Source organism: Oncorhynchus keta, chromosome 19 (genome assembly GCF_023373465.1).
Source record: "Oncorhynchus keta strain PuntledgeMale-10-30-2019 chromosome 19, Oket_V2, whole genome shotgun sequence".
NCBI classification, from domain to species: Eukaryota; Metazoa; Chordata; class Actinopteri; order Salmoniformes; family Salmonidae; genus Oncorhynchus; species Oncorhynchus keta.
In genome coordinates this window covers 38,174,263-38,318,441 of record NC_068439.1, presented here as the reverse complement: position 1 = coordinate 38,318,441, position 144,179 = coordinate 38,174,263, and the positions used below count along the sequence as shown (strand labels likewise).

Genomic DNA, 144,179 nt, shown 5'->3' with positions numbered 1-144,179 from the left:
CCGTTGAGTGTAATAGTTTCTACAGTGCTGCTATTCGGGGGCTAGCTGACAGACCTCGGAGGTGCGTTTAGTTCGCTTGAACGTTTGCTACGTTGCTGAACGGTTTGTTCAGAACAACACTCTTCCCCAAAACGTTATTGAACAAAGTTTGAGTTGTTTGCTCCTGTTTGGTGGGTGTGGTTTGAAGCAATGTGTGACGTGTTTAAATGGCAGTGGCCATGCTGACTGCATTCACCATCTCCCAACCCCTCCTTGTTTTTCAACTGGTCGTTCAGTAGCCTTTTCTGTTCAATTGAACGTTCCAGAACGTAAATCATACCGAACGCAGCCCAGACCAGTACACGAAACCATCCGCATAGTATGATGAGTGTGATGATGCAGAAGATTGTGATTATGAAGATTGTGACAATGATAAAGATATGATGACAATTATGACGATGATAGGATGACGATTGTGTGGATTGTGATGATAAAGAATGTTGTGACAATGAAATGATGATGATGATGGTCTGTTTACGTAATCCACATAGTCCAATGTATATACAATATGTAATCTCATATTTAGCTGACTATATGGATTACATTGTTGTCTAAACCTATTGCCATGTGATATGAAATGTTTCTACATAAAGGAGATTACATCAAGACCAGTGCTTTCTGTAGATTGTGTCCCCTTAATTACTCCTCCCGATACTAATCCAAATTATTTGTCTTGCTCTATAGGTGGTTGGACAGACGTTACGAGTGTGGGATTAAACAGATTGATTTTGTACAGGGAGATTAACACAGATTAATGAGGATTACGGGTCTACAGAGAGGTAGACGAATCATTATATCAAATCACAATCTTCCTGAGAAAGCCGAGATGCACGGGAAGAACAGAATGTTTCCCGAGAAAAAGGAGACGGGATATAATAAATAATTAGTGGTTCTGTAAAATGTAAGTGTTTATCTTCCAGGACCCAACTGTATACCAACGAACACATAATGAATCCATGTCATATACTGGAAATATGGGATGTAGCATATGGACGTAAAATGTAAGAAGTGAATTATATATATTTTTCTTCCCAAATTAAAAGCTCTCTGCCTGATTGCTTCAGTTCAATGACTGCTTTAATTTGCAAATTATTCATCACAAGTTGTTATTGCGGGACCACATCTGGATCAGCGTGTAAAGTGTGGAGGAATATCGAAAGGACTAATTGAAGGTGACAGAGGCTAGCTAGCCCTCATCCAGTCGGTCTGGCTCGGTGAATAAATCCTCTGCTCTATTGCCCTCTTCTACTTCTTCCATCCCATAATTTTCTCACAGTTTCCTAATCCCACTCTGCCATACCATCCCTTTGTCAATCCCCCTTTCTCTACTCTATATCGCTCCATTCCATTTCCCTCATTCGGCCTTGTCATTGAGAACCCCCACCTGTTCCCTCCTCATCGTTATCACTGCCCTCACTCTAGCTGATCTCTCATCTGTCATCCCTGTACCTGTCCTCTAACCAGCCCCCATCACCCTGTTTCACCATCATTTGTCTCAAGCTCCTCTTGAGACACCCCGTCTCTCCCCCGACCTCTCTCTCCATCGGAGGGCCACTTTCTCTTAGCAGTGGCCCCTGTCCCACCCCCATAAGCCACCATGCTGGAGAACATGTCACGATGCAACCGCTCCCTGCTCTCCCTGTCCCTGACGTCACTGGCCCTGGCATTGTCCATCCTGGCCTTCTGCACCTCGTACTGGTGCGAGGGGACCCACAAGGTTGCCAAGCCCCTCTGCCTCTCCCCGGTCAAGTTGAAGAACTGCGGCCAGAACAACAGCCAGCCCTACACCACAGGTAGGGAAATAATTGACCTATTCACCTGTGCAAGAATGAATGTGGAGCCCGGTACCTAAATAATGATTTGTTTCCCTTGCTTTGTACTTGTGGACTCACCCATGTTGACCCAACCCCTGAACATGAATCATGACACTGAGAATTGTTGCTTTTCAGAGAAGGCACACAAAGGTTTGTTGACAAAGCCCAATGTATGTAATCTCAAACTTTGTTGAATATCTGGATTACATTGTTGTCTAAGCCTATTGCCATGGAATATGCTATTTTCTACATAAAATAGATTATGTAAAAAAACAGATTTCATACGGATTTTGCTGTAGATTGTTGCCCCTTCATTCAGTTGACACCAGGGGGTGGTTTATGGACTCATGGGCACTTTTTATCTCTGTCCCTGAAGAATATTCAATTATGGTCTTGAAATTCCTTTGAGAAAAATGGTTTGAAGATGTGTGTTTCTGGAGTTTATTGTAGAGAAATTACAGTAGTACGGTGTGTAGACTAGATGCATATATTTAGCCTAAAACTGTCTAACCGTTCCTGTCCCAATGACCCTCTTAACCTCTCTTTTCCTCAGAGACTCCCACTCTGGACCCTAAGAAGCCGTCAAACAACATCACCTTGTCGCCCCTGGAAAAGGAAGAGCAGGCGAGGCTTGAGAAAAAGGCCCTCGCCAACGCAGTGCACTACATCTGGGAGACAGGCGAGGATAAGTACATGCTGCGCTACTTCCACACAGGTTTCTGGTTGTCCTGCGAGGCACACAACGAGGGTGAGCACTGGGTCTTTATCCAGGCCATTGTTTAAGTATGCTTTACCTTTTATAGAAAGGGGGGTTAAGTAGCCTTCATCCCAAGAGCCTAATGATGCCTGGTTCTTGCACTGTAAGATCCAATCTCTTCAATGAATGTACTTGCTATGACTGTGATATGTGGTTGTCTCACCTAGCTATAATGAATGAATGCACTAAGTAAGTCACTCTGGATAAGAGCATCTCCTAAATGACTAAAATGTAAATGAATCTCTAGCCTTAGCCAGTAATTCCTTGACACAGAGAACTTCATTGGAAAAGTGAATAAAACAGGAGACGGCTCTTGTTTTAGGCTGTTGATCTACAGAACCTTGATTGAGTAAAGTCTTACAATGGAGTCGGACCCAGGAAGTTGACTTGTGGAACCCCAATAATGACTGGACACTAGTTACTAGAATGCACTATAATGTTGATATATCTATCAGCAATTACCATTGTATCTTTGAATGTGGCTGTTTTGCTGAACCACTGTCAATCTATCTCTGCATGACTGGTTGCTTTAACACCATACGCATTCACTGATCTGGGATAGTCCCTAATTAACCAAGGCTATTTTAGAAGTAAATTATCACAAGCGGGTGCTCTGTTAATAATTGAATCATCTTTAATGTTGGCAATGTAAGCTCGAGTCAATGAAGGAAAACTCAAAGTAATGTCTTTGCATGTCGCCTTAGGACTAATTTGCAAAATCACTGTAGAGAGTGGAGAGTTAGACCTTTTGCCTTGACCCTAGATAGAGAACATCTGGTGGATTATTCTACTCCAGTAAGTGTCCCCCTCCCATTACCCATGCCAATTGGAGCACTATTTTAAGATCTCACAACAGACACTCAAGGGATCTAAATTAAATCAGTATGTCCCATTTCCTTGACAAGGCCCTAAAAGATACAGTACAAATGAATATACTGACTTGTTGCTAATCATATTGTATTTGTCTTACAGAGGAGAAATGCCGGAGCTTTATTGAATTAACTCCAGGCGAGACACAAGGTTTGTGCTCATTGAAAGTAGATATAGGTGAAGCTAATACGTCGCCATTTTAAATTGCGGGTTCGTCAAGTCAAATAAACACTGTATGCCAACTTTTTCTTGCTCTACCTCTCTCCAATCTTAATTTCCCTCTCTCTCTTTCTATCGCTCTCTTCCTCAATCTATTTCTCACTCATTCACTCACTCACAGGGGTGCTGTGGCTGTCAGTAGTATCAGAGTTTGCGTACATAGGCCTGTTGGCCATGGGCTTTCTCCTCATGTGGGTGGAGGTGCTGTGTCTCTGTGCCCATAAGGAGATGTACGCTCTCAAGATCAACGCCTTTGCCGCAATATGCACTGTCCTTTCAGGTGAGACGGCCACGGCGAGCGGACATGTCTCTTATCACCACAATGATCTATACCAAGGCTTTTGAGCATTTTGTAGAAATATTCACAAGGTAAAGCATTGATTATTCGATGTTGGTCAAATAAATGAAGAGATTGTCCGAAAATAAATCACTCTTCCTTCCCCCTTTCTCGCTCTCTCAGGTCTGATGGGGATGGTGGCTCATATGATGTACACCACAGTGTTCCAGATGACTGTGAGCATTGGGCCAAAAGATTGGAGACCACAGACCTGGGACTACGGCTGGTCATTTGTGTAAGTATTCCCTTCGGCATAGTTCACCCAAATTTACAAAATTGCTTATTTTGTTCCCTTACCCTGAAAGCAGTCTTTGGACATGGAGATTCTACAATCCATGATTGGTTTGTTTACCTAGGAACTGTCTCCAACCATTAGCTTAAGTATTTTCTAACCACAGTCCAATTGAAAACCGTGGAGTCCGGAATTATTGGATACCTTCATAAAGATGAGCAAAGAACTATTTGCTATTTTATTTTTATAATTGTATTATTTGTATACTATTACAATTTCTCAGAGAAAGCGATTGTGTTTATCAACTAGTACAAATCTCAAAAAGATAGGGGTCCAAATCCACAAAGAAATGGTTAATTGACCACAAAATCTATATTTTGCAATGGCCATCTGTCTCAGGATTTGAACCCCATTGAAAACCTGTGGTTTGAATTGAAGAGGGAAGCAGAATAAGGATATCAAGGATCTGGAAATATATCTGTATGGAGGAATGGTTTAAGATCCAATGGTTTAAGATCCATCCAATTTCATAAAACATTTAATTAAAAATACCTTATCCACGCAAGGGGAGGGTACTGGAGTATTGAAAACAATAATCCAATAATTGGATTATCCAATAATAAATTATTGGGATCCAATATTTTTTTACTTCTTAGACAAACTAACACAATTCTGAGCAACTGTATTAGTATAATACAATATAATAATACAAAAAAGTGAGCATACAATATAGCACAGTATTTGTACTGTTTATTTTATACTGTGTTTTTTTTGCTTATCTTTTTATCAAGGGATCCATTAATTCTGGACCCGATATCAGCATATTTTAAACTTCTAGGCCATATTTACAGCCTATTCATAACCAATGACCACTACGGCCCTACCATCCTTTCTCTCTCTTACCCTCAGTCTAGCCTGGATCTCCTTCAGCTGCTGCATGGCGGCGGCCGTCTTCACCCTCAACTCCTACACCAAGACGCTGATAGAGATGAAGCACCGCACCCGCGTTCGTCTGGAGGAGGCCCGGGCGGCCATCCAGGCCCCCTCGTACGACGAGGTGTTGCAGGCGGCCGGGGGCGCCTGCTCAGTCAGCAGCCTGCTCCAGCACTGCAAGCAGGGGGCGATGATCGACCCCGGTCCGGGGGTTCCAGATCACAGAGGGCTGGTGATGATGGCTGGTGGCTGTGGGACAAAGGGGTGTGAGGACTGCGAGAGAGAGATGGATGAGATTGAGGATGCCCTGGATAGGGAAGAGAGGGAGGAGATGGAGGGAGAGGACTGTGGGAGGTGCTGAGGGAAGGGAGAGGTTAAAGAGGTTCTAGCCACCTGGAACTTATTTTTGTCTTTTATTTTTTACATGTTTTGGATTGAACTGTGAAATGGACTGTGCTTGATTTCAGTACCTCAACCCATAAATTAAATATGAGTAGATAATGCTCTAAAACCACACACAGAGATTGACATGTATTGTCTGGGAAGAGATCAATAGAGACAATCGCTAAGAAATGCCTGGCATTGGCCACATTTAACATGAATATTATATATTATTTTTATTGTATTGATGGTAACCATGTTATTACTATCCTGATATTGATAGTAACTGTGGTGACATTGTGAATAAAAGTGGTTAAAGTGAAACTGTTTCATGTCAATTACTTAGTATTGGGATTTTCTCTTAGTTTCTTGTCATGCCAGTTCTAATTAAACTGGATGAATCCCGGGCATTGTCGGTTGGGACAACTCTCTCAATATCACCGGTTGATGTCCAGAAAGAGATGAAGTGATCTTGTAGTTAAACAGACAGTGATGCAAAGATGACATAAAAATACAGGGAGCTTCGGAAGTTAACAGATGCTTGACAGAAGATTATGTCAATAATCTCCCCAGTCAGGAACAAGGGCAGAGAGAGAGGGGCTAGGGAAGGATGGATTGATGTGTGTGACAGTCATCTCTAAGTCTGTAGGGATATTCATATATACAGTGCCTTGCGAAAGTATTCGGCCCCCTTGAACTTTGCGACCTTTTGCCACATTTCAGGCTTCAAACATAAAGATATAAAACTATTTTTTTTGTGAAGAATCAACAAGTGGGACACAATCATGAAGTGGAATGACATTTATTGGATATTTCAAACTTTTTTAACAAATCAAAAACTGAAAAATTGGGCGTGCAAAATTATTCAGCCCCCTTAAGTTAATACTTTGTAGCGCCACCTTTTGCTGCGATTACAGCTGTAAGTCGCTTGGGGTATGTCTCTACTAAAATTCACACAGGACACCAGATAAGACAGGAGAAATACTCCAAATATAACAGACTGACCCTAGCCCCCCAACACAAACTACTGCAGCATATATACTGGAGGCTGAGACAGGAGGGGTCAGGAGAAACTGTGGCCCCATCCGATGATACCCCCGGATGGGGCCAAACAGGCAGGATATAACCCCACCCACTTTGCCAAAGCACAGCCCCCACACCACTAGAGGGATAACTTCAACCACCAACTTACCATCCTGAGACAAGGCCGAGTATAGCCCACAAAGATCTCCACCACAGCACAACCCAAGGGGGGGGCGCAAACCCAGACAGGAAGACCACAATAATTATTTAGAATCAAAACTGAAAACAAATTATTTACAAAAACAGAGAGGGGAAACACAAATAACACAATCAAACACAAAGTCAAAATAATCATCTGATAGACAGATTTGATTTTACCTTCCCATACACCCCAGCTCTCTAAGAACTGTTAAAGAGACATTTTTATCTAATGAAGCTTGAAGCTAATGAAATATAAAGTTCATGACAAATAGAGCGCTAAGAACCTTGGCGTGATCCTGGACAACACCCTGACGTTCTCAACTAACATCAAGGCGGTGTCCCGTTCCTGTAGGTTCATGCTCTACAACATCCGCAGAGTACGACCCTGCCTCACACAGGAAGCGGCGCAGGTCCTAATCCAGGCACTTGTCATCTCCCGTCTTGATTACTGCAACTCGCTGTTGGCTGGGCTCCCTGCCTGTGCCATTAAACCCCTACAACTCATCCAGAACGCCGCAGCCCGTCTGGTGTTCAACCTTCCCAAGTTCTCTCACGTCACCCCGCTCCTCCGCTCTCTCCACTGGCTTCCAGTTGAAGCTCGCATCCGCTACAAGACCATGGTGCTTGCCTACGGAGCTGTGAGGGGAACGGCACCTCAGTACCTCCAGGCTCTGATCAGGCCCTACACCCAAACAAGGGCACTGCGTTCATCCACCTCTGGCCTGCTCGCCTCCCTACCACTGAGGAAGTACAGTTCCCGCTCAGCCCAGTCAAAACTGTTCGCTGCTCTGGCCCCCAATGGTGGAACAAACTCCTCACGACGCCAGGACAGCGGAGTCAATCACCACCTTCCGGAGACACCTGAAACCCCACCTCTTCAAGGAATACCTAGGATAGGGTAAGTAAGGGTAAGTAATCCTTCTCACCCCCCCCAAAAAAAAAAGATTTAGATGCAAGTGGCTGTTCCACTGGATGTCATAAGGTGTATGCACCAATTTGTAAGTCGCTCTGGATAAGAGCGTCTGCTAAATGACTTAAATGTAAAATGTAAATGTAAATCTTTCATAAAGTCAATATCTTATCAAAAGAAAAGTTTGCACATTAAACGAGTGAGACTTTAAATGCTAGAACCATGCTCAACAGACAAAACACTAGTTCAGCAATACTTTCAGTCGAAGCGTTTGCACTTCTATAAAGTTTCAGAGGGTAATATTAAGTCAAAGAAACAAATTGAAAAGCACAATAATCCTTATCCTTCAATAACAGTGGCAAATTCGGAGTAAAGTAGTTTCAACAATTTTGACCAAGTTTCTTTCTACTTTAAAAAGAGAAGAGATTCTATGAGGTAAATGTCATAAAGACTAATAAAGACGTAGTTGGCATACGATACCGGTATTTTATTTTTGGTAGCGCAATGGCTAGCAACAATGGCAGCATTTTGTAAAAACGTTTTTAATGCATATGACCATGGGAATATCCGAGCTGTGTTCATGGTAATCTCGTAAACAATTAATTTAGACCTGGTGTTTATTTGAAGCTATTAAAATGGACAGGCATCTATTTGAGGCCGCTATCAGTTATTCTGAAACATGGGAGAGTTACTGACAAACATGTGAAACAAATAGTGCCGACTGCGTCAACAAACATGGAACCATTTAACCCACATTCACTTTTGGAATTACGCTCAATACAAGCGGCTTGCTGTTGTAAAGTGTTTGTGAAAGGATGCCATGGAAATTCTCTCACCCTACATCAACTATAAACACCAGTGAGAACGTATCCTTAGAACATCCCAATCTTGTTCTTTTTAATCTTCTCACAAAACCATATCCCAGGCCTGATTAAGTTTATATGGGAACATTTTAAACGAGAGATTAGATGTGGAACATTGATGGTTGTACTTTGAAACAATCAAGTTATAATCTTTACAGGTAAGGATAAAGAAAACATAGCGCTCTGAAGCGTTTTCAAAAACACACACCGCATTCTTTCCTGAACAATGTAAATGTACGAAATAATCATATACCATTAACATGAACATTTTAAAATATTTTCGCTCAGGGAAAATATGTTGTTTTCGAGGGATTTCAAATGTTAGTATCTACCATTTATAAATATGCTTCCCATCTGAGCCTTGGTTTTGATTAATTCTCATTGTGTTCCCATGGCTTGTAAGCAATCAAAATAACATTTTGGAGAGAAGAATGGTGGTACAAAAACCACTAAATCACATGTCAACTGTAAACATGGAGCTTAAAGAAGATTAGAGCCTAAGGACTGGTGCCAACTGGAAAATCAGCAGCAGCCTGTTCTCATTTACAGTTCACACAGACTTGGTTTGTTGAGAAGGATTTAGGCTTTTTTTAATATACAGTACCAGTGAAATGTTTGGTCACACCTACTCATTCAAGGGTTTTTCTTTATTTTTACTATTTTCTACATTGTAGAATAACAGTGCAGACATCAAAACTATGAAATAACACATATGGAATCGTGTAGTAAAAAGTGTTACAAATCAAAATATATTTGACATTTTAGATTATTCAAAATAGCCACCCTTTGCCTTGATGACATCTCATCCCAAACCATCTCAATTCGATTGAGGTTGGGTGATTGTGGAAGCCAGGTCATCTGATGCAGCACTCTCCTTCTTTGTCAAATAGCCCTTACACAGCCTGGAGGTGTGTTGGGTCATTGTCCTGTTGAAAAACAAATTGTAGTCCCACTAAGTGCAAAACCAATCAAGTCTCTTCTTATTATTGGTGTCCTTTAGTAGTGGTTTCGTTGCAGCAATTCGACCATGAAGGCCTGATTCACGCAGTCTCCTCTAAACAGTTGAAGAATCTCAAATATGAAATATATTTTGATTTGTTTAACACTTTTTTGGTTACTACATGATTCCATATGTGTTATTTCATAGTTTCGATGTCTTCACTATTATTCTACAATGTAAAAATGGTCAAAATAAAGAAAAAACCCTGGAATGAGTCGGTGTGTCCACACCTTTGACTGGTACTGAATGTAAACCACCACTAACCCCAGAAAAATACAGTATGTGGTGTTTACCATTGGTCACATTTACACTTGACTGTTCAGATATTGGTTGGCAGTATTGTACGCTTCACCATGATCACTACAGGGTGGGTAAACTCACTGTCCTTCTTTAGCATATATCCAGCTCGAAGGGCCATATAAAAAATGTTAGGTTTAAAAAAACATTTTCATTTGGCCTTAAAAAGTATTCACGATTTTAGTATTCAACATCCTTTGCATGTCTGAACAATTGACACATTTACTTTCAGACAGCCATGGGAGATAATTGCACATTGAGTGTTACGTACATCATGACCTGCAGCCCAGGACACACCGAGATGTCTTTAAGTCTTTAAGACACTGTTTATCCCTCCCTCCCTCCCTCCCTCCCTCCCTCCCTCCCTCCCTCCCTCCCTCCCTCCTACACACTTTTAGTTTAACATCAGTACTAGGTCATGTTTAATTGTTTACCGCTCATTAATTCTGGTCTTTCAGTATACAACTGGTTACCTAAGTGATGGAGAGCTGACTATGGGTCCGGTGAATACGGTCAGATGCTGCAGTGGAGTGGTATCAGTTCCAGAATGAATCTGCACCGCAGGGACATTGACACTTATCGCTGAGGCAAAACAAATTACACCTGCCTCCATAGCAGGACAGAGGCACCAATGCAATTCATTTTGAGATTTTCGGTGTTAACATTTTCTTCGTCTAATGGAAAGTCAATATTTTTTTGATTGAACATTACATTTTCTGGGTTAGTTTGCTCATGTTATAAAGTGTTTAATTATCCTATGGCTGAGAGCCCTTGATATAAGCATCGCCCATTTCTGGGTAAAAGGTTTGTGTGTAGAAATGTCAGAGGATCTGTTCAGGGGACAAGTACTACATCTTAGAAGCTAAAACAGAGCTTGAGGCTTATCCCTCCTCCATACTGCCTGAGACCCTAACCACAGCCCCTCCCCCATCTCTGTCAATCAGCAAGTAGCTCAACAAGTAGTACAACCATATGATACTTGATGACCAGAATCAACCTCACACAACTTTAAACCTTAACCCCCTCAATGTCAATGCAGAGGCTTAGTTTAAGGCTAGTTTGGATTTACTCATACGGTCAGCAGAGAGAAAAGGGGATCCTGCTACACCTGCCGTCTGGGCTAAGTCAATTATACAGGATTGTTAAGGTGCTGAGCCCCAAACACACCCAAATGAACTTCTTATCTGCACATTTTTGTTTTTCCATCAATCCATGTCAACACGTTAACACACACACAATATATTTTATGCAATTGTAACAGTATAGCAGCTTCTGTCCCTCGCCTCGCCCCAACCTGGGCTCGAACCGGGGACCCTCTGCACACATCAACAGTCACCCTCGAAGCATCGTTACCCATCGCTCAACAAAAGCTGCAGCCCTTGCAGAACAAGGGGAACCACTAGTTCAAGGTCTCAGAGCGAGTGACGTCACCGATTGAAACGCTATTAGCGCGCACCACCGCTAACTAGCTAGCCATTTCACATCGGTTACACAATGTCTATGTAATGTCTTAATATGTCCTTATTTTTGTATTGCCCTTCCTTAACAAGTACAAACAACTTTAAACAATTACATTATTTTAAACCTATTGCAATGAGCATTTTATCCCCATACTGTAGACTGCTGTGTAGGTATTGTCTGTAGCTTTACCTTCAACACCATCAGTAAGACTTGTCCGTTGTCAACACTTGAGTTGAATAAGACATTTACATTTACATTTAAGTCATTTAGCAGACGCTCTTATCCAGAGCGACTTACAAATTGGTGCATTCACCTTATGACATCCAGAAAACAACAACAATTGCCTTACAGATATGAGCTGTTTTCACAGATATCAGCTGAGGTTAGTGTAGAGGGGCCATGCAACCATTTCTCAACACATGGTTGGCAGTTCCTAGATAGCCAACTGTAGGTCCGTCCTTTAGGTTTAGGTGCTTTAGTCAGTTGGGATCCCACCTCGAGGATTTGGTCAAATACAGAAAAAAATGTCATGTCTGCTCACTGGTTCTTTGTTGCCAGGATGTGGTTATTTAATAAACCTTCAAGCTTCATTCAAATCACCTTTGAGGTAAATGACCACTTTAGTTTTATTAAATCATCATGTTAGCTTTTATTAAATCACCAGATTTGGGAGCAGCATAACAGTGAACAAAGATTCCTTTGTTGATGTAGAACTTTTTTTTGTTGAGCTCCTGTTACCATTTAAGATTTTCATAAACGCCCTCTTTCCATCATGTACACTTAACCGCTATCAGTACAGACACAGACAGAATAGTAAAGGGTGGTCTGACAACACACAGGTAACCTATTCTTCTCTACTAATTAGAAAGGGCTAAACGTTCAGGTCCTTGGGTCTCACAGAACTAAAGACGAGTTAGTGTTGATTGGTCCCTCTGTCTTTGATCCAGGGGGTCTTAAGTGCGCTGACCTGACCTATAAGCCGTAGCCCACCACCTGCTCAGGTGAAACTACCTGGAAGAAAATGTGCATTATATTCGTTGGTAGAGTGCTAATTACTACCCTTTAGTTGGAGTTGGTATAAGTATAATGACGGTCACTGGTTGACAACCATGATAGCTGTACATAAAAGAAGGATGGGTCTTGATAGCCAGACGTTTCACCACATCTTGTCTACTTTTGTCACTAGGACCTGAGGGGTTTACTACAATGCAGGATCAATACGTTAGCAAGCTAACTTGCGTACATTTTCTGAAATAACTTTTTATATATATTTAAAAAAAGATGAGCTTGAAATGGGTATGGTCTAATTGCCTCAACAACCAGAAACACATACCGAAGTTTAATGAACCAGAAAACCAATAGTTATTTCTAGTTGTTTATCAAAGTTAGCTGGCTAACTAGTTGATCCTGCTTTGTAGTATTGCCCTCTTGAGCGGCCAAGTTGTTATTGATTTGGTTAACCCGTTTTCTCCTTCTCTCTTGTTGTCTCTGGCCTTTTCCTTACCCCACCTGTAATGCGTTGTGTCATTGCTTAATTGACTGGCACAATGTTAATTTTCGACACCCCCAGTCAGTGTATTATAGGGACACAACACTGTGAAAGGGTTTTCATTTATCAACACTGAAAAAGATGGGCCTATGAACGTTAGAAAGTACTAATTTTAACACTGTGTTTGGAATCTAAGCATCCCAATTCCGATCTTTTGCCCAATTATTGGAAAAAATGTCATTATTGGGCTGCCTGTTTAAATGCAGCCAAAGTGTGTCTGAATCTTTGTGTTTCACACAGTGAACATCATTTCATTGATCAAATGAATACAAACATTCTTACAGCAAAATAGGTATGTATGTAGTATAATACATACCTCTATGATACGCTTCTGGTGCAGTTTTAGGGGTTAAGTGCCTTGCTCAAGGGCACACCAATAAAAGATAGCATCAAGGATACTGATTATGTTTCTTCTCCATTTATTGTCGATGTGCTTGTTTGTTTTTACAGTGAATTCGGAAAGTATTCAGACCCCTTCACTTTTTCCACATTTTGTTACATTACAGCCTTATTCTAAAATTGATCAAATATATATTTTTCCCCATCAATCTACACAAAATTCTCCATAATGACAAATTGAATGTTTTCAAATCTATTAAAAATAAAAAACAAAAATAACTTATTTACATAAGTATTCAGACCTTTTGCTATCAGACTCAAAATTGATTTGGAAAGGCACACACCTATCTCTAAAAGGTCTCACAGTTGACAGTGCATGTCAGAGCAAAAACAAGCCATGAGGTCGAACAAATTATCCGTAGAGCTCTGAGACAGGATTGTGTCAAGGCACAGATCTGGGGAGGGTACCAAAAAATGTCTGCAGCTTTGAAGGTCCCCAAGAACACAGTGGCCTCCATCATTCTTAAATGGAAGAAGATCGGGACCACCAAGACTCTTCCTAGAGCTGGCCGACTGGCCAAACAGCAATCGGGGGAGAAGGTCCTTGGTCAGGGAGGTGACCAGGAACCCAATGGTCAATCTGACAGAGCTCCAGAGTTTCTCTGTGGAGATGGGAGAACCTTCCAAGAAGGACAACTATCTCTGCAGCTCTCCACCAATCAGGCCTTTATTGTAGAGTGGCCAGGCCGAAGCCACTCCTCAGTAAAAGGCACATGACAGACCACTTGGGGTTTGCCAAAAGTCACCTAAAGACTCTCAGATCATGAGAAACAAGATTCTTTGGTCTGATGAAACCAATATTGAACTATTTGGTTTGAATGCCAAGCGTCACGTCTGGAGGAAACCTGGCACCATCCTTACGGTGAAGCATAGTGGTGGCAGCATCATGCTGTCGGGAACTGACAAGGTACAAATCTGTCGTTCTGCCCCTGAACAGGCAGTTAACCCACTGTTCCTAGGCCATCATTGAAAATAAGTATTTGTTCTTAAATGACTTGCCTGGTTAAATAAAGGTAAAAAAAAAAAAAAAGCAAAAAAATAAAGTTGTTTTTCAGCGGCAGGGACTTGAAGACTAGTCAGGATGGAGGGAAAGATGAACAGAGCAAAGTACAGAGAGATCCTTGATGAAAACCTGATCCAGAGTGCTCAGGATCTCAGACTGGGGTGAAGGTTGATCTTTCAACAGGACAACGAACCTAAGCACACAGCCAAGACAACACAGGATTGGCTTCGGGACAAGTCTCTGAATGTCCTTGAGTGGCCCAGCCAGAGGCCGAACTTGAACCTGATGAAACAATTCTGGAGAAACCTGAAAGTGGCTGTCCAGTAACGCTCCCCATCCAACCTGACAAAGCTTGAGAGGATCTGCAAAGGTGCTTCAACAAATTAAAGGTTCTGAATAATTATGTTAATGTGATACTATTATTTGCTTTGTCGTTATGGGGTATTGTGTGTAGATTGATGAGGGGCAAAAAATATTTAATAGATTTTAGAATAAGGCTGTAATGTAACAAAATGTGGAAAAAGTCAAGGGGTCTGAATACTTTCTGAATGCACTGTATGTGTGAAGCCCCACTATATCACTTCTAGAATTGTCCTAAGGGGGAAAATGAAGTTGTTTGAATTTAATTTAGATGATGCCAGATACTGAAATACCTTTAACATTGATTCAATTTTCTCAACCACATCAAGAGAGACCTCTGGAAAGACTGGCGCCAAGACATGTGTTTACATCAGTCCCCCAATTAACCTGTGAATTAAATCAAACTACTTAAAAGTTCAGATGGCCAGAACACCTACTGACAGAGGCATAAAGAGTGCCCCCCGGGCTGGAACCATACTTCTGTTTAAGTGTTTCAACAGCACCCTCAACTCTCTGAGCCAGTAAAGCTGCTGCCCCAAGACCGAATACAATCTAACCTTCGCTCTAAATTGAGGTTTAGGCCCAGTGGGTGGTGGGCCGACCGTGCTAACGAAGGGATCTTTTGATTGACGAAGAGACAGAGGGAGGAGAGGTTAAAGTGATAGTTTATGCCAGGACGGAGCGGTGCCAAAGCGATCTAATGGCCATGCCATCCATCTGTCTGTATGTCAGATACATGCCATGATAAATATAGTGAAAAGGCTGGCAATTAGATCACAACAATGGAACATGGAACAAACAAGCCCTGCCAGGACAGGCTATATAGGCAGGTTAACTCTGCTCCCAGCGGTCCACAGACTGCAGGCTTTTGTTCCAGCTCTTAAGTACCGGATTAGACTAATCATGATCTTCATTTTAGGCCATGATTAAATTGAAGACCATCATTAATTAATGAAATCAGGTGTTGATTCTGAGCTAGAACAAAACTCTACGCACACGGCGGCTGGCCCTCCTGGACCAGAGTTGCCCTCTTATAGACCACACGTTTAAAAAAAAATCTACATTTGACAGGACGAATCTGTTTTCTCTCCTTCCAGGAGAGCCCATGCCTTCTACTAAGCCTGTTGTTTTTAGTATGATTGTACTAAGTACTTCTTGCCAGGTTTACAGAATATGAGTTGATTGCCGGTATCCTCTGAATAAGATAGCATTAAACTTCATTTGAGCCCTCTCAATATAGAGCAAATTATGTTTAGTTTAAGTAGTTAAAAAAGCTCCCATTTGCTCTTATTTGCATATTGAATTGTGATCATACACATCACCTACAAAATAGAGTACAATTATGAATATCTATCTACACAAAGTAGTAGGCACAATAGTCACCGTACATACTTGCATTGGTGTATCTCTGCGATGGAATATGCATTATGTGTATGTATGCAAGTTCTTAAGTGTGTTTAAATGTATGCTGTGTGATTTGGTTGAATAAGAGTGTCAGTCCAAACAGGTCTACTGGTATATAATGTACATACTCTCCTTGTGGGGACCTGAGAATAAATCTGTTTGTCTCCATCTACAGTTCACTGTAGAAACTGTCCCAAAATAAGAGCAAAACAAGCTGGAATGGTCAGAGACGGAAAATACTGCAACTGCTGGAAGTGTCTACTTGAAATGTAAAGCGCAATGGATCACAGTTTGTGATCAATATTCAATATTTCAATACCATCTAAATTATTTACATTACTAGTACACCTAGAAACATTTCCAAAATTGAAAGAGCCCGAAGAGGCTGTTCACACAAGGAAACATACATTTGCAAAATAATTATATGAAAAAGATTGACTATTAGACCACACAAGAGATTTCAAATCACATCCACTAATAGCATCCATGTAACAGATGAGCAATTGCATTATTAAAGAAATGTTTCAACATTACTAGTTTGTAATATTTTACCTTTATTTAACTAGGCAAATCAGTTAAGAACAAATTCTTATTTTCAATGACAGCCTAGGAGTTGGTTAATTGCCTTGTTCAGGGGTAAAACAACAGATTTTTACCTTTAGCTCAGGGATTTGATCTTGCAACCTTTCAGTTACCAGTAGACCAATACCAGTAGACCAATGCTCTAGCCACCCCTACACAGGGGACATTACATGTTAGGTAAGTGCAGTCAACCCTTTGGCATAAAACACGGCTATTATTACCCATCAAACACTAATACTGCTGGACTCAAGTCTCAGAAGAAAATGTAAAATACTGCACTAGAACAAGAACTATTGAAGTGGTTCAATGTTTTTTTATTTTTTTTTATTTTACTAGGCAAGTCAGTTAAGAACAAATTCTTATTTTCAATGACGGCCTAGGAACAGTGGGTTAACTGCCTGTTCAGGGGAAGAACGACAGATTTGTACCTTGTCAGCTCGGGGATTTGAACTTGCAACCTTTCGGTTACTAGTCCAACGCTCTAACCACTAGGCTACCCTGACACCCCGGGGGGACATCGGGGGTAATTGATCCGTGTCTGGCATCCACCCACCAACGTGAAGATGGAAAGCCTATTGAAAGAAGTGGCAGGCAGAGCGAGAGGTTACAGATCAATTGCTTGTCATTATTTTACATGTTGCAGAGTAGATGCATCACAATTAGTATGTCTTGGCATGTATTTATTTTATTTAACCTTTATTTTAACAGGGAATCATGCTGTCTCTTTGACAGATGAGTCCTATACTGTATTTATAATTTAGAATATGTTTGGGCCTATAACCCATTATTTAAGTCCCGATGAGTAACTTACCTGTTTTTATGGACAGCCACAGCCCTAAGGTTCCCTGGAGTGATGGATATGCATCTTGCGGCTGAGGGTGCGGGCCAGTTGGTCCACAGTGGTGCCAATGTGGCCCAGCTCTTTGCTGGAGGCAAGGCCGTCAATGTTGCCGCTGTACCCCAGCACCCAGAGACATGAGCATGAACAGTGCCCCTGTGTACACCAGGAGATCCCCAAAGTCTCTGCCTTTGATATCCAGAGGGACAAAGACTCCCACCAGCAAGGCGGCGCCACCCAGCAAGTCCATCAGCACAAGTCCATTTACAGTGGGACAGGCCATCACAGAGCCCCATGGTCACACCTGAATGAGTGAGGGAATCAGAAATCTGACAAAAAAAAAAAAAAATACTAGGGAATATGAAAAGCTAAATATAATTTATCATCTACATGAGTGGGAAATAAAAGTGATTGGTATTAGGTAGCAAAAATGTAAACACAATGTTTGTATGGTATAAACAGGAATCCACAGGGCAAAAACTGGTTCAATCAACGTTGTTTCCACTTCATTTCAAACCAAAAAGTATATGTAATGACGTTGAATCAACCTGGAAAACTGTTTAGAATTGCAAAATGTAATCAAAGTAAGAGAATCTCTTATTTTTTCACCCAACTTTTAAAATAAATCCAACGACAGGGTGAAATTGTTGGTTGAATTCACGTTGAATTCTTGTTAGTTGACAGCTCAACCAAATGTAAATCAAAACTTTGCCCTGTGGGAAGGTACTATTTTATAATCTCAGAATATCCAAACTAATGACATTTTCACTCCAAAGCAACAAAGAAAATAGTAAGGCCAGGCAGAATATATTGTTAAACATGCTTTTGATAGTCGGTAGACTGACGTTTAGTTGCGCTTTGTCATGTTTTACACGTTTATTTTTAATTTGCCCAGGTGACACTGATGTCGACTCCGACAACTTTTAATGTCATTATTTATTAGAAAAAATAATTGTCTACCTGGTCAAGTTTTGTATTCTCCCCGAATTGTCGAATTCGAACCTATCTTTAATATTTTTGTGTGTTTTCTCAAACTAATTTATCCCCTCCCGCAATCTCACCTGAGCTCCTCCCACATACAGTATGCAAAAAAATTGTATGAAATTATTATCATGGTAGGCTATAAGATGCAAATGCAGTAGTTGATGCAGGTTATTTGAAGACACGATGAAGTAGGTATTAGGTTTGTTTCACTATAATTATTATACATTCTCATTAGCCATCGAAGAGGAAGTCCGAAGCGTTACACCCCCTGCGCAGTAATTACGCACGTGGCTCGATTAGAAAAGCTGTCTAATTCACCCCATTTCACCTGATGGGAAGCGGATGGTTATTAACTTGCTTATTAACTTGCGGCTCGTTTGAAGAACGGGGTAACAACTAATACAAACCATTCGCTGACATTTCATGCTAAAACATCAGTTGTTTTTACCTGTATTCGTATTGCATTCTACATTGATTAGCTACATTTCAATTTCGGAGCAGGTGAACTTACTAGATACCACTTATATGGCGAAATCGCATTGGGGGTATCTTAATTGTTTTACAGCTGGTGACATCACCGTCTCGACGGACTAATGACTGTTTTAACACTTCTTGACGTATGATCCACGACGGTGCTTATTATAATGTTACAATGTTGCCATATGTATTACAGATTTGCAGAACAGCACTCAATCCACGAAGGATGACTGATCGGACAAGCACGAGGAATGCAACAGGTACTTTCATTTGTCTTCGTCCTCCGAATAGGCTGTATTGTTATTTTACAAAATGACTTCAATTAGCTTACTCAATGCACTTCCATTTAACCAATATATTTATCAAATTACATTTTTTATTTGTCACTCATGTGTCACTACCATTGACTGTGGTCCCTAAAGGTCTATATAATGTTGTGGATGAATATGAAGTCTCCTTCCCCTTTGAGGAGAACCAGGGCCGGTCTGCCTATCTGAACCAGAGTGAGCAGATTTTGGAAGGTACATTTGTGCTTAATACCACTCAGACAGATATATATATTTTTGGAGGGGGTGTTGGGTAACAACCAGGCTTCTGTATGAACCATTTTACCAGTCTCTCATACAGAATATTAGTAAGTTAAGCAACCCCTTATAAATTTGTTCTCCTGTCATGACCATGTCAGATAAGATAGTTCAGGGCTACTCAAACCCGAGCAAAGTGATCTACAGTTTATTGATTGTCACTAATTGGCTAGAAATTCCATTCACCTGGAGGGTGGAGGTGATTAAACTACCATCCCTCGTGAATAGTGCCCTGCATAATCACCTCTTGATACCTTAATCAACTAAATTAATCATGTAATTATGGTGTCATAAGTCAGATGGTCAATAACTTCTCAGGGCCTACCCATGTATGACCAATGCCTCAAACAGTCAAATAATGAACTGCCACCTTCCAGAGTCGGCTTCTGAAATGCCTCCGCACTACAGCCCGTTCATGCTGATCACCAACCTGCGCACCCACCTTTGTGTGTCCCTGGAGAAGAATTCGTGGCTGCAGAAGCGCATCGAGGACCTGGAGGAGGAACGCAACTTCCTGCGCTGCCAGCTGGAACGCTTTGTTTCCTCCATGAGGACGCCGGAGAGCAACCGTAAAGACTGGGGGGGTTGGTGGTGGGGAGCACTTTTCTACTGACCTCCCACTGGGCACAGATGTCAATTCAGCATCTATTCCAGGTTGGTTCAATGGAATTTAATTGAACAACGTGGAAACAACATTGCTTCAACCAGTGTGTGCCCAGTGGGTCAGTACTTGACTGTACGTTCAATTGAAGCACTGTTTCTTATCTGGTCACACTTTCTATTTAGTGCACTGTTTGGAAGCATAATACAAGTGAATACACAACTATATAAGCTGATACATGGAGAGAGGTGAAATTAAGGTAGAGGGGGGAAAAAATAATTTAAAAAATTGGAACTCGTTTAAAAATCGATTATCCTCTCCCCTCTTTATTAGATGTTTATCCCGAATCCCAACACACTAGTCTGAACTACACTACTCTGAAACCTCCACCAGAGAGAGCTCCAAGCCCTCCTCCTTCACCCATGACCACCAGGTCTGGAATGCTACGGAAACACGTCCAGAGCCAACCTCACACATGTAGCAGCAGAGTACCTGGTGAGGGGGAAGCAGAATAGATTTTTGGGTGGGATGGCTTTTTAGGAGTGGGAGAGTCATACAGCTTAAGCTAGGCTTTAGTGTCAACCGTCATCTAGTGTCTTGAAGTGTATGATGATACATTTTGTCACTGCCCCCCTCCCCCCCAGTAAAACAGGAGGTGCGTGTGATCGAAGAAGATAAGTACTTTGAGGAAGACGGTTATATGGAGGAAGAGGAAGTGGAAGAGGATGACGATTCATCGGACGAGAAGATGTCCAAGAAAAAGGGATCCAGGAATGGTGGGGAGCCGAGAATGAAAATGAGACGGGTTTTCCGGATTACTCGGGGCAAGGAAAGACAAAGAGGTAATCAAGTCAGTTTATTTCGAAGTTATTTCCTATGCCCGGTGCATTCGTCTGCTGCTTAATAATATTAAATTGCATGTTGGAAAAAATTGGTTCCTTGTTATCACACTTTTGGGGAGAAATTCCTATCAACTGCTAACTAAAATGTCTCCTCTCCTTCAGTGAAAGATCCTGACGGTGTGCTCCACCGGTACCAGAAGATCCTCCTCACCTACCAGCGCCTGAGGAGCATGTCCAAGGCCTTCCAGGTCCACCGGGTGGACCGCAACACTATGGCCTCCACATCCCCCATCGCCGAGCTGCTGCTGGTAGCCCCAGAGAAGGTGGCCGAGGTGGGCGAGTTTGAGTCTTCCAAGGAGAAGCTCCTGGACTACGCCCGTCGCTGCTACAAGGCCCTGGACGAGCCCATGCATGCCAAAGTGGCAGCCATGAAGAAGAACCACCTGCTTCTGCCCATCTCCTACAGGTTCAGAAACTAATGGAGGGTCCTTTCCTCCTATAGGTTTAGACATGGAGGGAAGGTAGACTGAAAAGTTATTGACCTTCATGGGGAGTCACACTTTTTTTTTTTTGACCTCTTCTCTTGAAATATCTTATTCATTGTGTTTGAAACATTTTCCGAAGGGCTAATTGCAGGATTACCGCATTGGGGGCACCGAGGGTAGTTTTTTGTTGTTGAGCGAGAGATATGTTTACACTTTTTTTTGAAGGAAAGAGATGGATTTTGTGTAAACGGTTGTAGTCTGTCACTGTATTAACTAAAAGCCACACACGGGATAATTTTGTGATGTAGCAACACACTGGATAATTTTGTGACATAGCCTATTACAGCAGTTACACAGAAAAATAATGTTGGCTCCATCCTGCTGTTCATGTTAATTGGATTAAGTTTTTATAGTCTTTGATTCATGGCTCTTTCATTGTCAGGTGGCACAGCAGAATAATGATCTGCGGTGTGAGTTTCTGCATGATTCATGAATGGTAGAAGCACTGACATACTGCAGACACCGTATTCCTTCCTTTGAGAGCCCTGCTAGTTTTTGGTTAGATGACTGCCATTCAGGGAAATATGTTCTACAAGTTTGCGGAGTCCAAATTAATGGAAAATGTGAAGAATTTGAGTATACATCAAATGCTGTTTTGATGGTAAAGACCGTTAATGGACAGGCACACCGTTCTGAGCCGTGGGTTTAAAGAAACTCCACCTGTACATGTTTATTTGTTTTCATTGTTGAATCATTTGTTAATACCTGATCCACAGCTACAATATTATTTTGTTAATTTATGTATTTTACATTTTATTTCCACATTTCGATAGTATATTGAGGTCAGTGAAAGCGGTGTAACCCATCTGCTGTACAATAATAAAAAAAACATTGTTTGCGCAAAATGCAGTTATGCGTTTTAGTAGTTGGTATCTGTCTTCCTAGATATTACATTTCAGAAATATGTCTGTCTTTCTAACTGGGCTCTGAAAAATGTTCCAGAATTCCTCTGTTCAGCACACAACACTAGATCAGTATTATTCCATGCCGACAGGGGGCGTCCTAATTTCCTGTGCCCAGTCTTGATTCAAACAAGCTGTGTTTATTTGTAGCCTTGGTAGCAAAACTAACAAGAGAAGTCATCCAATCTAGGTCTAAAATGTCGGATTTTGATGAATTCGAGAGATTGTTGACTGAAAATAAGAAAGGTGAGTGTTGATCATTCATCCTATAGTAATGGTTAATTGTACCAGCTAGGTTTTAGAGATTATTATAGGGAGCTAGCATACCAGTAGTTCGCTGTCACTACATTGTTGTCAGCTAGCTGCTTGCACTAGGCCTATGATTTGTTTACCAAAACAATATTAATTTATGACACATACAGACTCACATGCTGGCACGTCTGCTCGCAATGTATGACAAAAAGGCACTGATTGACCCGCTAGCCATCACAGAATAGCTAGTCACATCTGCCTGATTAGTGTTTTTTTTTTTTTCGGGAGCAAATTAAAAATAATTGGGACCTGTCCATGACTTTTGCTCTTATTAACTACACCACGCTCAAGGGTACTATACCAGGACACATTTATGCAATGTAGAATCAGGGAATAGTGTTGCAGATGTGCTAACTCTGCATGTTGATAGCGTGAATGGCAATTGCCTTTTAACTCTAACGTTAGCTATAACAGGAGTAGCAGCATACACTTGTGTTTATTACTTTTTTTTTAAAGCAGTATGCTTAAGGATTTGTCTCTCCTCCTGCAACTAAGGGATCCTGTGACTTTGTCACTGTGACTCTCCCCTGCTCGCCTCCCCTTCCTCCCTCTTTCCCCCTTCAGAGCGGGACAAGGAGAATCGGCATGGGTGGCGTACCCCGTCCCGCAGTCTCAGCCGAGAGAGGAAGAAGAGGTGCCGGGAAAGGAGGAAGAGCAGGGAAAGCCGTGGCGACAGCAAGGAACGTCGTCGACACAGGCGCAGGTGGATACTTTACAAGTATTTGAAATGAGTTGCACTTCCATTTTGTGTGAATAGCTTTCTGTGGATCATTGACTGGTTTCAACTATCTCTTTCCCCACCTTTATGCAATAATACACGGAATACCCTTGTTTTAACTGTTATTTCAGCATACAGACTCAAAAACAATCCCAAGAGACTGTTGTGAGGTACAGTATTACAGCAGACCGTGACGTGCATGACACTATCAAAGTTGAACTGCTAATTATGAGTCAAGTGTCCATCTGTAATGTACTTGGTGGTTGTTGAGTGTTCTAATGTCAGAATGGTTCTTAATACAAACAGGGTCATGGTAACGGGAGACGTCTTGGATCTATAATGGTCAGAGGCTTACTTTGAAATCGGGGCTTATATTATGGTAAATGTCTGATGTTTAAACCATATACAAATGGGAGCATGTAGATGCCAGGTAGATAGAGTTCTAAGAGCAATGTATTATAACTATCAATCCAAAATGTATTTTTTTGTGATATCCCATTGATTCCCATACTTTTGTGCTATCGATTAACCTCCGTCCACACGGTCTCTGCATTGCAAGGCTATATGTCCATCTCTCCTGTCTCTCTCCAGCAGTCGCTCTCCAGCTCTGCACAGAGAGAAGAAGAAGAAAGTGAGGAAGTACTGGGATGTCCCGGCACCAGGCTTCGAGCATATCACCCCCCTGCAGTACAAGGCTATGCAGGGTCAGTTTGTCAGTACTCACTATAATAGTGTCACATCATGGTCCGTATTATTTTTGCTCAAAAGCAAAGGCTGTTCATGCGATTTTGTATGAAAGTATTCAACTCAGTCCCTCTCACTTAATACATACACAGTTGAAGTCGGAAGTTTACATACACCTTAGCCAAATACATTTAAACTCAGTTTTTCATAATTCCTGACATTTAATCCTAGTAAAAATTCCCTCCCTGTCTTAGGTCAGTTAGGATCACCACTTTATTTTAAGAATGTGAAATGTCCGAATAATAGTAGAGTGATTTATTTCAGCTTTAATTTATTTCATCACATTCCCAGTGGCTCAGAAGTTTAGATACACTCAATTAGTATGTGGTAGCATTGCCTTTAAATTGTTTAACTTGGGTCAAACGTTTCGTTTGTTGAGCGGCCTTTCAGGTTATGTCGATATACGACTCGTTTTACTGTGGATATAGATACTTTTGTACCTGTTTCCTCCAGCATCTTCACAATGTCCTTTGCTGTTGTACTGGGATTGATTTGCACTTTTTGCACCAAAGTACATTCATCTCTAGGAGACAGAATGCGTCTCTTTCCTGAGTGTTATGACGGCTGCGTAGTCCCATGGTGTTTATACTTGCCTACTATTGTTTGTACAAATGTAAGTGATTCCTTCAGACATTTGTAAATTGCTCCCAAGGATGAACCAGACTTGTGAAGGTCTACAATTTTTCTTTGAGTTTGAAGGTGGGCCTTGAAATACATCCACAGGTACACCTCCAATTGACTCAAATTATGTCAATTTGCCTATCAGAAGCTTCTAAAGCTATGACATCATTTTCTGGAATTTTCCAAGCTGTTTAAAGGCACAGTCAACTTAGTGTATGTACACTTTTGACCCACTGGAATTATGATACAGTGAATTATAAGTGAAATAATCTGTCTGTAAACAATTGTTGGGAAAATGACTTGTGTCAAGCACACAGTAGATGTCCTAACCGACTTGCCAAAACTGTAGTTTGTTAATAACAAGGATTTTGTGGAGTGGTAGAACATGAGTTTTAATGACTCCAACCTAAGTGTATGTAAATTTCCAACTTCAACTGTACATAAATACAGTGCATTCGGAAATTATTCAGATCCCGTTGCCCTTTTCCACATTTTGTTATGTTACAGCCATATCCTAACAATTATTACATTTAATTTAAGAAAATCCTTATCAATCTACACAAAATAATACCCCATAATGAAAAAGCGAAAACAGGTTTTTAGACATTTACAAGTTTATTAAAAATAAAAAACAGGATTACCTTATTTACATAAGTATTCAGATCCTTTTCTATGAGACTCGAAATTGAGCTCAGGTGCATCCTGTTTCCAATGATCATCCTCAAGATGTATCTACAACTTGATTGTAGTCCACTTGTGGTAAATTCAATTGATTGGACATGATTTGGAAAGGCACACACTATGTAAGGTCCTGCAGTTGACAGTGCATGTCAGAGCAAAAACCAAGCCATGAGGTCGAAGGAATTGTCCGTTGAGGTCCGAGACAGGATTGTGTCGAGGCACAGATCTGGGGAAGGGTACCACAATATTTCTACAGCATTGAAGGACCCCAAGAACACAGTGGCCTCCATCATTCTTAAATGGAAGAAGTTTGGAACCACCTCAGACTGGGGCGAAGTTTCACCTTCCAACAGGAAAATGGACCCTATGCACACAGCCAAGACAATGCAGGAGTGGCTTCGTGACATGTCTCTCAACCTGAGCTTGCAGAGAAGAATGGGAGAAACTCTCCAAATACAGGTGTTCCAAGCTTGTAGCGTCAATACCCAAGAAGACTCGAGGCTGTAATCGTTGCCAAAGGTGCTTCAACAATATACTGAGTAAAGGGTCTGAATACTTATGCAAATGTAATATTTTATTAGTTATTTTTTAAAAATCTATTTGCCAACATTTCAAAAAATCTGTTTTTACTTTGTCATTATGGGGTAATGTGTGTAGATTGATGAGGGAAAAAAATAAGGTTGTAACTTTACAAATTGTGGAAAAAGTGAAGGGGTCTGAGTACTTTACGAATGCACTGTATATAGTCATACATACACTGAGTGTACAAAACATTAAAAACACCTTCTTAATATTGCCCCCCAAAAATGTCCTTTGGGTGGTGGACCATTCTTGATATACACGGGAAACTGTTGAGTGAAAAACCCGCCAGCGTTGCAGTTCTCGACACAAACCGGTGCGCCTGGAACGTATTGCCATGCCCCGTTCAAAGGCACTTAAATCTTGTGTCTTGCCCACTTCACCCTCTAAATGGCACATGTTTCAAGGCTTAAACTTTTCTTTAATCTGTCACCTCCCCGTCATCTACTCTTTGATGTGAATTTAACAAGTGACTTCAATAAGGGATCATGGCTTTCACCTGGATTCCCTTTGTCAGCCTATGTCATGGAAAGAGCAGGTGTTGAGTATTTCTTCTCCGTTAGACTCATATCTAACTTGAGTCCATGTTCCTCTCTCAGCTGCTGGCCAGATCCCAGCCACGGCCCTGCTGCCCACCATGATAACTCCAGAGGGGCCGCCCCCCGCCCCCACCTCTGTACCCGTGGTGGGCAGCCAAATGACCAGGCAGGCCAGGAGGCTGTACGTAGGCAACATACCATTTGGCATCACAGAGGTAGGTAATGGGGAAACTGCTACCCTTTCCACACTACCTTAGCAGAGCCAAGCTGAGCGGTACTGTGCTGGCTTGGTTAAGCATTCAACATAGTTGCAGTACGGTTCGGGTTGGCATGGTGGTGTGAAAAGGGTAAATAATTCACATGAAGCAGACTGATGTTTTTTCCCCACCAATCTTTACTAATGACTTGCCACTGGCTCTGAGTGAAGCCTGTGTCTCTGTATATGCTGATTACTACACATCAGCAAGTGAAGTCAATGCAACACTTGACAAAGAGCTGCAGTGTGCCCTAAAGTCCACAACTAGATGTATCAATTTCATATCCAGTTACTGATTGGATGCACTGCATATATTATTCACCAAATCTAATGTACAGTTGAAGTCGGAAGTTTACATACACCTTTGCCAAATAAATTTAAACACAGTTTTTCACAATTCCTGGCATTTAATCCTAGTAAAAATTCCCTGTCTTAGGTCAGTTAGGATCACCACTTTATTTTAGGAATGTGAAATGTCAGGAAAATAGTAGAGAGAATGATTTGTTTCAGCTTTTATTTATTTTGTCACATTCCCAGTGGGTCAGAAGTTTACATACAGTCAATTAGTATTTGGTAGCATTGCCTTTAAATTGTTTAACTTGGGTCAAATGTTTCGGGTAGCCATCCCACAATAAGTTGGGTAAATTTTGGCCCATTCCTACTGACGAGCTGGTGTAAATGAGTCGGGTTTGTAGGCCTTTAGCTTGCAGAGGCTTTTTCAGGTCTGCCCACAGATTTTCTATACGATTGAGGTCAGGGCTTTGTGATGGCCACTCCAATACCTTGACTTTGTTGTCCTTAAGCCATTTTGCCACAACTTTGGAAGTATGCTTGGGGTCATTGTCCATTTGGAAGACCCCTTTGCGACCAAGCTTTAACTTCCTGATTGATGTCTTGAGATGTTGCTTCAATATAGACATAATTTTCCTCATGATGCCATCAATTTTGTGAAGTGCACCAGTCCCTCCTGCAGCAATGCACCCCCGCAACATGATGCTGCCACCCCTGTGCTTCACGGTTGGGATGGTGTTCTTCGTATTGCAAGCCTCCCTCTTTTTCCTCCAAACATAACAATGGGCATCATGGCCAAACAGTTCTATTTTTGTTTAATCAGAACAGAGGACATTTCTCCAAAAGGTACAATCTTTGTTCCTATGTGCAGTTGCAAACCGTAGTTTGGATTTATTAGGGCGGTTTTGGAGCAGTGGCTTCTTTCAGGTTATGTCGATATAGGACTCGTTTTTACTGTGGATATAGATGCTTTTGTACCTACAGCATCTTCACAAGGTCCTTTGCTGTTGTTCTGGGATTGATTTGTACTTTTCGCACCAAAGTACATTCATCTCTAGGAGACAGAACGCGTCTCCCTCCTGAGCGGTATGATGGCTGCGGGGTCCCATGGTGTTTATACTTGCGTACTATTGTTTGTACAAATGAACGTGGTACCTTCAGGCGTTTGGAAATTGCTCCCAATGATTAACCAGACTTGTGGAGGTCTACAATTTTTTTTCTGGGGTCTTGGCTGAGTGTATGTAAACTGTAGCCCATCAAAAATATAAAAGCAACATGTAAAGTCTTGGTCCTATATTTCATGAGCGGAAATAAAATATACCTAACATTTTCCATATGCACAAAAAACGTATTTCTCGAAAATGTTGTGCACAAATGTGTTGACATCCCTGTTAGTCAGCATTCTCCTATCTCACAATAATCCATCCACCTGACAGGTGTGGCATATCAATAAGCTGATTAAACAGCATGATAATTACACAGGTGCACCTAAAAGGCCACTCTAAAATGTGCAGTTTTGTCATACAACACAATGCCACAGATGTCTCAAGCTTTGAGGGAGCGTGCAATTGGCATGCTGATTGCAGGAATGTCCACCAGAGCTGTTGCCAGAGAATTTAAGGTTATTTTCTCTATCATAAGCCACCTCCAACATCGTTTTTAGAGAATTTGGCAGTACCGCCAACCGGCATCACAACCGCAAACCACGTGTAACCACGCCAGCCCATGACCTTCACATCCGGCTTCTTCACCTGCGCGTTTGTCTGAGGCCAAGGATCTGTACACAATTGCTGGAAGCTGAAAATGTCCCAGTTCTTCCATGTCCTGCATACTCACCAGACATGTCACCGATTTGAGCATGTTTGGGATGACTTTTGTCATACCGATGCATGTCTGTATTCCTAGTCATGTGAAATCCATAGATTAGAGCCTAATCAATTTATTTCAATTAGCTGATGTCCTTATATGAACTGTAACTCTGTAAAATCTTTGAAATTGTTGCATGTTGCGTTTGTTCATTGTAGCTGATCGAACATAAGGCCTAAAATACAGTTAAAGACTAACGCCTCAACCCTATGCGATATGGTTAAAAATAACTCTGTGCATTTCATCATCACTACTGTGTCATAGAAGGCTCTCGACCAGGCTGGTTCTATGTACTTCTGCCTTCCCAATTGCAAAACATATAAGTGATCGTCCATGTTGTGTCAATAGGAAGCAATGATGGATTTCTTCAATGCCCAGATGTGCCTTGGCGGACTCACCCAGGCCCCTGGCAACCCTCCCTGTTCTAGCTGTACAGATAAACCAGGACAAGAACTTTGCCTTCCTCGAGGTGTGTGCTCAACTAAAATGTATTTAGTATAGAAATGATGGCATAAAATACATGTCGATCATGGATGGCAGTTGTTAGCTAACTTGCATTGCCCGCTAACAGTTGCCGTGCTGAGTGCTGAAGTATCGTTGAGTTTTGCATGCTTCTACAATAGCACGTCACAATGTTGACCTTCTCTCTACCTGTTCCTCTTCCAGTTCCGCTCGGTGGACGAGACGACCCAGGCCATGGCCTTTGACGGCATCATCTTCCAGGGTCAGAGCCTGAAGATCAGACGGCCTCACGACTACCAGCCCCTGCCCGGCATGAGTGAGAGCCCCAGTGTCTATGTACCAGGTGGGTCTTTCGAAAGATTGTTGACACAGTTGAGTCCTCTGATTTCAATTTTTAAAAAATGTCTTAACCCTATATCTCACTGTTGCTTGGATTAGGAGTGGTTTCACCGTGGAGCATTAAAACGAGGCCAGCAAATCAGCCTGCTTCAAATAAAGCCAGGCAGAAGTGTGGCGGTACTAAAGAGAGCACCTCAGAAACGTCACCCGGACAAAACATTTGGAACAAAGGCTAGGCAGAGGAATTAAAACGAGGCCTCAAATCTCGACAGGCTCTGTTCAAAAGCCAAATCACAAGCTCAGCCCACAAACTCTTCATCGGTGGCTTGCCAAATTACCTTAATGATGATCAGGTCAGTCCTTTCTAACTTATTGAAGTCCTCCTTTCTAAGTCTCTAGCATGATCAATACATTTCATAGTACTGTTTAATTTTGTCAATCATCAAGGATGAGAATGAATTTGTTTTAGTTCAGACAATATTACTGATAGAGCAATCCTTCCCCTCATATAATTTTGTTCATTGTTTGTGTTTTCTGGTCTTCACCCCCCTAGGTAAAAGAGCTGTTGACCTCCTTTGGCCCTCTGAAGGCCTTCAACCTGGTCAAAGACAGCGCCACGGCCCTCTCCAAGGGCTACGCCTTCTGTGAATATGTGGACGTCAATTTGAACGACCAGGTCAGTGTCAGATATTGCACCTGTATTGCTGTGTGCAATATGTTTCTTGTTATAGATATGAGGTTAACATAAGGTCACAAACTCTTGGGCTGCATGTCAATAGTACAAAGTGGCTACCCTGTCTGTCTCTCTTTAATCCACACTGATCTGATATACCTGGCCAGGTGAAAGCCAATCTCATAGTAGTCGTCTTCCATATTGCTGTCACCCATCCAGCCTTAGTAGATCAGCGCTGTTGTAGGAAAGGAGATGTGGATAGGAAATACATTTTGACTATTGTGATGTATCCCACTGTTCTAACTATGTTTGCCGTCTCAGGCAATTGCAGGGTTGAATGGGATGCAGCTGGGGGACAAGAAGCTCCTGGTGCAGAGAGCCAGTGTTGGGGCCAAGAACGCAGCTCTGGTGAGTAGCAGAGATGATAGACTACAAGTAGAGGCACACTTTACAACTGGGTGCTGTTCAAAAGGAGCAAACGGTAGAAAACATTTCAAAATGGAAGACAGAATGAGGGAAAAAAAATGTGTGAGTAAGGCACAAAACGTGGGAGAACATGCCAAGAGTGTGCAAAGCTGTCATCAAGGCAAAGGGGGGCTACTTTGGTTACTACATAACATATGTGTTATTTAATAGTTTTGATGTCTTCACTATGATTCTGCAATGTCAAAAATTAAGAAAAACCCTTGAATGAGTAGGTGTGTCCAAACTTTTGACTGGTACTGTAAATATACACACATACATACAGTGCATTTGGAAAGTATTCAGACCCTTTGAACTTTTCCAAATTCTGTTACACCCTTATTCTAAAAATAATTTAATAAATGTTTTTCTTTCATCAATCTACACGTGATACCCCATAATGACAACAAAAAAAAGGATACCTTATTATATAAGTATTCAGACCCTTTGCTATGATATTTGAAATGTAGTTCAGGTGTGTCCTGTTTCCATTGATCATCCTTGAGATGTTTCTAAAATTTGGAGTCCACCTGTGGTAAATTCAATTGGTTGGACATGATTTGGAAAGGCACATAAGCCATGAGGTCGAAGGAATTTTCCGTAGAGCTCCGAGACAGGATTGTGTCGAGGCACAGATCTGGGGAAGGGTAGCGAAAAATGTCTGCAGCATTGAAGGTCACCAAGAACACAGTGGCTTCCATCATTCTTAAATGGAAGAAGTTTGGAACCACCAAGACTCTTCCTGGAACAGTTCGCCCGGCCAAACTGGGCAATCAGGGGAGAAGGGTGTTGGTCAGGGAGGTGACCAAGAACCCGTTGGTCACTGACAAAGCTCCAGAGTTCCTCTGTGGAGATGGGAGAACCTTCCAGAAGCCCGACCATCTCTGCAGCACTCCACCAATCAGGCCTTTATAGTAGTGGCCAGACAGAAGCCACTCCTCAATAAAAGGCACATGACAGCCCGCTTGGAGTTTGTCAAAGGGCACCTAAAGGACTCTCAGACCATGAGAAACAAGATTCTCTGGTATGATGAAACCAAGATTGAACTCTTTAGCCTGAATTCGAAACGTCACATCTGGAGGAAACCTGGTACCATCCCAACGGTGAAGCATGGTGGTGGCAGCATCATGTTGTGGGATGTTTTTCAGAGGCGGGGACTGGGAGACTAGTCAGGATAGAGGGAAAGATGAACGGAACAAAGTACAGAGAGATCCTTGATGAAAACCTGCTCCAGAGTGCTCAGGACCACAGACTGGGCGAAGGTTCACCTTCCAACAGGACAACGACCCTAAGTACACAGCCAAGATAATGCAGGCGTGGCTTAGGGACAAGTCTCTGAATGTCCTTGAGTGGCCCGGACTTGAACCCGATTGAACATCTCTGAAGAGACCTGATGGCATGGCAAGATGGCGCCAACAGACATGGCAGCTCTGCTTCTAGCTCCTAAACAACTTTGCAGTATTTCATTTTTTAATGTATTATTTATTACATTATTAGCCCAGAAATGGTTTTGTGTTATTACATACAGCCGGAAATAACTTTTCGATATCATAGCGGCGGTAAATCTTCAGCATTATGGTCAGAAATACAACTTTCCTGAATTGGATCCTTTGTCCGTACCCCCCAGGGCAATTGAACTTATACCAGAGGCTGCTTCAAGTCGCCGCCGGCGGAGAAGAGGTATTCAGAGTGGATTTCTAGTCCGACTCGGGAGGCGGGTACACCATCCACTGCTTCTGAGTATATTACTCGCTAATGTTCAGTGTAGGCCCTCAATGAATGACACTGGACTTCATGCAAACTGGAAACCACATATCCTGAGGCCGCATTTATTGTAGCTGGGGATTTTAACAAAGCAAATTTGAGGAAAACACTACCGAAGTTCTACCAACACATTGACTGTAGTACTAGTTTAGGGAAAACACTAGATCACTGATACTCGCTTTTTTGAGATGCCTACAAGGCCCTCCCCCCGCCCTCCCTTCGGCAAATCAGATCAGGACTCGATTTTGCTCCTCCCTTCCTATAGGCAGAAACTCAAACAGGAAGTACCCATGCTGAGGTCTATTCAATGCTGGTCTGACCAATCGGAATCCATGCTTCAAGATTGTTTTAGTCACATAGACTGGCATATGTTTCGGGTAGCCTCTGAGAATTTCATAATGGACTTTTATTTTGACAGGTTTGCGTTCCAAATGATGTAGTTTCCTGAGGATCTTTTAGATGATTTGCATTACCAAAGCTTCTCCACGTCTGAGATTGTTTGTTGTTTTCCGAAACAGGTTGAACGATTATGTAAGAGAATGGCTTTGACTCTGTCCATATAATGTCAACAGGTTAGCAGGTGAGAATTTTTGCACTCCGTCACTTTAAATAGCCAGTACTAGTCGGGTACCACCCAGTTACTCAACCCTGCACGTTAGAGCCTGCTGCGCTATATACATAGACATGGAATCACTGGCCACTTTAAATAATGGAACACTAGTCACATAAATAATAATTATATACAGCTTTACTGATCTCATATGTATATACGGTATTCTATTCTACTGTATTTAGTAAATTCCACTCCGATATTTCCTATCCTAATAATTCCATTATTTTACTTTTGAAATGCTTGTGTTCCTAGTGCAGTAGTATCTATTCCACTTTTACTTTTGGATTTGTGTATTGTTGTGAATTGTTAGATACTACTGCACTAGGAACACAAGCATTTCACCCCCAATAACATCTGCTAAATATGTATAATTGATTTGAAAATAGCTGTGCAGCGACACTCCCCATCCAACCTGACAGAGCTTGAAAGTATCTGCATAGAAGAGTGGGAGAAACCTCCCCAAATACAGGTGTGCCAAGCTTGTTGCATCATACCCAAAGGTGCTTCAACAAAGTACTGAGTGAAGGATCTGAATCGTTATGTAAATGTATTTTGTAAACATTTATAAAAACCTGTTTTTGCTTTGTCATTATGGGATATTGTGTGTAGATTGAGGGATTCTTAAAAAACACATTTTTAGAATACTGCTGTAACATAACAACATTTGGAAAAAGTCAAGGGGTCTGAATAGTTTCCGAATGCACTGTATGTGTGCACTACTGTTCAAAAGTTTGGGGTCATTTAGAATCTCCTAGTTTTTGAAAGAACAGCAAAAAAAAAGAGTCAATTAAAATAACATAAAATTGATCAGAAATACAGTGTATACATTGTTAATGCTATAAATGACTATTGTAGCTTGATTTTTTAAAATATTTTTAAATGGAATATCTACATAGGCGTACAGAGGCCCATTATCAGCAACCATCACTCCTGTGTTCCAATGGCACGTTGTGTTAGCTAATCTACGTTTATCATTTTAAAAGTCTAATTGATCATCATAAAACCCTTTTGCAATTATGTTAGCACAGCTGAAAAAAGCTGTTCTGATTAAAAGAAGCAATAAAACTGTCCTTCTTTAGACTAGTTGAGTATCTGGAGCATCAGCATTTGTGGGTTACAGACTCGATTACAGGCTCAAAATGGCTAGAAACAAAGAACTTTCTTCTGAAACTGGCTCTAATTAGAATAGAAAGAGAAGTGGGAGGCCCCGGTGCACAACTGAGCAAGAGGACAAGAACATTAGTGTGTCTAGTTTGAGAAACAGACGCCTCACAAGTCCTCAACTGGCAGCTTCATTAAATAGTACCCACAAAACACCAGTCTCAACGTCAACAGTGAAGAGGCGATTCCAGGATGCTGGCCTTCTAGGCAGAGTTGCAAAGAAAAAGCCATATCTCAGACTGGCCAATGAAAAGATTAAGATGGGCAAAAGAACACAGACACTGGACAGAGGAAGATTGGAAAAAAGTGTTATGGACAGACGAATCTAGGTTTGAGGTGTTCAGATCACAAAGAGGAACATTCGTGAGACACAAAAAATGAAAAGATGCTGGAGGAGTGCTTGACGCCATCTGTCAAGCATGGTGGAGGCAATGTGATGGTCTGGAGGTGCTTTGGTGGTCGTAAGGTGGGAGATTTGTACAGGGTAAAAGGGATCTTGTAGAAGGAAGGCTATCACTCCATTTTTCAATGCCATACCATGTGGACAGCGCATAACTGCAGCAAATTTCCTCCTACAACAGGACAATGACCCAAAGCACAGCTCCAAACTATGCAATAACTATTTAGGGAAGAAGCAGTCAGCTGCTATTCTGTCTATGATGGAGTGGCCAGCACAGTCACCGGATCTCAACCCTATTGAGCTGTTGTGGGAGCAGCTTGACCGTATGGTACATAAGAAGTGCCCAGCAAGCCAATCCAACTTGTGGGAGGCGCTTCAGGAAGCATGGGGTGAAATCTCTTCAGATTACCTCAACAAATGGACAACTAGAATGCCAAAGGTCTGCAAGGCTGTAGTTGCTGCAAATGGAGGATTATTTAGACTATTTGATTATTTGACACAATTATTATTTCAATTAAAAATCATTATTTATATTGCCAATGTCTTGAATATATTTCCGATTAATTTAGCAATTTATTTCATGTATTTTTGTCATGGAAAACTAGGACATTTCTAAGTGACCCCAAACTTTTGAACGGTAGTGTACATACATCTCTGTATATACAGAGACCACTGCAAAATTATCCGTTTCTCTGGTTTTACTATTTTGTGTATGTGTTTGGGTAAAATTAAATTTGTTTTATTCTATAAACTACTGACATTTCTCCCAAGTTCCAAATAAAAATATTGTCATTTAGAGCATTTATTTGCAAAATGACAACTGGTCAAAATAACAAAAAAATGTTGTCAGACCTCAAATAATGCAAAGAAAATAAGTCCATATTCATTTTTTAACAACACAATACTAATGTTTTATCTTAAGAAGAGTTCAGAAATCAATATTTGGTGGAATAACCCTGATTTTCATTCACAGCTTTCATGCGTCTTGGCACGCTCTCCACCAGTCTTTCACATTGATGTTGGGTGACTTTATGCCACTCCTGGCGCAAAAGTTCAAGCAGCTCGACTTTGTTTGAATGGCTTGTGACCATCGCCGAATGACTGACCTGGAACATCAAGCTTTGTTTCATAACTTAATCAGGACAATCCAGAGCTGACTACGGATTGACTAAGCATATACACAACTGCAAAGAGGACACATTATTATTTAAAAATTATATTATGTGTTTTACACCCTAAACATTCTAAAAGGTTTTCTACAAGTGCTCATGTTCTTTCAACCTTCCCAATCACCAACACCTCTCCCCACCCTTCCCCCATCAGACAGGTATGAACCAGACCCCGGTGACCCTCCAGGTGCCAGGCCTGATGCCCACCTCCATGGCTTCGCTGGGTGGCCTACCCACTGAGGTCCTCTGCCTGATGAACATGGTGGCTGTGGAGGAGCTGCTGGATGACGAGGAGTACGAGGAGATCGTGGAGGATGTCCGGGATGAGTGCGGCAAGTACGGCCAGGTGAAGAGCATTGAAATCCCCCGGCCAGTGGATGGCCTGGAGGTCCCAGGCACTGGGAAGGTGAGATGAGCAAGGGGAGGGGTAAAGGAGTACCTGGGTGTTAAGATGGGATGGGATGAGGGCTCATGATGCATGGGGGTGTTTGTTGCAGTCATTTGAGGAGAGTTTGTGTGGTGTGCGTTCTGAAATTGTAAATTTTTTAAGTGAATCCGTTCAGTTCAGGTTAAATGATTGAATTCCCTGGCCTACCGAGTGGCGCAGTGGTCTAAGGCACTGCATCGCAGTGTTGCGGTGTCACTACAGCCTTAGGTTCGATCCCATTACCGGCCTTGACCCGGAGTCCCATAGGGCAGCGCACAATTGGCCCAGCATCATCTGGGTTAGGGGAGGGTTTGGCCGGGGGGGCTTTACTTGGCTCATCATGCTCTAGCGACTCCTCGTGGCGGGCGCCGGGGCGCCTGCAGGCTGACTTCGGTCGTCAGTTAAACGGTGTTTCCTCTGACACATTAGTGCAGCTGGCTTCCGGGTTAAGCGAGCGGGTGTCATGTTTCAGAGGACCCGACCTTCGCCTCTCCCGAGCCCATTGGGGAGTTGCAGCGATGAGACAAGATTTGTAATCCCGAAATTGGGGAGAAAAAGGGTGTAAAAAAATGTCAATTTGCCCATCAAACAAGCATTTCATAACATATCACTTTTGCCTAGGCTTAAGATAATAGTTTCCAATGCAATAAGGTGTGTGTGTGTGTGTGTGTGTGTGTGTGTGTGTGTGTGTGTGTGTGTGTGTGTGTGTGTGTGTGTGTGTGTTAACATTTATCATAGTTGATTGCTGTAGAATTACATGGTTCTATACTGAATGGCTATTCACCTACTCTCCTATCCTTTCTTTCCCTCTCTCAGATCTTTGTGGAGTTCATGACGCTGTTTGACTCCCAGAAGGCCATGCAGGCGCTAACAGGCAGGAAGTTTGCCAACAGGGTGGTGGTGACCAAGTACTGTGACCCAGACGCTTACCACCGCCGAGACTTCTGGTAGACCTGAGAACCAGAGAGAGGGAGAGAAGCAGAGTTTTATGTAATGATAGGAATATTTATGAGCATCACAACACTCCCAACTTGAATTTTTTTTTAAAGAGAAGACAAAGTTTGAATTTAGCTACTAGAGAGGCAGAATGGAAGACTTGTTACAAAGATTATTCCTATATTGTATTATAAGAATGGGAGGTACATTTTGTACAGAAAACTGGGTCTGGCCAGTGGATAATATGTATTTATATGGAGTATTTATTTATTAATTTATCACTTTGATATAATGAGTATAAGAGGCCTATTGAAGTTCATTTAATGCCACTTATCAGCAGAATTGGTCAAATTCTGACTTTTCTCCTATGAATCAAGTTCAATCACGATTTTAACCATTTTGTTTTATCCATACTCGAGCCAGGATTTTTTAAATGTTCTTAGGCCCCCCCCTCCATTTTCAGAACATCAACAAAAAAGTCTGAGGGGACCTTCAAGTATTGTGTCTTTGTGTACATTTAACTTAGCATCACCGCCCTCTTTTGATAACAAAACGACTGAAAATGATGCAATGTGACTTTCTCAGTGGGCAACCTCCATTCCACAGAAAACAATGAGACTTCCAAAATGGCAACTGCATTGATATGGAGACCTTACAGGCCAGTATATTAACAGGAAGTACCTGCTGACCCAGGCCAGATCCAGAGCCTGTAATAGAAGCCTCTCGATCACGCTGATGCTATGACACAGCGGTGATGATGAAATGCAGTTTTATTAACCCTATCTCATAGGGTTGTATGTGTTAAGTCTTTAACTGTATTTTAGGCCTTACTGTATGTCCAATCAGCTACATTAGATTGGATGCACTGCATATATTATTCACCCAATCAGAGGTACTGTAACTGGATACATTTGGGTCGTGTTCATTAGGGCATACCATAGCAAAATGTTTTGTGACTGAAAAAATAAATATGTATTTCTTATTGTACAAGTTCAGGTAGTTCAGATCCCTCCCCGTTTCAGTCCGTTTTCTTCAGTTTGGTGCCTAATGAACACGACCCTGAACTCTCCCCCTCCACAGCTTCCTCTCTCTCTCTCTCTCTCTCTCGCTCGCTCTCTCTCCTCAGACAAACTGCTGTACAGCCGAGAGAGAGTTATCACTGCCCTGCCTCAACCCTTGGTTGGTCTTGTAAAACAACATTGACACAATGTTATTTATTTCACTGTAAAATCATATCTGCTGTTTTTTTTGTAGTACGTTTTGCCTCAAAGTGATATCTTTAGGACCAAAAAAAGATGTGGATATGCACGTGTGAGGCTTTCTGGAGGATGACATGAATTCAGGTTCGTGACAGGCAATAAAATAGAAAAGTCAAGATAATTTGCAGGCGTGGGTGGGCTCTATTAAAACGATGTGAAGAGTTCAATTACATGGCCCTTTCTTCCACTTATACTCCTCTTTCTTATTCAATTGTTTTCAATTTTCTCTTTACAACAAAGATCACACTTGGAAGAACCTGTCTGCTATTATTTTCCTTTCTATTCCCATCCCCAAGAGTTTCCGTTGCTTCGAATTTCATAACGCTCTTTTATTTTGACAGGTTTGCGTTCCAAATGCTGTAGTTTCCTAAGGATCTTTTAGATGATTTGCATTACCAAAGCTTCTCCACGTCTGAGATTGTTTGTTGTTTTCCGAAACAGGTTGAACGATTATGTAAGAGAATGGCTTTGACTCTGTCCATATACTGTCAACAGGTTAGCAGGTGAGAATTTTTGCACTCCGTCACTTCCCTCTACATTGTAAGGTTGTTTACAGAAGGTCTTGACTGATCTCATTAAAACATATTTAATGTACTCTGATGTCTGTCTGATCTGTTTATTGTCTACAGGGTATTGAATCAGAATTTGAGTGTGCTTGTGGCTCATCCTTGGTATTTTATGGAGCCAACTATCTGAGATCTCCTCCAAGGCGGAATATTTTTGATGGTGGATGGAAAAGAGATCAAAAGGTGTAATGGAACATTTCTATTACGTGTTCCCAAATGGGTTGAATCGGTCAGTCTTTAATTTCACAGTGCCTCGCAGTAGGGTTGGGGAAAAAAAGACAACGCCAGGCTAAAGTTCTATTCAGTGAGTTTTGAGAACTACACTGAACAAAAAATATAAACTCAACATGTAAAGGGTTGGTCCCATGTTTCATGAGTTGAAATAAAATACCCCAGAAATGTTTCCTATGCACAAAAAGGGGCACCTTGTGCTGGGGACAATAAAAGGCCACTCTAAAATGTGCAGTTTTGTCACGCAACACAATGCCATAGCTGTCTCAAGTTTTGAGGGAGCGATCAATTGACATGCTGACTGCAGGAATGTCCACAGAGCTGCTGCCAGAGAATTGAATGATTTTCTCAACCATAAGCCGCCTCAAGTCATTTTAGAGAATTTGGCAGTATGTCCAACTGGCCTCACAACCGCAGAACACGTGTATGTCGTCGTGTGGGCGAGCGGTTTGCTGATGTCAACATTGTGAACAGAGTGCCCCATGGTAGCGCTAAGGGCATGTATAAGCTACAGACAACAAACACAATTGCATTTTATCGATGGCCATTTGAATGCACAGAGATACCGTGACAAGATCCTGAGGCCCATTGTCGTGCCAGTTATTCCCCGCCATCACCTCAGGTTTCAGCATGAAAGTGCACGCCCCCATGTCGCAAGGCTCTGTACACAATCCCTGTAAGCTGAAAATGTCCCAATTCTTCCATGGCCTGCATACTCACCAGACATGTCACCCATTGAGCATGTTTAAGATGATATGGATCGACATGTTTGACAGCTTATTCCAGTTCCTGCCAATATCCAGGAAGTTCGCACATCTGTTGAAGAGTGGGACACAATTCCACAGGCCACAATCAACAGTCTGATCAACTTTATGCGAAGGAGATGTCACACTGAATGAGGCAAATGGTAGATACTGACTGGTTTTCTAATCCACGCCCCTACCTTTTTTTTAAGGTATCTGTGATCAACAGATGCATATCCTTATTCTCAGTGATGTGAAATCTATAGATTAGGGCCTAATGAATTTATTTCAATTGACTGATTTCCTTAAATGAACTAACTCAGTAAAATCTTTGAAATTGTTGCATGTTGCATTTATATTTTTGTTCGGTGTTTATATATTGTAAATAAGCATTTTTACTTGACTTGCCTAGTTAAATAAAGGTAAAACATTTTTTTTACTTTAGATTGATGGCAACATCTTATTTCAGTCAAATGTATTTGTCACATGCGCCGAATACAACAGGTGAGGGAGGACCTTACAGTGAAATGCTTACTTACAAGCCCTTAACCAATAATGCAGTTTTAACAATGTAGGCCATTTGATTAATGAAAGACAGCATTTCATATTGCACTGCAATTAATAATATTACATGGCAGTCTACACTTGGACTATTACAGCTCATATTATCAATAGATTTTCTGTCAGCTCAGTTAACTATCATGTTGTTTTCTTGACATTTTCTGGCCAGTGTCAGTGGTTAGGGACAGGAACCAAAACATGAAGGGGGTGAGGTGTTCTAAGAACTCATGTTTACCTTTCACCTTTCAAAGTTAACCAATCATAGTGCGACTTGTGCGGAAGTGGGAAACCTGTCCCTCCAGACTCCAGAGTGACAGGCAGTCTAGCCAGTGGAAGGCGTAGAATGAGGGTGAGGATCGAATAGCTTGCAAGGAAGGCGGGCCTCCAGGCCATCAGGGCAACAGTAGAGGAGGTGTTCCTGGTAGCCATCTTGGATGTGCGGAGTGATTGTTTGGCGAAAATAATTAATATAATTTAGAAAAATAGCGTGAGGACGTAGGCAAATACGATTTAAAAGAGTGGCGTCAACTAAGAACAGAAAAGATAAATCGGAAAATCCAGGTAAATAAATTGTACGCTAAAACAGATCTAGTTATATGTGCCATTATCTTCTCCCTTCCAATGTGTCTCACTAATATCTTAGCTGGTGGTTATCCACTAGCTGGTTATCAGCTGCAGAGCCAAATTGACATGGGTTCGCCTGATATTTTCCATGGAAATGCATACATTTTGCTATAATTCACGGCACATCTGTAGCCGACAAGTTCTTGTTACTCAGGTGTTGAAGTGGTATACTTGTTTGCTTGTCTCTGACAAATAGAAACAGCTTATAAAGTCATTAGCTATGTTGCTTGTAAACATTTAATGTTTATTTATTACTGCTCACTTTTTAAAAATCGATCGTTGCCCCCAAGCCAGATATGGAGACTAGTTTAGCTGGCTTACTGGATCTGTTGAGAAAGTCTAGCGTCGGTAAAAACATTTGGTAAATACATGGTCAAAACTCACTGGCTGAAGTGATGGTAAAATGACCTTATCAAACGGTGGTTGCGTGGACGTGAAAAATTGTCACAAAAAGTATCAAGTGATGCTCAACGCTACCATGCGCGTTACATTGTTGAATTCACGTGAACCGTCAATGTGAAATTATCCAGACCAGGCGTCACTCAGTGGCTACAATGTTTCAAGTTTTCATGTAGGCAGGCTAGCAAGCGATATCAGTTAGCTGCAATCTACTGCCGCTTGTGATATTTACTCTTGTATTATATAGTATTAATTGACATTAAAAAAACTTCAGCTAACATTTCAGTTAACATTTTCCAGTGGTGGAAAAAGTACCGAATTGTAATACTTGAGTAAAAATAAAGATACCTTAATAAAAAATGACTCAAAGGTGAGTCACCCAGTAAAATACTGCTTGAGTAAAAGTCTCAGAGTGTTTGGTTTTGAATATACTTAAGTATCAAAAGTAAATGTAGAAGTACAGATGAACACATTTTCGATTTTTGTATTTACAGATAGCCAGGGGCTCATCCTTTACAAATTAAGCATGTGTTTAGTGAGTCTGCCAGATCAGAGGCAGTAGGGTTGACCAGGGATGTTCTCTTGACAAGTGTGTGAATTAGACCATTTTCCTGTCTTGCTAAGCATTCAAAACGAGTACTTTTGGGTGTCAGGGATAATGTATGGAGTAAAAAGTAAATACTTTTCTTTAGGAATGTAGTGAAGTAAAAGTAAAAATTGTCAAAAATATAAATAGTGAAGTACAGATACCACAAAAAGACTTAAGTAGTACTTGAAAGTATGTTTACTGATGTACTTTACACCACTGACATTTCCTCAAGAAACAATGGTCAATGTTTATTTATGTTGAGACATTGAGTTTTTAAAAATGTCTAAATTCAAAACTACATGCTAGTTCTTTACAGTACTTTAAATATCAATGTTTCTGTGATGCCCCCCCTTAAAGTCATTCCCGGAATGGTCAGAAATGCCTTGTTGAATGAACCATGTCTAAAACCAATTACATGCACCATTCTACCAGAAATTGACTGTGTGTGAGAGGTCAACAAGTCAGACTGTCAACTATGGTCTACCCACTACTCCTTAATAACTACAAGACACTTTATGATACAATGTATTTTATATTTATTTAACCTACCTTTATTTAAGTATTTAACTAATGTAATGGTGATGCCTCCAGGGTAGTAAATTAGAGAGTTGAGTATGTTTCATTCAAAATGCTTTTTAATGTAATTAACTTGAGATGAAAGTGTAATATTGTACCATTTAGAAATTAATTCAAACTTTTTTTTTGCATGCTGGCACTTTTGAAGTGGTAGCTTAATGTGAAAACCATGTACCTGCACCGTGCATGCTCTCACGATACATCTTCATCACATCAAGCTGTGAGAAACAGGCAGCAAACTACCTGAACTTGTCCAATAACAAACTCTTGTTTTCATTTTCTGTTTGCTAAACGTTTCGCTATGATGTGCCTGTGCTGTATTGAATACAACCCAGGATTTCACACTGCTGACTTCACTGAACTTGGCTGCCAAGCTAAAATGCTATGAAAAAGTAATGTAGCGTAAAAAGGTTGCCGGAGATTACGGTTATCCCACCTGTTATTTTTCTCTACAGTGAAAGAAGGCATGAAGACAGCATCCTAGTCAACAGTCATGGCTGATAAAAGGAAACTTCAAGGTGAGGTTACCAAATGGTTGACCAGATGGTACCCCTGCCAATGATCTACCACCTAGTCCATCATTATATTCCCGCCCTTTTCTCTATGAAGCATGTCTATCCAACAGATGAAATGTCACTTCCATAATTTCTCTATCCATACATGATGTAGAGATTGTCAAATTGTCCTGCACGGATGTGATCTCAATAAGAGAAGTGCTGCACTCTTATTACTGAAAAGGGTTGTGACCTGTGATACCAAAAATAAGAAGCCAGAAGCAACATTTAGGAGCAAGGCTGCACAAGGCCAAAGTCAGACTTAGTCTGTAGAGACAACCTTCTTAAATTAAGACTGTATACCGAACCCAGTTGCCAGTGCCCGTGGTGTTTCATTTTTAAACAGGTTTGTGGTGACACATTTAGGTTTTACTGCATGTATCTTTGATAAGGCTTGACAGCCACAGTTGTAAAAGCAGTGCTGCTTATGGGGAAAGGGAGAGCAACCGCATTTTGACTTTACATTATTCATCCTGATGTGATGCGTGTTGAAGGATTATTTTTTTTTTTTTTAAACCACGGCTCTTTCCCAAACCTCCCTGTTATTCTATGCCCTTCCCCAGGTGAAATAGATCGATGTTTGAAAAAAGTAACGGAAGGCGTGGAACAGTTTGAAGACATTTGGCAAAAGGTAACATGCAGGGAGGGTGGTGGGTTCATCCAGCCTGAACTCAAAATGGATTAAATGTAGGTTTCTTTCTCACCCTGTCTACACACAATACCCCATAATGGCAAAGTGAAAACGTGTTTTATTTGCACATTTATTTCAAATGAAATGCAGAAATATACATTTACATAAGTATTCACACCCCTTAGTCAATACTTTGTAGAAGCACCTTTGGCAGTGATTACAGCTGTGAGTATTTCTGGGTAAGTCTCTCTAAGAGCTTTCCACACCTGGATTGTGCAACATTTGCCCATTTTATTATTTTAAAAATTCTTCAAGCTCTGTCAAATCGGTTGTTGATCATCGCTAGACAACCATTTTCGGGTCTTGCCATAGATTTAAGTAAATGCTGTAACTCGCCCACTCTGGAACATTCACTGTCTTCTTGGTAAACGACTCCAGTGTAAATTTGGCCCTGTGTTTTAGGTTATTGTCTTGCTGAAAGGTGAATTCATCTCACAGTGTCTGGTGGAAAGCAGACTGACCTACAGTTGAAGTCGGAAGTTTACATACACTTACGTTGGAGTCATTAAAACTTGTTTTTCAACCACTCTACAAATTTCTTGTTAACAAACTATAGTTTTGGCAAGTCGGTTATAGGACATTACTTTGTGCATGACACAAGTCATTTTCCAACAATTGTTTACAGACAGATTATTTCACTTATAATTCACTGTATCACAATTCCAGTGGGTCAGAAGTTTACATACACTAAATTGACTGAGCCTTTAAATGGCTTGGAAAATTCCAGAAAATTATGTCATGGCTTTAGAAGCTTCTTTCAAATTATGTCAAGGAGCCTGAGTCAATCAGAGGTGTACCTGTGGATGTATTTCAAGGCCTACCTTCAAACTTAGTGCAAAAGAAATCAGCCAATAAAGTTGTAGACCTCCACAAGTCTGGTTCATCCTTGGGAGAAATTTCTAAACGCCTGAAGGTACCACGTTAATCTGTAGAAACAATAGTATGCAAGTATAAACACCATGGGACCACGCAGCCGCCATATCGCTCAGGAAGGAGACGCATTCTGTCTCCTAGAGATGAATGTACTTTGGTGTGAAAAGTGCAAATCAATCCCAGGACAACAGCAAAGGACCTTGTGAAGATGCTGGAGGAAACAGACACAAAAGTATCTATATCCACAGTAAAAAGAGTCCGTTATCGACATAACCTGAAAGGCCTCTCAGCAAGGAAGAAGCCACTGCTCCAAAACCGCCATAAAAATGCCAGACTACGGTTTTCAACTGCACATGGAGACAAAGATTGTACTTTTTGAAGAAATGTCCTCTGGTCTGATGAAACAAAAATAGAACTGTTTGGCCACAATGCCCATCGTTATGTTTGGAGGAAAAAGGGGATGCTTGCCTACAAACCTGACTCTGTAACACCAGCTCTGTCAGGAGGAATGGGCTAAAATTCCCCCAACTTATTGTGGGATGCTTGTGGAAGGCTACCCGAAACGTTTGACAGTAAGTTAAACAATTTAAAGAAAATGCTACCAAATACTAATTGAGTGTATGTAAACTTCTGACTCACTGGGAATGTGATAAAAGAAATAAAAGCTGAAATAAATCACTCTACTATTATTCTGACATTTCACATTCTTAAAATAAAGTGGTGATCTTAACTGACCTAAGACAGGGAATTTTTACGAAGACTAAATGTCAGGAATTGTGAATAACTGAATTTAAATGTATTTGGCTAAGGTGTATGTAAACTTCTGACTTCAACTGTATGTTTTCCTCTAGAATTTTGCTTGCGCTTCTCGCCATTCCTTTTCTTTTTTTATCCTGAAAAACTCCCCTTAATGATTACAAGCATTAATGATTACAAGCATACCCATAATGTGATGCAGCCACCACTAGGCTTGAAAATATAGAGAGTGGTACTCGGTAATGTGTTGTATTTATCCCAAACATAACACTTTGTATTCAGGACCAAAAGTTCATTGCTTTACACATTTTTTGCAGTATTACTTTAGTGGCTTGTTGCAAACAAGATGCATGTTTTGGAGAATAAAATATTCTGTACAGGCTTCCTTTTCACTCTGTCTATTAGGTTAGTATTGTGGAGTAACTACAATGTTCTTGATCCATCCTCAGTTTTCTCCGATCACAGCCATTAAACTCCTGACTGTTTTAAAGTCACCATTGGCCACATGGTGAAGTCCCTGAGCGGCTTTCTTCCTCTACGGAAAACGAGTTAGGAAGGACGCCTGTATATTTTGCAGTGACTAGGTGTATTGATACACCATCTGAGGTGTATTACCTTCACCATGCTCAAAGGGATATTCAATATCTGCTTTTTCCCCCTTACCCATCTTCCAATAAGATGCCCTAATTTGCGAGGCATTGGAAAACCTCTGAGGTTTGTGCTTGAATCTGTGCTTGAAATTCAGTACTTGACTGAGGGACCTTACAATTATCTGTATGTGTGGGGTCCAGAGATGAGGTAGTCATTCAAAAAATCATGTTAAACACTATTATTGCACACAAAGTAAGTCCATGCAACTTATTGTGACTTGTTAAGCACATTTTTACTCCTGAACTTATTTAGGCTTGCCACAACAAAGGATACTTATTGACGCAAGACATTTCAGCTTTTCATTTTTAATTAATTTGTTTAAAAAATGATGGGGTATTGTGTGTGTGTGTGTAGGCCAATTTTAATCCTTTTTTAAATTCACGCTGTAGCACAACAAAATGTGGAAAAAGTCTAGGGGTGTGAATACTTTCTGAAGGCACTGTATGCATGTTAAGTGCTTTACCACCCTGACACGTTGGTTGTTGGAACGTTTTGTGCTGACCTTAGAAAGCTCCACCAAATGATTAACGTTTAACATCCGTTGTATATGCAGGGGTCTTCGATACCACATTTGTTTGGTGGGGTTGTAGCCGTTCCTATTCACGGCCGTGGGGATAGAGAGGAGACCTATTGTTAGTGTGTTCTGTATAGCCAAAGAAGAACAAGGTTTAAAGGCCCACTCCCGAGTTTGCGTTTCGGCCCAATTGCACTTGGTTTGGTGGAAAGTTGAGGGATGGGACTGGAGGGAATGAATGTCACTCAAATTTCTAGGCGGAGGCTGAGCTATGGTCGCTAGGACTGACAGTCCATGATACACTAGTTTTAGACACATTTTGAAGCTATAGGCTACATGGTTTACTTTGTTTACAAAGATTATATGAAACATGTTTGGGAAAAGATACTGATTGTCTGAGTGTACTCTATGACTGTACCCCTCCAAAACACAGCTTCACAATGCAGCCAACGCTAACCAGAAGGAGAAGTATGAAGCAGACCTCAAGAAAGAGATTAAAAAACTACAGGTGGGACACCGACAACCCTATGACTCTTAACTGTTATGTGGCTTGAGGGCACATGGTTTTGGGATGTTCCTCAAATGTTTGTTTACCAGTGTTATATGGTTACGCCTGACCACAGGTAGGGGTGTGTGTTCACGTGCGAGAGGGCGTCTATGTGCTGATGATTAAATAGGAGGGTCAGCTATCCTTAAAACCAAGTGAAAGTGTCTGTGTGTGCATTTTTGTTTGTTTTTTTAACTTGGCCATGTGTTACCATGTGGACATATCCTACCCCAAGCCAAGCTTGCTTACGTGTGTGCGTGTCAACCATACTTGACTTCAGGGCAAGCCACCGCATGCCTTCACTAAGAGAACTTATTTTTCTTTCTCCGTTTGTTCCTCTCCTTCACCTTCATCCCCCAGCGTCTCCGAGACCAGATCAAGACGTGGGTGGCCTCCAACGAGATTAAAGACAAAAGGCAGCTAGTGGAGAATCGCAAACTGATTGAGACGGTGAGTGTGTGGGACATGTTCATTAGCCACATAGTGAAGAAACAATTGGTATAAACACCTGTGGTTAGCAGGGCTTACCAAGCCACATAGTGCACTGAGGTTATTCAGACAACAGCACCTGCTTCAACAACAGCACCTGCTAACACAATGAGATGGATGTGTCATCTTAGCCTATGGGTCTTAATAGGTTTTTTTTATCGAGGGTCTCGTATCTAAGTGTGAGCATTTGTGTGGTTTTGGTTGACCTGAAATGTGGTGCTACCAAGCCAAAAATACATGGGATAATGGTGAAAAAGACACTTGGATATCAAGATGCAACTTTTTTTATTGTGGTGTTGGTCAATACAAATGCAGAAACAAACAGTGGTGACTTTTGCTAATATTATCTTTGTTATTATTCATGTCAAACCAATGTTCATTGTGAATACCATTATCTGTTAGCAGTAAGGTTTAAATCAGGTGTAGGCAACTAGATTCAGCCGGGGGATTTTTGTTGGAGCGGTTGGTCGGGGGGGCATAATTTGTACACTGAAAATTGACCACAACTATGCCCAAAAATATTTTTAAAATAACAATAATTTCATACCTTTGCGACATGATCACATATCTTTTTTTTGTGGGAATACAGATTTAGTTAATGTAACAACATTAACTACAGGCCAGATAAATATCATTCGCGGGCCATAATCATCTGCTTTTCACACCTGTGGCACTGTTCTTAGCTAAGGGCAATTCAACATAATGAAATTGCACTTTGACTCAGTTTTTTTTGCCACTTAAAATGTATGCCAAGCAAAACCCATTGATTTCCAAGTTTAACAAAGCATACACCTCTATGCACAAGGACTACTTTCAACATATTCCACAGAAAAATGTACATAAACTAATTTAGTGGAAGAAGAGTCAGCATGCAAACTTTGATTATAGATTCACGGTTAAAATCTCAGGTTTTTATGCGACCAATTCTTCTAAAAATTAATATCTGCTCCGAATTAAGATTAAAATATGTCTGCAGAAGGAATGGAGTGTCAGCTATGGCATAGTATCTTGAGTTTTGAAAAATCTAATTATGCATAATTAGGGATATTCTCGTGTTTCACAAGTTTGGACATTGCAGCAGAGCACAGTGCAGTAGAGCAGAGTTCAGTACAGTTCAGTACAATCTACTGTACACTACTTTTCTTTACTGTATTTATTGTACTGTACTCGCTGTACTATACTGTCCGAACTTGTAAAACATGCATCTTTGATATGTTCAGATTTGGCCCGGTCCGGTCCGTCTGTAGACGTCAAGGCCAGGGTGGACTGATCAAATTTCAACTACTTTTTAATTTTTTTTTTTTTTTTTTTAAAGTACCCCCCTTTCTCCCCAATTTTGTGGTATCCAATTGTTAGTAGTTACTATCTTGTCTCATCGCTACAACTCCCCTACGGGCTCGAGAGAGACGAAGGTCGAAAGCCATGCGTCCTCCGAAACACAACCCAACCAAGCCGCACTGCTTCTTAATACAGCGTGCATTCTACCCGGAAGCCAGCCACACCAATGTGTCGGAGGAAACACCGTGCACCTGGCGACCTGGTTAGCATGCACTGCGCCCGGCCCGCCACAGGAGTCGCTAGTGCGCGATGAGACAAGGATATCCCTACCGGCCAAACCCTCCCTAACCCGGGCGACGCTAGGCCAATTGTGTGTCGCCCCACGGACCTCCCGGTCGCGGCCGGCTGCGACAGAGCATGGGCGCGAACAAATTTCAACTACTTTTCAATGCCCATAGACACCCGGTGTTGGTAGGTGCTCAGTGGGTGAGGATTCTGGTTAAAGTAAATGGAAAGAGTGGGCTCGTGGGTAGGTGTCAATAAGAGCTGGGAGAGGTGACTTTAAGCTGTAGAGTGAGAGAGGGTGAGGAGTTGTCCAGAGACTGTTTTAAAACTCTTGGTTTGACCACCAAACAGAAAGACAAAGAAAACTGTTATGAGCTGAACATAAGAATTCCGTTACTGATTTTGGGGTAATTCCGTTACCAAGTTTTAACCACTTAATTCAGAAACAATTGATATCAGTAAAATCACTATAACTAATAATTGGTAGGTCTACCATTACTTGTTACTTCTGTGAACTTTCATTATCCTCCCTCATGGGAGGGAATATTAGAAAATATCTTAAAGAAATGTGAGTTTTTGGTAACTGAATTACAAGGCACCAGGCAATATATCTTAAACTTACACAAGGCTAACAAGTGTTGATATTAGTTGGCAAGGGTCTTTACTTCAACATTGTGTTATCATTTCTAATACCTTTTAAGACTTTCTGATAGATGTTTTCTAAGATCCCTTTTCAATCTGTTTATCCAGAAATCAAAGCCTTGTAAAATGGTTCAAATTTATCTATGCCTTCATTTGCCCCAAAATATAGACTCTTGGCTTTCATTTGACATGCTCTTATATAGGATTGGGGTCAATTTAATTTTAATTCCAGTCAATTCAGAAAGTTAACACAATTGCAATTTTAAATGTTCCTAATTGAAAAGTATTGAAGAGAATTGGAATTGGAATTTCAGTGTACTTCCTGAATTGACTCCAACCCTGCTATGAATTTCACGTTGGTGCTCATGGGTCCTTTGATGGAAATGCATCGAATCATAATGTGCTTCCTTTTTTTTGCTGCCCCGCCCCAGGCTGGCGCTCAACGTCTAGACTCAGACAATATCTGCGTTGCTTTAGGGGAGGAAAACGAAACTGATCACTGTTAGTGAAAACGGCGGCATCACCATAGCCCAATGTATGGTCCGCAGATATGATGAACAAAGGAAGTTGCTCCATAACACTTATTGAAGACTGACTGTCTTGTTCGTCCCTCAGTATTTGAGATAGGTATTGTAGTATTGAGGTAGGGTCCTAGGAACTTAGGATAATTTGGCGACACCTGGCAGCTTGCCACTTTGGCTATATCCCAAATGGCAATGGGGTATAATTTAGGACGCAGACTTTAGGTTTCAGGTCTGCAGAGCCCTACCCTGATCAAGGATTCAGCAGTCCACACCAGTGCGGAGGCGGAATAAAAACCCCAGCGGAGACTCCATCCATAACCAGGACCCCCTCAGGAGAACAATTAGCCACATCAGCAACGACAAGCATTTAGCATATACTCACCGCTCTGCTAAGCATTCACAGGCTTCATGCCGGGGCTTTAATTTAGCTTCTTTTTATGCCGTTAACAGATTAACACAGGGGGACCTACAATGTTATGTACAAAGGTGCTGCTGGGACGCTCGTGGGGACGACTCATATTACTACACTTACAGTGGCAGCTGACTTCTAGGGCAATGCATTGAAACAGTGTTGCGCGTTTTTTTTAAAAAAGGCGCTGCATAATCAATCCGACATCTGTATTGGCCGTGCAGCATTCGCAGGGATAAGGCCTCTGCAGAAGTCAGGGCATTCATACTTCTTGCGCTTCACGGAGCAGAGCTGTTGTCAAGGAAGTGTAAATGTAAATGTAAGGAAGTGAATTTGTGTTTATATAGGACCGACCGTCCCCCTCGTGCCGTCAACCAATCCTGTCAATGCGGAGCTATACGGAGCCCTCCGCATTGTTAAAAAATTCGGGAGGCGCACGGTGATGCGGTACAGAGCTCAATTTGGTCTCCGCATGCCTCTAGAGCACATATGTCAGAGTCAAGGCCCGCGGGCCACATCCGGCCCGCGAGAAGGTTTTTTACGGCCCCTGGGATGATCTTGATTTATTATTAGAACCGGCCCGCAGACCGCAGCAAGCCGGCAGCCCGCAGATCTTTTACACGCACCAATACTACATTTCCCACAATGCAACGGTGACGCACCGAGCAGTAGGCTGCTTCATTTCAATATTTATTGGCACAGCAGTTGTCAGCATCACAGTAAAATTAACTTTCAGATACCCATCAAAAATGGCAAAACGGAAGGTGGACACTGAGAACCGGGGTTTCAAACAAGGTGGGAGTCGGAGTATTTGTTCACGGAGGTAGCTGGAAAACCTGTGTGTCTTCTGTGTGGAGAAAGTGTGGCGGTACTGAAAGAGTATAATCTGAGACGACATTATGAAACGAAACACGCGGACAAAAACAAGAATATGGACATGGAACAAAGGCTACAAAAGGCAGAGGAATTAAAACGAGGCCTCAAATCTCGACAGGCTCTGTTCAAAAAAGCCAAATCACAAGGCCAGGCTGCTGTCAAGGCCAGTTTTATTTTGGCAGAAGAGATCGCTAAATCAGCCCGGCCATTTACGGAGGGGGATTTCATCAAAAACTGCATGATTAAAGTTTGTGACGAAGTTTGCCCAGAAAAAGGCAACTCTTTTTAAATGTGAGTCTGAGCAGAAACACCATTGCCGAGAGAGTAGACCAGTTGTCCATCAATCTAAAAGAGCAGCTTGTGAAAAAGGGAAAAGATTTCATTGCATATTCCTTGGCTGTGGATGAGAGCACCGACATTTCTGACATTGCCCAGTTGTCAATTTTCATCCGCGGAGTGGACTCCAGCCTAAGCGTGACAGAGGAGTTTTTGGCTTTACGTCCTATGCATGGCACAACTACGGGCATGATTTGTATGAAGAGGTGTCAAGATGTGTAAATGAGATGGAGCTGCCTTGGGAAAAACTCGTGGGTTTGACAACCGACGGAGCACCTGCGATGTGTGGACACAGGAGCGGACTGGTGGCGAAGATACGGGAAAAGATGCAAGAGGAAAACGCGACAGGTGAGCTGACAGCTTATCATTGTATCATACACCAGGAAGCGTTGTGCGGTAAAGCCTTGAAAATGGAGCATGTAATGAGCATCATCACGCGCACAGTTAACTTTATCAGAGCCAAAGGTTTGAATCACCGCCAGTTCAAGGCATTTCTGAGGAGTTAGAAACGGAGCATGGTGATTTGCCTTATCACACAGAGGTGCGATGGCTAAGCCAGGGAAAGGTGCTTCAAAGATGTTTCGAGCTTCGTGAGGAGATTTGTCTGTTCTTGGACAGCAAAGGGAAAGACACAACACAACTCCGAGACGAAATGTTTCTGTGTGAAATGGCTTTTCTGTGTGACATTACGAGTCATCTGAATGCAATGAACTTGCAGCTGCAGGGTCGGGATCGTGTCATCTCTGATATGTACAGTACAGTGAAGGCATTTAAAACCAAACTGACTCTGTGGGAGACGCAGATGCGGAAAGAAAATTTGAGCCACTTTCCCAGCTGCCAGACCATGAAAGAGAAGCTCTCTACCAGTGCGTTCCCGAGCGCACAGTTGGCTGATAAAATAGGTATGCTTGCCGCTGACTTTCGACGCCGATTTGCTGACTTTGAAGCACAAAAAGCAGGTTGGAACTGCTCGGTAACCCATTTGCTGTTGACGTGGAAAGCTCACCACCAAACCTCCAAATGGAGTTGATTGACCTCCAATGCAATGATGCACTGAGGGCAAAATATGCGGCAGTGGGTGCTGCGGAGTTCGCCCGTTTCCTCCCCGACACAATGCCCCAGCTGCGCATCCAGGCTGCTCAAACGTTGTCTATGTTTGGCAGCACATACCTGTGTGAACAACTGTTTTCTTTGATGAACTTGAACAAAACATCACACAGAAGTCGACTTACTGCTGAACACCTCCACTCAATTCTGAGGATTTCCTCAGCTCAGAGCCTTACCCCGAACATTGATGAACTTGTGGAAAAGATGGGACACCACCAAGTATCACCCTCAACCTCAAACAAGTGAACATTACTGTGCAATCACATATTTAGAGTTTTTACTCAGTTCAAGTTTAAAAGTTAAAGTTTAATATTTGTTTTCACTGCATGTTACTTCTCCTTAAACAAAGTGTTGTTTTTGATTAATAGATTTTTGCACTTTATTTTATTGTATTTCAATCCAATTATATTTTTAAAATATTTCAGTTGAGTGGATGATAGAAAATTGCTATTATTGTTTTTTTCTTTGAAGTAAATTTAGCCCACTTTTGCTAAAATAGAAAATATAGGCTACTGATGGTGCCTTGAATACCGGTTTCTTTCATTTAATGTTCATGTTATGGGGATTTTTATATAAAGGAAATTTGTCTTTTGTGTCTCTTGAAAATTAAAGATTACTGACAGAGCCATAAGAAAATATTGCTTTATTTATCTGATCATATTGGAATATATTTGTTAGGTTTTCAGTAGGTTCAATTAGGTTCACTAGACTATATGCGTCATTTAAAAAATTTTCAATGAACATTCGAACAGTCCGGCCCTCGGCTTGTAGCTAAATTTTTTATTTGGCCCTCCGTCCATTTGACTTTGACACCCCTGCTCTAGAGGCTCCGCGATTGCGTCACACCCTCCATGGGGAGCCACTGACCACATTTTTGGATCAAGCATCAATTGGCTTTTAGGCTGGGTTTACACGCCTCCAAGCATTCTCCTCTGGCATGCATCAAAATCTCAGTGAACTCTGTTGCGTGTGGAAGTCAGAGGTTGTGGAACCTCTACTGAGAACACCTAGGAGAGCGTAGACAGCGTTACTAGTCAAGGAAGCACACACAGGTGTCTCAACTTAGTAATGTTAAGGGGATTTTTTATCTATAATGACTAATTATGTATACATTTCAACCAGGATGTACTAATCAGAATACTATTATGTTACTGTATATGTATGAATTTTCTTTCTTAATGCTAGTACTGAATATAATGTGTGTAAATATAATCAAGGATTAGAAAAATGACGGTCTGTTCCTTGGTAGAAATGAATGAACTAAATCTTCAGACTGGCTAGAATGCTTATCTACACAAGAAGACCTTGGCTCATAAATTCTATTAAATTGGTAGGGAGACGATGTGGGAAGGCTTGAGATACTGCCTTTGTACCAGGGTGGGAGGAGAGACTGGTTGGTACTGGAACAAATGACGTCATTTTCACTTTATAACCTGTGGTAAACTGTATCGTGTTCAGTACTCTCGTGAATAAAGGCTGCTATTTGACTTTAAGACCGGGCTCTGTCCATTTCTATAAAATACAAATTCTAATGAATGGACAGAGTGTTTAATTTTAATTGGGAATTAAAACTGAGTAATTAAATTCCTGCAACAAATAATCACTGGCCTGATTGGGGGATGTGTACACCTGCCACAGTCATCCTGAACTGTTATATTGGATGGCTTTAATTGGTGAGGTCTCAATCTCCACCAACAGTGCCCAACAGGTACACGCTCAGTAGGTCTGAAACGGTGAGGTATTATCTGAACTTGACCAATTAAAAAAAAAAAAACACTCCCTTTCGTTTACCGTTGAAAAACATTTTTGAAATGTTTTGCTATGGCGCGTCCTAATGCCCTTATGACCCTTCATTGATTGGCAACTAGTCCAATGATTTGACATGAGCATTTCACAAGCCAAGCGTTTTTGGCTCTGGCATAGCTAGCATATGGTCAAAAGTAAACCTGTCACCTGTAGGGATTTCTAAACCAATTCCTGCTCTCTCCCCCTTTAGCAAATGGAGCGGTTCAAGATCGTGGAGCGAGAGACCAAGACAAAGGCGTACTCGAAGGAGGGGCTGGGCCTGGCACAGAAGGTGGACCCGGCCCAAAGGGAGAAAGAGGAGGTCGGCAATTGGCTAACGGTGAGCACTACTTTTGTTTGAAAACCTTTACCCCAAAGGGAATTTGTTTCACACATGAGCACATTTCAATAATGTGGTCTGATGACGTGACAATAATGACTTAGAGATTTCATCATGCATGCTAGGCCTTTCAAAGTAGATTGTTTTGTTTTACTGCATAGTTTCTAAGGCTGGGACGATACCAGTATCGCACATTTTTCTTCCATGGAAATCTGCTTCGCGTTAAATCTGCTTCGTGTTTTGTTTCCTTGCCACGGTACTAACGAGTATCACAATACTGGTATCGTCTAGTTTCCCCTATGAAATAGGTTATTATGAAGTGTGGTCCACACAGTTTGTGGTTGTGGTGTGATTATGGCTGTTGTGTTGGTGTAAATCATGAATGACCTCTGTGTCTCTCCCCTGTCGCCCATCAGAATACAATAGACACTCTGAACATGCAGGTGGACCAGTTTGAGAGCGAAGTGGAGTCCCTCTCAGTCCAGACTCGAAAGAAGAAGGGAGACAAAGAGGTCAATTGTCATTTTGCCACGCCATTTGGCTATCTTCTCCATATCTTCCTCCTTCTCTCCCTGTTTCCTTCCGTACTACTTGAATCTTTTCTCTTCAGATGCTGTCATTCTAACTCTTAAATTCATCTCTTATCCTGTATGTCTCTCTTTATTTTCTCGGCACGCTGCATTACCCAATGCACCAAAATGTAAAGTAGGTACCATCTACTTTACCATCTGTGTGTTCCACTTTCATGCCTCTACACATATAGCACATTTGAGATTGTTAGCCCGAACATACAGTGAGCTTTAAAGCATCAACTTACACGCGCATCTCTGCTATAGAAACAGGACCGCATCGAAGAGCTGAAGCGCTTCATCGAGAAGCACCGGTACCACATCCGGATGCTGGAGACCATCCTGCGCATGCTGGACAACGACACCTTGCCGGTGGACTCCATCCGCAAGATCAAGGACGACGTGGAGTACTACATGGACTCGTCGCAGGACCCCGACTTCGAGGAGAACGAGTTCCTCTACGACGACCTGGATCTGGAGGAGCTCCGTAAGTGCTGCTTCATCGTGGTGTTGTCGCGGTACGCAGTATCGATACGACATAGTATCACGGCAATGGAAACACAACATGAAGCAGGCTGAATTTCCTGAGGAAACAATCCTGTCGTTGGAAACGGTCACCCAAAGTTCCAACATTTGTTTATTTCCCACACTATGGCACACATTGTTTCCCCTTAAGCCGGTCCTTAAAGAACCATGGAGTATCGGAAGTATCGATACTGTGTCGAGACATCACTACTTGTGTGTTTATTCCTGAATATTGCATTTGTACTGCATATCTTAGACCACATGTGGAGTATATAATATAATAATAATAATAATATAATATATGCCATTTAGCAGACGCTTTTATCCAAAGCGACTTACAGTCATGTGTGCATACATAGCCTCAAATGGATGATAGCTTGGTTATAAAATAAAAAAAAACTGTGCATAGATCAGCTTTGATATTGGTGATTGTGGCTTGTATCAATGTAATTGTCTGCATAGCTTGCTTATTACAATGCTGTAAATTCTATCATTTCTGTTCCTGTTGTCTCTGTATAACTGCCACTTAACTTTTTCCATATGCAACTTTTTGTTTTTATGTAGCTACCTCTCCCTCTGTCTCCCCCCATCCATCTCTTGTCTCTCTAGCCGGGTCGCTGGTGGCCACGTCCCCGCCGGGCCAATCGCTCCTGGACGACGATCTCTTCCATCAGATCTCCAGCGGCACGCCTACCTCCACCACTTCCTCCTCGCCCATCCCTCCCTCGTCCGCAACTTACACTACGGTGAGGGAACGCCCCCCGCCCCGCTACTTCTCACTCTACAGCCTCCATTGTATCCCCTACTTGCTCTCCCATTCTTTAGAACCACCCACTCTCATTCTGTAATTAGGTCTGGTGAATGTTGAATGTTCCTGGGTTGGAGTGGGTGCTCAGTGGTCCCTCGCTCTCAGATCAGAGGGGGTTTGGAGCAACGAGGATGAAAGCGAGAGGATTATGATGTTGACGTTTGTGTTGAGCCTTAATATGAACAGCATTTGTATGGATTTTGGTACAAAACATAGGGTTTGCATGCAATACAACATGTGTTGCGTTGAATTAGAACAGATGGTCGTGACTGAGTGCTTATAGGAGGTATTTCTTTGTCCCCCCCAGGAGAACTCTGAAGATGACAAGAAAAGGGGACGTTCGACAGACAGTGAAGTCGGTCAGGTGTGATGAATTCCAATGTTAACAGTGCTGTGTATGAGTCACTTGCATTGATTTGGGTCTATGGTCTTAAAAATGTCACAACTTCCCATCTATATATTTTCAGCTGTGCTGCACCAGGAGTGGTTTTGAAGTAATGCCTTTTATACAATTTCAGTCGCCTATCAAGAACGGCAACCCTTCTTCGTCGTTGTCCTCCTCCTCCTCTTCATCCTCTTCCTCTTCATCCTCTGCCTCCTCGGGAGCCTCCTCATCCTCGCTGGCGACCATTGCCGGGGTTGGCCTGCCTGTCACTGGGGGCAACAGCCTCCTGGGCAACATGGGAGGTCTCCTCTCCAACTCTGGCAGCTACAGAGACGCTACCCAACTGCAGCAGCATTACCATACCCAGCAGGCCAGAAACTCAGTCATCTCCTCCAACGCCCCCTCCAACTCCAATCCTTCGAACAACCTCCTCCTCCCCAGCCCCTCCGCTTCCTCACCCGCCAACTCTAGCACAACCCTCCCCCCACTCACGCCCAACACCCATTTGCATGCTCCGTCAAGGCCATCACCGTCCTCCAGCTTGGGGCTTGGATTGGGCTTGGGCCTTGGTAAAGGCGGCATTACGGGGTCACCGGCCGTCAGCCAGATGTCGGGCCTTGGCTTGTCGGGGATGCCAGCATCCCTAAACACCATGGCCGGGCTCCTGGCGGGCTCAACTTCGGCCCCCTACGCCACGGCAGCAGCAGGCTCCGGAACCATCGGAAGCCCCCTAGCAGGGAAAAGCGTCAGCAGTAGCAGCCCTAACTCCGGCACAGTGGGACAGATGGGCGGGAACACTGTCAGCGATAGATCCACGGGCCTGTTGGGCTCTGCGCCCTGTGCAATTGGTGTCAGCGGTGGGATCCTCAGCCTAAGCGGCCTTGGCTCAGGGCAGTTGGGGGTCCAGGGCCCTCCCCTGGTGGCCTCCAGTCCCATAGGAGGCCTGTCCCCTGGAAGCAGCCTGGGAGCCATAGGAAGCATTGGAGGGAACTCTGGTTCAGGCGCGCCAAGCACGGCGATCACAAGGCCACCCAGTGGACAGAAGCAGAATGGTAGCACTAGTAAGCTTGAATTACTATCCACTTATATTGTGTTGTTGATTGGTTGTATCCATCCATGCCCTTATTTGGGTATTTTGTTTTGTTCCACAGTAGTTGTTCAACCCAGCGTTGGGTTGTACAGATAAGGTAGAGCAAACCAAATGTATATCATCTATCTATGTATTATCAGAGTTCTGATTCAGTTTGTAAGCCTCCCTCTCAATCTCCTCTGTCCCAGGTTACAGTGCTGTAGTAGCAGACAGCACACCCGATTCCGCCCTCAATAGTGCCAGCCAATTACAAAGCAGCCAACCCTCGTCTTTGACCTCCACCACCAATCAGCCGTGAGTCAAATATAATAAAGAAATGTCCTATAGTGTCTTGGATTGTGACTCTCACTGTACAATGTGTATGGTCAGAATTAGTCAAACGTAAAAGCACATCAACCAATGTCTCTCCTCTCTCCCACCCTCCCAGTAAAGACAGTGGCCCCAGCCTCTTAGGGCCCATGATTCTTCCCACCAGCTCTCCCTCGCCCTCCTACAGCGAGAGTAAACTTCCAGGCAGCGGTATGCTCAACGGGCCACTCTCCTACACACAGACCTCTGAAAGCAAGGTGAGGAAAAACACGGGTAGCTTCATGTAGTAATTGCCCTGCCCTGAGCCATTACAGGGAGATCTTCTTGGGACTCAACCTGAAGCCAGATTTCCTGATCTCTCACCCAGTCAGTTTAACCTCTTTCCTCTCTTTCAGCCCCAGGAGCCTCTGAGCACTCTAAAGTCTATGGCAGAACGAGCGGCACTGGGCTCAGGAATGGAGGGAGAGATGCTTCCTCTGCACCTCACCACAGGTAAGCAACCGACTGGATGTGAAAGCTCAAAATTGGGCCGTGGGGGATCAGTCTTGGAATGAGACCAGTTTGTATTTGGTATAGATCCCCATTAACTGCTGACTTTCTGGTGTCCAGCAAAATCAAGGCAGTGTTATATACAATTTTAAAAACACTACAATACATTTTACAACACATTGAGTGCCCTCAGGCCACTACTCTACTACCACATATCTTTAACAAAAAATCCTTTGTGTGTATGTTATCGTGTGTGTATGCGTGTGCCTGTGTCCCTCTTCGCAATCCCTGCGGTTCCATAAGATGTTTAAAAAAGAACATCTGATTCTACTGCTTGCATGTGTTACTTGTTGTGGAATAGAGTTCCATGTAGTACTGTGTGCCTCCCATAGTCTATTCTGGTGTATGTGACAATAAAGCTACTTTTGGGGGGGGGGCTTTCACACCAGACTCCTTTTTTATTACTATTTTTTTCTCTCTCTCTGTGGCTTCAGACATTTTCCCCAGCACTACATTGCCCCCGGGGCCTCCCTCGGCCCCCCAGCAGCCCTCGCTTTCAGAGGTCAGCATCCCCCCATCGCTGGGCGTGTGCCCACTCGGGCCTGTGCCCCTGTCCAAAGACCAGCTGTACCAGCAGGCCATGCAGGAATCGGCATGGACGCACATGCCCCACCCCTCCGACTCGGAGAGGATCAGGTACGAACCGAGCCGCAATCTGAAAAAGGTCTCCAGGGTTGAATCTCAAGTCTTCTTGCTTCCCTCTCACATTTTTGGAAAAGCGAGAGGACATGAGGTATCAAGGAAAATACTTTTGAGATTCACCCCAGGTCTACATTTGGGTAATTTCTTTATTGTTGCTTTTGAGACTAAAGGCGTGTAGATTTTTCCTCAGCATTACTCCATGTATTTATCCCTTATTGTGACTGTTTTGGTCTTCCAGGCAGTACCTGATGAGGAACCCATGTCCCACCCTGCCTTTCCACCACCAGGTGCCACCCCCACACTCCGACTCTGTAGAGTTCTACCAGAGACTGTCCACGGAGACACTGTTCTTCATCTTCTACTACCTAGAGGTGTGTGTGTGTGTGTGCGTTTGACAAAACAAGCTTGACTGAAGACGCTGATCATTTCTATGGTTTTACTTTTGAAGATGGCGGTCTGCGTCTTTTCAATCTTCAGGCTAAGCCATGTCATGTCATGGATATGATTGTTCACATAATAGTAACAGATTCCCTTCTGGGTTCTCTCCGCAGGGCACCAAGGCCCAGTATCTGGCAGCCAAGGCCTTGAAGAAGCAGTCGTGGCGGTTCCACACTAAGTACATGATGTGGTTCCAGAGGCACGAGGAGCCCAAGACCATCACAGATGAGTTTGAGCAGGTGAGTTCGGCACCCCTCCACACACTGCAGACTCCTTGGACCGCAACCTGGGGTCGTGTTCATTGGACACCAAATGGAAGAAAACGGATTGAAAATGGGAGCAATTACTTAGACTTGAGCAATAATAAATACTTATTTTCATTTTCCGTTGAAAAATGTTTAAATGTTATCCGTTGCATGCTCCGTTAAAATGTATTTTTCTTTGAAGATTGGTCAGAATTATTATTATTTTTGGGGGGGGTTTTGTCTGTGATTTGTTGTTTTACTTTTTGTGCGCTAACATTACTGTGCATCTTCCAATGTATTTTAAAGGGGACGTACATTTACTTTGACTACGAGAAGTGGGGACAACGGAAGAAGGAGGGATTCACGTTTGAGTACAGGTACCTTGAGGACCGAGACCTCCAGTGACATAAGGCAGAGGAGGAGAATAAAAGAAGGTTGGACTACCGTCGACATTCCTGGATTGAACTCAACACACTGGGAAGAGGGACGGATGCAGACGCCAGACTGAGCCAGTCTTAGTAGAGCATAATGCATTTGGAGCTTCTCCCTCTTTGCCCTGCGAAGCCACACCCCCTACAGTGATAAACCCCTCCCTCTTTTCCCATAAGGCAGTTTTGATTTAGATTGGAGCTTTTTATCTCTTACCTGAACTGGATCCCTTTTTATTTTTATATATATATATTTATATATATATATATAATGTTTGGTCGATAACACACTCCTTTATTATTTTTTTACTCACCTACCACTCATTTGAGAGAACCAAAGATGATTGGTCAAATCTGTTTTAATTCCCAGCAGTATGGCAGTCCAATTAAAAAAAAAAAAAAGTGACAAGATGAAGCGAGAGGCCAATCAAATGAGCCCTTGGGGGATGGTGGGTCAGAGGGGGGTGGGTCCAAAGCCTAAAGCATTTCACAGCAGTCCTAGGTCATTGCTGGGTTAGACACAAGCTAAAGACTAGAGGGGAAACGGTAGCATTTCCATGTTACAATAAGGGCTTTTGGGGTGACTCCATGTTTTAGCCCTAATGAATAGACTCTTCATGGTCACCAGCCCACCCTAATGTTAAACTAATAGCTTCCTCTTGGGTACACCCAGCATTGACCAGACTGCTATAATAAAATATGGTAACCCAGCCCTCCTCCATCCCTCCATTCATTCTTATCCCAAGTTACAGCATTACGTTTATATTGCTGTGGTCAACAGCAACAGAAACCACACCAGCACTTAAGCGTCTCGTCTGTAGAGTATGTTTACAAGTGTTTTAACCCGAGAGGTGGGCTTTTACAATAAACTCGACCGCCCTAGTAATAACTTCATTATTTTTGTTCCCGCCACTTTGATGATAATAATGTACAAATCAGTTGTGATTGCACTTCCAAAATTCACTTCAACCTCCAGGTAGATATTTCCTTTTCTCAGGAAGTGTTTGATGGATCATTATGTGAGGAAATATACCAGGTCAGGAGCTCCATTGCAGCACAAAAACCCCACAGAGATCAGACAGACACCGCAGGCAATTTTTTTTGTCCACCCCAATAGGGCTTTCTATCCCTTTTAAAGGCAATGTGTTTCATTTCAGGCTTTACATTTTTTAAATAATAATATCCTCCAATGTTTGGAGTGCAATCTTAAATTTGTCATTTTCGTTTGCCTGTGTATGTCATCTCAGAGATGGAAAGCATTTCAATCTGAAAGAGTGAGACCCATTTTTTTATTTTTTATTTTTATTTTTTAAGAAAATAACTTGTCAGGGCACCATTCACTGACGAGCCTGCTGTTTTTAATGTTACCTTTTACCTATTTGGCAAGCGGAAGGGAAGAGAAGTCCACCAGAGCTGAAATGTGAAACTCTCCCCCTCTGAAAGGGTGTTGTATAGACTGTCATTTTCATCCTTTACTTTTTGTTTGCCGTTGTCTTCTGGACAGCATGATCAATGACACTTGCAAAGTGGAGCTGATAAAATTAAGTAAATATGAAGCATAACCATGAATAAAGGATTGTAAAATATTAATAAAATAATTACTTTTCAGAAGTATTTTTATTTGATTTTTTATCATATTGATAAAGCTTCTGGGGTATTTTAAAGCAGACAGGTATAATATATTATTACTTGTTCTAATAGTGCTACAGTAATACAGTTCCTTTTATCTTACAATACACATAGTTGGTCCAATAGGTGTACTGAATGCTACATGACATTTACATTTACCACATGTAGTGTATGCAGGGCCAGTCTCCCAAGAGAGCCTCAGCAGCCATCTTGTTGAACACATCAGCAACCATATGTTGTGTTGTGCTGCGTTTATCATAAGGTATGTTGAGACAAGGAGAGGAAAACATAGGCGCTCAATGGAGCAATGTAAATACAAAGAAACAGAGGGGGCAGTCGAAATTGTATGGTTGAAGTGGTAACATTTACCTTAAAAGCAGGTATGATGCAGTTATAATGTATTACAAGACTTGTCATAAGCATGCATGGATTCCACTTTTTATGTTCTAAGCAATACACGTGGTCACACCTTAAAACGGATTACGACTCAATGCAATATTCATGGGATAGTTCTACCGTTTGATGGAAGGTTGACAGGTGCTTTTTAAAACTTGAGTAGGGTACTCTATTCTACAGAGAGAATAGGTGTCTACCGAGGTAACAATAGAAGCAGTTACCTGCTGTTCCAGATTTAGGAACACTGCGTGCTGATGCTAGGCTTAGGCACTTAACTCACGCTGCTCTAGGTTATGCATGGCATATGCACTAATAAGCAGCGTGAAAAGACTTGCAGCAAGCCTGTAAGGACAAGCTCTTTAATGGGGCAATCTGCAGTTGCTCCATTTGTACTTGTACAATCTACCCATTGATTATTGAATAATTCAACTTCTAAATGTCTCAAGAGTTTAGTTCTGCCCTACACCATCTGTACCCAAAATACAAGCTTGTTTTACTCCAATGTTTGTAAACAATTGTAAACAAACACTACAGTGCATTCGGAAAGTATTCAGACCCCTTGACTTATTCCACATTTTGTTAAGTTACATTTAGAATGTATGTATATATTTTGTAATCCCTCGTCAATCTACACACAGTACCAAATAATGATAAAGCAAAAACAAGTTTTTAGAAATGTTAGCAATAGAAAATACTAAAATATCACATTTACATACAGTGGGGAAAAAAAGTATTTAGTCAGCCACCAATTGTGCAAGTTCTCCCACTTAAAAAGATGAAGCCTGTAATTTTCATCATAGGTACACTTCCAACTATGACAAACAAAATGAGAAAAAAAAATCCAGAAAATCACATTGTAGGATTTTTAATGAATTTATTTGCAAATTATAGTGGAAAATAAGTATTTGGTCACCTACAAACAAGCAAGATTTCTGGCTCTCACAGACCTGTAACTTCTTATTTTAAGAGGCTCCTCTGTCCTCCATGCTTTACCTGTATTAATGGCACCTGTTTGAACTTGTTATCAGTATAAAAGACACCTGTCCACAACCTCAAACAGTCACACTCCATACTCCACTATGGCCAAGACCAAAGAGCTGTCAAAGGACACCAGAAACAAAATTGTAGACCTGCACCAGGCTGGGAAGACTGAATCTGCAAGTGGGAGAACTTGCACAATTGGTGGCTTACTAAATACTTTTTTGCCCCACTGTATATTGATGAGTATTTTTTTTATTTCATCCATTTTAGAATAAGACTGAATGTAACAAAATGTGGGAAAAGGGAAGGGGCCTGAATACTTTCCGAATGCACTGCATATATCCTCAACATGGTTAAAACTATACATCTGATCTCAAGGTCATGGTCAGTCCTTGCATCAATAGCTCTGTCTATGAATATGATAAAGGTTACATTTCTGCATCTCCATTCCTCAGCTGTGCACCACAAAGTGCAGTGTAGAGCGCTTTGTTATTGTCTGAATGACATGATTTACCTGGTCGTAGACTACCGCCTGAAGATGTTTGAGAGCAAGGAATGCTTGGCCCTGTGTATCTGAAGTTGGTTTGTGTTTGTGTGTGTGTGTGTGTGACGCACTCCGACTCCATCCTGTCCAGAGGACACTTTGAGTCATCCTGCTCTGTTGACTGAATAGAGTTCTGGCAGGTCTACTACTGAGAGACCTGCATAGCGATAGTGACGATACTTCTCTTTTGCCCTCTAGACGTGGAATGGAGGAAGTGACGCAAGTGGCAAGGAAAGGCTCCTTATGCCTAACTCTCTCTCACGTCACATCTGGGAGCTTGCTGTTATCTCTCTGTCTCCAAGTGACCTAGATTTGATCCTTTAATACTAATTTGTTCAATGGTTCATATACTGTATACATCCATATGCTTTGTAGTTACACCCCAAAATATGCATTCTGCATGTTGTATTACTGTGTAATACTTTGGACTGTCACTAATGCAGTCTAATAAAAAATAAATAAATAGACATTCCGCAGCAAAAACCCAATCAAATGAACCCTTGTGGGGATGTTGGGTCAAGGAGGGGGCGGGTTCAAAGCTTGACCCAAAGCCTGAAATGAGTAATAAATCAGCCATTACTAACTTCCATTACAGTACGCTTTCGACCAACGTACTCTGTATTCCAGTATCATTTTGGCATAGCCACCAACAGGCTCTTGTAATGCCATCAAGGACTAGCCAAACATGTCTCTTTATTTGAATCTAAGAGTAATACTACTAAACAACACATTGTAACACATTGCCCGAAGTCTACACATGATCATTGTGAGGTGCAGTCACTCAACACCAACACCCTGTCAGCTTCATATGGGTGGGCTTGCCCATTGACTGTGTAGATACCCCTGAGAATTCTCCATTTCCTGTTCAGGTGGGGAGCATTTCCTGTGGCTGGTTCACAGGGGTTCTCTTTTAACCTGTCTTCAAATGGCTTTTATGGAGTGAAAAGTGAGTCTCTGGACATTTCAATCAGATGCAATTTGCTAAACTTTCTGTCAGCAATTACCTTTGTTGTTAAAATGACTATTTCCATATTTGTTAGCCTTTTGGAGACAGTATTGATTATGTGTTTGGTTAATTCATTGATATGTTGACGTTCAGAGTAATCACTGGCGAGAAGTGGTGATTTGGACAGTTGACTAACCCTGGCTGAAAGAGCCACCATGTGCCATGTTATAGAAGACCATCTGTGAGGCCCCAGACGCCATGCAGTCCTGCTCCTGTTCTGGTACAATGATTGAAATAGCTGCCTCTGTCACATAATCATGCGTTCCCCAATGGTGGACTTTTTGGGAGCCTTTGAAGCATATTCTTTTCTAATCGTCTCTGTTCGGTTCTATTTTATGTAGCACACAGGATACTGTAATTTATGTCACGGAGGAAGGCATGCCTGAGAGATTTTGGAAACAGTTTGTGTGACAATTAGAAGTTAGTGAATGGGGCAATGTCTCGGAAGGAAACAAGCATCTATTAATTCCCATCAAATTAATAATTTGCCGAAATACAGGGACACGATTGTCAAGGCAACTAATGTCACTACATTACCATAGACTCTTCCTTCTCCATCTATTCCCCATGAAAAACTGTAAAGAAGTGTAATCCCCCCCCCATCACTCTGCTAGTGTTTTAGGAGTTAAACATTCCACTGTTAATTGCAATGAGCTTTGTTCGGCACATTGAAAAGACAAATTGGCCCTTTTGAAAGTGTCTGATTGTTCGCTCTTGTCGCATGCGTTTAAACTATTCCATTCCATCCCCGGTTGTAAACCAATGGTTCCTGGAGAAAAATATCTCATTGGGAATAAAGTGTGTCATCGATTGGTAGATACTATTGCCACTTAACAAATGGAAACTTAGACAAATACCATATTGGCCAATCAATGAATGAGCACCTAGTGTGGCGGACCTTTGTGAGAGCAATCACTTTTTGCGAATTTCATCAACGCGGTAGAACCTATTTAGCAAAGGGGGAGCGCATTGAGGATTATAGTCACCGCTAAAAGGAAATAGCCATATGTGATGGTCTAAATGATAGCAGAACATATTTCAAGCGCGCTCCCTCTCGTTTTTTAAATGATTGCTATTTTATATGTCTATTCAGAGAAAAATGTCTTTCGAGACCAATTAATATCATCCTCACCTGGAATTACAATGAAAATGTAGGCATGGTCAATTATTTTCCGGGAATCACAAAGATCCAACGTTGGTGAATGGACTAAGACAACCGGTAAAGCTATCTTTTGAACACTTTTTAAGAACAACATCTGAATCATTTTCTCCTCTTTGCATAACTTCAAAGCTTGAAACGGATTTCCACAACCTCATTCGACTGGATAGATTAACGTGATTCTCGCAATTTAGGATGGAAGTAAATTATTAATTGAGTGCAGATTTTCTCCTATTTATATAACAATTATTTTGACCATAAGACATACAATTTGGGTGTAATTTGAAAGAGACGAGCGCATACGCCTGTGAACTCCAATCTATGCGCTTTTATTGTGATGCAGCATAGTGTAGGGCCATTTTTGATCAATGCATATTTGCATTCTTTTATTGGCATCAATCTGCAACAATTGATGTGCGGCAATATGTGTTCCTAGTTTAATTTCAAATAAACATGGTGACGGGCCTGACGGCCGCATCTAAATAAGGATCATCATCGTATTGCCATTCTGAATACAACCAGCGACACATAGGTAAGACGTTCCTTCATTTTGTTTCTGTTTAGTGCTGCAACATTGCCCAATAAAATGTGCACGTGAACAAGTCTCGCTCTTTGCGCCTCGACCACCATAACATACCCTCCCATTTTGTGTCTGTCTTGTCCGTTTCCCCCATAAATTAAGTCCCCTAGCATCAATGGAAAATGGAAGTGTGTGAATTGGCCTCTATCACACTATGCCACACGAATGCAAATGTCGACACACCAACCGTGCTATAATGTTCATGGTCGCTCATGTGCAGAAGTTAGAATGGAAATGGTTTTGCTTTGACAACATTGTTACATAGTCAGTCACCTGTTTGCTGCTCAAAACCTCAGCTGTGGGAGTCTTGTCCATATATAATCTCCCACAAATAGTCTATAGACTAAGCTCAATGAATGCTACATGATATGGCACATTGAGACACAGCCACAATAGTTCAATAATTGTGCACTTATACTATATTATGGCATTTCCCAGTATTAAAGGTAATTATCGTTCACTATCAAGGGAGTCAGTAATAGGTCTACGGTAATTACGTTGCTTCCATAATTCATGATGTCTTGTCTTCGGAGGCCTTTGAATGCTGACACCTAATTACAAAGGCTCACTGTCCTAGTGCACTGCGTTAAGAACCAGCGTGCTTCAGTTCAGAGAAAGACAGGGAGAAAAGGTAGGCTTAGGGATGGATGGATGGAGCAGTGAGCTGGACAAATATCTGACACTGAGCATCATGGGAGGAGGAGGGCGAGCTAGATGGAGAGATCTTTGGGAAAGGAGAAGAGGTGAAGCAAAGCCCATTGTACAACGAATTGCATTGATAAGACAATAGACGTATGTATATATATACATATATGTATATAGAGAGAACAGTGGTGGACAGTGTTGCTCATTCACTTTCTTTCCCTTTCTCGTTCAATGCTGCAGTGCTATTCTGAGAGAGCCTGCTCAAGCCCACTCACTGGCAGAGAGAGAGAGCGGGAGGGAGGGAAGTGGGAGCGAGGGGGGTCAGTGTAGAGCTAACACGCTGTGTGTCAGCGTTTACACTGTCTCTTTAAGACCTGTGCTCGGCAGGGCCAGGCATCAGCAGATGCTCAGGCAGCATATATGTTGGGAATGCTCTGTTCCATATGCACCCGAACAGACTCATAAACATCTCACTATTTGTGGCCAGGCCGAGCGGTGTGTCTGTCGAAACGATGTGTTTGCCTAGAAAGCTTCACATTCGAAGAGATCAGCTGTCGTCAGTAGCTTCTTAATTGCTGCATCAAGGAGACATAATGGAAATGGACCCCCAGGGCAGTCACTGATTTGAAAGGCACCCTTAACTTTCCAGCACAAGAGACTCCACTTTTAGGGCCCCCAACCCAGCATTGCTCCCTGTTTTCCTCTTCTCATCTCAACAGGATACTCCCATTCAGGGCAACCCCCCCCTGCTCACATCTGTGGCTTCTCCGCTCCTCTCTCTCCTCTCGAGGCCTAGTGTTTACCATGAGACCTAATCTTCTCCCCTGACACTCGTCTCTCGGTGTCAGTACTAGCCACATGGTGTCTCTCGTCATCATGTCCCATCTAGCTGTTTTTTGTTGAAGTCAAAACATGTCTATTCTCTCAAAGTTGATGTTAATGTAGTGTGATCTCGCGGGTCCTTATCTAACGAAGGAGTGTATGAGACGATGGTTCTCAGGTGTCTACGATTAGGATATTCAAGGTCTGGTGTGAAAGGATGAGCTTTTCCGAATCGTATTATGTTACAGATTTGTTGACCGTATGATGATTAGAATCAACTCAATTGTTGGTTTTAAATGAACGCAATAATGCAACATGCATTGTCATTTTTACACCGTGGATATCACGTAATCTGAAATATGAATAGAAGTTAGCCAAACAGAGGGAATGTTAGTACTTGCTAATTACTGCTTATTTCAGGTATTAGCCAACTGTTTATGTAGGAGTAATCATGTATGCTTGTTCAATATTGGTATTACCACTGCTATTGTATGTCTTGTGCCTAACTCTCCTAGAATAGAACCATTTTGGCTAAACTGTGGACTAAGAAAATGTCATCCATTGATCAGCTTGCTCTCTTCTTCTCATTGCAGTGTCAATTGAGAAATAAAGAAGTCGAAGACATTTGTAAAGGGCAAAGAACAAAAAGAACTTCAAACCTGGATTACATCATCATCACTCTTGGCCAGGTGGAACAACTAGGGGGATGTTCTACCCTGTTTTGATCCAGAGGGTGTTTGCTAATTACAACGGTCTTTCTACATTCCTTTTTTAGTTTTCTTTCTTTTTTGGGGGGGGGGGATTTTGGACCTTAATTTGCATAGACTGTTTTTCAAAATACGCATTTTTAATTAGTCTCCCTAACACATAAAATACACATTTCAGATCCCTATTACATCAGAATAGCATTGAAGCTCATTGCATACATAAACGCAAAACATATCAATTAAAAAGTAGTTAGAACCACATTGTGGAGAGTTAGCCTAATGCCTGTAGAGAGGTGTTAAACGTACATTCCTTTTCCGACATCAGTGTTAAAAAAAAAATCTGCTCCCTATAATCTTTCAGATTTGAATGAATAGTGCATTATTGGTCCAAAGTGCTTTTTAAACTAATCTTTAATGGATGGCCTGCATTTGTTTGTAGTGCATTAGCTGGAACATGGTAAGCAGTGCTAACTCACAAATTTACTCGGGCTCTGACAGCACAGCCCCAGAGCGATCAATCGAACTGGGCTTTGACTGACTGATGTGCAACACAAGTCACATATAACAAGATAAATTGACCTTGCTGCTATTCTGTCGCTCATTTGCTTATCCATCGCTCCTCGATTCTTTTTCTTATTTTCTGTCAGAATCTCTCCAGCATTCTCCCATACAGCGCATGTAGGCACGCCACATTAAACAATTTGAAAAGCCCCCTTTTCCTTTTAACCCGAATGATATTCAAACCTTTGTTCTCTTTTCTCAAAACATGCAACACAGCCCCTGAGCGTATTGATGTTGTCTATCAAAAGAGATAAACTTGAACACGTACTAAAGAAACCATTAAGCCATATTAGACCTGCCATACTATGACCAAACATTTTCAACTATCATCTCACTAAGGTGAAGATTTCTTTGTACTGACAACACCTCATATATTGACTTTCAACTATAGGCGCGCTCATACATTCAGGGATAGAGTGAAGAGATTATATCAGTGAAGAGATTATATGATACTAGGATACCATATCCATTTTATTTATAAGAAAATATCTTATAAAGCTAATCACATTAGATTGTTCTACGTTTCTTTCTTAGGTCACAATTACTATGTATCTGTAGTCATCAGCGCAGGTTAGGTTAGGCTGAAAAGTGACCGTTCGTAGTGTACGTTTCCTCTACATATTCTGCATTGAACGAATGAATCCAGACATTTTCATGTCTGTTCTGTGGGCAGAGCCGCGCTGTCCTGCCAGAACCGGGCCCAAGCCCACCTTCGTTCTATTCTGTTGGGCCGAGTTAAACTCAGAGCAGAGACACTCACGCAAGGGGATCAAACGCACATAGATCCTTAGCCCCATTTCGTCCCTCCTTCCCTCTCTCACATTTTCCTAATTCATCAAACAATTGTTGTACTATCTCCGGCTGCCTTTATTCATTTGGTCCGTTACTCACTGTGTTATATCTTAGTTTTCCCTTTCTCACTAAGTTAGGTGTGAATTGTGTGGTCCCGGTCTGTATCAACTATATATGCTGCTCGGTCCAATTCTGCCGTACCCACATTCACCGGACCTCATGACAGGCCTTTGTGATCGGTCCTTGTCTCATAGTGCAAACCTTGTAGACTTTCTGACCGCTGTATTTGAGTCCGAATTAATAATCTCAAATCTCTCTGAATAATATTTCCTCAATTGACCACCCGACCTCTATTTCCTTTTCCTACATATTTTAAGAGTTTATTTGTGAACAAATGGACAGTTCAGTGCAGAGGGAATGTCCCTAGCAAGCTAACGCTGTTAATAAACAGTGCCAAATCTGTTCGAGCACATGTATTGACTGATATGATGAAGTACAGACACCTAAAGCTGCCAGCAAAATTGTTTACAATTCACGCAAAGAGCTAGACTCAAGTGTTACAGAAAGGTTTGTGCGGTCAAATACCTACAACAGAAAACTGATGTGCCAATTCCAGTGATAATACGATTAAGCGTAGGTGAAAAGTACGCAAATAAAAGTTAACGCTTAATGTTTACAGAGTACACCTTCCCTTCAAAGAGGATTCGCTAGCTACATTATTCAGAACTTTGTGCCATAGGTCAGTTGAGTTCAAACGACTCCGAAGGGTTTGAAACGTTTACACGTTGATTTTTGTTTACAAGACAATACTGCCTATCACAAAGAAAGACAACCCCTACTTGCCATTTTAGTGAGGTCTGCACAGTAGAGACCACACAATTATCAAGAAACTCCAATCATTTCCCCTTACCATTCTGTAAAATAACACTTTGTTGACTGGTGTTTACAATCTATACATTTTCCAGCATCCTTATCGTTCTGTTTTTTTTTTTTTGTGTGCTAAGTTGAAGTTGTCGAGACAAACTTCAAATAGTCCTTTCACAAGTATAGCTACAGTATAGGCCTAAAACATAGAAATATATAACCTCAGAGTTGATATAAGCTGCTTATGAACAACAATAGATTTGTATTGAGAGCTTGTTTACATAAATACATACACGTGTACATGTCACACTTATTGCTTGAACAAACAAAAAAATCACTCAACTAAGTGAAAACCTCCACACTAGTGTATGTAATGTACATGGAAGCACTAACAAAGGATTAGTTTACTGTATTTACGCTGAAGTCCTGAGTGTAAGCCTTTACATTTTTTACACTTAACACGTAGGTGAAATTCAAAGAAGGAAGGAGAGGAGAACACTATCCCTCTTGGAGGAGGACCTCCATATTTTAATACTTGACGGGCCTTTTATTTTTTGAATTGGCTCAGAAACGCTGAAAAAATGAGGCCTAGAACCTACAAAAGGATGCTCAGCACCTCCCTCATATTTTCCCTTGTGTCCGGCCTCGTCCTTTCCGCCGTGACCATCACCACAGAGCGCCGCTCATCCTACGGCGGCCCCAGCGGCACCACCCTGTTCCTCCTCACCGGTTTTGGGAACAAACCGATGCCGCCGCCCCCGGGGGGGCCAAAGGTGGCGCCTAAAGCGGCTGAAATGGAGGACGCTCAGGACGGTGAGCCGAAAGAACCCGAAACGCTCCCAAAGCCCCTCCCCCAAACCAAGCTCCCTCAGAACATGACGGCAGCTGACGCCCTCAAACCTCCGCTGGGGGCCGCCCAGGTAGCGCCACCCCCCCGGCGCCTGGTGGATGTGGACGTGTGTCGGGCCTACTACGACGTCATGGGCCAGTTGGACAACACTTTCAACTGCTCCAAGGGGACCTACATCTACTGCTGCGGCACCTGCCACTACCGCTACTGTTGTGACCACCAGCGTAGCCGCCTGGACCAGAAGTCATGTAACAACTACAAGTCGCCCGGGTGGCTCGACACACCGCCGACGAACCCCCCGCCGCCGGGGAACCGGGGTGACCCAGACTCGGAGCAGCTGCAGCAGCAGAGCAACAGCACGGCGTACGTGATCGGCGGGGTGATCTCCGTCACCCTGGTGGTGGCCGTGGGCATCAAGGTGGCCTTCCACAAGATATCCCGACGACCCCGGAACAGAGACATCAACATGCCCAGGTGAGAAAAGAACGGACAAGTGTCTTTGAACAGAAGATCAGTAAGCAGTGTCTGAAAATGACCATACGGGTGTACGTGGATCTGTCAGTGGGCTGTAGTCTTAAATTCAGCACATTACTGAGTTTCACTGAGGTCACAAGCCACAGACCCAAAAGGGTGATGAAACTGAACCACATTCAATGAACAAGTAACACATTTACATACTACATATTTTTTTTTCTTTTATTCTACTGTCTCGCCCTTGTCTATGATTTTTCATTCCCCTCCTCTCTTCTCTCCTCTTTCTCCCAGAGCCCTGGTGGACATCCTACGGAGTCAGGCCAGCCCAGTCCAACAGGGGGAGAGGAACAACAGCACCGTCCTTACCACCGCCACCACCGGCGACATCCTCGGTCGTCCCCCCAAGAACCTTTACACCCCGGTGCTCCAGAGCAAAGACAACCGCAGTGAGTGACGCCACAGAAAGCATGGGACAATAACAACACTGTAATGACAATGTTATAACACTGTTGGTATAATAACACTCTTATAACACTGCTGTTACGTTGAAATACAGTAATAGCCTGTTTCAGATATATGAACCATTACGGTGATGATGGTGGAGAGCGGTGGCGGATGCACTAGCCTAGTAATGCTGACTGTATGGGGTCACGTTCAACATACTCGCACTCTTAAACACGCTTCATGTAATCCCACAGCACACACACCACCACACACGCATACGAGTGGCAGTACCATCAGTGTTCGCTGTGCTCTCTTGCAGTTGGCAACTTGCACCACAATTTTATCCAGGTGTCTGGTTCCAGTCCCAAACACTCGGCTACTATGGGTAAGCCGAACTAGCTAACGCAGCCGGCGGGTGTGTGAGTTGGCCTCATGAAACGTCTGTCTGGTGTTGTATATGTACCATTGAGTGTGTTTCCTTAACACAGTCGCTGTTGTCTTAACACAGTCGCCGTTTCACTGCTCCCACTCATTCTGTGTGTCACCCTCGCAAGTGTCTCAGCATGCACTATGTACTGTATCCGTTTGTGTTGTAAGCGTGCTTACTTACACTGTGGGACTGGGCTTGAGTGTGTTACTGCACTTACCGAAGCCTGCGCGTGTTACTCCACAGTGGTCAATGTCTCCCGTGTGCTCGCTCAGTGGGTAGAAAGACATTATTGGCAGTCATTGCCCATTATTGTACATGGTCAGTGACCAAAGTGTGAGACAATCATCTTGGCTTGTTTTATATATTAGCTCAAGGGACCATTGTAATAGTCGTCCTAGAATGACTTCAAAACGTACAAATGACAAATTGGCAGCAGTTCTTTAAGACTAATCTTTTGTGAGGAATTGGCACGTTTCGTCAATTGTATATGTACCTTTAAATGTAAGGCCATTTTAAATGTACTTATACATGTTGGCCCATTATTAATGTAGCTTAATAATGTAATGTAGTACCTTATGTGTGTTAGGTCCTTGTAAAAGTACTCATATATACAGTGCCTTCGGAAAGTATTCAAATCCCTTGACTTTTTCCACATTTTGCTACGTTACAGCATTATTCTAAAATGGATTTAATTAAAATAAAAAATCCTCAGCAATCTACACACAATACTCCATAATGACAAAGTTAAAACAGGTTGAGAAATTGTAGCTAATTTATTGAATATAAAAAACAGAAATACCTTATTTACATAAGTAATCAGACCCTTTGCTATGAGACTCGAAATTGAACTCCGGTGCATCCTGTTTCCATTGATTGGAGTCCACCTGTGGTAAATTCAATTGATTGGACATGATTTGGAAAGGCACACACCTGCCCATATAAGGTCCCACAGTTGACACGGCATGTCAGAGCAAAAACCAAGCCATGAGGATGAATTGCCCGTAGAGCTTCGAACCAGGATTGTGTCAAGGCACAGATCTGCGAAAAGGTACCAAAACATTTCTGCGGCTTTGAAGGACTCCAAGAACACAGTGGCCTCCATAATTCTTAAATGGAAGAAGTTTGGAACCACTAAGACTCTTCTTAGAGCTGGCTGCCCGGTAAAACTGAGCAATCAGGGGAAAAGGGCCTTGGTCAGGGAGGTGACCAAGAACCCGATGGTCACTCTGACAGAGCTCTAGAGTTCCTCTGTGGCGATGGGAGAACCTTCCAGAAGGACAACCATCTCTGCAGCACTCCCCCAATCAGGCCTTTCCAAATCATGTCCATTCAATTCAATTTCCCACAAGTGGACTCCAATCAAGTTGTAGAAACATCTCAAGGATGATCAATGGAAACAGGATGCACCTGAGCTCAACTTCGAGTCTCATAGCAAAGGGTCTGAATACTTATGTAAATAAGGTATTTCTGTTGTTTGTTTGTTTTTCATAAATATCAAACAATTTCTAAAAACCTGTTTTTGCTTTGTCATTATGGCATATTGTGTGTAGATTGCTGAGGAGTTCATTTGATCTATTTTAGAACAAGGCTGTAACGTAACATAATAGTGAAAAAGTCAAAGGGTCTGAATACTTTCCGAAGGAACTCTATGTTAGGTCCTTAACTATATTATGTTAACATGTCATTCTGAATGTAGCCCTATATACTGTATGTGTTAGATCCCTGGTTAATGTACTCATATGTATTATGTTAACATGACATTCTGAATGTAGCCCTATATACTGTATGTGTTAGATCCCTGGTTAATGTACTCATATATATTATGTTAACATGTCATTCTGAATGTAGCCCTATATACTGTATGTGTTAGATCCCTGGTTAATGTACTCATATGTATTATGTTAACATGTCAATCTAAATGTAGCCCTATGTACTGTATGTGTTAGGTCCCTGGTTGATGCTCTCCTATGTCTTCCTCCTCTTCCTCTTCCAGAGCGCGTGCCCCGCATGAACAACGCCCAGCTAGCCTCCACGGGGACCCTCCTCACCAGCAAGCACAACAACAGCTCCGGCCTGCACTTACACCCACAGCCCCCTTTCTCGCACTCCTTCCACAACCTGGCCCAGTTGCCCCCCTCCTACGAGGTAGCCATGAAACCTGAGATCAACCGCTACAGCTCCCTGAAGAAGCTCGGTGAGGAGGGGAGCAGTGGGGGAGGGGCAGTGGGGCGGGGGCCCGGAAGAGAGGGCTGGATGTCTGGGTGGCAGCCGCTGCTGGGAGGAAGGCAACTGGAGGCGGTGGCTAGAGAGAGCTCCAGAGATGTGTGTGTGTGTGTGTGTGTGTGTGTGTGTGTGTGTGTGTGTGTGTGTGTGTGTGTGTGTGTGTGTGTGTGTGTGTGTGTGTGTGTGTGTGTGTGTGTGTGTGTGTGTGTGTGTGTGTGTGTGTGTGTGTGTGGAAGAAGGCAGGCGAGAGGCAGCAGCCGAGGATGTGTGTCTGATGTATTACCTTTCGATGTGCCTTAATGTAGGCTGCTATAGTCTATAGAATTGGCGTCGATAAACGCTTGTTTGTCTCGAACGGGTGCCCCTGAAAGCTAGATTATATGGAGGATGCATTGGGGGATTGTAACGGTTGCCTAAAGGTCACATTTAAATTGGCTCTCAGGGAGCTCAGTCCAAGGAAAGTCTTCTAAGGGAGAGAAATGTTGAACACTTTGTTGCACCTCATAATAAATTAATTTCACTAACTGTCATTTCAACATTTCTTTCTTTCATCCTCCCTCTTTTTTTTTTACTCAACCCCCACCCCTCCCAAAAAACAGAGAAAGATCTGGACGACTACTCTGGCTACCACACATCAAAGCGACGGCCTAACAACGCCCCTCCGTCATTCCACTCCTCCCAGCACCACCTCCACTGGGGCGGTGACTACACTCTCGGAGCCAGGGGCACCCTTCCCTTCCACTCCTCCCGGCCACGGATTCACGTGCCTACATCCACCCCCAACCCCTACCCTCTGCCAGCCCAGTCGTTGGGGTACCAGCCCGCCTTCGACAAGCCCCCGCGGAGGGTCATGTCCCAGGACCAGCTCCTGGCACTTGGTGAGGGCAACACCCTCTCCAGACTCTCCAAGAACCAGCAGCACCAGTACTACAAGGCTATGACCAAGAGCTCCACCTCACAGACGCTTCGCAAGTCCCACGAGAGGCTCCTAGTCTCGCCCGACCGTCTGGAGGAGAGGATGGGGGGCATGGGCATGCCAGGGTTGGGCGGTATGGTGGGTATGGGGGGCATGGGTGACTTTGTGGGGATGGGGGTCCCGACCATGGGATGCCTCAGCCACAAAGCTCAATCACAGCAGAACGTCTGCGTCACACCCTCGCTGGACCGCCATCACATGATCAAGATGAACTCCCACCCCACATCGGGCCACGAGCTGGAGATGAGCGTGGCGGGCCATCCGGCAGGAAACTGGGGGGACCCTCATGGGCACGGATCAGGGGCCGGGGTAGGATCAGGGAGCGGGGCGGGGACCATCGGGGGCCACAACGCACGGAGGATGGCATTCGCCACCAAGAGGCAGAACACCATCGAACAGCTCCAATACATCCCTGGGGGAGGAGGAGGGGGAGGGGGCCAGACATTGAGAACGGCTAGTAAGAACGAGGTGACGGTGTGAGAGAGTAGAGACAACGGAGAAGGAGTGATGAAGGTCGCGTTGAGAATGTTCGAGCTGAAAGTGTTCACACAGAAAGAAGAGAATAAGGAAAGGTCAATTGGGGCATGATGGAGAGAAAGGTGAATAGAAGGAGAAACAAGAAGAGAGACATGGGCAAGCTGATGAGAGAGAGAGAAGGATATGACGAGGACAGTGCGTCCCATCAACCGCCTCAGATGAGTGTGTTGAAGACCAGAGAAGGAAAGACGTGAGAGAAGAGTGGATGCCATTGTTACCCGTTGCTAGGAAACACAGAAAAGGGCAATGATAGGAAGAAACCATTGAGAAAAATGGAATTATTAGAGAGAAGATTGAATGAAGCCCATTGATTTGATTCCTGGGAAAGAGAATATTCAACCATATTGTTGAGGAGGGAGAAAGAAAAATGGCCATGTATAGAGCAAAAAATGAACAATTTAAAAAAGTTTTTTGTGCAATTGAAAAAGGATCCTAGGACATGAGGGCTTTTACTTGTGGATCCTGCTTGGGTCAAAATTATGAAATGGTTATTGAGTTTCTTGTCGTGAAACCTCTAGCTGACAGAGACAACAAACCTGTCTTTGAATCTGAACAGACACAGATGTCAATGGAGTACAGAACAATGTGATGGTTGTTTGACTTTTGTAAAAAATACAGGACTGTAAATATATATTTTTTTTGTAAAAGAATAAAGCCCCGTTGGACAGTATGTATATTCTGTGTGTATATGCTATAGCCTGATGACTGAATGACTGACACTGAGTGGACATTTGAGTTGCCAATCGTCACTTTCCTAATTTTGATTGGAAGACTTGACAATAGACAGATTTGGAGTACTGTTGCTAGATACCACAATCTAACACTACAGCCATAACTTAGTCTGCAGACATTTTGTATAAGGTCATGTATAAGTTAATCTCTTAATTATGGCTGGATTTTCTCAGTTATTATTATAATGATTTGACACAAACATCACTTTGCTGAATCACCTTTGCACCCTCGCCAGATTGGCTGGCTGGTCGATGTGACGGCTGTCACTCCCAAAGAGACATAAGTCACTAATGAGCATTTCCACGGCAACGGTCAGTCCCTTCACAGCTCTGAGGTCAGTTTCCAAACTGTGGAGCTGATTCCAGTTACATTTATAGTCACACAGAAATTCCTTGACACTGTTATTCGACACACAATGTCAGTCATTGTTTTTAAGGAGATAAAGACCACCCGAAAGAAAAAAAAAGGTGACAAATCTGTTGACCACATAAGATGAGAATGAAAGCTCAGTGAAGTTGTGTTAAATTTGAGGGACACTGCCATACAAATTGGCTAATGCAAAGGCTTTGTTTAGCCATACTTGCCCATGGGTCTGTCCCTTAAAACAATCCCCAAAACCAGTCAAGCTCCTGCTCCATTGATGATACTTTCTGAGCTGTTTACCACAGATTGTGAGGTAATAAATTGATTTGTCAGTAGTTCATATACACTACTCACAGTCTTCTCTGAATTCCACATATTATTACTGTTTCTGAAACTCCAGCTGTTCACAATATTTGGAGACAGGTTGGAAAGGGGGAACAGGGAACAATGGACGCTTAACACCAAGGGCTATTCTGAAAACTCTTTGTGTGTCTGTGGTCTGTACTTTGTTGGCTTTTTAATTTTTCTGTGTCAATATTGGAGACAGTTTGTGTAACACTGCAGAAATGACAGACATATTTTGTAAGTGTGAAGAAAACAGAGTAAATACTGCAAAGCTACTTTGTGCCCTTGTGAGGTTGACATTGAGTGTGACAAAAAGCCAATCATACCATCATTTTTTACATTGCAGGGGTGGAGGTGGACATGTCATATTTTTGTACATTTGCAAACATTTGTAACATTCTTATTTTTGTGTGTGTTTCACAGTTATCTGGTTAAAAGATGGAAGATGTGGTTGTTACTGTCCATTTTTAAAAGGGTTGGACTCTCCACTTTGATTGAAAGGACAAGGAGATCATTGTATTTACTTCAAATCTTTGTTTAGTATTTCGGCTCCCCCCTTTAACTGTGAATGGATAAAGGCAAAAATTGATTGATGGAACTTTCAGACAACATTTTTAAAACTATGATATGTGTTTGTGTGTTTATAGTCATGATTATGTTTACTATAGATTTACTCTGATTTATTATTATCACCATGATTATTAGTTACCCCTATTGATTTTTTTATTCTCTGTGAAGCTCAATGTTTCCTGGATTTTGAATATTGAACCTCCTAATGGATTTTAACCTTTGTATTCTTGATGGAAAAAACCCTGATGCAATCAAAGTGAAAAGACAAACCGCATGAAGATGTCAAAGCCAGTGTTGATGATGTCATAGTGCTGACTTATAACGTCATGGCGTGTATGTCTAATGTACATGCGTCTGTATTTGCCGTGTGTGTATTTCAATGTCTTTTCGGGAATGATGAATCTCACATTTGATCTGACTTGGGATATTAACAAGTAAGACAATTGTGTTTTTCAAAAAAATCCACAAACTATTTAAAACCCAAGGCTATAATCTCATTATTCATATTGGCTTTTTGGATTCAAAAGCCTAATATCACAAAGGACATGCATCACAGCTTTCCTTGTTAAGCTACATTCACCAAAGCAAATCTATCAACAACAAAAAATGTTTCTCAAATTTCAATTTGTAGAGCAAAAGCTATAAAATTACATTGTTAACATTTTTGGTAAAAAAATGTGTGCATTTCGTTACAAGATTACATTTATGTAACCGGAATGTCACTCTTTTCAAGAACTTTACTCTTTATTGTAAAGAATGAGGATTTTGCTAGAATAGTTTGGAGAATGTATTGTGGCTTGCCTTGTTGTTTGACATGATTATGGATAACCAGTTATAGGACTAGAATGGCCCGATGATTTTTACAGAGAGGAAACGTCAGATTCCATAACTAGAATCTTGTTAAACTAAAATGAAGAAAGGCTAAATATATTTATGTCACACGAAGATTCAATTATATTTTCAATGTATGTTTTTATTGTACATTTGGAGGTATACTGATGTTGTGATTATGTTTTAGTTGAGTACGTGCTCATGAATCTGTGTGCCTGCAAATGTACTGTTGATTAATGTGTGTGTGTGTGTGTGTGTGTGTGTGTGTGTGTGTGTGTGTGTGTGTGTGTGTGTGTGTGTGTGTGTGTGTGTGTGTGTGTGTGTGTGTGTGTGTGTGTGTGTGTGTGGAGGTAAGAGGGAGGTTGTGGTATACAATGTTTGTTTTTGTGTGTGGCTCGTGGGGTGACAGTTAGTGGCGTGAGGTTTTTTAGATGGAAGGATGTGCTTCATTGGCCCCTAATTGTATTGCGGTGTGAGGAGGAGGCGGGGCTACATTGTATCCCCCAAGTAATTTGGCATACCTCAGAAAAATGTATAGGGATTCATCTAATACATTATCCCCATGTCTGTTTCCAAGAATATTAAGTGAAGCTCTTACAAGCGTGCAACCCTTATTTTGGTTATTGGTCAATTCTCGCATTTGTAGAATCGTACTGTTCAATTGTTAATAACAATTAAAAAAATATCCACAATGACTCATTTTTGTCCACTGGTTTATTGGTGTTGATCAAACTTTAGGACAGGTAAAACACAAGTTATGATTGTGATTGTTTGATTCAAATCACTTTGGCTTTTTGTCTTACGGTTGGACTGACTGATCAATGATGGATAGGAAACACATAAAGACAGACAGAAGATAAACAGGCAAACCGACAGGCAGATTGTCCCTCCCTTTACCCTTCCTAATCTCTGATCAGATATAAATGAGCAGGTGATGCTGCAGCTATATGGCGGTGCGGAGCCCTGTCTTTCAGTTAGGTCAGCAATCCTGTCCGAAAGTTAGGTCAGCAATCCTGTCCTAAAGTTTGGTCAGCAACCCTGTCCTAAAGTTAGGTCAGCAATCCTGTCCGAAAGTTAGGTCAGCAATCCTGTCCTAAAGTTAGGTCAGCAACCCTGTCCTAAAGTTAGGTCAGCAATCCTGTCCGAAAGTTAGGTCAGCAATCCTGTCCTAAAGTTAGGTCAGCAATCCTGTCCGAAAGTTAGGTCAGCAATCCTGTCCTAAAGTTAGGTCAGCAACCCTGTCCTAAAGTTAGGTCAGCAATCCTGTCCGAAAGTTAGGTCAGCAATCCTGTCCTAAAGTTAGGTCAGCAACCCTGTCCTAAAGTTAGGTCAGCAATTACAGGAGAGAAAATTAATTTTCAAATGTGCAATATGCTAAATGTACTACTGTTCAACATAATTTAAATTAATTATATGTATCCATTGATTGTTAAATAATACAATTATTCAAATGCCTCACGAATTGAATAGCCCACAATTGACTTACCCATCATAACCCAAAATATGTTTGTAACAATGCCTTTGTAAAGAAACAAACATGTATTGCTTAAAAATATGTCAATTTCATGGACTGTAAAAGCTTGCATCCATATCTCCTTGAATTTGACAGTGGTTTAATTTATCCAGCCCCATCCCTCAGCACTATAGCAAATCAAGTAGCAGGGCTTCCATTTGGATGAAAAATGAATTGTGTCTTTAAAGTATTCAAACTGGATGTAAATTCTGAAAATGGCCCTATAATTACATTACTCGTTTGCTTAAAATTCCAGGAACATAAAACTCTCTGGGCCAAATGCTCTGAACTAATTATTTCTAATTGCTTTTACCTCACATATGTGATGCACATCTGTTAAGTGTCTAGTAATATGTGAGCTACTTTGATATTGTTTTCTCAACCTTTCTTATACCAAAACATGAAGTAATTTGTTATTTTTCCCCCTTTGTCACCCTTGTGGCTTCAGTATGAATGATGTCAGTATGAGCACACATGGAAACTAATCTGGCAATATTTCCTTTAAAAAATGTATTCACTCTATTTCCTAGACTAAAACATGTATTTGAATATAATAACGTTGCTGTTTTCTAATGCATAATTCAACCAAATAAATGCATTTAATTATGTATTTGTCAATGCCATGCAATGGCCATACAAAGATTGGTTGGGTTATACACGCACACGCACAAACTAGATACAGTTGGTCGGACTTCTTAACCTGTGACACTACCCGGAAATACAATATAGACCGGAAGCTACCATTTTAAGGAGAAGACCATTAGCAGCCGTAGCCCCTAGACGGGGACACATAAAATTGACACGGGGCGGAAAATATTTGACCGAAGAAAAATAATGAAAATACGACAAAAACTCCAGAAAGGGCTCATTTTGAAGAGTTAACGATTCAAGCATCTGCTTCAAATAAGAGACATATCTGAATTAGCAGGTCAACCCAGCGGAAATAGTTTTTGTTAACAACGAGTCGAAAATAGCCCTCCTGGGCCGATGGAGAGGCAGGCCTTTGAAAATATTTTTCCCTGGATGAAGTAAAATGGCTATCTGACATAAAAAAAAAGAGGCCGTTGTAGTTATCACGGCATTTCCCGCGCCCTTTTAATTATATTTTTTTCTTGAACCATTTTGGCAGGGGATTCACATGCTAGATATAATGTTAGCTAAAACGACAGCTATCAACCTAGATATTATCTTTGTGGCTAGGTTAGCTTAGCATCGGCTACCTATGCAACCAGGCGTTCATACGAGATTCTAATGTATTAGCTAGCTAGCTAACAACGACATGACTGAAAGACTCCTTTATTCAAATCCAAATAACTTTTTCTTGTTACTTTGGTTGAAAACTGTAGGCAGCCGCCTATAAAAAAAAGAGAGGTAACGTTAGTTGGCGAATGACTAACTGCAGATTTTTACATTTTTGCCACCACCTGCATTTTTTTTTTCAAGTTAGTCTAGTTAGGTGCCTACCTGAAGATCAATGGAAGTAGACCCATTACTTTCTACCTGTTCCCCCTTTTTGATCTTCAATCAAGAAGAAAGCGATACACCAGTCTCCAGCCCATATACATCCCACCAAACCTGTTGGTAAGATATTTTAAAATATATTGTTACAATGGTAGCTACGTTACAACGTTGTAGTGGGGCAAACAAGGTTTTCACAGACCAGCAGGAATTATTAGGAAATACTGGGAACGTCACTGATAATTTACAAAGGATTGTATTGACCTAAAAATGTGTGGAAACCCCATTCTCTTATGGTTGAAAATATCTCAACTGTAAGCAATTAGCACATATCAGGTACAGGTTTAGACATGGCCGTGTTAACTATCCTTAGTTGTGTCAATTTGCTATGAATAATGATGCACAGTATGTTATCATGAAATGTTGTGCATGCCAATCTCTTTTTTTTGCTTAACTTTGCACAAGTTATGTCACGTATTTATATTCTGGATTCTCGCTAATATATCTACTTTTTTGTTATGTTTTTAGTTTGGTTGCGTTTGCGGGACATTCTACTGCAATGCTGGAGCTATTAACATAAGCATTTCGCTGCACCTGCTATAACACCTGCAAATCTGTGTACGCGACCAATAAACGTTGATTTGACTTAGGCCCAGGCTTGCATTCTGTTTAGGCCTATTTGATTGCCTTCTTGGTACTTCAGACTTCAAAGTTCATCGTAGAGAATTTCATAACTAGCTACATACATTTAATTTTCTTTGCCTTTGAGGCTTTAGTGCATAGCCTACATCTGCAATTTGTGCATTCTATTGAAGTGCCCTCCTGAAAAAGAGTAAACCATCGAGAACCGAATATCCGACCCATACATAACGTTACTGGTAACACTTAATGTCTATGATATAGGCCCAGCCTTACTATGGTGCTCAGGGAATTTCATTCCATGAGAACGACATTAATATTTTAGACTTTATTTGGAGTAAATGGCCTACATTTGTTTATAAAGTTTCATGACAATACAAATAATCTATGGAGTAGGCTACTTGTTTGGTTATTATAAGACGATTGTACCAACTTCTGTTGTGTCATCATTGTATTTTCTTGGCTATTATAATACCTAACTTGTTTGGTAGCAATAGGTTGGGTGACCTTATCGCCCTTTAAGAAATATAATTGAAAATTATATGACTGACGCAGTGAATTTCATTGTTGTACTCTAGCAGTAGTTTTACACTGGGGTTCCTGTGAGATTTACTTTAAAACACTGAAGGTTGGGTGTAGCCCAGGCCCATGTTCAGTTGCAAAATGGTCTTGAACATTGCATATTGAAATTCCATGAATAGAGCTGACGTGATTCCTTATTTCACGTCGGTTCAACATAGCACATTTCTATCTCACCGTTCCAAAACATTGCGTCCTGCTAAACACGCCGCTGGTGTTACTATGTAGCCTATGAATATTCTATGTGAGTTGGATATGTACCTGTGGCATTCCTCCAATTACCCATGTCTCTAACCAAGTCAGCGAAGTCACCTGGAAAAAGGTAAAGGAGATGAAAGATTATTTTGACCACACACTGGTGTTTCCCCTGAATATATTTATAATTGGCTTTGCCCCTAGATCAACTAGGCTAATCAAGGGCGTGGTGGTTAATTTAATTAGTGATGCGCTAGAACAAAGATGTGTCCCCTCTGTGGGCCCCAAGGACCAGAATTGAAAAACACTGGCTTAGTGTGAGTTCTCTTGCACATAATTAACTGCACACTTTAAATTCGCTTCTTCCCAAAGCAAACCTGAGGTGCATGAGGAACGTATGATTGGCTGACCTAATAGCTGGACCGTTCCATATGATTTCAACCACTTTTTGACTGGATCCCTTTTAATTTGGCTGTTCCACTGGATGTCATAAGGTGAATGCACCAATTTGTAAGTCGCTCTGGATAAGAGCGTCTGCTAAATGACTTAAATGTAAATGTAGATGTAAATTTGAACAAACCCTTCAATGTTTGCACATGGTAGAAGTGATCAGAAAATTATTTATTCGACCTGAATACCAAAACATTCAGAGGTGCTCAAATTTTATTTTTTGAATTTCTTTTTACCCCTTTTTCTCCACAATTTCGTGGTGTCCAGTTGTTGTAGCTACTATCTTGTCTCATCGCTACAACTCCCGTACGGGCTCGGGAGAGACGAAGGTTGAAAGTCATGCGTCCTCCGATATACAACCTAACCTAGCCGCACTGCTTCTTAACACAGTGCGCATCCAACCCGGAAGCCAGCCGCACCAATGTGTCGGAGGAAACACCGTGCACCTGGCAACCTTGGTTAGCGCGCACTGCGCCCGGCCCGCCACAGGAGTCGCTGGTGCGCGATGAGACAAGGACATCCCTACCGACCAAACCCGGATGACGCTAGGCCAATTGTGCGTCGCCCCATGGACCTCCCGGTCGCGGCCGGTTACGACAGAGCCTGGGTGCGAACCCAGAGTCTCTGATGGCACAGCTGGCACTGCAGTACAGCGCCCTTAAACACTGCGCCACCCGGGAGGCTGAGGTGCTCAAATTTGACCCATTTTTCATATCCCACCCTACAATGAGACATCCATGTCTTCGTCACAAAAAAAAACTGATAAACTTTTGAGTTTATCATTTGAAATCGTAAGAGTTTAACAACCCTGTTTGTATGATTTATTAGGGGGGAAGCATTTTTGGGGTCTCTTTAACGTTAATTATCTAAAAACATGTAAACTCAGATTTCACATTTTAGCTTATACCCTATTTTACATCTGAGGTATTTGTTGTGCCTGCAATCGGTTGAGACACAGCATACTTACTGTCTTGAGTGGTTGCTGTCATGCTTTTGCTGATAAATGTTTTAAAAAAATACATAAAGATAGTTTAAATTTAAACTTTCAAATGGTATTACGAAGATGGTTGACTTGAGTGGGAATATCCATTGTTAAAAATTAAATGCCCAGTGCAGTCAAATGTGTTTATATTTCCACACAGGTTGGAATAATATTGTGAAAATAACCACGTTTTCATATTTATATAAAATAAAAAACAAGTTTTGTGATGAAAACAGGAATTTTCGGTACAATATTATAAACACAGATAGGTCTTTTGTTCATTTGACATGGTGGGATGTTTGTCAGTCAAATGGATAATGTGATAAATGGCGGTGGAAATGCCTTTAATGCACAAATGCTGATTTAATTACCATGATATCGAAGAAAACTTGGAGCCACACTGCAATATGGTGTGTGGTCCTCCCACTACGACTCGTGAAACCATGCAGTTTATTAAGCTACAGATGAAGAAAGTTATGAACTTCACAGGGTGGTGAAAGCGCACGCTATAAGTTTGACTCTGCTTTCCAATAAATATTGACGGTCTTATTCTGGTGACATGACTGATGCTTGACTGCCGTTTGATAATGCACCCAGTGGGGGCCCTGGGACCGAGTTTGGGAAACCCTGGGCTAGAGTGCAGGTGCCAAGGCCAGAGTAGGCACATTTGCTATTTTAACGCAACTGTTTTTGTGACATTAAACTTGAGATTATTATTCTGTACATGAACAAAAAAAATTGGGGTGGGCACAGTATGCACAGATTTTTCTATGCAACAAGTCAGTTTGATGTAAACACCACTCAAGGTAAAATGCGTGTAAATGTTTTATTCACCTGCAAATATGTTGCCAATTGGAGTTGATAATGCCCTTTTAGTGTAAGAGCTGTTTACATCGACTGCCTGAAATATCTGCCTGTTGTGGTAGGATGGAGTTTTGGCCTGCCTTGGGGACATTACCGGGCGGTAAATGAGTTAATAGACCAATAAAAGTTCCAAAACACTACCAATAACTGGTTTTCAGTTTTTGCTTCACTTCCAGACAGTCCTAGTAAAGTCCTGCTTGAGAAGTTAAATGAGAGGGAAATGCAAACTTTGCAAGGTGGAGTTGAGGTACATTAATGTTAGTGCACATGCAATGCTTAAAGTGGAACTGACAGTGTTTTAGCAACATGAAATCTTAGTAAACATTTTTTCATATACACCCCCAGGAGGAATTTGACACACTTATTTATGTTTTAATATCTGACAACTGAGCACTTAGTATTAAGTCAAATTGTATTTGTCACATACACATGGTTAGCAGATGTTAATGCGAGTGTAGCGAAATGCTTGTGCTTCTAGTTCCGACCATGCAGTAATAACCAACGAGTAATCTAACCTAACAATTTCACAACTACCTTATACACACAAGTGTAAAGGGATGAAGAATATGTACATAAAGATATATGAATGAGTGATGGTACAGAACGGCATAGGGAAGATGCAGTAGATGGTATCGAGTACAGTATATACATATGCGATGAGTAATGCAGGGTATGTAAACATATAAAAGTGGCATTGTTTAAAGTGGCTAGTGATACATGTATCACATAAAGATGGCAAGATGCAGTAGTAGATGCAGTAGTATTTTGATTTATTATTTTTTACCGTTATTTAACTAGGCAAGTCAGTTAAGAACAAATTCTTATTTTCAATGACGGCCTAGGAACAGTGGGTTAACTGTCTGTTCAGGGGCAGAACGACAGATTTGTACCTTGTCAGCTCGGGATATGAACTTGCAACCTTTTGGTTACTAGTCCAACGCTCTAACCACTAGGCTACCCTGCCGCCCATAAGAGATGAGTAATGTAGGGTATGTAAACTTTATATTAAGTGGAATTGTTTAAAGTGGTTAGTGATACATTTTTACATCAATTTTTCCTATATTAAAGTGGCTGGAGTTGCCTCAGTTGGCAGCAGCCACTCAATGTTAGTGGTGGCTCTTTAACAGTCTGGTGGCCTGAGATAGAAGCTCTTTTTCAGTCTCTCAGTCCCTGCTTTGATGCACCTGTACTGACCTCACCTTCTTGATGATAGCGGGGTGAACAGGCAGTGGCTCGGGAGGTTGTTATCCTTGATGATCTTTATGGCCTTCCTGTGACATCGGGTGGTGTTGGTGTCCTGGAGGGCAGGTAGTTTGTTCCCGGTGATGCGTTGTGCAGACCTCACTACCCTCTGGAGAGCCTTGCGGTTGTGGGCAGAGCAGTTGCTGTACCAGGCTGTGATGCAGTATGCTCTCGATTGTGCATCTGTAAAAGTTTGTGTGCTTTTGGTGACAAGCCTAATAAGCCTCCTAACAAGCCTAATAAGTCTCCTAAGGTTGAAGAGGCGCTGCTGCGCCTTCTTCACCATGCTGTCTGTGTGGGTGGACCAATTCAGTTAGTCCGTGATGTGTACGCCGAGGAACTTAACTTACTACCCTCTCCACTACTGTCCCGTTGATGTGGATAGCGGGGTGCTCCCTCTGCTGTTTCCTGAAGTCCACAATCATCTCCTTTTTGTTTTGTTGAGTGAGGTTATTTTCCTGACACCACACTCAGAGGGCCCTCATCTCCTCCCTGTAGGCCGTCTCGTCGTTGTTGGTAATGAAGCCTACCACTGTAGTATCGTCTGCAAACTTGATGATTGAGTCGGAGGCGTGCATGGCCACGCAGTCGGGGGTGAATAGGGAGTACAGGAGAGGGCTCAGAACGCACCCTTGTGGGGCCCCATTGTTGTGGGGCTGGCTTTCTTTTTGTAGTCCGTGATTGACTAAACCCTGCCACATATCTCGTGTCTGAGCTATTGAATTGCGACTCTACTTTCTCAATACTGACGCTTAGCTTGTTTGATTCCCTAGCGGAGGGAATAGCTACACTGTTTGTATTCGGTCATGTTTCCGGTCACCTTTCCCTGGTTAAAAGCAGTGGTTTGCGCTTTGTTTCGTGCGAATGCTGCCATCAATCCAAGGTTTCTGGTTTGGGAATGTTTTAATAGTTGCTGTAGGTACATCGCCGATGCACTTGCTAATAAACTCGTTCACAGAATCAGTGTATTCATCAATGTTGTTGTTTGACGCAATGTGGAACATATCCCAATCCACGTGATTGATGCATTCTTGAAGCATGGAATCAGATTGGTCGGACCAGCGTTGAACAGACTTGAGCGCGGGAGCTTCCTGTTTTAGTCTCTGTCTATAGGCAGGGGGCAACCAAATAGTCTTGGTCAACTTTTCATTTTCACGTTTTCATAAATTCTACGGATATTTGGGAATGATGTATCGTCAAGCATTTGTGAAAATCTATAGCAATATATAATGTGAAAGCGGCTGTGTTTGCACAATTAAGACACTGCGGTAAATAAAACCTAATAAAAACAACAGTCTCGTCCAGGAGACCATTGCGCCATAGCCAATCTGAGCTACAATAGGCCTTTATGCAAATAAGCCATTTGACACACATGCCTGTGTGTTTACAGGCAGTAACAACAGAGTGACTTTAGATCATTAGAACGCATTTGCCAAAAGTCACAAAATACACCTGAATGGATTTCTGCAAACATATAAACACCAGGGGAGACCTCTTACATTTGGGAACTTTACATTTATATTGATCAAACAACAATGAAAAGGTAGGCGCTCTCTCTTAGTTATGCACATCAACAACTAGAGGTCGACCGATTTACATTTAAGTCATTTAGCAGACGCTCTTATCCAGAGCGACTTACAAATTGGTGCATTCACCTTATGACATCCAGTGGAACAGCCACTTTACAATAGTGCATCTAAATCTTTTAAGGGGGGTGAGAAGGATTACTTTATCCTATCCTAGGTATTCCTTAAAGAGGTGGGGTTTAAGGTGTCTCCGGAAGGTGGTGATTGACTCCGCTGTCCTGGCGTCGTGAGGGAGTGTGTTCCACCATTGGGGAGCCAGAGCAGCGAACAGTTTTGACTGGGCTGAGCGGGAACTGTACTTCCTCAGTGGTAGGGAGGCGAGCAGGCCAGAGGTGGATGAACGCAGTGCCCTTGTTTTGGGTGTAGGGCCTGATCAGAGCCTGGAGGTACTGAGGTGCTGTTCCCCTCACAGCTCCGTAGGCAAGCACCATGGTCTTGTAGCGGATGCGAGCTTCAACTTGAAGCCAGTGGAGAGAGCGGAGGAGCGGGGTGACGTGAGAGAACTTGGGAAGGTTGAACACCAGACGGGCTGCGGCGTTCTGGATGAGTTGTAGGGGTTTAATGGCACAGGCAGGGAGCCCAGCCAACAGCGAGTTGCAGTAATCCAGACGGGAGATGACAAGTGCCTGGATTAGGACCTGCGCCGCTTCCTGTGTGAGGCAGGGTCGTACTCTGCGGATGTTGTAGAGCATGAACCTACAGGAACGGGCCACCGCCTTGATGTTAGTTGAGAACGACAGGGTCCAGGATCACGCCAAGGTTCTTAGCGCTCTGGGAGGAGGACACAATGGAGTTGTCAACCGTGATGGCGAGATCATGGAACGGGCAGTCCTTCCCCGGGAGGAAGAGCAGCTCTGTCTTGCCGAGGTTCAGCTTGAGGTGGTGATCCGTCATCCACACTGATATGTCTGCCAGACATGCAGAGATGCGATTCACCACCTGGTCATCAGAAGGAGGAAAGGAGAAGATTAATTTTGTGTCGTCTGCATAGCAATGATAGGAGAGACCATGTGAGGTTATGACAGAGCCAAGTGACTTGGTGTATAGCGAGAATAGGAGAGGGCCTAGAACAGAGCCCTGGGGGACACCAGTGGTGAGAGCGCGTGGTGAGGAGACAGATTCTCGCCACGCCACCTGGTAGGAGCAACCTGTCAGGTAGGACGCAATCAAGCGTGGGCCGCGCCGGAGATGCCCAACTCGGAGAGGGTGGAGAGGAGGATCTGATGGTTCACAGTATCGAAGGCAGCCGATAGGTCTAGAAGGATGAGAGCAGAGGAGAGAGAGTTAGCTTTAGCGGTGCGGAGCGCCTCCGTGATACAGAGAAGAGCAGTCTCAGTTGAATGACTAGTCTTGAAACCTGACTGATTTGGATCAAGAAGGTCATTCTGAGAGAGATAGCGGGAGAGCTGGCCAAGGACGGCACGTTCAAGAGTTTTGGAGAGAAAAGAAAGAAGGGATACTGGTCTGTAGTTGTTGACATCGGAGGGATCGAGGTAGGTTTTTTCAGAAGGGGTGCAACTCTCGCTCTCTTGAAGACGGAAGGGACGTAGCCAGCGGTCAGGGATGAGTTGATGAGCGAGGTGAGGTAAGGGAGAAGGTCTCCGGAAATGGTCTGGAGAAGAGAGGAGGGGATAGGGTCAAGCGGGCAGGTTGTTGGGCGGCCGGCCGTCACAAGCGCGAGATTTCATCTGGAGAGAGAGGGGAGAAAGAGGTCAGAGCACCGGGTAGGGCAGTGTGAGCAGAACCAGCGGTGTCGTTTGACTTAGCAAACGAGGATCGGATGTCGGCGACCTTCTTTTCAAAATGGTTGACGAAGTCATCTGCAGAGAGGGAGGAGGGGGGGGGGGATTCAGGAGGGAGGAGAAGGTGGCAAAGAGCTTCCTAGGGTTAGAGGCAGATGCTTGGAATTTAGAGTGGTAGAAAGTGGCTTTAGCAGCAGAGACAGAGGAGGAAAATGTAGAGAGGAGGGAGAGAAAGGATGCCAGGTCCGCAGGGAGGCGAGTTTTCCTCCATTTCCGCTCGGCTGCCCGGAGCCCTGTTCTGTGAGCTCGCAATGAGTCGTCGAGCCACGGAGCGGGAGGGGAGGACCGAGCCGGCCTGGAAGATAGGGGACATAGAGAGTCAAAGGATGCAGAAAGGGAGGAGAGGAGGGTTGAGGAGGCAGAATCAGGAGATAGGTTGGAGAAGGTTTGAGCAGAGGGAAGAGATGATAGGATGGAAGAGGAGAGAGTAGCGGGGGAGAGAGAGCGAAGGTTGGGACGGCGCGATACCATCCGAGTAGGGGCAGTGTGGGAAGTGTTGGATGAGAGCGAGAGGGAAAAGGATACAAGGTAGTGGTCGGAGACTTGGAGGGGAGTTGCAATGAGTTTAGTGGAAGAACAGCATCTAGTAAAGATGAGGTCGAGCGTATTGCCTGCCTTGTGAGTAGGGGGGGAAGGTGAGAGGGTGAGGTCAAAAGAGGAAAGAAGGAGGCAGAGAGGAATGAGTCAAAGGTAGACGTGGGGAGGTTAAAGTCGCCCAGAACTGTGAGAGGTGAGCCGTCCTCAGGAAAGGAGCTTATCAAGACATCAAGCTCATTGATGAACTCTCCGAGGGGACCTGGAGGGCGATAAATGATAAGGATGTTAAGCTTGAAAGGGCTAATGATTTAATCGGAATGGCCGATTTTAAAAGTTTTCATAACAATCGGAAATCGGTGTGTATGTATGTATATATTGCTCCAATGTGTACCTAACCATAAACATCAATGCCTTTCTTAAAATCAATACACAAGTATATATTTTTAAACCTTCATATTTAGTTAATATTGCCTGCTAACATGAATTTCTTTTAACCTCTTACCTCCACCCGACACGCAGGCGTCCCATCTAGACATCTGGAAATGCACGCTAAATGCTAATAGCACTCGTTAAAACTCAAACGTTCATTAAAACTTGTGAATCCAGCCAACAAGTCAGATTTTTAAAATTCTTTTCGGCGAAAGCATGAGAAGCTATTATCTGATAGCATGTAACACCCCAAAAGACCCGCAGGGGACGTAAACAAAATAATTAGCATATCGATCTATGAAGACTGTGTGATCAAGGAAAAAAACAGTGTTTTATAACGCAACGTCATTTTTTAAAATTAAAGTCGACGATAAACTTTAACAAAACACTTCGAAATACTTTTGTAATGCAACTTTAGGTATTAGTAAACGTTAATAATCGATCAAATTGATCACGGGGCGATGTATATTCTATAGCTCTACGTCTTGAAATAATGTCCGGATAAATCTCAACCAAAATATCCTGTTGGAGACCGGAAGAAATGGGTTGTCTCTTGTTTGTTTGACCAAGAAACAAAGTCTAGGCAAATCACAAGACTGTTGACATCGTGTGGAAGCTGTAGGTATTGCAACCTCTGCTCCAGGTAATGTGGTTTCCATTCAACAATACATTCAAGTGGCGCATTGATATGTTTTCAGTGATCAGATTTTCCTGCGCTTTTTGATGACACGCACGTTCTGTTATAGTCACAGCTGTGATTGAACCAGTTTTAGAAAAGTCTGAGTTTTCTATCCACACATACTAATCATATGCATATACTATATTCCTGGCATGAGTAGCAGGGCGCTGAAATGTTGCGCGATTTTTAACAGAATGTTCGAAAAAGTAGGGGGTAGGATCAACAGGTTAACTAGGGAAATGGTGTCACTTCTCTTGCAACCGAGTCAGGGTATATGCAGCAGTTTGGGCCGTCTTGCTCGTTGCGAACTGTGTGAAGACTATTTCTTCACAAAGACAGCCAACTTTGCCAAACGGGGGATGATTTAACAAAAGCGCATTTGTGAAAAAAGCACAATCGTTGCACGACTGTACCTAACCATAAACATCAATGCCTTTCTTAAAATCAATACACAGAAGTATATATTTTTAAACCTGCGTATTTAGCTAAAAGAAATCCAGGTTAGCAAGAAATATTAACCAGGTGAAATTGTGTCACTTGCGTTCATTGCATGCAGAGTTTGAGTATATGCAACAGTTTGGGCCGCCTGGCGCATTGCGAACTAATTTGCCTTCATTTTACGTAATTATGTCATAACATTGAAGGTTGTGCAATGTAACAGGAATATTTAGCCACCTGTTAGATAAAATACGGAACGGTTCCGTATTTCACTGAAAGAATAAATGTTTTGCGAGATGATAGTTTCCGGATTCGACCATATTAATGACCTACGGCTCGTATTTCTGTGTGTTATGTTATAATTAGGTCTATGATTTGATAGAGCAGTCTGACTGAGCGATGGTAGGTACCCGCAGGCTCGTAAGCATTCATTCAAACTTTCCTGCATTTGAATGCAGCTCTTCAAGCATTGTGCTGTTTATGACTTCAAGCCTATCAACTCCCGAGATTAGGCTGGTGTAACCGATGTGAAATGGCTAGCTAGTTAGCGGGGTGCACGCTAATAGCATTTCAAAAGTCATTCGGCTCAGACTTGGAGTAGTTGTTCCCCTTGCTCTGCATGGGTAACGCTGCTTCGAGGCTGGCTGTTGTCGATGTGTTCCTGGTTCGAGTCCAGGTAGGAGCGAGGAGAGGGACGGAAGCTATACGGTTACACTGGCAATACTAAAGTGCCTATAAGAACATCCAATGAATGAAATACAAATCGTATAGAAAGAAATAGTCCTATAATTCCTATAATAACTACAACCTAAAACTTCTTACCTGGGAATATTGAAGGCTCGTGTTAAAAGGAACCACCAGCTTTCATATGTTCTGAGCAAGGAACTTAAACGTTAGCTTTCTTACATTGCACTTATTGCACTTTTACTTTCTTCTCCAACACTTTGTTTTTGCATTATTTAAACCAAATTGAACATGTTTCATTATTTGAGGCTAAATTGATTTTATTGATGTATTATATTTAGTTAAAATAAGTGTTCATTCAGTTTAGTTGTAATTGTCAATATTACAAATACATGTTTTTTTAATCGGCCGATTAATCGGAATCAGCTTTTTTGGTCCTCCAATAATTGGTATCGGCGCTGAAAAATCATGATTGGTCGACCTCTTATCAACAATTATTGGTGCATCTTTCATGTCTGCAAAATACACTGAACAGAAATATAAACGCTACATACAACAATTTCAAAGATTTTACTGAGTTACAGCTCATAAGGAAGTCAGTCAATTGAAATATATTTATTAGGCCCTAATCTATAGATTTCTTATGACTGGGAATACAGATATGCTTCTGTTGGCCAAGATACCTTAAATACATAAAAATGGGGCTTGTATCAGAAAATCAGTATCTGGTGTGACCACCATTTGCCTCATGCAGCGCGACACATCTCCTTTGAATAGAGTTGATCAGGCTGTTGATTTTGGCTTGTGGAATGTTGTCCCATTCCTCTTCAATGGCTTTGCGAAGTTGCTGGATATTGGCGGGAACTGGAACGCGCTGTCGTACACGTCGACCCAGAGCATCCCGAACATGCTCAATGGGTGACATGTCTGGTGAATATGCAGACAATAGATGAACTGGGATATTTTCAGTTCCAGGAATTGTGTACAGATCCTTGCAGTGCATTATCATGCCGAAACATGAAGTGATGGAGGCGAATGAATGACACGACAATGGGCCTCAATCTCGTCACTGTATCTCTGTGCATGCAAATTTCCACCAATAAATTGCAGTTGTGTTTGTTGCCCGTAGCTTATGCCTGCCTGTACCATAAACCCACCGGCACCATGGGGCACTCTGTTCACAACGTTGACATAAGCAAACCGCTCGCCCACGACGTGAACACGATGCATACATGTTTGCTATCTGCATGGTACAGTTGAAACCGCCATTCATCTGTGAGGAGTACACTTCTCCAGCATGCTAGTGGCTGTTGAAGGTGAGCATTTGCCCACTGAAGTTCGAGTCAGTACTGCAGTCAGGTCAAGACACTGGTGAGGATGATGAGCATGCGGATGAGCTTCCCTGAGACAGTTTCTGACAGTTTGCACAGAAATTCTTTGGTTGTGTAAAAACCCACTGTTAAATCAACTGTCCATGTGGCAGATCTCAGACAATCCCGCATATGAAGAAGCCGGGTGTGGCGGTCCTGGACTGTCGTGGTTACGTGTGGTCTGCGGTTGTGAGGCTGGTTGAATGTACTGCCAAATTCTCTGAAACGGTGGAGGCGGCTTATGGTAGAGAAATAAACACAAAATTCTTTGTCAACAGCTCTGGTGGACATTCCTGCAGTCGGCATGCCAATTGCACACTCCCTTGAGACATCTGTGCCATTGTGTTGTGACAACTGCACATTAAGTGTGCTTTTATTGTCCTCAACACAAGGTGCACCTGTGTAATGATCATGCTATTGTGATTTGACAGGTGTGGCATATCAAGAAGCCGATTTAAACAGCATGACCATGTGTAAATACACCAGCCAATGACCTCTACATCTGGCTTTTTTACCCTTGGCTCCTGAGTAACGCAGCGATCTAAGGCACTGCATCTCAGTGCTGGAGGTGTCACTACAGCACCCTGGTTCGAATCCAGGCTGTATCACAACTGGCCGTGATTGGGAGTCCCACAGGGCGGTGCACAATTGGCCCAGAGTCGTCCAGGTTTGGCCGGTGTTGGCGTTATTGTAAATAAGAGTGTATTCTTAACTGACTTGCCTAGTTACATAAATTAAATTGTCTGAGACTAGCCACCCAGACAGCTTTTTCTGTCTGTTATAAAACCCCTTTGTTGGGAATTTGTTCTGATTGGTTGGGCCTGGCTCCCCAGTGGGTTGACAAATGAGGCAAAGGATGCAATTGGGCTCTAGCCTATTATAATGGTCCTTCTGTAGCTCAGTTGGTAGAGCATGGCGCTTGTAACGCCAGGGTAGTGGGTTCGATTCCCGGGACCACCCATACGTAGAATGTATGCACACATGACTGTAAGTCGCTTTGGATAAAAGCGTCTGCTAAATGGCATATATTATTATTATATATTATAATGTTTTTGACATAATGCAGGCCAAATAGTTTTAATCTAATGGGTACCATTCATTTATTTTGTGTGAAGTAATACTATAGTTGCATGCCCCTGATGACTTTTGATGACTTTCAATTATAAAATGCAGGTGAAGTGGGTTTAAATGCATATTGTGTGAAAATATATTAGTACCGGTCAAAAGTTTGACACCTACTCATTCAGGGCTTTTTAAAAACGATTTTCTACATTGTAGAATAATAGTGACGACATCAAAACTATGCAATAACACATGGAATCATGTAGTATCCAAGAAAGTCGTAAGAATCAATATATTTTAGATAGCCACCCTTTGCCTTGACAGGTTTGCACACTTGGCATTCTCTCAACCAGCTTCATGAGGAATTATTTCCGACAGGCTTGAAGGAGTTCCCACATATGCTGAGCACTTGTTTGCTGGTTTTCCTTCATTCTGCGGTCCAACTCATCCCAAACCATCTCAATTGGGTTGAGGTCGGGTGATTGTGGATGCTAGGTCATCTAATACAGCACTCAATCACCCTTCTTGGTCAAATAGGCCTTACACAGCCTGGAGGTGTGTTTTGGGTCATTGTCCTGTTGAAAAACAAATGATAGTCCCACAATACGCAAACCAGGTGGGATGGCGTATCGCTGCAGAATGCGGACACGGTGGTTGTAACCAAAAATCTCAAATTTGGATTTATCAGACCAAAGGGCAGATTTCCACCAGTCGAATGTCCCTTGCTTGTTTCTTGGCCCAAGCAAGTCTCTTCTTCTTATTGGTGTTCTTTAGTAGTGGTTTCTTTGCTGCAATTCTACCATGAAGGCCTGATTTAATTAGGGATGATTTCATAACAATCGGTAATCAACTTTTTTAAACAGAGATTATGGCTGATTACATTGTATTCCACGAGGAAACTGAGTGTCAGGCTGACCACCTGGTACGTGGGTGCTTCAAGGAGCCAGGTAAGTTGCTAGCCAGCATTAAACTTGTAAGAAAACAATCAATCTTCACATAATCACTAGTTAACTCCACATGGTGGTTGATATTATTAGGTTAACTAGCTTTGTCCTGCATTGCATATAATCAATGCTTTGCCTGTTAAGTTAACATCGAATCACAGCCAACTTCGCCAAACGGATGATTTATTTAACAAAATAACACTTGCGAAAAAAGCACAATCGTTGCACGAATGTACCTAACAATAAACATCAGTACCTTTCTTAAAATCAATACACAGAGGTATATATTTTTAAACCTGTATATTTAGTTAAAATAAATTAATGTTAACTTGCAGTATTAACTAGGGAAATTGCGTAGTTCATTGCACGCAGAGTCAGGGTATATGCAACAGTTTGGACCGCCTGGCTTGTTGCCAACTAATTTGCCAGAATTTTACATAATTATGACATAACATTGATGGTTGCGCAATGTAACATCGATATTTAGACTCATGTATGCCACCCGTTAGGTAAAATACGGAACGGTTCCGTATTTCACTGAAAGAATAGACGTTTGGTTTTTTCTAAATTATAGTTAACGTATTTCACCATATTAATGACCAAAGGCTTGTATTTCTGTGTTTATTATAGTATAATTAAGCCTATGATTTGATTGAGCAGTCTGACTGAGCGGTGGTAGGCAGCAGTCAGCTTGTAAGCATTCATTCAAACTTTCCTGCGTTTGCCAGCAGCTCTTAGCAATGCTTGAATCACAGCGCTGTTTGACTTCAAGCCTATTAACTCCTGAGATTTGGCTGCAATACTAAAGTGCCTTTTAGAACATCCAATAGTCAAAGGTGTATGAAATACAAATGGTATAGAGAGAAATAGTCAACGTGTCTTAATTCCTATAACTACAACCTAAAACTTCTTAACTTGGAATATTGAAGAACTGGGAATATTGAACCACCAGCTTTCATATGTTCTGAGCAAGGAACTTAAACGTTAGATTTTTTTACATGGCATATATTGCACTTTTACTTTCTTCTCCAATACTGTGTTTTTGCATTATTGAAATCAAATTGAGCTTGTTTCATTATTTGAGGCTAAATAGATTTTTATTTATGTATTTTATTAAGTTAGAATATATTGTTGTAATTGTCATATGTTGTATTGTCATTTATGACAATTACAACAATACTGAATGAACAATGAGCATATATATAGAAATCGGTCGATTTGAATCGTTATCGGCTTTTTTTGGTCCTCCAATCGCTATCGGCATTGAAAAATCATAATCGGTCGACCTCTAGTCTTGTTACTTCAACTCAGAGTTTCTTTGGGCTGCAATCTGAGGTGCAGTTAACGCTAATGAACTTATCTGCTGCAGAGCTAAATCTGGGTCTTCCGTTCCTGTGGCGGTCCTCATGAGAGCTAGTTTCATCATAGTGCTTGATGGTTTTTGCAACTGCACATGTAGAAACTTTCAACGTTTTTGAAATGTTCAGCATTGACTGACCATGTCTTAAAGTAACAATGGACTGTCGTTCCTCTTTGCTTATTTGAGCTGTTTTTGCTATAACATGGACTTGGTCTTTTACCAAATAGGGATATCTTCTGCATACAACCCCTACCATGTCACAACACAACTGATTGGCTCAAATGCATTAAGGAAAGAAATTCCACAGATTAACTTTTAACGAGGCACACCTGTTAATTGAGATGCGTTCCAGGTGACATCCTCATGAAGCTGGTTAAGAGAATGCCAAATTGTGTGCAAAGCTGTCAAGGCAAATGGTGGCTACTTTGAAGAATCAGAAATATTTGGATTTGTTTAACACTTTTTTGGGGTACTACATATGTGTTATTTCATAGTTTGAATGTATTTATTTTTCTACAACGTAGAACATAGTAAAAATGAAGCGAAACCCTTGAATGAGTAGGTGTCCAAACTTTTGACTGGTACTGTATATAATAACATTTTCTTTGTCATTTTATCCCCCTTTCTCCCCGAATTCGTGATATCCAATTGGTAGTTACGATTTTGTCTCATCGCTGCATCTCCTCAATGGGCTCGAGTGAGGCAACGGTCAAGTCATGCGTCCTCCGAAAGATGTCCCGCCAAGCCACACTGCTCGCTTAACCCGGATGCCAGCCGCACTAATGTGTTGGAGGGGACAACTGAAGTCGCCTGGCCCGCCACAGAGTCGATAGAACGTAATGACCCAAGGAAATTTCCCTGGCCAAACCCTCTGTTAATAACCCGAACGACGCTGGGCCAATTGAGCACGGTCCTATGGGGCTCCCGGTCATGGCCGGCTGTTTCATAGCCTGGGATTTAACCCCACTCCAATGCACTGCCTTAGACAGCTGCGCCACTCGAGAGGCCTGAAATGCTGATTTGTAAAATCTAATGTGACCCCTGCTTCTACCATAGGTAAATATGTATAGAACTCTTTGTTCATATCAAAAGGGGTGAGGTCAAAAAGTGATTGAAATCAAATGGAAGGACAAGCAACTTTGGTTCTCTGGGGCCATTGTCCTGTTTGTTGCTCTTTCATATCAGTGTCTGATTCTGACCTCAAAATGTAGGCCCTTTTGTGTTTCAATAAAGTAAATGATTGTAATCCTTTAGTACCTGCAGTTGGTTATATTACCAAATGCACCTTTAACAGAGTTGATGGCTGTTTTGGTCTACACAACAGTTCTTGTAAATAATCAATCTTTTGAAGGCACAAATGTTTGTTTACATTTGGACAATTCTTAAGTTGGAAAATGAAGGTCTCCAGAGTTTTGTCTAGCGATAAGTGGTCATGTATGCCAACACTGGGAGCTGAAAATAATTTGAAATTATGCTTGGTAAATTCTCTGGGGATGAGGTGCTATCAATCTCCTGGGCTATTTAACTTAATCCATATTTCTTTTTTTCCCCAGTCTTCGAGATCGTGACATCAACAGGCAGACAAAGAAGTGAAACACCTGTTCATCCTTCATCTCCCCAGCTGGATGCTGACAGCTTCACATTTTTGGTGAAAAATAAAGACTACAACTATAGAAGGAATCTAAAAACACTACGTAGACTGCATACTATTTATACTTTGTGTTTTATACATTGTATTCCAAATTAGGAAAATAACTTATTATTTAAAAGGACCTTTACCTGCTCTTCTTGGTTGTAACGTGCAAGCGGTAGGCATTAATTTGTATAAGAGGGGATAGACATTAGTAGCAGCAAGTCATTCTAGTTGTTCAAGAAGCATTACTTCCAGTATCTGTGGCTATTGATCATTTGCTTATTATTGGTGCGATATTGTTGTGGTTCAACAGTAGGGCGAGTGACCCAGGAACAACCTCCCATCAGTGAGCGGGAGATGTTCCAGTTCAGTAAGTACCCCTTGGACATTCTAGATATGCTAAGTGGACACCAAGCCCACCAGTTTAAAGGCCTTGGATTGGAAAGACAGTTCCAGCACCAACAGCAAGTCCAACTTCAGCACCAGCAACAGCTTCAGCAGCAGCACCAACAGCAGGGGGAGTCGTCAGGGGCTCTTCTATCTGGGCTTGGTCTGGGGTCTCTTCAGGGGTCTAGAAGTAATGCTTTTGCTGATTCGTCATCTATATTTGCCAAAATGAGTGCCCCACCTCCACCAATATCACACCAGAGCCAGTCCTCATCCTCACACAGTTCACGGAAATCCAGCAAGATGAGCAGTAGTGTTAGTGGGAGCTCTGCTGCAGGATACCCACAATTCTTACGTCCGTTTCACCCTGCAGAAGCAGCGCTAGCCCAGGAGCAGCTGCACTCTGGAATGGGACGTTTTGACTTTGGGGGTAGTAGCAGTGGAGGATCTGGTGTTATTGGAGGAGTAGTTACATCTGCACCGCCACCCTTACACCCTGGCCTCTCTGTTCCCCAAGCGTCACCTGGACCATCCTCCTCCTCGCCCTCCCCATCAGCCTCATCGTCCGCCTCTAACAACCCTGGCAGTGCAGTTTCCTCCCTAGGGCAACCACTCGTTGGGCAGTCTGATCCACGTAGCTTACATCAGCAGTTCAGTTGCATGCTTGCTGCCAATCAGTACTTTCTTTCTGGTGTCCCGACCAACAGCAGTCTGGAGCAGTTTCTGGTTCAACAAGGGGGTCATAATCATCTTGGCCTGGGTTTGGGCCAAGGAGCTAGTGACTCAAGCTCAGCCCTTGCCCCACCTCCAGCTCTTCACTCCTCTCACAGTCATAGTCACTCCACTCCCCAGCCTCAACAGCAGCAGCAACCATTGGCACCCCATGCTTTATCTCACTCTCACAGCCATACCCACCCACACCATCCTCTTCACCCAACACCTCAGCCGTCATCTCTGAGTGCCTTTGATTTCCAAGGTATTCCAGTTCTCTCCTCCAATCAGCTGGCTTCGTTGATGCAACAAGAGGCTAGTGGTATGCCCCTCCCTCTACCACTCCATTTATCACTTTCGAAAGATGAAGGGAAAGGAGACAGTGGAAGTGGTGGTAGCAGGAGAAAGAAGGCAATGGCTGGCTACCTTCCTCAGAGAAAAGCAGATGGCACCAGTCATAGCAGTGGTAGTAACTGCCACAGCAGCTCCACTGAACACAGTCAAAATTCAACCATTCAACCGGGCCTTGTAGGAGGAGCCATAACCAGCCTTGGTGGTAACCATTCATCAGTTCTCTCTTCAACACAACAGTCCTCCTCAACGGTCTCCTCTTCCTCCTCAGCCCCTTCCTCATCCACAGCCTCTGTGTTGGTAGCTAATGATTCACAGCTACCTAAACCTGAAAATCTAAATCCCATGGCCTCCATGCCTTGTCAACCTGACCCTGAAGCCATCTACCACTGTGGTGAATGTGGAAAGACTTTCAGTCATCTTACAAGCCTTCGCAGGCATCTCCGTAGTCATGGTTTGACTTCTGAAGATGCCAAGCCAGACACTTCAAGCGAAGACAAAACATTCTGTTGCACCGAATGTGGAAAGGGTTTCAAGAAAAGGGGGCACCTCCTCCAGCATGGTGTTATCCATTCAGGGGCTCGTCCATTTGCATGTGGTGTCTGTCAACGGTCTTTCAACCGCCGTGAGTCCCTCACCAGGCATGAGAAAATCCATGATGATAAGCCTTTCCGATGCCCTGCTTGTGGTCGCTGCTTCCGAGAGAGCACCTCTTTGCTAAACCATGCTGCGTCTGGCACCTGTGGAAAGCCTGGAAGGAATTCCCGGCCCAGACCAAGTGGTAGTGGTGAAAATCAAAGCTCATCAAGTGCAAGTAGCAGCAAAACTGTAATGGAGGCTGGAGGCAGTGGTACAGGTGATTACCAACGAGATGGCGCGAGCAAATTTGGCACAGATTATTCAAGGAACCGGCCATCATACCAGCCATCCTACAGTGTCGATGACTACCGACGACAGCAGGCTAACCCATCTTGTTATTCTGGAGAGAGCTCCCATGGCAGTGGGATGTCAAGCCAGACACTCAGAAAGGCACCACTGGCTCCTACCTTACACCCACACCCTCAAAGTCAACAGCAACACCATCTCCATCAACAGCAACCTCATCTTCCTCTTTCATCTCTATTGGATGACTCTGAGGATGAGGTCACTAGCAGTGCCATGTCTGCCATTGCTGCAGCTGCCGCTGCATCCTGCGAGATAAGTACTGGCGAGAGTCGAGGAGAGGAGCGAAGAGACATCATTGGAGGTTTGCTTGGAGGACTTGGCTTTGGGAATATGGGAGTCTCACCAGGTGGTCCATCATCTACATCTGAAATCGACAAGACCTACAGATCAGGAAGTGGCTCTACCATCCCTTTAACCCATCCAAGCCAGCAGATGATGAATGCTAAACCGAAAAAGCCCCGCAAGCCTCGGCAGAAGAGAGAACCAGGACCTGATGGAATCATAGTTCGACAAAGAAGAAGTCGTGGAGAGGGAGAACGGCCATATTCATGCGGAGTTTGTGGTAAAGGATTCAGGAGACGTGAGACCCTCCGTCGGCATGACCGTGTTCATACAGGTGAAAAGCCACACCGGTGTGATGTTTGTGGGAAAGAGTTCCGGGAGTACTTCCATCTTACTAAACATTCCACTGTGCATTCTGGGCAGAAGAACTACAAATGTGACCTATGTGGTAAAGAGTTTGCTTACGCTCAGAGCTTGGTGAGACATGGAAAATTACACATAAAAGTGGAATTGGATGGTACACCAGGAGGAAAAATTGCTAAAGGCCATGGAGGGGTTATTAGTCTAGATGGAAATCAAGCAAACTCTCAATCTTATTATCCGTACCCTCAAGAAAAGTCTCAGGGGTCCAGCTCATCCACTCAGCCCCCTCAGCCCCCTCAGAAGCTCTTTACATGCACAACGTGCTGGAAATCCTTCCGCCATCAGTTCCACTTGACAGCCCATCAACAAACTGTCCATGGTGGTGGAATAAGGGGTGAAAAGAATTTCTGCTGTGAGGTATGCGGGAAGGCCTTTGCTTATTCTAACAGCTTGTCCAGGCACAGGCAATCGCAACATGGATTGGGCCGCACCGGGTCGGCAAACCCACCAGCTGGTGGAACCCAACATCCTTCTCAAGCAGATCAGTACATCCCTCTTTTTGAATCAGGCCACCCCTTAACTTATCCGTCAGGCTCCTACATGCCAAACCAATCCTCCCAAGTTCAACACCGCCCTTTTCAGTTCCAATCCCAAGAAGGATGGGTTGGTGGCAAGAGAAAAAGAGAGAAAAAAAGGAGGGTTGAATATCAAAGTATAATGAGAGGTGGGCAACTAGTAGGGGTTGCCTTGAATAAGGCCACGAGCAGGAGACTCAAAGTGATGAAGCGGAAAAAGGGAATAATGCATGAGAAGCTTAAGCAAAAGAAACTGCTCGCCCAGCTCCTGAGGATGAGAGGAGGGTATAGAGTTAGACAATGGTGCGGCGGTGTGGTTAAAGTCAGTGGGCTGTCATCTATGGAAGTCCCCATAAAACGTTTTCCATGCCAGTACTGCCCCAGCACCACATTCGCCAGTCAGGCCAAACTTTTGCTCCATCGTTCTGTGAGGCATCCTCCAAGAAATAACGGCCACCAGGCCCGTCTGAAGTGCTCGGTCTGCGGAAAGCGCTCTCGGACATTACGGAAAGCCCTCATTCATCGTGGATGTCACCTTTCCCAAGGGCGGTTCTCATGTCCCAAATGCCGCTCCCGCTTCTGGAATGGATCTCTCCTGGAGAGGCACAGCATCGCATGCCAGGGTCAATCTCTGTTAGGTAGTGGAAACTGGGCCTTGAAAGTGAACTTGGCCCCAAGAGAGGTTGTTGAGAAGACAGTGGAAAAAGAGGGCCAGGGTGGCCTGCCTGGGAGAACAACAGTGGTGACTGAATACAGCCACTAATTATTTTCTAGTGTAGGATTTTTTTAAACTAAAAAGCAAACAAGAACTAGCAAGTTTTAAAGATGTGGACAACAGGCTTACATCCCATACAATCCTTAATATAGCAGAGATGTTTGTAAAGCGACTTTTAAAGGCTCACATCAAAAGCACCATCCACCGGTCTTTGCTTCCCCAAAGGGGAGAGAATATTCTGGATCTGAGTGTTTGAGTAGCACCTCTTCTAAAGTGCTTTCAACCACAGTATAGTTTTTGTTAGCTGTGTTTGCGCTGGGATTATGAATGCATACTAGTAAGAGTGGAGTACCAAAAGTACTGATGTTTTCTGTCATTATTCACAGTTAAACAGTAGTCTGTCTCGTTCTGTACTATGTGTTTTTTTCTTTGTTCCCTGTAGAGATTATTTTTCATACAGATGTTTGGCCTGAAGCTATAAAATTGGCCGGTAAGACAGGCCAGTCATTCTAAGAAGCAATTTCTCCGAAAAAGGAAGTCAATTAAGTCACTCCTGTTATGAAACTTGACTTACCAAATTGATTAATCACTTAGTGTAACTGGAAGTATCTTTTCAAACATTCGGTTAAATTTTTATAAAAACTGACTAGCTGAATAGGTTGAAATGGATCAGAATGGAATGAGAGAGCATTTTTCTGTAAACTATTCCATCATATATATATATATAATGGGAAAACATTAATGGGACTTAGGTGTCAGGAATGGAAAGGGTCAATGGGAACAACCGGAGAATACTGTACAATTCGTATTATATTTTATATATTGTTTATTTGCTTTTTAAATTTTTTTTATACTCCCAAGTATCATTTATTTTATAATTGTTGCTATTCTATAGGTGGGTGGGAATGAGTTTGGGGACTGTCTTTGTAAAACAATGGGATGATGAGTATATGTATCGATGTGATTTTTCCCTCCCCCTTTTACCAACCCTATCCACAGTTAAGCCCTACCCTATCGTAACACGCATACACAATTGTTCATTACCTAGGTCCTGTCCCCCAGTGTTTTCCTTTCAGTAAACTAAAACATTAAATATTATTACTAAATAACTATCCTTTTCTTTGCCTAAAGTGAATTGTTGAAACCCTCAAATCTAATAAATAAATAAAAAATCTCATGCCTTCCCTTTTTATTTAAATCAGTGGTATTTGAAGTCGCACCCTAGTGGGGACGCGTGGGAAATGCAAAGGGGGTCTAATTTGTATACAGGTAGACCAGAAACCCACATCCGTGATTATAAGATTAGCGGCAACCCTGAGAAGCACCTACTGTTCATCGGTTGTTCCCTTCAAATGCTGTTTTGATTTCAAATAAGTTTACCTACACAATTGAAGAAGGCTGGAAATCCTAAACGTCTCTCTACGCTATCCCTGATGTAGTGAAAATAAATTCCAAAATGTAAAAATTAAGTAAGCTTTAATGCAACATTTTTAAGTGTGGACTGATTATGCTATTTGTTTGAGTGGGTGGGGTTGGTAGAAATTCTGGCCAAAAAAATGGGCTCCGCGCTGAAAAGGTTTGAATACCACTGATTTAAATCGAGAGCCATTTTTGCCAAAGCACAAATGACTGCTCCTAAACAGTTCGCTATTTATTTACCTTCATATACAGTGCTTTCGTAAAGTATTCAGACCCCTTGACTTTTTCCACATTTTGTTACATTACAGCCTTATTCTAAAAATTAAAACATGTTTTTCACCCTCATCAATCTACACACTATCCCATAATGACAAAGTGAAAACAGGTTTTTAGTCATGTTGGAAAATGTATAAAAAATATTTTTTAAAAGCACCTTATTTTCATAAGTATTCAGGACCTTTTGCTATGAGACTTGGAAATTGAGCTCCGGTGCATCCTGTTTCTATTGATCATCCTTGATGTTTATACACCTTGATTGGAGTCTGCCTTTGGTACATTGAATTGATTGGACATGATTTGGAATGGCACACACCTGTATATAAGGTCCTATAGTTGACTATGCATGTCAGAGCAAAAACCAAGCTACCCGCAAAACACCAGTCTCAAAGTCAACAGTGAAGAGGCGACTCCGGGATGTTGGCCTTCTAGGCAGAGTTCCTCTGTCCAGTGTCTGTTCTTTTGCCCATCTTCATTATTTATTTTTATTGGCCAGTCTGAGATATGGCCTTTTCTTTGCAACTCTGCCTAGAAGGCCAGCATTCCGGAGTGGCCTTTTCACTGTTGACGTTGAGACGGGTGTTTTGCAGGTACTAGTTAATGAAGTTTGCGCTTTTCTGTGAAGGGAGTAGTACACAGCGTTGTACGAGATCTTCAGTTTCCTAGAAATTTCTCGCATGGAATAGCCTTCATTTCTCAGAACAAGAATAGACTGACGAGTTTCAGAATAAAGTTCTTTGTTTCTGGCTAATTTGAGCCTGTAGTCGAACCCACAAATGCTGATGCTCCAGATATTCAACTAGTCTAAACAAGGCCAGTTTTATTGCTTCTTTAATCAGAGTAGTTTCCGCTGTGCTGACATAATTGAAAAAGGGTTTTCTAATGATCAATTAGCCTTTTAAAATGATAAACTTGGATTAGCTAACACAACGTGCCATTGGAACACAGGCCCATTATCAGCAATCATCCCTCCTGTGTCGACATTCCATTAAAAATCACCCTTTTCCGGCTGTAATAGTCATTTACAACATTAACAATGTCTACACTGTATTTCTGATCAATTTTATGTTTTTTTTTTAATGGACAATAAATGAACTTTTCTTTCAAAAACAATGACATTTCTAAGTGACCCCACACTTTTGAACGGTAGCGTATATATTCCATTTTAGAATAAGGCTAACGTAACAATGTGGAAAAGTCCAGGGGTCTGAATACTTTCCGAATGCACTGTATGTTGATCAGAAGAATGGCAGAATTGCCACTGCAGAGATGTTTATTGCTCACTTGTTGGCACATTCCATGCTCCATTTAGAAACAGAGTGGGAAAAATCCTTGAGGATGAGTACGGCTGTTTCAGACTCACAAGCGGCTTTTCTGGAAGATTGCTTATGTGTGTGTTTGCTAGAATCCTCCTTTCAGAAAGTTCTTTATTTTTTGATATACTGTATTTTGTCACCAGTTTGCAGGGCATGCATTAAACACATGTCAGTTTCTCATAGGGTAAAGGGTGTGAATCTGCAGTCAAAACTGCAGATTAGATAGATACACATTAAATGCACAGTAACATTTGATTACTTTTGGGAGAACAGCCATGCATTTGTGGTTAGAAAATGATTTGTGTATTACTATTCAGTGTCCTCTAGATGGCCATATGAGGCCCTTTTATGAAGCATGACCAGGGACACGGAGGGGAATATTTTGTGTATGAGAAACATTATAAATGAAGTTATACGTGCACATTGAAAGTATCCATCCTGTAACAATTCACACCATATACACAAGTCAAGGAGTGATTAATCTGTGTGAATAATTTGTCCATATATTTTGAGTGTGTTTTTGCCTTATGTGTTTGCTCTTGAAAACCGTAGTATCGCCTCCATCTAGTGGTTTGTAGGTCTAATACATATTTTGAAATTGAAGTTAATAAATTGTGACAGGTTATTGTTTCATTTATGACAATATAAAATCAAATGCATTAGGACATTTTAACCACTCAAATGTGGGATTATCAAGGCAGACAATCCATGATGTTAATTTAATTCAAATCCCAACATTTCCCCTACATTTTTGAAAGGCTCCATGTGAATAGTAATATAAATAATACAGAGCATTAATGTCTCTCATTTAAAACATGAATTGTGAGAGTTGTGATGTGGATTTGATGATGTGGTCTACTTTTCCTAAACACAGTTCCTCAGAAGCATGTTTTTAAATTCTGTAAAATAGCACAACAATCACACTGTTTTACCTCAGAAGTGTGACAGATTAAATGGGAAGTTATTACTATCAAGGCAAAATTGTATTTAACTTTCAAAGCAAATATTAACTAGAGGGGTAGTTAAATATAGAGAAGTACCTTTCATAGATATATTTTAAGTGTTTATGCTCATTATTAGGCTATAATTAATGTATTAGTAGGGTCAAGTTTTAATAGCCTATTGTCATTATTGGAATAGTATAATAAGGAAAACTTGTACACTGTGCGGTGGTCACCAATTACTTTAAAGCAAATTCCGTATGATCTCTGAATCTTGCTAAATGAAACACTAATCCGTTCAATCTCACTGGGCTCACTTGCCTGTTTTACTTCGCCTCTGTCTCACGCGGCCGTACCATGGGGAAATCTTTGGGCGGAGCCAATGACCTACTTTTGTCCAATAGCGTTCTGCGAAGGGCAGAGACTAACCTAATTTGAACCAATCGCTGGTAGGCAGTATCCGCGCGTGCCAGGGCCATGTGCTCCCTTCGAGTGCAGGAATCGGTTTTAAGGTAGTAGGGAGATAGATATTTTGTGTCGGCAAAAACACAGACTTTCACAATTTTCACATTTTAAAAATTAAATCAGAGGGTACTGGACATTGCAAAGCAATTCCATTCTTGTGTAGGTTTAGGATTGGTTGCAGTTGTGGAGTTTGTTTGTAAACCTACATGACCTGTGATCTTAATCAGATATGTTGTGCATTGGTCCATTCATCTCGTGGTTAATAGTTTAGCTTTATGACTGACATTAAGGCTAACCACGTGTTCCATCCATTGGTTACATTAAAAGTTATGCAGAGGGCGAATTGTTCAAGTCGGTGTGGTTTGGTTACAGTAATCGACAACTCCCCCTGACTGGTTTGTTTAAGAAGGGGTGGTGCTCATTAATGTATTAATGTAGTTTTGGGCGTTTTCGGAGTTTTAGATCATGAATATTGATCAGCCTCTCCCCCAGCGCCAATCCCCTGTGAGCGCTGATGTCACGAGAGCGGCCCGTGTTCGTTCCAGCTGACTCTTGCGGTGCTCGGTTGCTTCCTTGCTCGTAGCCTACGGAAAGGCAGGGAAAGAAGGTAAACGACAAAAATAACAAGAGAGAAAGACCGAGGGAGCGAGAACGACTAAGTAGGGAGAGGAAAAACGAGACCTCAACACCTATCCTACTCATGTTGGATATTATTTGACGACGACTTTTTTTTCCTCCTATCACCCCCCGCCCACACTTATTTTCTCTATTATTGGATTTCTAGGTACCGCTCCATAATCCATTTTACTTCATGGACAACCCTCAGGTTTGTTTGTTTTATTTTTGTCCAGGTCAAGAAGAAAATCAACTCGGTTTGATGCCTATTCTCAATTAAACGGACATCATCAAGCAAGGCATTTTGGCGAAATCTGAGCGCTGACGTGCAACTTTGTTTATCTCATAGATAGAGGCTGGGATAAGTGATTAACTCTTAAAGGGCACATTGCATTTGTTAAGGTTATTGAATAAAACACATTTTTACCATGAACATATTTTTGAGGACATCATTTTCACTTTTGATTTTCTCATGGAAAGTTGGAAGAGCAATAGCAATAGTTTATTGTTGATATAAAATTATATTTGTCATGTCGAATTGTACTATTCTCTAGCACTTTCTTAATGCATATTTAGATAGGCTAACATTCGGTTTTCGAATGAGGTAAATAACAGTCGGTCTAGCAGTGTGTATTCAGCTGTCCACATTTTTAATCGTCACGTCACTGTTGTGAACCCGCTGACAGCCAGTCAATCGTTTTGTGGATTAATCGGATAAATTCAGCGCTCATTCCACGGTGGGAATCAACGACCAATTCAATCATGTCTAGGCCGCTCACACAGCTCCTACCGCCTGACCTCCCGGCTGGAGCGAGCCCACAGTTCGGCACTGGTAACCTTGCGGGCAGTGTCCCGACCGGCGGACACTTGAACTCCATGGCCAGCCTCAAGACTCTCCTACAGCTGCCTATCAAGGTTGACCAGCGAGCGAAAGACTGCTGTGTAATGAAAGGTGAGGTTTGTGTGTTGAGGACAGGAAGGAAGGGGATAGTATATGCATAACAAATATTAAAATAAGTACACACACACACACAGGGTGGCCTGCAAACTTTGTTTTCATTTCGTTGGCTTGGTTTCATGTTTATAAATATAAAGCATTCATTAACTTGTATTATGCATTACTTATTATGGCAATAGGTTCATATTTTTGTTGTCAGCAACAACACATACACAGCATAGAACATTAGTGTGTTTATCCTTCATTAAGGACATATCTCATGATATTGATGTACACTGAGTGTACAAAACATTAGGAACATATTTTAGTTTCAGCCCCTTTTGCTCTCAGAACAGTCTCAATTCGTTGGGGGCATGGACTCTACAAGATGTCCAAAGCGTTCTATAAGGATGCCGGCCTATGTTGACTCCAATGCTTCCCATAGTTGGCTTGATGTCCTTTGGGTGATTGACCATTCTGGATACACACAGGAAACTTTTGAAATGGAAAAACCCAACAGAGTTGCAGTTCTTGACACGCTCAAACCGGTGCACCTGTCACCTACTACCATACCCCGTTCAAAGGTCTTTAATCTTTTGTCGTGCCCGTTCACCCTCTGAATGGCACACATACACAATCAATGTCTCAAGGCTTAAAGGCCCTTCATCTATTGTATGGGGCGCAGGTAGCCTAGTGGTAAGAGCGTTGGACCAGTAACCAAAAGGTTGCTAGATCGAATCCCAGAGCTGCCCCTGAACAAGGAAGTTGCCCCTGAACAAGGAAGTTAACCCACTAGGGTTAGGCCGTCATTGTAAATAAGAATTTGTTCTTAAGTTAAATAAAAGGTTAAATAATAAATCAAATCTATACTGATTGAAGTGGATTTATCAAGGGATCATAGCTTTCACCTGGATTCACCTGGTCAGTGGAAAGAGCAGGTATTCCAAATGTTTTGTACGCTCAGTGTACACCGAGCTCTCAATCCAACAAACACAGACATTGTAAATGCTCAAATATTAACTACGGCTGGGGGCAGGGAAGGTTGTTAAATGTAATGTAAAAAAAAATAGATGTACCCAAAAGTAGTTATTTATCATGAAGGCCATAAGCAATATCTAGTCATTACCGCTAGAAATGTTAAAATCTCACCTTTCTGGCAAGTAGTTATAAAATCCTGAGGTGTTCACAGTTTGCAATATGATGAAAATATGAAAAATCATGTATGATTTATTTCCTATTCAACAAAAGTTGAGGTAAGGGTTTGAAATTATAAAAATGCATTCTAAATATAGTAACAAATGATTAATGACTTATTTAATATTTCATATTGCTGTAAAATAAAAATGATCATACTTCGTGACAACAAAATTGGCACCATTTCATATAACTGGTGACGGAAAAGACGCCATTCAAACGCCTGCTAACTTGTTACAACTTCAACCTTAAGCACAAAATGATTTAGTTGCTATGTGACCAAGAGAAAGTGGTCTTGTTTATATTGTTCTAAATTATTTTGTGTTTTTTTCATGTTGAGAGCTCCAAGTCCATCTGAGAACATCACAGTGAGATATATATATTTTTCTGCAATCACCTGTTTCATATGCTGTAAGTGGAGCTGCAAGCTTCACAGCCAGAGGAAATCGATCCTTTGTTTAGATAGGGAGCGACACATTTTTACTGCCTATGCAAATATGGCATCAGATTTCACATACTGCATCTCAGATGAGTGCAGCACATGAAGCAGGACAACCAGAACTTTGAGTCAAATCAAACTTTATTGGTCACATGCGCCAAATACAACCGGTGCAGACTTCACAGTGAAATGCTTAAATTAAAGGACATTCCCAACAGTGCAGAGTTTTTAAAAAAGACAAATATTTGCTAAATAAAAAAGGAAATAGTAACACAATTAAAACAATAACGATGCTATATACAAGGAGTACCAGTACCGAGTCAATGTGCAGTAGCACGAGGTAATTGAAGTAATATAGTATGTACAAGTAGGTAGGAGGAAAAGTGACTAGTCAATCAGGATATATAATAAACAGAGTAGAAGCTGTGTGTGTGTGTGTGTGTGTGTGTGTGTGTGTGTGTGTGTGTGTGTGTGTGTGTGTGTGTGTGTGTGTGTGTGTGTGCAAAACAACTGAGAAATAAATAATAGAGGGCTTGAATGTAAATTGTCTGGATAGCCGTTTGATTAACTGTTCAGAAGTCTTGTGACTTGAGGGTAGAAGCTGTCCAGGAGCATTTTGATCAGAGACTTGGTGCTCCAGTACCGCATGCCGTGCTGTAGCAAAGAGAAGAGTCTGACTTGGGTGGCTGGAGTTTTTGACCATTTCTAGGGCTTTCCTCTGACACTGCCTGCATAGCCGTGGGAAGTAGTTGGGGTGGGGCTGGACTAATCTTTTTTGCCTGTGCAGGCACTGCAGACGGCTATATTGGTCTAATAATACAGGACTATTAAATGCCCAGTGCACTACTTTTCTGAAAAATTATTTATTTCAAATATAATTTAGATTTTTCAGGGGTTGCAGCAGCCCCCTAATTCCCGCGGCTATGACCGCCTGGTATAGAGGTCCTGGATGGTAGGGAGTTCGGCCCCAGTGATGTACTGGGCCATATGCACTACTCTCTGTAGCGCCGTGTGGTCGGATGCCGAGCAGTTGCCTTACCAAGCGGTGATGCAGGCAGTCAAGATGCCCTCAATGGTGCAGCTGTAGAAGTTTTTGAGGATCTGAGGGCCCATGACAAATCTTTTCAGACTCCTGCCTCCTGAGGGGGAAGAGGCATTGTCGTGCCCTCTTCACAACTGTGTTGGTGTGTTTGGACCATGATAGGTTCTTAGTGATGTGGACACAGAGGGACTTGTATAGCTCTCGAACCCGCTCTACTACAGCCCCGTCGGCAGACTTAATGATGGTGTTGGAGACTTGTACGGCCACGCAGTCGTGGGTTATCACGCAGGGGGGTCAGCGTGGCAGATGTGTTGTTGCCTACCCTCACCACCTTGGGGGCAGCCCGTCAGGAAGTCCAGGATCCAGTTGCAGAGGGAGGGTTCAGTCCCAAGATCCTTAGCTTAGTGATGATCTTGAAGGTCACTATGGTGTTGAACACTGAGCTGTAGTCAATGAACAGCATTCTTCCTTTTTTTTCAGGTGGGATCGAGCAGTATGAAGTGCAATAGAGATTGTGTCATCTGTGGATCTGTTTGGGGTGGTATGCAAATTGGACTGGGTCCAGGGTTTCTGAGATGATGGTGTTGATGTGAGCCATGACCAGTCTTTCAAAGCATTTCATGGCTATGATGTGAGTGTTATGGGGCGGTAGTCATTTAGACAGGTTACCTTAGTGTTCTTAGGCACAGTGACTGTTGGTTTGCTTGACGTATGTAGGTATTACAGACTCAGTGTGATGAGGGACAGGTTGAAAATGTCAGTGAGGACACTTGCCAGCTGGTTAGCGCATGTTCTGAGTACGCGTTCTGGTAATCTGTCTGTCCCTTGTGAAATGTTAACCTGTTTAAAGGTCTTATCACATCGGCTATGGAGAGTGTGATCATACAGTCGTCCGGAAAACAACTGGTGCTCTCACGCATGGTTCAGTGTTGCTTTCCTCAAAACAAGAATAGAAGGCATTTAGCTCGTCTGGTAGGCTCATGTCACTGGGCAGCTCTCGGCTGGGTTTCCCTTTTGTAATCCATTAAGACACATCCGATGAGCATCAGAGCCGGTGCTGTAGGATTTGATTTTAGTCCTGTATTGACATTTTGCATGTTTGATGGTTCGTCGGCAGGCATAGCGGGATTTCTTATAAGTGTACGGATTAGTGTCCTTGAAAGCGGCAGCTCTAGCCTTTTAGCTCATTGCGGATGTTTCCTGTAACCCATGGCATCTGGTTGGGAAATGTACGTATGACCACTATGGGCACAACGTCATTGATACACTTATTAAGGAAGCCGGTGACTAATGTGGTAAACTCCTCAATGCCATTGGAAGAGTCCCAGAACATATTCCAGTCTGTGCAGGCGAAACAGTTCTGTAGCTAGTCCCCTAAAATAAGGAACTTAACGTTTAGGTTAAAGGGATGTCACAACCTTAGTCAGCTGCTGTCTGTACACAAACAACAATCACATTGACTAACAGCCTCCCCCTGGTGGCTATAGAGTTGAAGAGCAGCCCTCCACAATTTCCATGGATATCTTTGTGTAAGAGGTGACGCTGACCAAGACTGACAGCTCCTCCAATGGACTCGGGGCACAAAGGACCTACCAGCATCAAGTTCACCATTAGAGCATGTATAGTCGGGGTGCATCACTAATGTTAAGGGATGGAAAAGGGCTTTATTACATGAGATGGAGTCTTGAGTGTTTTTTGCATCCAACATATTTGCTTGCCTGTGGCTTCGATGCATGATGCATTTCCCTTTGAACAGAAACAGTATATTTCTCTCCCTGGTCGGCTTGCTTGCTTTGTTCGACACCCTCATATACACCCACTCGCTGTGCGTATCGCTCCTCTCCTACCTCTTCTGTCCGCCTCTCCATCCTCTCCATCCTCTAGCACATTTACCAAATCCCCCTCATTCACTCCTCTTGCACTTGTCACATCTCCCTCAATCCCCCTTCACTTCTCTCTCTTTCCTCATCCCACCTCTTTTCTTTGCATTGCATATCTCTCTCTGCCTATCCTTTTCCCTCCTCTCTTCCATCACTCCTCCTATTTCCACTCCCTCTTCTTTCTCTTCCTTCTCACCCTCTTTATTCTCATCTCCTATATTTCCCCTCGTCCACCAATATCGCTCTGTCATCCATCTCTCCTCCTATTTGAATCTCTTTAGTCTCCTCTTCCCTTTCCTCTTCCTAATCACCACATCTCCTCTTATATTCATTCCTTCTTTTTCTGTCTCCATCCTCCTCCCTAATTACTCCTCTGTTCCATCTCGCCTCTCTCCTGTCTATTTATGATTTTTGAATTGCTTTTCTCTCCTCTCTCCTCTCTTTCACCCCTCTCACTCCTCTCATGTCTCCTCTCTTCTCTATCATCTCTCCTGTCTGTCTGGCTTATTTTGCATTCCCTTTTTTTCCTCCTCTCTCTTCCCTCTGCATGTCTCTCTCCTCTCTATCTCACTTCCAAAACTGTCTGTGGGCGTGTGTGTGTGCTGACAATAATGCGCTGTGCTGGCCAGTACAGCCCTGGTGTGATCATCACACTATGAATCAGCCCTGTCACCCTTTTCCCTACCTCTTCAACCCTCTATCTGATCTCCTCTGCCTAGCTCTTAGCAGTGTCACACTGATAGTCATCCCCCATTTCGGAGCCCCCTCTCCTTGCTCATTAATGTGATGGCTCTCGCCTCCCCTTGTTACCCTCGCTAAGCTGCCAATTCAAGGGAGTGAGGGCTGAGACACGAGACGATGCCACCTCCGCTAATAATGTTAGCGTATCATCTCACTCCCTCATTATGTTAGCCTAGCATCTCTCTCTTTCCTCATTATGCTAGCTTAGCATCTCACTTCCTCTTCATGATGTCAGAGTAGCATTTCAGTTCACCTTCATGATATTAGCATAGCATCTCACACCCTTACTCAAATTTGTCAGCCAGCCTGTGTGTGGATGGGAAGACTGCTGGCACTGTTGCTGAATCAGCCATGTAATGACGGTTGGTTGCATGCAGAGCTGTTGAAGGCACAATGGCTCCCAGGCAGATTATGTGATGATAAGCGACAGCAGTGATGAACACTGAACAGGCTGGATTTTTGTACTCAATGACCCTCTCTCGCTCTCTCCCCTTTTCCTCCAATTGTTCTCTTTCATTTATTCTCTCTCCATCTCGCTCGCTCTCCTTCTCCATATCATTTCTATCTCTTTCTCCCCATCTCCCACTAACAGATAAAGACAAACCCCAGGACTCAGACGAGGAATCCATGAGTGGAGGTCCAGGTGGCCGGCCTTCTCAGTCGGCCTTCCTGGGGCCCCATCTGTGGGAGCGCACGCTGCCCTGCAGCGACGGGGGCCTCTTCCAGCTTCAGTACATGGACCTGGAGGAGTTCCTGACTGAGAACGGCATGGCCATGCACAACAAAGGTGGCAACGGCTCCAGCGCCAGCGCCCAGGTGCCCTCGCAGAGTTCCCTGCAGTCGGCCGTGCCCAACCAGAGCTCCCAGTGCCCGCCGTCATCCCCTCCGCCGTGTTCTTCTTCATCGTCCTCCATGTCCTCCTCATCTTCCTCCTCCTCGCTGCTGGGCCTGGACAATGTGCCGCTGCCACCAAACGGACTGCCAGGCATGATGGGAGGGCCCGAGTGCCTACATGGTTAGTAGTAGAGCTCTGCTACCTGAGCCGAGCCCGACGAGCCCCAACGTTATACATCGGGTTAAGGCCTGTTTTTTTTTCATCAATAACTAACGTACGAGTAGGGCTCGGGTATCGCTAAATTAATCACTAACGTTTTGAAGCTGAGCCATTTGCTCATGTTCTGCTGCGCAGTATAGTCATATCTGACTAAGATCTTAACATGGTGTCAGAAGTCCTGAAACCTCGCCAAATACAGTGGGGCAAAAAAGTATTTAGTCAGCCACCAATTGTGCAAGTTCTCCCACTTAAAAAGATGAGAGAGGCCTGTAATTTTAATCATAGGTACACTTCAACTATGTCAGAAAAAATGAGAAGAAAAAAACCCAGAAAATCACATTGTAGGATTTTTTATGAATTTATTTGCAAATTATGGTGGAAAATAAGTATTTGGTCAATAACAAAAGTTTATCTCAATACTTTGTCATTGCCAACAAAGGGTATATAACAGAGGTCAAACGTTTTCTGTAAGTCTTCACAAGGTTTTCACACACTGTTGCTGGTATTTTGGCCCATTCCTCCATGCAGATCTCCTCTAGAGCAGTGATGTTTTGGGGCTGTTGCTGGGCAACACGGACTTTCAACTCCCTCCAAAGATTTTCTAGTGGATTGAGATCTGGAGACTGGCTAGGCCACTCCAGGACCTTGAAATGCTTCTTACGAAGCCACTCCTTCGTTGCCCAGGCGGTGTGTTTGGGATCATTGTCATGCTGAAAGACCCAGCCACGTTTCATCTTCAATGCCCTTGCTGATGGAAGGAGGTTTTCACTCAAAATCTCACAATACATGGCCCCATTCATTCTTTCCTTTACACGGATCAGTCGTCCTGGTCCCTTTGCAGAAAAACAGCCCCAAAGCATGATGTATCCACCACCATGCTTCACAGTAGGAATGGTGTTATTTGGATGCAACTCAGCATTCTTTGTCCTCCAAACACGACGAGTTGAGTTTTTACCAAAAAGTTATATTTTGGTTTCATCTGACCATATGACATTCTCCCAATCTTCTTCTGGATCAGCCAAATGCTCTCTAGCAAACTTCAGACGGGCCTGGACATGTACTGGCTTAAGCAAGGGGACACGTCTGGCACTGCAGGATTTGAGTCCCTGGCGGCGTAATGTGTTACTGATGTTAGGCTTTGTTACTTTGGTCCCGGCTCTCTGCAGGTCATTCACTAGGTCCCCCCGTGTGGTTCTGGGATTTTTGCTCACCGTTCTTGTGATCATTTTGACCCCATGGGGTGAGATCTTGCGTGGAGCCCCAGATCGAGGGAGATTATCAGTGGTCTTGTATGTCTTCCATTTCCTAATAATTGCTCCCACAGTTGATTTCTTCAAACCAAGCTGCTTACCTATTACAGATTCAGTCTTCCCAGCCTGGTGCAGGTCTACAATTTTGTTTCTGGTGTCCTCTGACAGCTCTTTGGTCTTGGCCATAGTGGAGTTTGGAGTGTGACTGTTTGAGGTTGTGGATAGGTGTCTTTTATACTGATAACAAGTTCAAACAGGTGCCATTAATACAGGTAAAGAGTGGAGGACAGAGGAGCCTCGTAAAGAATTTACAGGTCTGTGAGAGCCAGTAATATTGCTTGTTTGTAGGTGACCAAATACTTATTTTCCACCATAATTTGCAAATAAATAAATAAAAAAATCCTACAATGTGATTTTCTGGATTTTTTTCTTCTAATTTTGTCTGCCATAGTTGAAGTGTACCTATGATGAAAATTACAGGCCTCATCTTTTTAAGTGGGAGAACTTGAACAATTGGTGGCTGACTAAATATGTTTTTGCCCTGTGTGTGTGGTGTGGTATGTATGTATGTATGTATGTATGTATGTATGTATGTATGTATGTATGTATGTATATATTTGTACTTTTACCACTTTTACTCCCCAATTTCATGATATCCAAAAAAATATATATTTGTACTTTTACCCCATTTACTCCCCAATTTCACGATATCCAATTGGTAGTTGGTCTTGTTCCATTGCTGCAACTCCCCTATGGAGGCGAAGGTCAAGAGCCATTCTCCCTGACCAGGGAGAGAAATATACTGTTTCTGTTCAAAACTACCCTGCCAAGCTGTACTGCTTCTTGACACACTGCTTCCTTAACCCGGAAGCCAGCCGTATCAATGTGTCCGAGGAAACACCGTCCAGATGGCGACCAAGGTCAGCCTGCAGGCGCCTGGCCCGCCACAAGGAGTCGCTAGAGTCCAATGAGACTAGGAAATCCCGGACGGCCTAACCCAGATTGTGCGCCGCCTCATGGGTCTCCCGAACACAGCCGGCTGTAACGCAGCCTGGGATCGAACCCGGGTCTGTAGTGACGCCTCAAGCACTGTAATGCGGTGCCATTGACCTCTGTGAGACATGCGGTAGGCCCAGGTTCCATTTCTGTGCCTTGTACCGGTTCCAACCCCCGGTGTTTAGGTGAGGGATTATTTTTCACCATATGTTTGCGTGTTTTGCGTTGGTGTGTGTCTGAGCAATGTCACAAGATGACTGAAACTGTCATTGCAGTAGTTGCACCTTCCTCAACATGCCCCATGTCTGCATTGGTCGGCGGGGGAAAACACGGCAGTTTGTGAAGCTCCAAGGCAAAAACGAATATTTAGGAGGGCCAATGGAACTGCTTTATGTTTTATTCCAAAGTTCAAACGCCTCACTGTGCATTGATAAATCCCCAAATCCCCCGTCTAGTGCGAAATTGGTGGCTTGATGCTAGCAGAAGATGATCAAGGGACAGGGGACAAAAACAAGCAGAAGCTTTATACAAAGGTTAAAAAGACAAGGTATTGTCTCAAACAACTTGTCCAGTAGACGATTCAGGGTCCTTTGTTTTGGCACCTGGTTTTTATCGTAATTAACCTCTTAAACTCTGACACCCTCTGGTGGCATTTTCTAATAAACGCATAATATTGTATACTACCACCGTAAAGTGCATTTGGTTTTCAAAAGTACAAGCACATGCTTTACAATGTCCATCAGGGTGTACCCTTTTCCCATGACTAGACCTACTTTGCATACTCTTATGACATCGCCAGCAGTAAGATTTGAGTTTGATTTCCAAAAAGACAAGGACTGTAGCTTTCAAATGACGTGTCCCTTTCTATTTCTCTGACAAAACGTTCACACCGGATCGAAACAGATCTGCTGAATCCCTTCTACACAAACGGACTAACTTTACGAAGAACAAAATATATAGATGAGTTACAGACCAGGGAATACAGTCAAGAGTGCTTAGAGAAATGATCCAATTCCGGAATCAATCGTAGAAATGTTTAGCACAATACATAATTTGAATGACCCGCGGAGAGGAAAGGGTTAAAGAAAGACTCTGCAGTACAGTAAAAAAACGAGAGAGCCCAGTTGAGTGTTCTCCTTGCATGTTTTAAAACCTCTCACTCTGTCTCTCCCTCCCCCTTACTCCCTCTCTCACACGCTTGGGCCATGTGCAGGCGTTGTGTCACGTGCCGATGCAGAGAGCAATGGCGCGAGAGAGCAAGGGGAGGGGTTGGAGGGAGCGAGGCATAAAGAGGGAGTAAAGTAGAGAGAGAGAGAGAGAGAGAGAGAGAGAGAGAGCATAATATTGCATAAGACTAGCCTTCCATAAAGAAGCCGAGAGATTTACGTTGCAGAGATATCCCCAGCATGTCGCCATACCATTTTTACACACTGAACAACATTGTGACATAACATTTCAGAATGACATGTTGTTGACATAAGGACTGAGGGAAAGACTGCTATGAAATGAAAGGTGAGGTTTATTGTTTGTGTGTGGTAGTGGTGGTGGTGGTGGTGGGGGGCTGCTTTAGAAAGCTGTGCTCTCTGTGTTATTTTCTGAAGGAGGGAGGAAGAACGTGAGGCAGAGTGGTTTGTCCTTTGGATACTTATGAAGGAAGGATCTTGTGCATATTTTAAATTGAAGATAGAGGGAGTATGGGGGGGTGGGGTAGGTGTTGGAGGGGTATTGTAGGGAACTGTCTTTGTGGTGGCTATGTAGTGAGAGGACGGGGGAGCGCATTTTATGTAACACTTCCTAAAGCACATTCCATTTCAGCATTTCTATTTCCTCAAGTGTTTTCTAAAAACAAATCGCAATCAAACTATCGTTGCCAACAACCCTGATCAGAATTGTTACCTGGATGTACTTGTATTGCTATTAAGTACACAAAGGAAATATATTATAGGTGTATTTTACAACTTGATGATTGTTCCTCACCGTGAACGTAATCTATGGCCCAGCAGATACTGTTTCATTAAACAGCCACTAAAACCTTCAGCTAACTTTAACTACCACAAGCTAACAATCAATGGAAGTGATGTGAGCGTGTATTTATTTATTTTTAATCACATTTTAAGTAGCATCAAACCAAATATGGAGTTGATGGTTAGCTGAATTTTGTAGTGGCTGTTTAAAGAAAAACAAATCAATGGTTCAGTTATCTTGGCCCATAGATTACTTTCAGGGTGAGCAACCATCTAACATCAAGCTGTAAAATAGTGAACTACTCCTTTGAAGATCAAGCATATTTTACTGAGTGAGGGTAAACTAGAATGACCTTGACCAAAGGTAAAAGATGGCAAGGGGGATAAGAAAGCTTAGAGCTGCATGTAGAAGGTTGTTTACCCAGCAACACTGTTTTTGGATTGGTTTCAACCTTTTGCCCAAAATGGTTGTTATTAAGATTGGGCTTTGGTGCCATCTTATCCTGGATCAGCCAGCTGCCAACTCAACTCCAAAACTGACGGAGTGATGTGGCCTCTGCTTCCACCTGGCGGCTGACCGGTAACACTGCAACCTCCGTGCAGCAACCTGTTTATAAACACGTCATATGTGATGATGCCTTTATACACAGAAGTAACTCCTCCTCTATACCTTATTGTTGGCATGCTTGAGGCTTTGACCTTTCACCCTGGCCATGGTGAGAAGTATGTGATCAACCACAAGTTTGTTTTTGTTGGCCTCTCTCCATATAGGTGGCCAAGTCGGGCCTCCTGACCTCTCGCCCTCCTCCACCACCACCTCTCCCTGTCCCCCCGGGCCGCCAGGGCGCCCGCCGGTCACCAGTGGCACTGCTGACGTCATGGTGAACTTTGACCCGGACCCGGCGGACGTGGCGCTGTCCAGCGTGCCGGGCCAGGAAGCCTTCGACCCCCGAAGGCACCGCTTCTCGGACGAGGAGCTCAAGCCACAGCCCATGATCAAGAAGGCCCGCAAGATGCTGGTGCCAGACGAGCAGAAGGTGCTACATTTCTTACAGTTCTTGTCTTTAAATGTAGTTTGCACATAAGAAGCTTAATGGTAGAGTTGACAAAATGTCATCCTAAAAAGCAGGTCAACTTCCTGCTTAAGTGAATGACAATATGGGCATTCCTCAATGGATGGCACACATTGGGAAGGGGCAAGTCTGTAGGCAGGAGGTCCTCCCCGCTGCGTGTGATGTCATATTGCTGAGTCTACCTTTTAATGCACGTGCAGGTTTTTTTACAGGCTGAATTCGATGAATTAGAACTAATTACGTAATTGAGGTGCATGCGTTCATCTTTCTGGCTCATTGTAGAGCAGAAGAAGTAGTTATACATTCCTGATGGAACTGGCATGTAGATGTGCATGTAACACCATGGTAAGAAGGTAGGAAACTGTCATATTGCTGTCTGTAAAGTAGCTAATTGTGATGGAATTATTAGTAAGGCTCTGTACTTTTCAGTCATTTCAACGCAAACGTTTATACAAATCTTTATATACATGCTTCAAGTGTGCAAATACAATGCTCAGTTGTGACCCCTCTCCCCCTGCCCCCTCGCCATCACAAAACTGAGCCTTCTTGCCCCTCTCCTTCCTCTCCCCCCACAACACGCCTCTACTTTGTGGTGACTCCTGCAGGACGACAAGTACTGGAGCCGGCGCTACAAGAACAACGAGGCGGCCAAGCGCTCACGTGACGCCCGGCGCCTCAAGGAGAACCAGATCACGGTGCGCGCCGCCTTCCTGGAGCGAGAGAACGCTGCTCTCAGACAGGAAGTGGCCGACATGCGCAAGGAGCTGGGCCGCTGCCGCAACATTCTCAACAAGTTTGAGAGTCGACACGGAGACTTGTGAGGAGGAGGAGGAAGAGGAGGGAGGCGGTGGAGGAGGAGGAGGAGAGAGGGGTATAAGGCAACATTGGCAGCCCTTTTATTTGAGGGGGTGCGCGTACGGCCTACGTAGACTTGGCGTAAGCATAGTATGACACCTTGAGTAAGCGTCCATGTTGCGAGTAGCCTGCAGTGTTGCAGTGAGTGCAGCCTCCATTTAGTGATTCTGTGCTATGCTGGTTTCACGTCCCGTGTCTCTTTGACGGGTATTGTCACTTGGGCGTCGCGACGTCATTCAGTGTTTTATATCAGGTGCATTGCAGTGTTTTTCCGGGTAATGCGCAGGGCCCATACGTGCACCCGTTCAAATGAGGTGTTCAAATCATACAGATCACAAGACAACTAATGTTTTTAAGCTATAGACAAGGAGACAAGCCAGGGGAAGACGGGTGTGTACTTTATTTCTATGACAAAACATGTATATTTTTGAACTGTACTGGGCAGGGAGGGAGACGTGGGCAAACGAGAAAACAGAGGATGAGCTACAGTATAACTAGAAGAGGAAGATTAGGAGAGGTGGTTCAGGACAGAAGAAAGCAAAGAGATTTCAACATAACTGTATATTTTTATATTTGCAAAGATGGACAGTTCAGAGGGGATTTTGGAAGTAATATTTTGTATATTTTATATATGGGTGAGTTTAGTATAGAGATGGGGGCTATTGGTAAATGGATTGGTAAATGATATATTTTGAACTCGTTAAGATAGAGGGGTCAGAGGTCGTAATTGAGAATGTATAATGGTTGTATCCAGGGATAACATGACGGCAAGAGAGGAGAATTATCTTAGTAAATGTTTGTGGACATAGACAGATCGAAGACATTGTATAGTTTTAATTTTGTTCTGTTAGGTTCGTTGAAGCACTTAAAAGGGAATTCTCAAAAATGTTCACTTCATGTTCATCATCGCCAGTACCATTAACATGTGGAAATGGGGCATTTATGTTTTGTAGTAAAAAAAGACAAGTGTTTCCAATGAGTTCATCAATCAATTAGTAGGCAATGCCTACTCGTAATTGGTTAAAATCACATGATGCACACCGATGATGTCATTGGAAATACTTTTCACATATGTTGATGTTGGGGTGGTTCTGGAGATGATGAAAATTGAAAAAATGACAAGTTTACTTTTTAAAGGGCAATTCTTCCTCTTTTCAACCGCATTATCGTCATCTCCACCATCAAACCAGTGTTTACATATGTGAGAACATCACGTTCCTATTGTCTGTGCTTAAAAAGATACGAAGTAAGGTCCCCCCAAAAATTGCTTCTCTTATGACATCACCTGCAACAAGTTTTTAGCCCAAGGGAGGGTATTTTCTAGCTCCCCGCGTGCCCGCAAATCTCAGTGTTTGAAAATCACAGTTTTTAAAATGTTGAAACTTTTGATGTCATTGGGGAGAACTTTTTAACTAGATTTTTTTCTACAAAACCTAGAAATGCACCTTTTTCACATACACTACACAGCCAAATATTTCAGCCAAACCCGTTGCTGACTGGTTTATAAAATCTTGCATACAGCCATGCAATCTCCATAGGAAAACATTGGCAGTAAAATGGCCCGTACTGAAGAGCTCAGTGACTTTAAACATGGCACCGTCATAGGATGCCACCTTTCCAACAAGTCAGTTAAACACATTTCTGCCCTGCTAGAGCTCCCCCGGTCAACTGCAACGGCTGTTATTGTGAAGTGGAAACATCTAGGAGCAACAACGGCTCAGCCGCGAAGTGGTAGGCCACACTAGCTCACAGAACTGGACCACCGAGTGCTGTCCTCGGTTGCAATACTCACTCCCGAGTTCCAAACTGCCTCTGGAAGCAATGTCAGCACAATAACTGTTATTCGGGAGCTTCATGAAATGGGGGTTTCCATGGCCAAGCAGCCTCACACAAGCCTAAGATCACCATGCGCAATGCCAAGCGTCAGCTGGAGTGGTGTAAAGCTCACCACAATTGGACTCTGGAGCAATGGAAACGCGTTCTCTGGATTGATGAATCATGCATCACCATTAGTCCGTTGGACGAATCTGGGTTTGGTGGATGCCAGGAGAAAGCTAACTGCCCCAATGCATAGTGCCAACTGTAAAGTTTGGTGGTGGAGAAGGAATAATGGTTTGGGGTTGTTTTTCATGGTTCGGGGCTAGGTCCCTTACTTCCAGTGAAGGGAAACTTAACGCTATAGCATACAATGACATTCTAGACGATTCTGTGCTTCCGACTTTGTGGCAACAGTTTGGGGAAGGCCCTTTCCTGTTTCAGCATGACAATGCCCCCATGCACAAAGTGCTCCATACAGAAATGTTTTGTCTAGATCGGTGTGGAAGAACGTGACTGGCCTGCACAGAGCCCTGACCTCAACCCCATTGAACACCTTTGGGATGAATTGGAACGCCGACTGTGAGCCAGGCCTAATCGCCCCAACATCAGTGCCTGACCTCACTAATGCTCTGGTGACTGAATAGAAGCAACATCTAGTGGACAGCCTTCCCAGAAGAGTGGAGGCTGTTATCGCAGCAAAGGTGGGACCGACTCCATATTAATGGCCATGATTTTGGAATGAGATGTTCGACGAGCAGGTGTCCACATACCCTTGGCCATGTTATCTATGTTGACACTGGTATTGTGTTGGAGATAACGAAAGTGAATTTGAAAAGTGGTGGAGTTGCCCTTTAATTTGTTATCTTCTCTTTGATTCCTTTCTGGAATTAAATCGTTTTAATTGTGTGTCTGGCACTGAGAGAGAGAGAGAGAGAGAGAGAGAGAGAGTGAGAGTGAGAGAGAGAGAGAGAGAGAGAGAATAAATGGAAATGCTACAGTCAGTGATCAATCGCGAGGACAGCTGCAGCCACATAGATATTTGTGAATAAATATTGCTCAAATGTGTTGCCAGGTATTCATGTCGATGGGTGAATATGTTCGGCACAGACGCACACCGCAAACAGACATGTCAAGCCACACAGTCAAATAAGCTGGACCAGTGACTACATATGCATTTTTACATGAAATGACATGCATGAACGTACTCACACACACGCTCTCAAATGATCTCGCACACACTTATTTGGCCCTGATATAGCAAGCTGGACCTTGAAACGCAGGGCCATGTATGATAGCACACAACACTTCATCACTTTCTACAGCATCTCTCTCTCTCTCTCTCTCTCTCTCTCTATCTCTCTATATCCAATTTTGAATTGTGAAGCCGATTTAAACTGGTTTGGAATCGATGGCCCGGGTTAAGTTGGCAGGGTTTAGCATGAACCTGAGCATGCCGACCGTTAACACACTACACGTTTGATTACAATTCTTCTTATTATTAGTGCGGACTCTATATGGTGCTCATCCTGATCCTCCATCTGAACACACACACACCTCAACATAGTAACTGAACTACCTATACCTTTTATTTTCTTGGTTTGTTCTTTATTTTGCGTATCGTGTTGTAAGAGGAAATCGTATGTGTAGATTGACACACAGAGGAGTATGTCTACACCTTTCCTGAACAACTTTACCCAGTGAAACAATACACCCTAATGTACCATACACATGTACAATTAAATACGAAAAACTGATCTCTCACTAGATATGTGTGTGTATATGATATATGCTTGAACATGTGACTATAGATGTAATAATATACATGGCTTGAATATATAAATGTAGTATAAAATGATTGGAATCATTGTCAATTTCTCAGGTGTTCTGGGGGATAAAAAAAACAAACTCTTACGCTAAATCTTGATTACTGAAGTTGTTCTTTCTTTTTACGGTTTGACCAGGATACATTTCGGAGCTGGCCCACTTTAGCAGTACATTTCGGTAAAATTAGATGGAATTGTACTGCGTACTACCAACTCACCTTGGTAGTGAGGTTGTAATTATACCAGTTCTGGATTTTAAGGTCTTTGTTGATTTCAGACATAGAATTCAATGTTCTTTTTTATTCTTCTCTTTATTACAGTTATTATTGCTAGTATTATCGTCGTTGTTGTCGTTGTTATTATCACTACTCTTGTTTCTTTTCCTTGCTACAACTTTTTAAGTGGGAATGCAGTTCTCATTTTTATCTCCCTTGTATTTTTCAAGACCCATCTTTACTCTACTTTATTTTCCATGAGCCTGTTCACTATCGGCACCATCCACTGAGACTATCTCCAGGTGCACTGTGGGGGTTGTAGTCTTGTCCGTGTGTGTTGTAATGTAACAAAAGCGGAAACAACCACAAACTATGGACTTGAAGGAAGAAGAAAAAAAAACCTGGAAGAATTTGAACTACATCTCCCAGCACAGGCTTCTAACACCACCCATCTTTTGATGGACGAAGAAGCAACTTTTTGATACCTGGGACTTGTTTGCAGAAGCTTATAAACTTTTAACAGCGGTATTTTTCTACATGTCTGTATACTGTATGATTACTACAACTTTTTGTGGGCATTTGTAGCCCATCCTCACAATGATGGTATGCTACTAAACGGCATTGCGGGTAATGTACACAGCCTATTTCCCCTTCCCCATGTGGATTATAAACTACTACCTGTTGTGACTGTTATAAATAAACTACAAATCCCATGAGCACACCACTACCCTAATGCACCAGTAATGTCTACTGATCCTGCCTATATGGATGCTGGGGGATGTGGTCTGGCTTTTCCGAAATCACCAATAAAGATTCATCCTTACTCACTGAGAAAGCTTTTGTGGTGTCTTGCATGTTGTCAAAATTGTATATCTTCTCTTTGTGTGAAACTACAGTGAATCGAACTCTCACAGCATCAGAAAGTACAACGAAGGCACTAAGGCCATTTAAGATGGTGCTACCCCCCCCCCCCGAGACCATATTAGACATCATAAAATGGCGGCCCACTGCCACCTGTGACCAGTGGGCTGGTTCAGCTGTTCGTCAACATGGATTGCTTCAAGCAGTTCCCTCTCAACTCCGTCTGCCGTCTGTTCAGTCAGTAGTAGCAGCATGGCATCGCCCAGGTGTTAACTAACATGGGTTCAAATGATAGATCCACATGGACTCCCGGAGCGACTGTTTTCTGACCACAGTATCCATTTCACCATGGAAAGTTTGATAGTCTTTCAGGGCTGCACTTGATACAAAAATGTAATGCTCTGATTTCCCAGGTGAAGTAAATGATTGTACATTTGATATGATTGCAGTTCAATAGAGACTGTAGCACAGGCTGATTACACGTTTGACAAAAAAGAACCCTCCACAAATCCTGGGTGTCATACATTACAATGTTTGTGTCTGCCTTGGAGCTAGAAAAATAGTCTGGACGAAGCCATTGATTTTCGCCCTAAAAGAGGATACATTTCTAAAAAAATCCAATAAAAAAGCAATTGATCTCAGATCTAGCAGAGCCTGTGTTCTAGTGTTAGATGCAGGAAAACCCGAATCTGAGCCTACTCGATAGGAGCAGGGCCAAAGGCAAGTTTTCACGCTCTTCACCAGAGCAGTGATTAAGTGGTGGACACACTGCAACGCCTTCAATTACCATGGCCTCACAGTGTCCTTGACAACACTGCCGGAGGACAAATGTGTTCCCTACCATTAGAGGTGGGAGACCACGCTGGTTATGTCCCATATGGTACCCTGTTCCTTTTTTAGTGCACTACTTTTGACCAGGGCCCCTGGCCAAAAGTAGGGGACTATAAAGGGAATAGCGTGCCATTTAAGACGCAAGCCAGTGTTTTGACCACGGTATCAAGTCCTTGGCCTGCTACTGATTCAACCGCTACAGAGTGTTATTCTGTCGTCACTGAGGCAGGGATATGCTTAAGGAAGAACGGCGCTGAGTGAAAGAAATGGAGGGTAGAGAACAGGAAGATTACGTGAGGGAAATAATTGTCTTACTGCGATGATGAGTGTGTGTGTGACTAGGAAGACGGTCTAATCATTTACAAAGAGAGAATGCATGTGTGGACGTTGGTGTGCATGTGCAAGAGTTTGGGCCTGAGAGAATTGAAGAGAGACATGGAGCGCGTGCTTGAGAGCGTGGCAGTGGGTAGTGTAATGTCTTTACATGTGTGGATGTCCGTCTCTGTGCTCTTCAAAGCCTCCCTCAGCTCCCTACAGAACTGGGTGAGAGGTCCCGTTCATTACGGCTGTGTGATGTGCCATGCCTAAATGGAAAACAGACGTAAGGTCCCTCACTGTGGTGCCCCTCTCTTCTCTTCTCCAACCTCCACCACTCCCCCGCCTCTTTCTCGCTCGTTCTGTACCCCCATCTCCTTACCGCTATCTCCACCATTACTTCTTCTCTCCTCTCTCACTTTTTTCCCAATCCTCTCTCTCCTCTATTTTCGCCTCTTGTCAAACCTCCACAAGCAACGCCTTCTGTCTCTCACTTTCTCCCTCTCTCCCCGTCACTTTAACCCCTATCCTACTGGACACCCCATGCCCCCCACTAACTCCTCACCCCCTGCCTCTCTCTTTCACCCCCCCAGCTTTCATTAAGAACCATTTTGACAACCAGGGAAGATGGCTCCCCTCCTCCCCTAGCCTCCCCTTTTAGGACTTTTCCATCTCCCTTACAACCAACCTGTGTGTGTGTGTGTGTGTGTGTGTGTGTGTGTGTGTGTGTGTGTGTGTGTGTGTGTGTGTTGGGCGGGTGGGGGGTCAAGCTGGGTAGCCTGTCACATCATAGCCCCGAGACTCAGCGACGCCGCATGAGAATGTCACTCCAAATGTCTCGGTTTGGCCTTGCACAGCGCAAACACACACCGCCCGCCACCTCCTCCACTGTAGCTGAGCGTGCCAGTGGCCCTATGAGCGATCGCCGTGGTGGTGTGGGAGGCCGGCATATCTGGCAGGTCTGGAAAAGCTGTCGCGATACCGAGTGAGCCAAATGTCACGGCCATGCTGATTACCGAATCAGCCCTGTAATTGTTCCGGGGTGGTATCGAGTTCCGTGCGGAATCAGATTCAAAGGCCGACCGGCATTAATGAGCGACGGTTGTAGTTGGAGATGAAAATCCCACTGATGTATTCTGTGATGTGTGCCTATTCAGGCCCGGCTGTAATGTAATGTAGGCAGTGTAGGTGATCACCAGTGTGGTGGATATATGTGGTGCGAGCCTGTCTGATGTGTAGGGCTTGTTGAAATGTGGCTCCTGACATTTGTCGTGCATGTCGCCGAGCAGAGTTGACAGCAAGGTGCTTCGATAAGTCATGAGGGTTAGGATATAGAGGACACTGGTGAATGACCAAGGAACACGACGACGTGAAGGTCATACGCTGGTTATGACCTGTTATAACTCGTTTACTAACCATTTGGTGAACTGTTTGTATATCGTTGTGTCTCCCGTGTCCCCTTTTTAAGTATCAACATGATTAAATACATCTAAGCTGCGGTATATTAAAAGGGCAACACACTCCATCATTTCCGTGGCCTGCAGTTACAGCAAATGTCTCCCATTGCGATATCTGTGGAGATACAAGTTTTTATTTATTTTTACTGCGAACAACAGAGACGAAATGGGTCTTGTTTGTGTTCTCAAGTTTGACTTGTCTGTACAGTTACATTTCAAGCTTAGGCACTACATATCAATCCACCGGCTGGAACATTTCAATGTAGCGTTACTCTGTCGATCTATACAACAGAAAATAGTGGCCCAATAAAATTGATGCGCAACATGTCAATGTACATAACAGCGCTCTGTGTGACTAAAATCAATTGTCCTATCGCAGTCTCTCAATGGCATGGGTGGCAAACCAATGGGACAGCTTTAAATGGCGGGAGTAAATCTCCGTTTTTGTCCTGAAACACTGAACTGTCAAAAGAGGCCAAGTTCCCAGGAACTCCAGGAAATTGCCAGGTTCTTCTGGTACGCTGTTGAATAGATGTGTCGCTAGCTGCATTTGTAATCTAGATAACCACCCCTCCAGAGGCCTGCTGGGTCAGAGAAACTTTCCATACTATCAGGATGACATCACCAGTTGGCCGACACACAGGCCGGGATTCAATCAGATGCATTGTCCACAAGCAAACGGCATTCGTGGAGTTTTCGGTAGACGTGAATTACCTTTAAAAGTTAACTCCAGTGTGTTTGTCAACACTGTGCCGTTTGATTGAATCCCGGCAACAGGCAATTTGACTAAGTGGTGGGACCCAACTCTTTCTTAAAGGCATGTGCATTAGGTCCTGACTCTAATCTAGGTATAGACTGTCTGCACTGTATAAGCAGTCATAACACCTTGACCGTTACGTAGAGTATAGGCACGTGGAGATTTGACAGTTATTCAGTGGTGTGGGGGGTGGAAATGGAAACTGTTCTATCTAACCTCAAGGCCTTTCAGCAACCTCTCACTTCTACACCCCAGCTCTCCTCTCCTCTCCCTCTCTTCAGGTTCGATTTGACCTCTGCTTTCCAGCCTGAGCCCCAGAGCCTTTTTCCTCCTCTCCCTCTCTCACCTGCTCCTTCACTCTCCTTCTTCTACACTTCTCCACTCCTGGAATTCCTCTGCCAGTTCTGCTTTAGAGATGACTGACTCCCCCCCTCAGCTCTGGATTGGCCGTCGCTATGGAGACTGGTGCTGGAGTGCTGCAGGGAGGGCTAGTTCCTCTGCAGAGGTAGGTGAGGTGAAGCTTTCTCGTGTGAGAATGTGTGTGTGTGTGTGTTTTAGTGTGTGCTGTCTAAAATATGTTTGTCCGAGAGGCAGAGAGTGTGTGAGTGAAGTAACACCGGCAACGAGGCTCCTGCTTGTCAGCTGGTGTAGCTGCCTGTTCCGGAAGGAATTCTCCACACTCCTGGTTGCCTAGCAATGTGTACCATCCGGTGTGAGTGTGTATCACAGTTGTATTTCTTTATTCAGTCCACTGTACAAGTGCCTTTTGTTTTACTCGAATCATAACTGCAAATAAGCTACAGTGTGTGGTTTCCATGTAGTGGCAGAGTGTGTGTCAATGTGTTTCTGCACTGTGTGGGTGGCAGCTGCAGTGGAGGCGAATGTTCCGACTGTTCCTTTTACACACTGGAGAGCAGCTCAGCTCATCTGGAGCACTGGGCTTCTGGCTGCTGCAGGGGGAGTGCACCACAGCACCCTGGATTTGGCTCCTCTCCTGGAGCACGGATCAAAGTAAACAGGCACAGGACTAGGGAGAGAGAGAGGGGGAAGCAGGGAGATGACAGAGCGAGCGAGGGGATAGAGGGAGAGAAGGAGAGAGAGGCATATGCTCCAAATCTTTATGTGCAGTGACCAGAGAGACCGGAGGGAGGGAGGGAGGGAGGGAGGGAGGGAGAGAGGGAGAGAGGGAGAGAGAGAGAGAGATTTGGACAGGCTGTGATCCAAACCTCTGCAGTGACACGGGAGAGAGAGGGGGGAGGCAGAGGCACCTTATTAGTATGTGCTGTGATGCAGATAGAAACCCAGAATGAGGTCCAAGAACCCAGCCACTGAGGCCAGAACACAGATAACAATCGAGTAGAATGGGTACCCAAGCCAAAACAAGTGTTCACTCTCTAGAGCGTGTTAGGTGCTAGGGAAAACACATTTTTGGATGGTGCAATAGACTTCGTATAGGTGAAATAAGGTCTTTGGTGTTCATAGGAGCATGTTGTGTTAGAGCTAGACGGGTGATGAATGTCCTAAAATGGACACCGTAGATGTGATCAAGTATGGCCTGTAACTTAAATCAAGAGGGTCTATTGATTAAGTGCACAGTGGATTGCAGTTCACCAGTCCCAATTCAAAAATAAATTCATTTCTATAGCTGTGGATATCTATCTGTTCTGGTCTAGGGCATCCATTTACAGCAGTCCCAGTCATTACATTCATTGGGAGATGACTGCATCTCACAATAAATTATTTTTGGTTTGAACAGTAGTTGGTTCCAGGTCATGATGTCTTTTTTTTTTTTTTTTTTTTTTTACATCAAAGGAAAAATATAATAGGTTTGCATACAAAGTAGACTCCGATTTCTTCCTTTTGCAGTTTTAATGTGTCTTTTTTTCTTGCAGTATAGCAGCTGGAAAAGCTTGACACAGATGTGTTGGTGTGTGTGTTCAGTGTGTTGCATCAAAGACCATCATTAGCCGGCTACCACCCAGTTACTCAACCATGCGCCTTAGAGGCTGCTGCCCTGTGTACATAGACATGGAATCACTGGTCACTTTAATAATGCTTACATACTGTTTTACTTATCTCATATGTATATACTGTCATCTACTGTATTTGAGTTAATACCACTCGGACATTGCTCGTTCTAATATTGATATATTTCTTAATTCCATTCTTTTACTTTTAGATTTGTGTGTATTGTTGTGAATTGCTACATACTACTGCATTGTCGGAGCTAGGAACACACGCATTTCGCTACACCCTCAATAACATCTGCTAAATATGTGTATGTGACCAATAACATTTCATTTTGTGATTTGAAGAAGTAGCATTGTAATACAACTTCATTGTTTACTACCACATTTGGATAACTTAACGGCCACAGAATTTCCCTAGATGCTTACTGGTGATTTAACGATCACCCCTGGTTAGTAAGGTCTATACTGATTGTGGTGGCTTGTTCCGTTTTTAAATGCCCCAGAGTCAGAATCAGATCTGGGCTCCAACACTATTTATAGGAGGCTATTTGATAGCAGCCTGCTGTTCGCGGCTTAACAGTTTGTTGCTATGCTGGCTCTAGCCAGATGACCAGTAAGCCACTGGCTGTGAATTGAGAAGCATTTTAAATCCTTTCAGATTGCATATCATAAAATTGTAGCTGTTGTATTCCCTTTATGAACAGCATGTAGAACGTCAGCTTGGGAATGATTTGACTCTCTAAAATCGACTGAAACACCATTTCACCCATTTTAGCGAGATTGAAACAGACAGTGTCTGTAGGCTATACATAAAATATCTGGAAAGGGATACATGTTTACAAACCTTCTCTCTACTGTACATAAAAACATCTGAGAACCAACATGACCCCGTTCCAGTTTATTTAATTTCCCTTTTTGGAGCCAGGAAAAGCAAGCTTAATTAATTTTAATCTGTTAAGTAGCAGACTCCAGGTGCTATATTTAGATGTTGCATATTTGAACTAAGCCCGAGTGAACCCTTTCAACCTCCCCCTCCATCCCCGCCCTCTCGGAGTATCAAAGTATTATTTCAAGCATGTAATCGTTCGCATCTCATTGGTACCTCTTTGGTACGGCATGAAGCATCGACCGCATTACTGCTCACTGCGTTTTAATTGGGCTATGCTACACTATGCTATGCTAGCCTCATTTGCCTGTCTTGTTGTGTCTATTTATGTGGCTGGTTCGCCTGGCTGAGCATGGAGAGGCTGGCAACTTAGGCCTAAGATCTGTTGTTTTCATGTTTATGCTCAGACCTGCTTTATCCAACAACGTCATGATATTATAATGCAATATGGAATCTGATGGGAAATACCTTTTTTTATGGAAAAAAATATGGTTGACTTTTTTTTGTAGGCTGTGCGCTCTCTCCTTGAACCTTTGGAACAGTACTGATCTTCAAAGTGCATTCATTTCCTGCTAGATTATTTCACAACTCTTTCATCTCTCTTTTCTTTCTTTCTCTCTCTCTCTTTCTTCCTCTTTCTCTCCTGCACACTCATTTACAGTCTCTGTCTCTTTTTCTCTCTCTCTCTTTCTCTCATCCTCTCCTCTCTCTCAATCCCTCCATCTGGCTATTTCTGTGTGAGAGGATTTATCAGTAAGGCTGTGAGTGCCCCACTATTGCCAAATGAAGTAGCCATGTAGAGGATACTGCCCAATGTCTCCAGATGTTTGACACGTGTTTCAGACACTCATTGCTGATAAATTGCCTTTCTCTCCCTCTCGCACAGCTGTGCCGCGATTGCTCTCAAACCTTTCTGAGATGTAAACACATGCCTGCACGCATTCACATGTATACACACACACACACACACACACACACACACGTACATGTACACACACACACCACACACACACGTACATGTACACACACCACACACACGTACATGTATACACACACACACACACACACACACACACACACACACACACACACACACACACACACACACACACACACACACACACACACACACACACACACACACACACACACACACACACACACACACACACACACACACACACAGTTGAAGTCGGAGGTTTACATACACCTTAGCCAAATACATTTAAACTCCGTTTTTTTTTACAATTCCTGACATTTAATCCTAGTAAATATTCCCCTGTCTTAGACCAGTTAGGATCACCACTTTATTTTAAGAATGTGAAATGTCAGAATAATAGTAGAGAGAATTATTTATTTCAGCTTTTATTGCTTTCATCACATTCCCAGTGGGTCAGAAGTTTACATACACTCAATTAGTATGTGGTAGCATTGCCTTTCAATTGTTTAACATGGGTCAAACGTTTTGGGTAGCCTTCCACAAGCTTCCCACAAAAGTTGTGTGAACTTTGGCCCATTCCCCCTGACAGAGCTGGTGTAACTGAGTCAGGTTTGTAGGCCACCTTGCTCGCACATGCTTTTTTTTGTTCTGCCCACAAATGTTCTATAGGATTGAGGTCAGGGCTTTGTGATGGCCACTCCAATACCTTGACTTTGTTGTCCTTAAGCCATTTTGCCACAACTTTGGAAGTATGCTTGGGGTCATTGTCCATTTGGATGACCCATTTGCGACCAAGCTTTAACTTCCTGACTGATGTCTTGAGATGTTGCTTCAATATATCCACATAATTTTCCTGCCTCATGATGCAATCTATTTTGTGAAGTGCACCAGTCCCTCCTGCAGCAAAGCACCCCCACAACATGATGCTGCCACCCCCGTGCTTCACGGTTGGGATGGGGTTGTTTGGCTTGCAAGCCTCCCCCTTTTTCTTCCAAACATAACGATGGTCATTATGGCCAAACAGTTCTATTTTTGTTTCATCAGATCAGAGGACATTTCTCCAAAAAGTATGATATTTCTCCCCATGTGCAGTTGCAAACTGTAGTCTTTCTTTTTTTGTCATGGCAGTTATGGAGCAGTGGCTTCTTCCTTGCTAAGCGGCCTTTCAGGTTATGTCGATATAGGACTCGTTTTACTGTGAATATAGATACTTTTGCACCCGTTTCCTCCAGCATCTTCACAAGGTCCTTTGCTGTTATTTTGGGATTTATTTGCACTTGTTGCACCAAAGTACGTTCATCTCTAGGAGACAGAACACGTCTCCTTCCTGATGGGTGTTTATACTTTATACATTCCCAGTGGGTCAGAAGTTTAAATACACTCAAATACTATTTGAGTGTATGTAAAGTGTAGCTATTGTTTCTACAGATGAACGTGGTACCTTCAGGCGTTTGGAAATTGCTCCCAAGGATGAACCAGACTTGTGGAGGTGCAATTTTCTTTCTGAGGTCTTGGCTGATTTCTTTTGATTTTCCCATGATATCAAGCAAAGAGGCACTGAGTTTGAAGGTAGGCCTTGAAATACATCCACAGGTACACCTCCAATTGACTCAAATGATGTCATAATTTTCTGAAATTTTCCAAGCTGTTTAAAGGCAAAGTAAATTTAGTGTATGTAAACTTCTGACCCACTGGAATTGTGATACAGTGAATTATAAGTGAAATAATATGTCTATAAACAATTGTTGGAAAAAGTATTTGTGTCATGCACAAAGTAGATGTCCTAACTGACTTGCCAAAACTATAGTTTGTTGACAAGAAATTTGTGGAGGGGTTGAAAAACGAGTTTTAATGACTCCAACCTAAGTGTATGTAAACTTCCGACTTCAACTGTATACATACACGCACGCGCACACACGCTTCATCCAATTATCTCATTCCTTCTAGCTATCTTAGGTAGATTTGTTGTCTCGTGTGTGTGTGTGTGTGTGTGTGTGTGTGTGTGTGTGTGTGTGTGTGTGTGTGTGTGTGTGTGTGTGTGTGTGTGTGTGTGTGTGTGTGTGTGTGTGTGTGTGTGTACGTGTGTGTGTGTGTACGTGTGTGTGTACGTGTGTGCACGTGTGTGTGTGTGTGTGTCAGAGATAGAGAGCCAGTCAGATCTGATTCAATGTGATTTGTTTACCTTCACTCATCATTACACTAATCCTTTAAATGCCTTTCATGCTATTTTCCAAGCCTATCATGAGTAATGCCCAATCTCACAGCTTCATACCTGATCCACACATCCAAAAGGAATTTAATCACACTGAAACCATTTACCTACCGTACATTGGTCTTAATTTGGTTCATAAAGGTTTTAGATGAAAAGGGAAATCATGATATTGATGAGGAAGGAGAAACCGAGACCCCTCTCTGCCCACACACATACATACAGGCAATTTCCCAATTCAATTTTCTTCAATTCAAATGAATGAAAACAAATGAAGAAATGTGATTTACATGACAAATCTGAACACAACAGGACAATAAGACAGTTTACTATCAGGCTGTAGCAGGCTAAGCTGGTTGGTCCCTGGGACATACTTTACAGGCAGTATATGTGTCTTGTCATAGAGGTATGACTCATAATTGACAACTATAAAATTAATCAAAGTTGAAAAACTGTAAAATGAAATACTTTATTACCATTCCTCTGCATCTTACCAGGGACACAAATTTACTTTAAAAAAATGTATAATTTGCTGTGACATGTCTAACATAAAATTGGGACACATTTCGACGAGAAGCTTGTGCACAATTATGACCACACAGCCTTAGTCGTGCAGAAGTGCTCTCTTCAAAAAATGATATTGCATGTAAAACATTCCACACTTAAACGAGAACGTATTAGCATGTAAATTGTGGCTCCTCGTCGTCCACTGATTTGCATTGCTAACTGTGCAAAATACATGTCATGAATATGTCACCAAGGTTGTAATATCAAAGCCATTAGCTAAAGAGAGGCTCTTGATCTCCCCCTCTCTCATCTCTATCTTCATCTCCCTCTTTTCCTATTGTCTCTGTCTCCATCTGTCCGTCTGTCTGTGTCTGGGGTCTTCTGAGCCCTGTGTGTCATCATCAATCCCATCCCTTCTTCCTGCGCTCTCTCTCACATATCAGATTGTTGGACTCTGTCAGGTGACTGGGATCTGGCAGTGCCCTTGTCCCATCTGTTAGACAGAGTCTGGCTGAGTGAGAGAGAGAGGAGAAGAGAGAGGGGCGTGTGGGGTGTGTGTGGACATGTGTGTGTGGACGTGTTTAGCTATAATTGTGGGGACCAGAAGTCCCCTCAAGAATAGGATTTTTTTTTATACCAGCTGGGGACATTTTGTTAGTCCCCACAAGGTAAAATACTATTTCTAGGGGGTTTAGGGCTAAGGTTGGAATTAGTGTTAGAATTATGTTTAGGTGTCACGATCGTTTAGGGATGGATTGGACCAAGGTGCTGCGGGGTAGGTGTACATTTTTATTTAATTAAAATGACACCGAAAAAACAACAAAATACAAAAACGAACGTAAAGCTACATGCAGAAAGCAATTACACACAAACAAGATCCCACAAACTAAAGGTGGAAAAAAGGCTGCCTAAGTATGATCCCCAATCAGAGACAACGATAGACAGCTGCCTCTGATTGGGAACCATACCCGGCCAAAAAAGAAATAGAAAAACTAGAATGCCCACCCAAATCACACCCCGACCTAACCAAATAGAGAAATAAAAAGGCTCTCTAAGGTCAGGGCGTGACATTAGGGTTCATTTTAGGGTTAGGTTTTGGGGTTAAGGTTAGGGTACGGGTTAGGGTTAGGGGTTAGCAAAAATAGGATTTTGAATGGGACTGATTTGAGTGTCTTCACTAGGTTATTTACAGTGCCTTAGGAATGTATTCAGACCCCTTGACATTCTACAATTTGTTAGGTTACAGCCTTATTCTAAATCACGGAAATAGCACATTTACATACAGTGGGGCAAAAAAGTATTTAGTCAGCCACCAATTGTGCATGTTCTCCCACTTAAAAAGAGCCTGTAATTTTCATCATAGGTACACTTCAACGATGACAGACAAAATGAGGAATAAAAATCCAGAAAATCACTTTGTAGGATGTTTAATGAATTTATTTGCAAATTATGGTGGAAAATAAGAATTTGGTCAATAACAAAAGTTTATTTCAATACTTTGTTATATACCCTTTGTTGGCAATGACAAAGGTCAAACGTTTTCTGTAAGTCTTCACAAGGTTTTCACACACTGTTGCTGGTATTTTGACCCATTCCTCCATGCAGATCTCCTCTAGAGCAGTGATGTTTTGGGGCTGTTGCTGGGCAACACGGACTTGACTTTCAACTCCCTCCAAAGATTTTCTATGGGGTTGAGATCTGGAGACTGGCTAGGCCACGACAGGACCTTGAAATGCTTATACGAAGCCACTCCTTCGTTGCCTGGACGGTGTGTTTGGAATCATTGTCATGCTGAAAGACCCAGCCACGTTTCATCTTCAATGCCCTTGCTGATGGAAGGATCTCATGATACATGGCCCCATTCATTCTTTCCTTTACACGGATCAGTCATCATGGTCCCTTTGCAGAAAAACAGCCCCAAAGCATGATGTTTCCACCCCCATGCTTCACAGTAGGTATGGTGTTCTTTGGATGCAACTCAGCATTCTTTGTCCTCCAAACACGACGAGTTGAGTTTTTACCAAAAAGTTATATTTTGGTTTCATCTGACCAAATGACATTCTCCCAATCTTCTTCTGGATCATCAAAATGCTCTCTAGCAAACTTCAGACGGGCCTGGACATGTACTGGCTTAAGCAGGGGGACACGTCTGGCACTGCAGGATTTGAGTCCCTGGCGGCGTATTGTGTTACTGATGGTAGGCTTTATTACTTTGGTCCCAGCTCTCTGCAGGTCATTCACTAGGTCTCCCCGTGTGGTTCTGGGATTTTTGCTCACCGTTCTCGTGATCATTTTGACCCCATGGGGTGAGATTTTGTTTGGAGCCCCAGATCGAGGGAGATTATCAGTGGTCTTGTATGTCTTCCATTTCCTAATAATTGCTCCCACAGTTGATTTCTTCAAATCAAGCTGCTTACCTATTGCAGATTCAGTCTTCCCAGCCTGGTGCAGGTCTACAATTTTGTTTCTGGTGTCCATTGACAGCTCTTTGGTCTTGGCCATAGTGGAGTTTGGAGTGTGACTGTTTGAGGTTGTGGACAGGTGTCTTTTATACTGATAACAAGTTCAAACAGGTGCCATTAATACAGGTAATGAGTGGAGGACAGAGGAGCCTCTTAAAGAAGAAGTTACAGGTCTGTGAGAGACAGAAATCTTGCTTGTTTGTAGGTGTCCAAATACTTATTTTCCACCATAATTTGCAAATGAAATTCATTAAAAATCCTACAATGTGATTTTCTGGATTTTTTTTCTAATTTTGTCTGTCATAGTTGAAGTGTACCTATGATGAAAATTACAGGCCTCTCATCTTTTTAAGTGGGAGAACTTGCACAATTGGTGGCTGACTAAATACTTTTTTGCCCCACTGTAAGTATTCAGACACTTTACTCAGTACTTTTTTGAAGCAGCTTTGGCAGTGATTGCAGCATCAAATCTTCTTGGATATGACACTAAAAGCTTGGCACACCTGTATTTGGGGGGTTTCTTCCGTTCTTCTCTGCAGATCCTATCAAGTTCTCTCAGGTTGGACGGGGAGTGTTGCTGCACAGTTATTTTCAAGTCTCTCCAGAGATGTTCTATCGGGTTCAAGTCCAGGCACCAGCTGGACCACTCAAGGATATTCAGAGACTTGTCGCGAAGCCATTCCTGCATTGTCTTGGCTGTATGCTTAGAGTTGTTGTCCTGTTGGAAGGTGAACCTTCGCCCCAGTCTGAGGTCCTGTGCACTCTGGAGCAGATCTTTATCAAGGATCTCTTTGTACTTTGCTCCGTTCATCTTTCCCTCGATCCTGACTATCCTCCCAGTCCCTGCCACTGAAATACATCCCCACAGCGTGATGCTGCCACAACCATGCTTCACCGTAGGGATAGTGCCAGGTTTCCTCCAGACGTGACGCTTGGCATTCAGGCCAAAGAGTCCAATCTTGGTTTCATCAGACCAGAGAATCTTGTTTTTCATGGTCAGAGAGTCTTTAGGGGCCTTTTGGCAAATTCCAAGCAGGCTGTCATTTGCCTTTTACTGAGGAGTGGATTCCGTCTGGCCACTCTACCATAAAGGCCTGATTGGTGGAGTGCTGGAGAGATGGTTGTCCTTCTGGAAGGTTCTCCCATCTCCACAGAGGAACTCTGGAGCTCTGTCAGAGTGACCATCGGGTTCTTGGTCACCTCCCTGACCAAGGCCCTTCTCCCCTGATTGCTCAGTATGGCAGGGTTAGCCAGCTCTAAGAAGAGTCTTGATGCTTCCAAACTTCCATTTAAGAATGGAGGAGGCCACTGTGTTCTTGGGCACCTTCAATGCTACACAGAAATGTTTTGGTATCCTTCCCCAGATCTGTGCCTCAACACAATCCTGTCTCAGAGCTCTAAGGGCATTTCCTTCAACCTCATGGCTTGGCTTTTGCTCTGACATGCACTGTCAACTGTGGGACATTATATAGACAGGTGTGTGCCTTTCCAAATCATGTCCAATCAAATTAATTTACCACAGGTGGACTCCAATCAAGTTGTAGAAATATCTCAAGGATGATCAATGGAAACAGGATGCACCCGAGCTCAATTTCAAGTCTCAAAGCAAAAGGTTGGAATACTTATGTTAATAAGGTGTTTCTGTTTTTTATTTTTCATACATTTGCAAACATTTCTTAACACCTTTTTTCGTTTTGTCATTATGGGGTATTGTGTTGCTGAGAATGATTATTATTTTGAATACATTTTAGAATAAGGCTGTAACGTAACAAAATGTGGAAAAAGTCAAGGGGTCTGAATATTTTCCGAAGGCACTGTATGTGTGCGTGCATGGGAATTTGTAAATGTATTTGTGTGTCTGTATCGGAATTTGTAAATGTGTGTTTATTTGTATGTAACCTTTGTTTAACTAGGCAAGTCAGTTAAGAACAAATTCTTATTTACAATGGCGGCCTATCCCGGCCAAACCCTAACCCGGCCGACGCTAGGCCAATTGTGCGCCCGTTGTGATACAGCCTGGAATCAAACCAGGGTCGGTAGTGACGCCTCTAACACTGAGACGCAGTGCCTTAGACCACTGTGCCACTCAGAAGTGTGTGTGTGCATGATAATTGATGTTTGATCACGTGTGTGCAAATGCAAGTGCACCAATGGGATCCTTAGGTTAAATGTCAATATCTGTGTATGTGTGTGGGGGACTTTGTCTTAGTGTGTGTATGTTCATGGTAAATTATGTGTGAACGTGTCTGTGGTTTGTGTGTGTGCGCACGCATGCATTTATGTTTTCCCGTATAATGAGATTGTGTGCACATGGACATTTCTAAGTGTATGAGTGCGGTGAGTATACACCAGGGGATAGAGAGGGGAACTGTGTCTGTGTGACTCCATGAGAGCCTATGAGGAGCCTACAGCTCCGCTCTCACTAATCAAACACTGAGAGGACAGCCTGCAGGGCGACAAAAACAACAACAACATAGTGCTGCCACCTGCTGTTCGCCAGCTGTAACTGTGGGCTGATACAGTAACTGCAACTGCACTGATGCCAACAGACTGCCAGAGGCAGACAGGGTACACCCTGTCCCCAGGACATGGAATAAACTGCTCTGCTCACAAAACGGCAACCACCGGCACCGTTCAAATTCTTTAAACGTGCATCCTTTCCTTGTCCTGTCCCTGAGGTAATCTCTGATTAGAAATGGCGTGATAGGTGAAAGCCATGGTGGAGCACTCTGGAGCCCTGCCGTTCACTGTGTCCAATCATATACGTTTAAGGAATTCGAATGGGGCCCGTGTGTGTCAGTGGGAAAGAGGAAGAAAGAGGT

At 42.7% G+C, this 144,179-nt stretch overlaps 6 protein-coding genes, 1 long non-coding RNA gene and 1 pseudogene across 14 annotated transcripts in view; 7 read left to right on the top strand and 1 right to left on the bottom strand.

The window, feature by feature from the left end:
- LOC118398235 (germ cell-specific gene 1-like protein) overlaps positions 1–5,904 on the top strand; it is a 10,840-nt gene extending 4,936 nt beyond the window's left edge. For 2 of the 3 annotated variants that reach the window (XM_035793387.2, XM_035793388.2), the window contains exons 2-7: positions 724–1,832; positions 2,407–2,601; positions 3,583–3,630; positions 3,821–3,979; positions 4,160–4,271; positions 5,178–5,904. In XM_035793387.2, the coding sequence (XP_035649280.1) occupies positions 1,637–1,832; positions 2,407–2,601; positions 3,583–3,630; positions 3,821–3,979; positions 4,160–4,271; positions 5,178–5,562 (1,095 nt within the window). In that variant the 5' untranslated portion in view covers positions 724–1,636 and the 3' untranslated portion in view covers positions 5,563–5,904. The remainder of the gene's footprint in view (positions 1–723; positions 1,833–2,406; positions 2,602–3,582; positions 3,631–3,820; positions 3,980–4,159; positions 4,272–5,177) is intronic. The other variant, XM_035793389.2, reaches the window with a different exon arrangement.
- Positions 5,905–16,800: 10,896 nt separating this feature from the next.
- Positions 16,801–18,506, bottom strand: LOC127909627 (uncharacterized). The gene is made up of 3 exons (XR_008072226.1): positions 18,433–18,506; positions 17,446–17,801; positions 16,801–17,206 (listed from the first exon to the last, which is right to left on the bottom strand). It is a non-coding gene; the product is annotated as an uncharacterized LOC127909627 (long non-coding RNA).
- A 119-nt stretch (positions 18,507–18,625) lies between these two features.
- Positions 18,626–22,354, top strand: LOC118398232 (coiled-coil domain-containing protein 106-like). Of its 4 annotated transcripts, none has more exons than XM_035793378.1 (7): positions 18,626–18,644; positions 19,130–19,193; positions 19,356–19,454; positions 19,895–20,086; positions 20,452–20,613; positions 20,763–20,960; positions 21,123–22,354. In XM_035793378.1, exons 2-7 carry the CDS (start codon positions 19,160–19,162, stop codon positions 21,437–21,439), a joined length of 1,002 nt encoding a protein of 333 aa, XP_035649271.1. In that variant the 5' UTR covers positions 18,626–18,644; positions 19,130–19,159; the 3' UTR covers positions 21,440–22,354. The 4 variants fall into 4 exon arrangements, with proteins under 4 accessions (XP_035649271.1, XP_035649270.1, XP_035649272.1 ...); XM_035793377.2 differs by lacking the exon at positions 18,626–18,644 and adding an exon at positions 18,727–18,845; XM_035793376.2 differs by lacking the exon at positions 18,626–18,644 and adding an exon at positions 18,812–18,957.
- A 173-nt stretch (positions 22,355–22,527) lies between these two features.
- On the top strand, positions 22,528–39,273 carry LOC118398231 (splicing factor U2AF 65 kDa subunit-like; annotated as a pseudogene).
- Positions 39,274–41,168: 1,895 nt separating this feature from the next.
- On the top strand, positions 41,169–63,224 carry LOC118398230 (CCR4-NOT transcription complex subunit 3-like). 3 transcript variants are annotated; one of them, XM_035793373.2, is made up of 18 exons: positions 41,169–41,341; positions 43,424–43,486; positions 44,086–44,153; positions 47,441–47,515; positions 47,915–48,004; positions 55,497–55,625; positions 56,042–56,137; positions 56,468–56,681; positions 57,284–57,465; positions 57,835–57,891; positions 58,046–58,973; positions 59,191–59,296; positions 59,430–59,568; positions 59,707–59,803; positions 60,295–60,496; positions 60,741–60,873; positions 61,054–61,179; positions 61,492–63,224. In XM_035793373.2, the coding sequence occupies exons 2-18, from the start codon at positions 43,462–43,464 to the stop codon at positions 61,588–61,590; spliced, it is 2,766 nt and encodes a 921-aa protein (XP_035649266.1). In that variant the 5' UTR covers positions 41,169–41,341; positions 43,424–43,461; the 3' UTR covers positions 61,591–63,224. The 3 variants fall into 3 exon arrangements, with proteins under 3 accessions (XP_035649266.1, XP_035649267.1, XP_035649264.1); XM_035793374.2 differs by having other exon boundaries at positions 56,462–56,681; positions 57,329–57,465; XM_035793371.2 differs by having other exon boundaries at positions 41,170–41,341; positions 56,462–56,681.
- A 3,905-nt stretch (positions 63,225–67,129) lies between these two features.
- Positions 67,130–78,176, top strand: LOC118397687 (protein shisa-7-like). Its single transcript, XM_035792589.1, has 6 exons — positions 67,130–67,388; positions 69,969–73,623; positions 73,915–74,069; positions 74,387–74,452; positions 76,491–76,691; positions 77,320–78,176. The coding sequence occupies exons 2-6, from the start codon at positions 72,881–72,883 to the stop codon at positions 78,174–78,176; spliced, it is 2,022 nt and encodes a 673-aa protein (XP_035648482.1). The 5' UTR covers positions 67,130–67,388; positions 69,969–72,880.
- A 5,151-nt stretch (positions 78,177–83,327) lies between these two features.
- LOC118398229 (zinc finger protein 865-like) lies at positions 83,328–107,023 on the top strand. Its single transcript, XM_035793370.2, has 2 exons — positions 83,328–84,168; positions 101,441–107,023. Exon 2 carries the CDS (start codon positions 101,878–101,880, stop codon positions 105,895–105,897), a length of 4,020 nt encoding a protein of 1,339 aa, XP_035649263.1. The 5' UTR covers positions 83,328–84,168; positions 101,441–101,877; the 3' UTR covers positions 105,898–107,023.
- Positions 107,024–110,806: 3,783 nt separating this feature from the next.
- LOC118398228 (hepatic leukemia factor-like) lies at positions 110,807–128,997 on the top strand. Its single transcript, XM_035793369.2, has 4 exons — positions 110,807–111,833; positions 117,707–118,129; positions 123,150–123,415; positions 124,057–128,997. Exons 1-4 carry the CDS (start codon positions 111,644–111,646, stop codon positions 124,270–124,272), a joined length of 1,095 nt encoding a protein of 364 aa, XP_035649262.1. The 5' UTR covers positions 110,807–111,643; the 3' UTR covers positions 124,273–128,997.
- Positions 128,998–144,179: the final 15,182 nt, after the last annotated feature.

What these genes read in the sequence shown, in the direction of transcription:
- LOC118398232 (XM_035793376.2), top strand. Translation starts at nt 18,880, where the DNA reads ATGCTAAAACATCAGTTGTTTTTACCTGTATTCGTATTGCATTCTACA. An exon ending in AAGCACGAGGAATGCAACAG is followed by an intron (nt 19,194 to 19,355) that starts GTACTTTCATTT and finishes TGGTCCCTAAAG; the next exon opens with GTCTATATAATGTTGTGGAT. An exon ending in GAGGACGCCGGAGAGCAACC is followed by an intron (nt 20,087 to 20,451) that starts GTAAAGACTGGG and finishes CCTCTTTATTAG; the next exon opens with ATGTTTATCCCGAATCCCAA.
- LOC118398230 (XM_035793371.2), top strand. Translation starts at nt 43,462, where the DNA reads ATGGCTGATAAAAGGAAACTTCAAG. An exon ending in CGTCCGCAACTTACACTACG is followed by an intron (nt 57,466 to 57,834) that starts GTGAGGGAACGC and finishes TGTCCCCCCCAG; the next exon opens with GAGAACTCTGAAGATGACAA. An exon ending in TCATCTTCTACTACCTAGAG is followed by an intron (nt 60,874 to 61,053) that starts GTGTGTGTGTGT and finishes TTCTCTCCGCAG; the next exon opens with GGCACCAAGGCCCAGTATCT.
- LOC118397687 (XM_035792589.1), top strand. Translation starts at nt 72,881, where the DNA reads ATGAGGCCTAGAACCTACAAAAGGATGCTCAGCACCTCCCTCATATTT. An exon ending in CAAACACTCGGCTACTATGG is followed by an intron (nt 74,453 to 76,490) that starts GTAAGCCGAACT and finishes TTCCTCTTCCAG; the next exon opens with AGCGCGTGCCCCGCATGAAC. An exon ending in CAGCTCCCTGAAGAAGCTCG is followed by an intron (nt 76,692 to 77,319) that starts GTGAGGAGGGGA and finishes CCCAAAAAACAG; the next exon opens with AGAAAGATCTGGACGACTAC.
- LOC118398229 (XM_035793370.2), top strand. Translation starts at nt 101,878, where the DNA reads ATGTTCCAGTTCAGTAAGTACCCCTTGGACATTCTAGATATGCTAAGT.
- LOC118398228 (XM_035793369.2), top strand. Translation starts at nt 111,644, where the DNA reads ATGTCTAGGCCGCTCACACAGCTCCTACCGCCTGACCTCCCGGCTGGA. An exon ending in AGGGCCCGAGTGCCTACATG is followed by an intron (nt 118,130 to 123,149) that starts GTTAGTAGTAGA and finishes CTCTCCATATAG; the next exon opens with GTGGCCAAGTCGGGCCTCCT. An exon ending in TGGTGCCAGACGAGCAGAAG is followed by an intron (nt 123,416 to 124,056) that starts GTGCTACATTTC and finishes TGACTCCTGCAG; the next exon opens with GACGACAAGTACTGGAGCCG.